Raw genomic sequence first — 144,179 nt, 5'->3', positions numbered from 1 at the left:
ACCACAATGTTTTTACTGCTCAAGCTACAACCTCTGTACGTATTTTTTTTACAATGTATTTTTTAGAAGCTTCAGCAGCTTACTGGGACCACTCAGAAACATTGAGTTTCTGGAAGCACCAGAAGCTTTCACGCTGCCACATTGCTTATGACTCACAGACATTTTGTGCAAAGGATATGCTGGCTGGGAAATTCTGGCTTTAAAATCTGGACGACACCCAGAGAGAAGGCTGAAACTCTGCATATTGCATTTCTATATTCTATAATGCTCAATTTGCAAATTGCACTATTTCTGCTAAGGTAAATATACATTGACTCCTGCTGATGGCCAGATATGTAGTTTGCCTTTGTTGAATTAACATTTTGATTTTTTGTCTCTCATCCTTGATGTCTCATGATGAGACATTTAACTAACAAAAATCAGGCCACAGAGTAAGTAATCAGTTTTTCATCTGGACTTCCAATGGGACACCACAAATGAATTTCAAACTTCTCTAAACTTACAACCTCCTGAATAATGTGAATTTCCTTGTGCACAATAAGGAATTTTTTGTGATGCACCATCCACAATCAAGGCATTTGAATGGTTTCTCCCCAGTATGTATACTCTATGTACATGATTTATAAAACTAGACCTAGTGCTAAAATCTTTCCAACAGTCTGCACACTCTTACAGTTTCTGACCTGTGTGACTTCTCTAGTGTATCATAAGGTCTGAATTCTGAAAGAATTTTTTCCCACAATCTAGACACTCATATGCTTTCTCTCCTGTGTGAATCTTCTGGTGTATCACCAGGTGGGAATTCTGATGAAACTTTTTTCCACAAACTGGACATTCATATGGTTTCTCTCCTGTGTGAGTCCTCTGGTATATCACCAGATTGGAATTCTGACTGAAACTTTTCCCACAAACTGAAGATTTGTACGGTTTCTCTTCTGTGTGACTCCTCTATTGTATCACCAGTTCAAAATTCCAATCAAACTTTTTTATCACCAGGTGGGAATTCTGATGAAATTTTTTCCACAATCTGGACAATTATAAGGTTTCTCTCCTGTGTGAATCTGAATCTGAAACGGAAATTCTAAATTTATAATGAGGAGGGAAGGGAAGCTGACACAGAGATGCAAAATGCAGAAGAGACAGATTACAAGTTAAAAATTGTAATGCCTTAGAAACGTACTGTATGTGTGGAGTCCTCATCACTGAGCAAGAGTTGGGAAATGAGCTTTATATTACCTTTTTCTTATTAAATTCATTTATTATTTAACTTAATCGCTTCCCATCTCACAGTTTGAGGCAAATATGAGCATCTTGCCTTGCCCTAATATTCATAGCAACACTGACAAGACTCATTTTTTACATGTCAAATGCTTCTGATCATTCTAACATAATGCATTATTAAAAATGAGACATTTTCTATTGTACATTTTTTCCCCTCATGTTAAGGTAGCAAAACAGAGAGGTTTTTCCCTCTTCTATGTAACAGAGTGGCAAAATGGCTACATCCTAAAGTCTACAGCATGGCCCAGGGACAAATCCAGGGATCACTGAAAATGGTGCTGCTTCCAGGATACAGTCATGCATGTCCTTCCCTCCCTTCCCAAAATGAGGATCAGAGATCTTCAAAAGGTAAGGAGGAGGATGTAAGGTCTGGGGATATGGGAGTCAGGCCATTTTCCACTTTTCTTTTTTCTCCACCTACAAGTTTAATTCTGAGAAAAGTTTGAGTAAAAAGAATCAGACCAGAATTCAAACAGTCAATTTCTCACCTACACTTTGAACAGGTGATCACAAATGAAATTCAAGCCTCCTCTAAACTCTTCAACTTTTGCCTCATGTGGATTTCCTTGTGTGCAATAAGAGATGGTTTATGTTTGAAGTAAAGTCCACAGACTGGACATTTGAAAGGTTTCTCTATGGTGTGAGTCCTCTGGTGTCTCATGAGTTGGAAATTCTGACTAAAATGTTTTCCACAGTCAGGACATTCAGAGTTTTTCTCCGATGTGAGTACATTGGTAAGTCATGAAGTTGGAATTTTGACTGAAACCTTTCTCACAATCTGGACATTCAAAACATTTGTCTCCTGTGTGAATCCTCTGGTGTCTCATGAGGTAGTAATTCTGACTAAAATGTTTTCCACACTCTGTCTGCTTTGGAAGACATATTAGCACCAGAAGGTTCCATGCTGCCAACTCCTTGCGCTTGGTAAAGTAGGAGGGGGGATTTAGGAGAGTGATTGTAGTTAGACATAATAGCATTCTTCCCTTTGGTCAAGGTCATGGTGTTTATATATCTAAAGGAGTGGTTGCAGCAATGGCTCAAGTTGAGACATCCATGTGACAGACTGATGGGTGCAGGGGCTGGATTTGGGGTTTTGATTGAGGGGAAAACCTGAAACTCTCAGATTCGGGTTTTCCCAGATGTACCAGTATACCTACTCTAATAAATGAAACTTTGAGAAATATTTGCCTCGGAGTTTATAATTTATTAGAGTAGGTATACTGGCATGTTTTCTGGAACGCTGACACAGTCAGGACATTCAAAGGGTTTCTCTCCTGTGTGAGTACTCTGGTGTATTATGAGGTGGGAATTTCTAATGAAACGTTTCCCACAATCAGGACATTAAAAAGGTTTTTCTTCTGTGTGAGTCCTCTGGTGTCTCACCAGGGTGGAATTATCACTAAAACCTTTCCCACAATCTGGACATTCAAAGGGTTTCTCTCCTGTGTGAGTCCTCTGGTGTCTCATGAGGTGGGAATTTCTAATGAAACGTTTCCCACAATCAGGACATTAAAAAGGTTTTTCTTCTGTGTGAGTCCTCTGGTGTCTCACCAGGGTGGAATTATCACTAAAACTTTTCCCACAATCTGGACATTCAAAGGGTTTCTCTCCTGTGTGAGTCCTCTGGTGTCTCATGAGGTGGGAATTTCTAATGAAACATTTCCCACAATCAGGACATTGAAAGGGTTTCTCTCCTGTGTGAGTCCTCTGGTGTCTCACGAGGTGGTAATTCTGACTAAAACGTTTTCCACAGTCAGAACATTCAAAGGGTTTCTCTCCCGTGTGAGTCCTCTGATGTGTCACCAGGCTGGAATTATCACTAAAACTTTTCCCACAGATAGGACATTCAAAGGGTTTCTCTCCTGTGTGAGTCCTCTGGTGTATTATGAGGTGAGAATTTCTAATGAAACATTTCCCACAATCAGGACATTCAAAGGGTTTCTCTCCTGTGTGAGTCCTCTGGTGTCTTATGAGGTGGGAATTCTGACTAAAATGTTTCCCACAGTCAGGACATTCAAAAGGTTTTTCTCCTGTGTGAGTCCTCTGGTGATTCATGAGAAGGAAATTTCGACTGAAACTTTTCCCACAATCTGGACATTCAAAGGGTTTCTCTCCTGTGTGAGTCCTCTGGTGTCTCATGAGGTTGGAATTTCCAATGAAACATTTCCCACAATCAGGACATTCAAAGGGTTTCTCTCCTGTATGAGTCCTTTGGTGTATTACCAGGCTGGCATTCTCACTGAAACTTTTCCCACAGATAGGACATTCAAAGGGTTTCTCTCCTGTGTGAGTCCTCTGGTGTGTTACCAGGTAGGAATTCTCACCGAAACTTTTCCCACAGATAGGACATTCAAACGGTTTCTCTCCTGTGTGAGTCCTCTGGTGTCTCATCAGGTGGGAATTCTGACTAAAACTTTTTCCACAGATAGGACAATCAAAGGCTTTTTCTCCTGTGTGAGTCCTCTGGTGTCTCATCAGGTGGGAATTTCTAATGAAACCTTTCCCACAATCTCGACACTCATAGGGTTTCTCCATGGAGTGAATCTACCAGGCTGGAATTACGACTGAAACTTCTCCCATGGTCAAGACATTGAAAGGGTTTTTCTCCTTTGTAATTCCTCTGGTGTATCATCAAATTGGAATAACAACTGTAAGTTTTGCCACAATTGGGACATTCAAAGAATTTTTCTCCTATGTGAGTCTTCTGGTGTATCACAAGGCTAGAATTTTGACTGAAACTTTTCCCACAGAAAGGACATTTGAATAGTTTTGTATGTGTGTGAATTCTCTGGTGTCTGAGATGGAAATTTCTAATGAAGCTTTTCCCATAATCTAGACACAACCACAAGGGAGCTGTTCTGACCAGTTTTTGCTACATTGAGATCACGTGTATGGCTTTTCTCCTGTCTCGCTCCTCATTGCATAATCAGCTGTGATTTGGAATCTGTGCTTTTCGCACAATAGGCAAATATATGGAGCTTTTCCATGGCTGATATTCTTGAGGAAGTCAAAAATATGGACAATGCTTTGCTTAGTGGTGCTTCCATTTAAGTCGTTTTAAGTCTTGACAGGGTGTGGCCTGCATTCCTGTCTGCTCTATGTGGCTTTACTATTGACAGTTTCCCCACTATGTTCCAAATATTTCCCTCTTTTGCTGAATGATAAAATAAACTCCCTTGACTTTTCATGTAATGCATCCTTCAGGTCTACATAATCTGCTTATTCCTGGTTGAAATCTTTCTTGATTTTCTCTGTTTTGTCTAGCAGCTGCTGGAGGAGGAGGAGAATTGTGTGGTTTTCTGAAGGAAATGGAAAATATTTTGATTTCTGGCTCAATTTCCTTCCCTTTTCAATGTTACTTGTTATTTACAGTTGTCCCGAGTGCTCTTATTGACATTTTCTTTGTCTGTAAGATTCAAAGAAAAGTAGAACTTTGTTTATAAAGTGGCCAGAGATGATGTGAAAAAAGAAAAAAGTATATATTACAATGAAAAAGCAAATATGCCCCAATACTACCTTGTTTTTCTGAAAATAAGACCCACGCTGAAAATAAGCCCAGCCTGATTTTTTGGAATGGGCCTAATATAAGCCCTACCCCAAAAATAAGGCCGGGAGTATGGGCATGGCCAGCATGAGAGGCGGCGAGCACAAGGGGAGTGGGTGACGGTGTCCGGGTGCAGCTGAAGCCTGCCAGCCCCTTAGGGCAGCACAACAACTACTAATTCTGAGTGTGGAGGCATGTGTTTTGCCTCCTTTATAGAAGGGGGGAAGGCCTATTCCGATCACCACATTGCACCATAGCGCGGGCTGGTGGGAGAGAAAGTTTCTTAATTCTGGTGCATGTCTTTTCACTTTTCACTAAGGGTATAAGTGTATATGTGTGTGTGTGTGTGTAGTGGAGGATCAGGTGGTGGTGGTGGTGAGGGCTCTGAAAGCGGGGGAGGGGCAGCTAGAGCGAAGGTGAGCAGCTATGCGTTAACCTGATGGGAAGTGGGAAACGTTTTGTGGGCGCTACGCACAGCTCTGTCCCACCACCTTACTCACTGGGTTCCAAAGCTGAGGGGTGATAGAGCAAACCACACACAGCTGGCAGCATAACTTTCGCCCATCTCTTTCTGGGTGCGGCACTTCTGTTTGGTGGGCTGCTTCCCAAAGCTGGCAGCTCCATGGCCAGCCACTTTGCTTTTTCCCTCTTTTTCCTCATGGGAGGCACACAGGAGGCTTGCATAGTGGCTGTGCTGAACAAGCACCAGCACAGGTTGTCTGAATTGCCTGCCTACCCCATACCACTGCCTGCTGCCAGTGCTCCGTGCAAGCCTCCTGTGAGCCAGGCAGCCAGGCAGCATGTCCAGATCGCCTGTCTTCTCCCCACCGCCTATCACTCTACACTCGGAATTAATGATATTTGCACTGTGCCAAGAAGGCCGAGGCATGCTGAGAGCTTGGCCCGTTGTAGCCGCAGGCAAGCAGACAGTGCAACGGAGAGGGCGGGGCCAGCAGTAGCGCTTAAAAAAAGTAACACCTTCCCCAAAATAAGCCTGAGTGCTTATTTTCAGGTGGTATAATACTCTCTTACCTTACTTTTTTTTTTTTTTTTAATTTGATTTATATGCCGCCCTTCTCCGAAGACTCAGGGCGGCTTACAATGTGCTCAGCAATAGCCTTCATCCTTTTGTATATTTATACAAAGTCAGCTTATTGCCCCCACAAACTGGGTCCTCATTTCACCTACCTTAGAAAGGATGGAAGGCTGAGTCAACCTTGAGCCTTGGCGAGATTCGAACCCTGCAGTAATTGCAGGCAGCTGGTCTTAATAACCAGCTTAATAACATGGTGCCTTAAACCCCTGTACTACCAAGGCTCTTATGATTCATTTGATACATGGAAGACTACTGAGATCCATCATCAACATTTAATCAAATTCAGTTGTTTACATCAGAGTTTCTTGCATAAATCAAATCCAGAACTACACTGAATCAGCTGGATAACTGAATCAGCTGGATTCATTAAATTCTTTATATTCATAAAACACAGAAAGTATATTTACAATACCAACAGTTGATTCTTTAGCTCAGATCAGCAGACATGTTCACATAGAATATAACAAAGTACAGCAGAGAGACTAGTTTCATTTTCAATTTTCTGCACAGACTCATAAACTGCAAAGACACGCCCTGGCTTCAGTCTGTCTCCCAACATGGCTCCTAACAAAGTCCCATGGCTGACTTTGTTACCATGTCCTATTCCAGTTGATGAATATACTCTGACAGTTTAGTTGGGTCAATTACAAATTCTTTGCAATGCAAAGGACTATCATGAAATATATCTTGAAATACTGGGTATAGATTGTATAATTGCAGTCATATCCCTACAGAGAGAAGTACAGATGCAGCCACCTACACATGTATACATGAAGAAAATCTATGTCTTTCAAGCCTGACAAAATGTCCCAAAATGGTTACAGTCAAACCTTCTGAGCTAAATTTAGAGATGTGGAGGTTTTAACTGATGAAATGATGCCAAAAGCCTCTGCAAGATTTGAAGCACCACTTTTGTTCATGGAAATCCTCAACTGCAAATAAGAGCAGAAAACACTGTCCACAAGTACTCTGGTGACATCCCCACTCAAATAGTCCTCACTTAACCTACCGCAATTGGAACTGATATTTGCATCACAAAGCAACTCCATCATTACGCATGATTTCACATGACAGTGCCAACTTACATCTGTTCCTCTGTAGTTAAGCAAATTACTGTGGGTTGTTAAAGGCAATTTCATATGACTGTGCCTCGCAATGTCTTGCCAGTATACCAGGGGTGAAATGCTTCCGGTTCAGAACGGATCACCCGATCCAGTAGCGATGGAGGCGGGTGGTTCGGGGAACTGGTAGCAAAAATCCCTGCCCCTCCCCCCATGCCCAGCCGAGCTACACAATCATCAGAGGCTTTTTTTTAACTTTTAAAAGCATTTTTTCTACAACCTCTTCCGCCGAAACAATGCTGTTAAAAGTAAAAAACAAAGCCTCTGATGATCGTGTGGCTCAACTGGGATCGGCAGAGACATTTAAAAGAAAAAAACCTTTTTTTTCTTTTAAATGTCTCTGCCGATCCCAGCTGAGTTGCTTGATCGGCAGAGGCATTTAAAAGAAAAAAAAAACTTTTCCTTTTTTGCTGAAGAGGTGTAGAAAAAATGGTTTTAAAAGTTAAAAAAAAATGGCCACGCCCACCGTTACAGTACCCCCCCACCAAGCCACACCCACAGAACCGGTAGTAACAAATTTTAGATTTCATCACTACAGTATACCCACTGATCTTGCTTATCAGAAGCTAGCTGGGAAGGTCACAAATTGGGATCATGAGTATGGGATGCCGTGGCCATCATAAATGTGCAACTATTGGATGGAACTAATCAGGAGAGAAGCAACCTAGATTCTAGAACTTCGTTAGGAAAAACTTCCTAACAGTGGGAACAATTAACCAGTGGAACAGCTTACCTTCAGGAGTTGTAGGTGTTCCGGACTTCCGGTGGCACCATAGGCGCCGAAGACGCTCCTTTTGCGAGCGCCAGCCCCACGATCGCGTAAAGCTGCTAGAACAGCGCAAATCAGCTGTCTAGCGGCTTGGAAACTTTCTCCACGGGAAAAGAGGAGGAAGAGAGCAGACGGGTGTAGGTAGAGCTCCCCAAGAAGCCCCAGGAACAATTCTGGGGCTCGAAGGGTGAGAGCTCCCTGGAAGCCCGACAGAGCTCCGGATCCGGGACATTTCTGCTTTAAGCAGAACAAGACGCCACGACCACCCCGGCAAACAACGCTTTGAATTAAACATTGGACTTGGAAGCAGGCTGAGCAAAGCCAGGAGAAATCAGATTTGCAAGTACTAAACTTTAACTCCAAATGTGTATTATTTCCTTCTGAGCTATTAAGGGAAGAAAGTGAAACCAAGATGGCGATTGAGCTCTAATGGGGCGTGAAAGTGAAAGTTAAAAGGAAAGTTCCATTTAGCGCTGGCAGCCCCTGTTTAAAACTAGAGATCCTTGCTTTGAAAGAAAGAATAAAGGTTAAAAAGACTATAGTAGTGTTTTTAAGAAATGATTGACATTATTTAAAGATTGGAAACTTTTGGATTTGATGGATTTGTTGTGATGGTTGCTGAATAAATTCAAATTGGAAATTAAAAATGGCTTCAAAACAAATAAAGACTGTTGTTAAAAGCGCTGGGAGCTCGCCAGCTCAAACGTCCAAATTGCAATCCCTCATAGCTCCAACGGAACCACCAATATTAACACTTGAAATGTTGCAGGAAGCCCTTAAAACACAAGCCTCTGTTACAGAAAAAAAAATGACTTTGGTGTTTGAGGATAAAATGCGAGATGTTGCTGATGAGATGGCTGAAATTAAACAGTTTATTCAAAATCGAAATCAGGAAATTAGAGAAGATATTGTCATGGCAGTCCAAGGTCTGGCAAGCCATATTGAAACACTAGATGAAAGAGTGGAAGAAATTAAGCAGTTTAATGTGAATTTGGAAAATAAAATGGGAGAGGTTCAGAATAAGATGGAAAGAGCAGAGGCCGATGTAATAATGATACAATATAGAGACATGGAATTTGCTTTGAGAGTAAGAGGCCTGAAGGAAAATAAGCAAGAGAATCTGAGAGAGATTTTTTCAGAAGCATTCGCAGATAATGGGAGAACAAAAAGCAAATCTTGAGTGGCAAACTGACAAAATTTACCATGTCCATTCATGGGTCGCCAGACAGAAACATTTACCAAGAGACATTGTAGTTTACTTTACTACAAGGAGAATACGCAATGAAATTTTACAAGCCACTTTTAAAAATAAACCTCAAGTGCAGGGGCAGGAGGTTTTAATACTGAAAGAAATCCCCCCCAAAATGTTGAGAGCCAGAAGGGATTATATACCTTCCTGGTGGAAGAACTGAGAAACCGTCAGATACAGTACAGATGGGAGGTTCCAGATGGACTAGTGGTGAATTATTCAGGATAAAGATATCATCTTAATTCAGTGTGGAAGGCAAGAGATTTTCACACCAATGTACTAAAGGCTGGATGCCCACAGTCCCCAGAAGCCAGAAGGAAGACGGAAGCAGAGGGGGCAAAAAAGGGAGAGAAGGAAGAATGGTTGGTACAGGCCCAAAGAGGAGCTTTGATTATTCAAGAAGATTTAATACAACTTTCGACTACTGCTCAAGCTTTGAAGGTATTTGAAAAAATAGAAGAACAAGGATTAAAGACAGACCCGAGCAGCAGCCAAGCGTCAAGAAGGATTAAGAGTGCAGCAACTTCAGATGACAACTCAAGAAACTACAAAAACAGAAGCAGTGGGAGGAGCAAGGCCAAAAAGCAAAATGCATGGAGATTTCCAGCAAATGCTCCGCAAGCTTCAGGGGGCCAAGAATGGCAACTAGATTTCTGAGTTGGAATGTTAATGGCTTCAATTCATCACAGAAGAGGAGAAAAATATTTCATTATCTGAAACAGTTTAAAAATGAAGTAATCTGTCTACAAGAGACTCATATTAGAAGGAAAGATCAAAAATTTTGATTTTGTTGCATCTGCTCCTGAGAAGAAGAATGGTATAGTTATATACTTAAAAAAAGACTTAATTGCTAAACTAATTGAAGCAGATCAAGGAAGATTTATAGCAATTGAACTTTTAATAAAAGGGGGGGAAATACTTTTAATTGGAGTATATGCACTGAACCAACAACAGGAAAAATTTTATAAGCTTTTACATTCCAAGTTACTACAATGGGATTATAAATCATGCATTTTATTGGGTGATTGGAATGGAGTTTTGGACATTAAAAAAGATAAGAAGGGGCTTTTGCAAAATATCTCAACGCGTGCCAGATTGCCAAAATCATTTTTTGAGATGATGGATGATATGGAGTTGAGAGATATTTGGCGAGAGAGGAATTCTGAAGAAAAAGATTTTACTTTCTTTTCTGATAGACATCAATCTTTCTCTAGGATTGATTTCATATTAATTACTAATGATCTCTTTTCTAGGGTGAAGAAGACAAAGATTTGTCCAAGAGTTTTAATGGATCATAGTCCAGTTTGGATGGAATTAGAGTATAGAAAGGGATTTAAGAGGTCTTGGAGGTTAAATGAAAATCTGTTTAGATATGAGGAAAATGTAAAAGAATGTAAAAAATTTATGAAAGAATTTTTCATTATGAATATGCATAAGGGTACATCTATGGAAATGGTTTGGGATGCAAGTAAAGCATATATGAGAGGTATTTTGATATATTTGAATAATAAACATAGACATAAACAGGGGGAAAAAAGGAAGGACTTAGAAGAGGAAATAAAAAAAAAAAGAACAAGCTTTGATATTGAACCCAGCAGATAAGAAAATAAAAGAGGCAATTGATTTACTGGGAGGGCAATTTAATATGTTAATGGCAGATCAGGTTGCAACTAACTTGCAATATGCTAAACACAATATTTTTTGCAATGCTAACAAACCAGGGAGATGGTTAGCATATCTCTTAAGGAAAAAACAAAAGTCACAGACTATAGAGAAAATAGAATATAAAAGTAAAGATCAGCAAAATATGATTAAGAAAGCATTTTTAGAATTTTATACGAGGTTGTATGCTAGTGATAAAATTCAAAGTATAGATATAGATAGATATTTACAGAAAGAGAATATTCCTATAATTACAAAAGAGCAAAGGGAGGGTTTAAATCAACCGATAACCTCTGAGGAAATTATGTTTGCAATTAAGCAGTTGAAAGTCATTAAAATTTTTAATTGGTGAATTTTATGGGTAACGGGGTTTTAAATTGGAGAAGCCTAAGATAATTTAATTCTGTTTTAATGCATTTTAATATTTGTATTGTGTGTTTTTAATTTTGGCTGTTCACCGCCCCGAGTCCTTCGGGAGAGGGGGCGGTATAAAAATTTAATAAATAAATAAATAAATAAATAAATAAATAAATAAAACAATGTCGACTGGTGGTTCCCAGAGAAAGAGCCTTTTCTGTGGGGGCACCTACCCTTTGGAACAGGTTACCCCCAGGGATACGAATGATCCCAGATCTTCGTACTTTCTGTCATGCACTTAAGACCTTTCTCTTTCACCAAGCTGGGCTGGCATAAATCTCTTCATTGTTCTAAATCTTTATGCTGAAAATTCTTAACTGATGAGCCAAATTAATCATCTTATATTCACATTTCATATGTATGTTATGTTAACTGTTCACCGCCCTGAATTCCTCAGGAGAAGGGTGGTATAAAAAATAAATAAATAAATAAATAAATAAATAAATAAATAAATAAATAAATAAATAAATAAATAAATAAAGTGGGTAAAGCCCCTGGGACGGATGGTTTGACAGCCGCTTATTATAAAGACTTGCAGTTAGAAATGGTGGGACCGCTTAAAGAATTATTTACTAATATACAATCTGGAGAAGATGCACTCCCATCCTGGAGGACAGCTTTTATTTCTCTGATTCCAAAGGAGGATCAAGACCACACCCAGCCAAAAAATTATAGGCCTATATAACTTTTAAATACAGATTATAAAATTTTTGCTAAAATACTAGCAAAAAGGTTAATGACAGTCATGCAACAAATGATTCATAATAATCAAACTGGTTTTATAAATGGTAGACAAATGAAGAGCAACGTAAGGCAAGTTGTTAACCTATTAAGAGTATTTGGGGAAGAACAACCAAATCCCTGCGGTGCTAATATTTCTTGATGCGGAGAAAGCATTTGATCGATTGAATTGGCATTTCTTATTGAAAATAATAGAAAAGATGCAGTTTGGAGAATATTCTACACAATCTATTAAGGCAATATATCAGAAACAAACAGCGCAAATAATAATTAATGGTAGTTTAACAGATACTTTTAATATAGAAAAAGGAACAAGACAAGGATGTCCCTTGTCTCCATTATTGTTTATTTTGACTTTGGAATTTTTGTTGAGTAAAATATGTGGCTTGGATAAAATAAATGGAATTAAAATTAGGCAGTGTGACTACAGATTACAAGCATTTGCAGACGACTTGGTTGTTACTTTAACCCAACCATTACAGTCGGTTGTAGGTTTAATGGATATAATTAATCAATATGGACAAGTATCTGAATTTAAAATAAATGCAGGGAAAACAAAGATAATAACTAAAAACATGACTACAAATCAAAAAGATGAATTCGAAAGACTAACAGGATTTGAAATAGTAAAAAAAGTTAAGTATTTAGGGGTTTATATCACGACATCAAATGCGAAATTATTTAAGCATAATTATGATCCGTTGTGGCAAAAAATACAGAGAGAGTTGGAAAATTGGAAAAAAATTTGTTTCCCATCTTTGTTGGGAAGAATAGCAACAGTAAAAATGAATGTTTTGCCTAAGTTTTTATTTCTTTTTCAAATGATACCAATACTTAAAAAAGATGAGAATTTGAAGATATGGCAGAAGGGTATTAATAATTTTGTTTGGGCAGGAAAGAGACCGAGAATAAAGCAAAACATAATGCAGGATATACATGAAAGAGGAGGTCTCAAAACGCCCAATTTAAGATTATATTATGAGGCAGCTGCTCTATCAGCAATGAGTGACTGGATGAATTCAACAGAAGAAAGAATATTGAATATTGACGGATATGATTTTGTTTACGGTTGGCATGCTTATTTATTATATGATAAGAAAGTGGATAAGACTTTTAAAAGTCACATATTAGTTTAGTTTAGTTTATTTGATTTGTATACCGCCCTACTCCCGAAGGACTCAGGGTGGTGAACAGCCAAACAATAAAATACATAGATACAAAAAATTTAAAAACCAGATAAAATCAAATTAAATCATTTTGGCCCAGACAGATTAAAACACCCCAATAATTTAAAAACAGATTAAAATTTACATATTTAAAAAAGGGAAGAGATTAGGCCAAGCCCGCCTGATGGAATAAAAAGGTCTTCACAGTGCGGCGGAAGGTGCGCAGATCCGGGATCCTCCGTATCTCCGGGGGGAGCTCATTCCAGATGGTAGGTGCCCCCACAGAGAAGGCTCTCCCCCTAGGGGCCGCAATAAAGCATATTAAGGAATGCTTTATTGCGTGTCTGGAAAAAGTATCAGTATAAATTAAATGATAAGTTACCAATGTGGGCAATACCCAGACACGCGATAGAGAATATAAGTGTAGAGCAAAAACAAGATGTGACTACTTATAAAGAGCTTCTTAATAAGGAAAGAGGTATACTACAACTAAAATCTTTGAATCAATTAAGAGAAGAAAGGATAATTCAAACATGGTTTCAGTATGGACAGCTGCAAGCTAGATGGAGAGAAGATCAGAAAACTGGTATCTTGCAAAATGAGGACATTAGAGAACAAAGTCAAATGCATATAAAAAGGTTGTATAATGCATTAGTAGAAATAGATTCAGAAACAGAGCTAGTTAAGGACTGTATGATAAAATGGGCACAAAATATTGAAGAACCAATAATGATGGAAACATGGGAAAAAATATGGGTTAGAAATGTAAAGTTTACGCAAGCCCAAAACTTAAGAGAGAATTTTTATAAAATGTTTTATAGATGGCATCTAGATCCTAAAAAGCTAGCCTGTATGTATCCAAGTTTGCAACCTAAGTGTTGGAGATGCGAATGTGATGATGCCACGTATTATCATATATGGTGGACATGTAAAAAAATTAAAGCATTTGGGATAAAAATATGGTGGATTATCCAAAACATTCTCAAGAAGAAGATAAAATTTACTCCACAGTTCTTTCTGTTGGGTATAATTACAGAATGTACGGTCATAGAGACTAAATTGATTTTAAATTTAATAACAGCAGCCAGACTTCTGGTGGTGCAGTATTGGAAGAAGGAAGACTTACCTACTATTGAAGAATGGACGTTAAAAGTAGTGAATTTAGCAGAGATGGCAAAAATTTCGGCATACTTGAAGGACCATTCAAATGAAAGATATATATCGGAATGGAGAAAATGGATTGACTATATTCAAAACAAATATTGGACTAAAAAGTTTCAAATAGCCTATGAATGAAACCAAAATTTTCTTTTTGAATTATGTTTTGTTAGTAGAAAGGGGAGTTAAAGAGCAAGAGGGAGTTTGGAGATTACAGAAAGTTAGCATATTTTAGTTTATGTTTGTTAAATATTATACCCTGTATTTGCTTTGGGAAGTCCGGGGTGGGGGATGAGGGGATAGGGGGAGGAGGGATGGGAAAAATTGTTATAATACTTGATAAAACTTTTTAATAATAAAAAAAAGGAGTTATAGGTGTTCCATCACTGGTAGCTTTTGGAAGAGATTGTACAGCCATTTGTGTGAAATGAGCAGGGGATTGGCACAGAAGTTTCAGCTCATTCCAGTGATGGGAGCACCCACAACATCTGGAGGGAAGCCGTTCCCAAAGAATTAACCTTAATTAGAAAGAGACTTTTTAAAGCTTCCCACCAGCAGAAAATTGCAGCCATCTGTTGGGGAGGGAAGGAACTGCAGCAGCAGCAGCTGACATGCTTCAGCCCAGTTGCTTCTCTGCTTCCAAATCATGGAGGAAACCAAACAGCCCGACTTGCTCCCGGATTCTCCTCCCACTTGCTCTAAATTCACCTTCCAGCTTCTGCTTCCAGATATGGAAGAGGACAAAAGCCTCCTTGCACACCCACCTTCCTCCCATGAGTGATCCAAGAGAGGAAGTTCCTCTGTGCTTCTCCCATCCTCTCTAGCAATTAAGTACTTGATGGTTTTAACTCTTTAAACTCAGAGCGTATTTGCTTCCGGTCTTTCCTCCACCTGTGCTTAGCTTTCAGCTGCTGCTTCCACCCTGGGAAGACCAGGAAAGCCACCCTTCCTCCCCCACCCTTCCAACCTCTCAGCGGAGAGTCGGAAGAGGAAGCTCTCCTCCTGTTCTCCTCTTTTCCAAATCCTCTCTAGGAATCTAGAGCACGATACCATAGTCTTTTGAGACTGAAGGATGCCAATGATGTCTAGGAATCTACTGTTCAAATGTTTAAACTCCTTATGCCTCAGTTACCAACGCTCTACAGTTGTTTAGCGTGGGGCGTCGCTCATCTACAGTGCGCCATTTAGTGACATAAAGCTGAAAACCATGTTGTTTCATCTCTGCTTAAGGCACTGCAAGATTTTTAAAATTGATTCTATGCGTTCAAGTGGTTTTTTACTTCAGTGACCACATCAATAGACTTTCTCCATGATGATTATCCCTAACTTGTTTGTTCAGGTCTCCCAAGTATTCACTCATCGCCACAGAAACAGAGCAAGAAGTTCCCCATGCAAAAAGCGAGAACTATGTATTTATATTTACTTATTTATTTATTTCGTCAAGCATGTATTAGATAACAGATATAAGTATAAACATGATTATGAATACTTGAAATATATTCATATAATATATATATATTATAAATATATGTACATGTATATACATTATATATACATATATGTATATATAAAGTGTTTTTCTATCGAGACACCTGGTCTACCCCAACATGGGAGGGAGCATAGTGCTTCCCTTTCACCTTTCAGCTCCAATCCAGAAATATAAATTTGAGGTGTGTGTGTGTGTCTGTATACATATACATATACATATACATATACATATACATATACATATACATATACATATACATATACATATACCAAATATATTTTACTGATAAAAGAAATAAAGGGAGAGCAGAATGCTCTCTCCCACATGTTGGAGTAGACCAGGTGTCTCGGTAAAACACTTTATATATATATATATATATGTCTTCTTAAGTTTTCGCGGGTGTGTATATGCAAAAAATTAAAATCTCGGGTGTTTTCTCGCATCATGTTAAATAAGTTAGTTAAAATGTTTAAAATTCTGGTTAAAATCCTAGCTTAAAATCTGTAAGGATTTTTGGAAGATTTTAAGCTAGGATTTTAACCAGAATTTTAAACATTTTAACTAACTTATTTAACATGATGCGGGAAAACACCCGAGATTTTAATTTTTTGCATATATATATATATGGATGTGTGTGTGTATTTATATGTAAATATATATATAGTATAATGAGATGAAAAATACTACACCAAGGGGAGGGACCTTTAATGGTTTAGGAGGGACTGGAACTTGGGTGTCCCCACTCCTAGTCCAGCAACAACACCTCCCCTCTGGCAGCACCCCAGCTCTAACAGGAAAGCCATCCAGAGAGACTCCCTACTGCACATTGGTCTCCTCCCTATCAACTGCAGGAAGAATAAGCCAACGTTGATAGTCCTCATGTAGTGACCACAATTGTGATGGGCAATTCTGGCAAATCGCTTTATTGCAAGAGGCTTTTGACCTCACTTCTTTTCTGGTCATTAAGTGAATCAATATGGATATTGAGATAGCACTGGATGTCATTTGCTGGAAGCATCGTGGGGAGGAAATAATTGTTCTCCTATCCAGCTGGTGGGTTACCCAGAAGGATATGAAGGATCATGGTGAGATATTTCTGCTGGGAGTTCCCCTTCCTCTGAGACTGATGAGTGGACTTTGGGATTATGAGCACACACAAATGGATGGCTCTGTCCCAAATGAAAGGGTTTGAGCCAGAGCTCTTCCCAAGAAGACGCCACGGGGACCACAGCCACTTCTTAAAAGCGCCCTTACCATGCTTCTTTCTAATCCTTCTCTTCAATAGCCTAGTTATCCTACCTCCCTCAACTGATAGTCATACGATTTAGCATCCAGACCCTTTATTATCTTTATTGATCTTCTCTGCACTTTCCATGGTCTTAATATCTTTTCTGTATTGTGGTGACCAGAACTGGATGCAGTATTCTAAGTGCGGTCTCATAGCATAGTGTGAAGCAGTACTATTACTTCTTGTTGTCTTGACACAATCCCTTTGTTGATGCACCCTAGGACTACACTGGCTTTTTTTAGCAGCTACAGCACACTACTGGCTCATACATATCCAGTAGGACACCTAGATTCCTCTGACCCTTAATACTGTTGAGCCAGGTACTACCTATTCTCTACCTGTGTGTTTGGTTTTTCCTACCTAAAGACAAGACCTTACTTTTCTCACCACTGAACTGCTTTTTCCTGGCCCAATGCTCATGTCTCTCAAATTCTGGATCTTGAGTCTACTAAAATATTGGCTCTTCCAGCCCACTTGGTGTCTTCAAATTTCATGAGTTCCCCTTCCATCCCCTCATCTAGATGATTTATGAAGATTTGAAGAGTACTGGGCCCAAGACTGAACCTTGAGGTACCCCACTGCATGCTTCTCTCCACGTAGATCTACTTCATTGAGGACTATTGAATGAGTGCAGTTTGTCAGTCAACTGAGAATCCACCTGGTGCTGGTTTTGTCTATCCCACGTTGTTCTATCTTACCTAGAAGTAAGTTGTGGTTCACCTTGTCAAATGTTTTGCTGAAGTCCAAGTATACTATCTCCACAACATCTCGCAGATCCACTAATTTAGTTACTTTATAAAAAATAGCAATAATGATTGTCTGGCATCATATGTTTCTGCTAAACCCATTCTGGCTTCAGTTACAGTTGCCCATCATTTCTATTTCTCCAGAAGAATTAGTGGAAACAGAAAGAGAAGATTGCTTTAATTAAATAAGTTGTGAAATCCCCAAACTTTTTTTAAAAAAAGAATAAAATCAGGGGGCACTGAGCCCAGAAGAACCAAGAGGGGGTCACAGGCATTTCCAAATACCCCAAGTGCCACACTCAGGACCAGCTTTCAGACTGATCAGCCAAGTTCTTCTTATGTTAAAGAAATTCATCCCCAGGGTTTTCAAAACATTTGTGTCTGCTCACTGTCTCCATCATGGCGACCTCAACTTTCACAATGTCTATCGAATCCAATTCAGAATTTGGAGAATCATCAGGGAAGTCAGACAGATCCTCTGTAATGGTGATTTTCTAAAGCTACAAACCCACTGGCATAACCAATTATAACCTTTAGAGGTTGTAAAGTTACAAGGAGAACTGTAGCTTACTTGTCCAGTTTCAAATTTCCATCTCTCAGACTGGCAGTGATAAGACCATCCCTGTATCCGAGAAGAAGGCCCATCAAAACAGATCCAGTTTAGCCATTCTAATTTTTTAGAAGGCACAATTTTTAACTGTGCCTAATGAAATGCCATTCTTTCATAGAATGGACTGGAGCAGATAGCAATACAACAAATAAATTAAGAGGCAGAAGCCTAACTGCAGCTCACATCATCAGAGTCACAGAGTGCATGGACCGATATATGACTAAAACTGAAATTATGAGGAGCAGGGAAAGGAAGCTGAGGAAGACAGATTGGTCATAGAGATGCAAAATGCAGAAGAGATTGATTACAAGTTAACAATCATAATGCCTTAGAAATCCACTGTATGTGTGTGGAGTCCTCATCACTGAGCAAGAGTTGGGAAATGAGCTTTACATTACCTTTTTATTATTAAACTAGCTGGATACCCGTGCTTCCCTAGGAAACTATGTGATGGGGCTTAATAAATTGACACTTACTGTAAAGCTTGAAAATTAATGAGTAGTTATGATCGGACTCTCCTCTCCCCTTCTCTTCCTCAGCCTTTCCCTACAGAAATGCCTCCTATCCTATCTCCTTCTCTCCCTCAGCCTTGCTCCACAGAAGACTCCCATATCCTATCCCCTTCTCTCCCTCAAGCTTGCCAGAGGCCTCTCCTATCCTATCCCCTCCCTCAGCTTTGCCCCACAGAAGCCTCCCCTATCCCATCCCCTTCTCTCCCTCAGCCTTGTCCCACAGAAGCCTCCCTATCCTCTCCCTCAGCCTTGCCTGACAGAAACGTCCCCTATCCTATCCCCTGCTTGCTGGTGCGAAAGTAAAACTGAAAGTGAAACTCCTCTCCTCTGTTGTGTTTTGCATTTGGGACAGATTTCTTTTCAGGTGGGGAGGGGGAGTAGAACTCCATAGCATCAGAGTGTGTTAATTATAATACAGGAAATACTAATGCTCTGATGGTCATTTTGAAAAATCCTTTCTTAGTGAGCACCTAGAAGCAAAGAGGAAGATACGTGGCAAATTTCAAGTTTGTACACTTTATGGTTCTGGAGATTTTGTGATTACGATATGAGTGGTTTTCGCTTTTATATATATAGATTCAGTTATTATTAAACTTTATTGCTGCTCATGTCACAGTTTGAGGCAACTCTGAGCATCTTGTCTTCCCTAATGTTCATAGCAACACTGACAATACCCATTTTTTACATGTCAAACGCTTCTGATCATTCTAACAAAATGCATTTTTAAAAATGAGACATTTTCTATTGTACATTTTTTTTTCTCATGTTAAGGTAGCAAAACAAGATCGGTTTTTTCCCTCTTCTGCGTGACAGAGGACAATGTGGCAAAATGGCAACCACTTCCACAAGTCCACCGCATAGCATAGCTCAGGGACGAATTCAGGGCTCATTGAAAATGGTGGTGGTTTCCAGGACACAGTTATGAGGCCCAAGGATGTGTGTCCTTCCCTCCCTCCCCAACATGAGATCAGAGAGGAGGATGGGAGGTCTGGTGGGATTAGAGTCAGGTGTAAGGGGACCCTGGGGCGGAGTGAAGGGCTGAATGGAAACAAGGGTTAGGAAACAGAGCACAGGGTGTCTTGGAGGGTGGGGGAGGCCTAGGGATACCTACAGCAGACAAGCCTGGGCCTGCACTAGGCTTCCAAGAATTTTCCCCAGTGCTGAGGTAGCCAGTATTCTGCTCAGCAACTCGCACATTCAATTACTAGCTGACTCAGGGAGAGCAGGGGGATTCGGTTAAGGAAAGCAGTCTCACTTAACAGTCATTGCAACATGCAACCATAATTGCAAGTCCCATAATACTGTGTTTCCCCGAAAATAGGACATGTCCCGAAAATAAGGCCAAGCCTGATTTTTGGGGTGGGCGTAAACATACGCCCTCCCCCCAAAATGAGCCCTAGCGATAGGGTGGGTATGGCTAGCACAGGAGGCAGCCCTTTCCCAGTCATCTCAGGGCTTCTCGGCCCCTTAATTGGATCAGCTGAGCCGCTCAGGCCGCCATTCACAGCTGATTCGTGGGTGCTGCTCAGGCTGCCACCTCCAGCAAGCATGGCCAAGTGATGCACCCCACACGCCTCGAACCTGCCTTACCTACGGAACAGCTGCCTCATGGGTGCCACTCAGGCCGGTGCCTCCAGCAAGTGCGGCCATTTTTGCCATGAATTGTGGCCACTTCTGCAGCAGGAGGCCAAGCCTTGCGCCCCATGTGCCTCGCACCGACCTTCCAAAGGGTACTGTAGCAGCAGCTATCCACAATTTTTTTACTCTTATTTCATCCTGACAGTACTGGGCCATGTGGATCGGGATGAAATAAGGTTTAAAAAAATGTGCATAGCTGCTGCTACAGTATACTTCGGAAGGCCGGCGCGAGGCACAAGTCTGCTGTTCAAGTGGCTGCACCCAAGGAGCGCTTTTGGTAGAGAAGGCAAAGGGGAAGCGATCGCTTGCAAACTCCCGCCCTGCTCTCGCCTCTCCGCCGGGCGACTCCTGGCAGCCCCAGATGCCCAAAGCCCTCGCCCCCCAGCTCCCTTTTCCACAGTTCCTGGCTCTTTATAGAGGGCGGTGGCAGGTGGGGTGGGGGAGAAACGAGACACACTTTTGCCATCTCTTCTTTCCCCTCTCACCGGGCATAGCAGGGCTTCCTGCCCCTGCCCAAATTGGATGCAATTTGGGGGTAGCAGGTGGGGAGGAGTGGGACTGGGGAGACGTGAGATGAGTCTTACCAGCCTTGTAGCTCCGTTGCGTGTCTCGCCGTTGTCTGCAGGCAAACACGTTGTAGGGTAAAAAAACCATTGCGAGTTCAATCAAACTTCTTGAACTTGCGAGAAGTTTGGTTTTACCCTACAATGTGTTTGCCTGCAGACAACGGCGAGACATGCAACAAGGCAGACAAGAAGCACGTCTCCTGTCTCCCTGGCCCCACCCCTCCCCATCTGCAATCCCCAAATTGATTCCAATTTGGGCAGGGACAAGAAGCCCTGCCATGCCCGGCGAGAGGGGGAGAAGAGACAACATGAGGAGCCTTGTCATGATCCACGCATCTCACTTCTCCCCCACCGTTTCTGCACCCTACGCTCACCGCCTCCTGCATCCCCCAAAATAATAAGATCCCCCAATAATAAGGCCAAGCCATTTTGGGGTTCAAAAAATATAACTCAGGGTCTTATTTTCAGGGAAACATAGTAATTGTATTTTGAGGACTACTTTTATGCTGGGTGGGGACTTCTGGGGTTAAAATCTGGGTGAAACCAAGCTAGAACCAAACTCCACATGTGGGTCTATAATCAACATACATACAAAAGCACCATCCAAAATTTCTTTTTGAGGAATTCCACTACTTCTGCAAAAAGAAATATCCAGAAGATTCTGCCATTTTCCACTTTCCTTTTCTCTCCACCTACAAGTTTAATCCTGAGAAGTTTGAGTAAAAAGAATCAGACCAGAATTCAAACAGTCAATTTCTCACCTACACTTTGAATGGGAGAGCACAAATGAAACTCAAGCCTCCTCTAAACTCTTCAACTTTTGACTCATGTGGATTTCCTTGTGTGCAATAAGGGATGGTTTATGCTTGAAGTAAAGTCCACAGACTGGACAAGGTTTCTCCATGGTGTGAATCCTCTGGTGTCTCATGAGGTGGAAATTCTAAGTAAAATGTTTTCCACAGTCAGGACATTCAAAACATTTCTCTCCTATGAGTCCTCTGGTGTCTCATGAGGTGGGAATTCTAACTAAAACTTTTTCCACAGTCAGGACATTCAAATGATTTTTCTCCTGTGTGAGTACTCTGGTAAATCATGATGTTGAAATTTTGACTGAAACTTTTCCCACAATCTGGACATTCAAAGGGTTTCTCTCCTGTGTGAGTTCTCTGGTGTATTATGAGGTGGGAATTTCTAATGAAATGTTTCTCACAATGAGGACATTGAAAAGGTTTCCTTTCTGTGTGAGTCCTCTGGTGTCTCGCTAGCGTGGAATTATCGCTAAAACTTTTCCAACAGATAGGACATTGAAAGGGTTTCTCTCCTGTGTGAGTCCTGTGATGTGTCACCAGGCTGGAATGATCACTAAAGCATTTCTCACAAATAGGACATTCAAAAGGTTTCTCTCCTGTGTGAGTCCTCTGGTGTCTTATGAGGTGAGAATTCTGACTAAAACCTTTCCCACAGAAAACACATTGAAAGGGTTTCTCTCCTGTGTGAATCCTCAGGTGAGTTATGAGATAGTAATTCTGACTAAAACATTTCCCACAGATAGGACATTGAAAGGGTTTCTCTCCTGTGTGAATCCTCTGATGTGTCACCAGGCTGGAATTATCACTAAAACCTTTCCCACAGATAGGACATTCAAAGGGTTTTTCTCCTGTGTGAGTCCTCTGATGTATCACCAGGCTGGAATTATCACTAAAACCTTTCCCACAGATAGGACATTCAAAGGGTTTCTCTCCTGTGTGAGTTCTCTGGTGTCTTATGAGGTGGTAATTCTGACTAAAACATTTTCCACAGTCAGGACATTCAAAGGGTTTCTCTCCTGTGTGAGTCCTCTGATGTGTCACCAGGCTGGAATTATCACTAAAACTTTTTCCACAGATAGGACATTCAAAGGGTTTCTCTCCTGTGTGAGTCCTCTGGTGTATTATGAGGTGGGAATTTCTAATGAAACATTTCCCACAATAAGGACATTCAAAGGGTTTCTCTCCTGTGTGAGTCTTCTGGTGTCTCATGAGGTGAGAATTCTGACTAAAACCTTTTCCACAGATAGGACAATGAAAGGCTTTCTCTCCTGTGTGAGTCCTCTGGTGTCTCATGAGGTGGGAATTTCTAATGAAACCTTTCCCACAATCGCGGCACTCATAGGGTTTCTCCATGGTGTAAATCCTCTGATGTATTACCAGGCTGGAATTACAGCTGGAACCTCTCCCACGCTCAGGACATTGAAAGGGTTTCTCTCCTTTGAGATTCCTCTGGTGTATCATCAAATTGGAATTACAACTGAAAGTTTTATCACAATCAGGACATTCAAAGAATTTTTCTCCTATGTGAGTCTGTAAGATTCAAAGAAAAGTAGAACTTTAATTGTTTATAAAATGGTTAGATTTGATGTGAAAAAAGAAAAAAGTATATATTACAATGAAAAAGCAAACATGTCCCAATACTACCGTGTTTTGCTGAAAATAAGACCCACCCCGAAAATAAGCCCGAGTCTGATTTTTGGAGTGGACCTAATATAAACCGTACCCCAAAAATAAGCCCACGAGTATGGGCTTGGCCAGCATGAGAGGCGGCGAGCACACGGGAGGGGGGAGTGAGGGTGTCCAGCTGCAGCTGAATCCTGCTGGCCCCTTGGGGCAGCGCAGCAACTACTAATCCTGAGCGTGGAGGCATGTGTTTTGCATCCTTTATAGAAGGCCTGTTCTGATCACTGTGTTGCAGCATAGCACGGGGTGGTGGGAGAAGAGAGAAAGCCTTTTGATTCCTGTGCATGTCTTTTCACTTTTGATGAAGTGTAAACGTGTGTGTTTGTGTAGCGGAGGGACAGATGGTGGCGGTGGCAAGGGCTGGGGAGGAGCGAGAGGGAAGGCGAGGAGCTACTCATTAATCTGACGGGAGGAGGGAAAGGTTTCACGGGCGCTGGGCACAACTCTGCCCTCTGCCTTCCTCGCTGGGTTCCACATTTGAGGCATGATAGAGCAAACCGCAAGGCAGCTGGCAGCATGGCTTTCGCCCGTCTCTTGCTTGGTGCAGTGCTTCTGCTTGTTGGGCTGCTTCACGAAGCCGGCAGCTCCACAGCCAAGCCACTTTGCTTTTTCCCTCTTTTTCCTCATGAGAGGTTCACAGGAGGCTTACGCGGTGGCATCAGCAACAGGTGGAGGCAGAAGCATGGGGGAGGCAGAGGCGATCCCAACACACTGCCCACTCCATCCCACCATCTCTCAGCTTGACTGTGGCTTAGCCGAACAAGCACCAGCACAGGATGTCTGGATCACTTGTCTACCCCATAACTCTGCTGGCTGCCAGTGCTGCCACGCAAGTCTCCCATGAGACTCCCATGACCCAGGCAGCCATGCAGCATGTCCAGATCGCCTGTCTTCTCCCCCCCACCTGTCACTCCACGCTTCGATTTAATGATATTAGCACTGTGCCAAGAAGGCCAAGGCATGCTGAGAGCTTGGCCCGTTGCAGTCGTGGGCAAGCAGACAGTGTGATGGAGAGGGTGGGGACAGCAGTAGTGCTTAAAAAAAGTAAGACCTCTCCCAAAATAAGCCTGAGTGCTTATTTTCAGGCGGTATAATACTCTCTTACCTTATTTATGATTCATTTGACCCATGGAAGACTACTGAGATCCATGTTCAACATTCAAATTCAGTTGTTTAAGTTGGGTCAATCATTCTTAGCAATGCAAAAGACTATCATGAAATATATCTTGAAGTGCTGGGGATAGATTATATAATTGCAGACCTATCCTTACAGAGAGAAATACAGATGCAGCCACCTACACATGTATACATGGAGAAAATCTATGTCTTTCAAGCCTGACAAAATGTCCCAAAATGGTTACAGTCAAACCTCCTGAGCTAAATTTAGAGATGTGGGGGCTTTAACTGATGAAATGATGCCAAAAGCCTCTGCAAGATTTGAAGCACCACTTTTGTTCATGGAAATCCTCAACTGCAAATAAGAGCAGAAAACACTGTCCACAAGTACTCTGGTGACATCCCCACTCAAATAGTCCTCCCTTAACCTACCACAATTGGAACTGATATTTGCATCACGAAGCAACTCCATCATTACGCATGATGTCACATGACAGTGCCAACTTACATCTGTTCCTCTGTAGTTAAGCAAATTACTGTGGGTTGTTAAAGGCAATTTCATATGACTGTAACTTGCAATTTCTTGCCAGTATACCCACTGATTTTGCCTATCAGAAGCTAGCTGGGAAGATCACAAATTGGGATCATAAGTGTGGGATGCTGTGGCCATCATAAATGTGCAACTATTGGATGGAACTAATCAGGAGAGAAGCAACCTAGATTCTAGAACTTCGTTAGGAAAAACTTCCTAACAGTGGGAACAATTAACCAGTAGAACAGCTTACCTTCAGGAGTTGTAGGTTCTCCATCACTGGTGGCTTTTGGAAGAGATTGTACAGCCATTTGTGTGAAATGAGCAGGGGATTGGGACAGAAGTTTCAGCTCATTCCAGTGATGGGAGCACCCACAACATCTGGAGGGAAGCCGTTCCCAAAGAATCAACCTTGATTAGAAAGAGACTTTTTAAAGCTTCCCACCAGCAGAAAATTGCAGCCATCTGTTGGGGAGGGAAGGAACTGCAGCAGCAGCACCTGTCAGGCTTCAGCCTAGTTGCTTCTCCGCTTCCAAATCATGGAGGAAACCAAACAGCCCGACTTGCTCCCGGACTCTCCTCCCACCTGCCCTAAATTCACTTACCAGCTTCTGCTTCCAGATATGGAAGAGGACAAAAGCCTCCTTGCACACCACCTTCCTCCCATGAGCGATCCAAGAGAGGAAGTTCCTCTGTGCTTCTCCTTTTCTCCCATCCCCTCTAGGAAGTAAGTACTTGATGGTTTTAACTCTTTAAACCCAGACACAGAGCCTGCCTACTGTATTGTCAGCTTTCTAAGTACAGATGTTGTTCCCTTCACCTCCATCACCAGATAGGAAACGCTTGTTCTGTCTCTACATAAGGCGTGTGGAAGATGTTTTTACTGATTTAATTGTATCAAGTCGTTTTTTGACTTCTAGCAATTGATCTTTGCAACTTAGCCAAGTGAAATAGTGAAATGTGATGCTACTTAACCTTACCAAGATTAGCAATGTGATTTTTTTTACAGAATTACAGAATAAGCTTCATTGAGGGTGTCTGTCAGTGGAGATGAAAGCCTCTCTACATCCCAAAACTTCATGACTGATTTTCTGTGGCTCCCAAGGATTGATTATATGGGAGCACCATCGGGCCAGACACTCCAAGGGAGGCAACTTCACTCCTGTTGGCCAGGGCTGCATCCAAGAGCACCAGTGGTGGGTTGCTCCCAGTTCGCACCGGTTCAGTAGTGATAATTTGGCCTTGGTCGCCGAACCATTAGCGATGGCTGGCCGGCCATGCCCCTATACCAGTTGCCCGGTTGCCGCTTGCTTGCCCTACCCAATGTTCACACAGTGCACGCTCGATGCTCACTCGCCCACTCGAAGCTCGCCCCACCCATCTGAGCCCTATATATACACTTCTTCCCCACGTGGCCCACTACTTGCCTCGTGACTCAGTGGTGACCTCCCCGGCGGGATTCATGCCTGTGCATTCTGCCAACGGAACTGTCTCTTCACGCCTAAAGGTAAGCACTTACCGGCCTGATTCCCGGCTTCCTGTAGCCACCTGTAGCTCTGTTGGAGCCCCGCTGCCCAGCAGGCTGAATTCCCGGCCTCTATTAAACATTCAGAGTTCTCTTGGAACCCTGCTGGCTGCCTGGCCTGATCCCCGACTTCCTGTAGCCATCCGGAGCTTGTTTGGAGGCCTGCTGGCCTGCAGGCCAAATCCCCGGCCTCTATTAGCTAGCCGGAGAATCTAACGTGGCCTAACATTTCCACCATCCCTCCAGCCTCCAGCCTGCCTTGCCTGCCTGCATTGTACAGCCTCCAGCCTTCAGGAGCCGAATCCTGAGCGACTAGAAGGCAAACCTGCCTGGCTTGAAGTGGAAGTGATGATGACTTGGCCACACCCACCCAGTCACATGACTAGGAAGCCACACCCACTGAGTTGCATGACTAGGAAGCCACACCCACAAAATAAGCCACGCCCACAAAACCAGTAGTAACAAATTTTGGAACCCACTCCTGAAAAGCACCCACCATGTCTCTTCATTGCTGAAGGAGGACATTTTATATTTGCTAAATGCTAAATGCCATGTTCCTCTGTAAACTGGCCTGCATGGAAGTCTCCATTAGATCACAGAGAGAGGAAAAATATGCAGCAGGGTTTAGAAAATGGGTCTAAGAAAGAGGGAGTGATAGCCTATATTTGGTAGAAATGTTTCCAAAAAAGATTTTTAAAAAAACAAAAGGCAAAATAGAATGGCCAATCAAACCAAATAGCTAACTGATCACCAGGCAAACCTTTTTAGAAGGACACCCTACAATGCCATTTTTAATGCAGATTTAATAAGATATGGATGGTAATGATGATGATGGTAATCTTATGGGCTCAATAGCGACTTTTTAAAAAAAGTTGTGGGTTAAGCACAGTTATGCCATGTTAATCCATGGACAGCACACCACCAGGAAATCATGTGTTTGTTTGCTAGATATAGAAATAAAAATAAAATTCCTGAAGACACCACTGGCAGATCAGTTCCAAATTGTTGCCAAGAAAAGAACAAAGGAGAACAAAAATTACAAGGAGTCAACTCTAACATGGAGGAGACTAAAATGCAGGCACCAGTTTTAAAGTATGTGCCACCAGTGGAATACAATCTGGGGATGGAAGGAATATGTAGCAGCTGACTTGTTTCAGCCTCCTTGCTTCTCTGCCTCCCCCCCCCCTCCAGGGGAAACCCAAGCAGTCCTATTTGCTTCTGGTCTCTCCTCCACCTGTGCTCAGCTCACTTTTCAGATGCTGCTTCCATCCTGGGAAGACCAGGACGGCCACCCTCCACCCCACTGCCTCCATCCTCTCAGCGGAGAGCTGGAAGAGGAAGCTCTCCTGCTGTTCTCCTCTTCCAAATCCTGTCTAGGAATCTAAATGTTTAAACTCCTTATGCCTCAGTTATGGGTGTTGCTCATCTATAGTGTGCCATTTAGTGACATAAAGCTGAAACCATGTTTCATCTCTGCCTAAGGCAGCTGCAAGATTTTTTATTGATTCTATGCGTTCAAGTCATTTTTTACTTCAGTGATCACATCAATAGACTCTCTCCATGATGATTATCCCTAACTTGTTAGTGAATATTCACTCATCACCACAGAAACAGAGCAAGAAGCTCCCCATGCAAAAAGCAAGAAATACACCAAATCACTTTATTGCAACAGGCTTTTGACCTCACTTCCCTTCTGGTCATGATGACATTCGGGCAGGTGGGCGGAGGCTCCCATATCCGCTGCTACCAGTTAGTCCAAACCAGATTTTATTTATTTATTTATTATTTATTTTAATTAGATTTATATGCCGCCTTATCTCCATAGGACTCAGGGCGGCTCACAACAATTAATACCATGTTTCCCCGAAAATAAGACCCTGTCTTATATTTTTTTGAACCCTGAAATAAGCGCTTGGCCTTATTGCCATGCACTCAAAAGCCCAATTGGGCTTATTATCAGGGGATGTCTTATTTTTGGGGAAACAGGATATATCCGGCTGAATACCACCACTGATCAGGGGACAATGTGATGGTTGTCAATGCAAAGATTGTTTGCCAAACTGTTTTTTATATACCATCATAATCTTGAATAGTTCCTAAACCAGGCAAATGGTTAGTGAGGACTATCTGTATTACACCCAGAAAAAGGCATTTGCACTGGATGTCATTTGCTGGAAGCATTGTGGGGAAGAAATAATCATTCTCCTATCCAGCTGTGGGTTACCCAGAAGGATGTGAAGGATCATGGTGAGATATTTCTGCTCTGGGAGCTCCCATTCCTCTGGGACTGATGGGAGAATTTGGGATTATGAGCACACACAAATGGATGGCTCTCTCCCAAATGGAAGTTTCTGAGTCTAAGCTCTTTCCAAGAAGATGCCATGGGGAGCACAGTCACTTCTTAAAAGCCCCCTTACCATGCTTCTCTTCAATAGCCTAGTTATCCTACCTCCTTCAACTGATCGTCATACGATTTACCATCCAGACCCTTTATTATCTTTATTGATCTTCTTTGCACTTTCCATGGTCTTAATCTTTTCTATATTGTGGTGACCAGAACTGGATGCAGTATCCTAAGTGTGGTCTCATAGCATAGTGTGAAGCAGTACTATTACTCCTTGCTGTCTTGACACTAGTGGTGGGTTGCTCCCGGTTTGTACCGGTTCACAAGAACCAGTAGTAAAAAAATTTAGTAGTTCGGAGAACCGGTAATAAGATTGGGTGGCCATGCCCCCGAACTGGTTCCCGGCCCAGTCGCCACTTGCTTACCCCGCCCACCGTCATTGTAGCCCCGGGACTCCGCCCTTTGCCAGCCAGGAGCGCTGCCGCCAGTCGCTCCCGTGCACCCGGCTGCCTGCCTGCCTCGTCACCACCACCATGAGGAAAGGCCCCGAAGTTGCGCTGCCTGGGATCCATGTGGGCTGCTGCAGGGAGAAGCCAGGTATGTTTGGGGCAATGCTGTCTGGAGCTGAGCCTCTTAGCTGGCTCGAACTGTCTGCTGCCACAGCCTGCCACCATCCCCTCTCCCCTGCCAGCTGCTCCTGTGCAAGAACTGCTGCCGCCAAGGGCGAGGGGGCAGTTGTGGCAAGGATGGGCCATCCGGGGCTTTCTTGTCTCTCCACCCGAGCAGACTTCTGGCATAGCCCCAGGCCTCTTGAGGGGGGAGGGAGGGAAGCTCTGACCTGCTGCTTCTGCCACCGCCACCCCCTTGCCCCCAGTAAGAGCGGTTCTCGTGCTGCCGCTTCTCCGGCAGCACCAGGAGCAACTGCTGGGACAGAGAGGGCGGGGCAAGCTGTGGTGGCAGGCCATTGTTGCCAGGTAACAGGCTGCTCCTGGAGCAGGCAGGAGAAGGAGAAGCCACCAGCGGGGAGGCGAGCTGCCCCAGGAGGACTGGAGGAGAGCGCAGCTCCTCACTCATGGAGATCCACCAGCGTGGAAGTGGTCACGGAAAGCGCTAAGAAATGTGCGAGCCAAGAAGCGGTCATGCTCCCTGGCAGGAGAGGGTTGCATGTTCACTCCAGCAAAGGTTTGTGCAACCCTCTCCGGCTACAGAGCATTTATTTATTTATTTATTTATTTATTTGTTTGTTTGTTTGTTTGTTTGTTCGATTTATATGCCGCCCTTTTCCAGAGACTGAATGAGTCAAGCAATAGCCTTCATACTTTTGTATATACCTGCTTAGTAGGGCTTTCGCCACCCCAACCCAAGCGGTGTTCTTTTTTATACAAAGTCAGCTTATTGCCTCCACAAACCGGGTCTTCATTTTACCTACCTCGAAAGGATGGAAGGCTGAGTCAACCTTGAGCCTGGTGAGATTTGAACTTGCAGTAATTGCAGGCAGCTGGTGTTACTTAACAGTGCTTTAGTCTGCTACGCCACCAAGGCTCCTGGTGACCGCTTCCTGGCCAGCACACCTCTTAACCTGCCCACTTCTCCTCTGGTAGAGCTCCAGGAGTGATAAGCTGCACTCTCCTCCGGTCCTCCTGGGGCGGCTCGCCTCCCCGCTGGCAGCTTCTCCTTCTCCTGGCTGCTCCAGGAGCAGCCTGTCTGTTTATCCGGTGAGAATGACCTGCCACCACGCTCTGCCAACAGAAGTCGGAGAGGAAAAGACAGTTGCTTTGCTGAGCGTTTCTCCGCGTTTCCAGTGAGTGGGGTTGACTTGGGATGGAAATGCAGAGAAATGCTCAGCAAAGCAACTGCCTTTTCCTCTCCGACTTCTGTTGGCGAGAAGGAAGAGGCAGAGGTGGCGGCAGCAGCGGAAGGCAAGGGGCCGATCGCGTGGCTCACGTCAGCGCTGCCAAACACACACACACCTTCGAGAGGCTTCAGAGGCCAAGGCTTTTTTTTTTCTTTTCCCCCTCCTGCAGCCACCTCAAGGGCTTTGTGGCGCGGAGGACGCCGCCTCCCAAGGTTTGGGGAGGGAAGCGGGACACGTTAAAGAAAGATAAAAGGGAGACTTTTGTTGGTGCAATATTGGAAGAAGGAAGATTTGCCTACTATTGAAGAATGAACATTAAAAGTAGCAAATCTGGCAGAAATGGCGAAAATTTCAGCATATTTGAAAGATCATTCACAAGAAAGATATATATCGGAATGGAGAAGATGGATTGATTATATTCAAAACAAATATCGGACTAAAAAGTATCAAATAGCTTATGAATGAATAGAAAAATTAAGAGTATTTATATTTAGTTAAGTAAAAGGGGAGTTAAAGTGTGAAGTGGGGGATAGGAATCTTTAGTTGATTAGCTTAGTTTAGCATATGATTGTTAATTGTTATACCCTGTATTTTGTTCTGGGAAGTTCGGGGTGGGTGGGGGTCGGGTAAGGAAGAGGGGGGGGATGGGGAAATATCTGTATCTTCTTTTTATAAAACTCTTTAATAAATTTTAAAAAAAGGTAAAAGGGAAGCGGGGTGGGGTGGGATTTGGTCCCCCCCTCTTCTAAGCACAGATGGTTCCTTCCTTTAATACTTGGTCCTGCATTTGACCTGGCCGGACAGCGCCACCCCCCCCCCCCGCTGAGAGAGAGAGAGAGAGAGAGAGAGAGAGAGAGAGAGAGAGCGCTTTGCTGGCTGAGGAACTCTGGGAGTTGAAGTCCACAAGACTAAAAGTTGCCAAGGTTGGTGACCCCTGCCCTAGACCACTTTAGGAGCAAAGTGGTGGGTTTTGCTGGCATTTCAGGAGGAAGGGGAGGGAGGGAAGAAGAGAGAGAGAGAGAGAGAAATAGAAAAAGAAAGAAAGAAAGAAAGAAAAAAGAAGGAAAGAGGGAGAGAAAAAGAAAGAGACAAAGAGACAGAGAGAAAGAAAGAAAGAAAGAAAGAAAGAAAGAAAGAAAGAAAGAAAGAAAGAAAGAAAGAAAGAGAAAGGAAGGATGAAAGGAAGAGAGAGAGAGAGAAAAGAGAGAAAGAAAAAGAAAGACAAAGAAAGAGGAAGGGAGAGAGAGAAAAGAGAGAGAGAAAGAGAGAAGAAAGAGAAAGAAAGAAAGAAAGAAAGAAAGAAAGAAAGAAAGAAAGAAAGAAAGAAAGAAAGAAAGAAAGAGGAAGGAAGGGGGGGAGAGAGAGAGAGAGAAGAGGAAGGAAGGACCACAAACCCTGGCATTAGACGTGGTTTCAGAAGACAATTGAAACAGGACAGCAATCTAGCGCTGGAAGGGACCTTAGAGGCCATCTAGTCCAACCCCCTGCTCCAGCAGGAAACCTTACATCATCTGGATTACTTTGGTGCCTCTAACAGAGAGGAAAATTGCCAGAAAGAAGGAGTTTACTAGAACAAGGCTGCCATGCAGAGGAAGGCAGAAATAATCCTTGTTGTGTTGTTAAGTGAGTTTCACCACATTTTACTCAATCCATGACCTCTCCTGGCTCTAACAGTCATGTGCAGGCTAGGAAAGTAAATCTGAAGGCGTGTGTAATGTTCTAATGTACAGAAGTTATAGTTAAATATGTGACAGAAAGTGGACTCTGGGTGTGTTTTTCCAAATGTAGTAAGTGAGGTTGAATGTGTATAGTTTTAGAAGAGGTGTGTGTGTGTGTGTACATACACATACAGTATATAGTAGATAATGTATCTTTTTGTGTGCCTATACACACTATACTATGTAATATATATGTTCACATATTTTGGATGTTCAGTAGTAGTAAAAATTGTACAATTGGGAAATTGTATCTTGTTGAGACCTTTGAGGCGAGGAGAGGCGAGGCACCCTAACCCTAACCTTTGACGTGAATGACATCAAGTTGGCCACACCCACCCAGTCACATGACCACCAAGCCACGCCCACCCAGTCACATGACCACCAAGCCACACCCACCAAACAAGCCACGACCACAGAACCGGTAGTAAAAAAAATTAGAACCCACCCCTGTTTGACACAATCCCTTTGTTGATGCAGTTTAGGACTACACTGGCTTTTTTAGCAGCTACAGCATACTACTGGCTCATACCTATCCAGTAGGACACCTAGATTCCTCTGACCCTTAATACTGTTGAGCCCATGCCACCCCTCCCCTCCCAGGATTCTTCATGTGGCCCATTTTGGATGCCAAGTAAGTACAGGGCTCACGCGGAGGCTCTGGGAGGGCGTTTTCAGCCTCCAGAGGGCTTGCAGGGGGTGGTGGAGGCCGTTTTCACTCTTCTCAGGCTCCAAGAAAGTCTCTGGAGCCTGGGGAGGGCAAAAAAAGGCCAACCGCACCCACCGGTAACCTTTTTGCTGTCGCGCGCCAAAAGCTGGGGGGTCATGCGCGTATACGCGGGGTTGCGGGGTGCAGGGGGCATTGAATTATGGGTGTGGGCATGCACATGTGCGATCCCCCTGCACTTCCCCTGTTTTTGGCACGCGGTATAGAATTAAAACCAGAGATTTTTCTATTAGGTATTTTACCAGAGAGATATAGCAAAGAAGATATGTATTTAATTATACACATAAAAACAGCAGCAAGAATTGTATTTGCACAAAATTGGAAGATAGAAAAAATCCCGTCAGAAGGTGAAATAATAAAGAAAATTTTAGATTGCGCAGAACTGAACAGATTAACATTAGGAATAAAAGAGAAAGAGGAATCGGTGTATTTCAAGACATGGGGACAATTTTATGTATGGTTAGAAAAGAAATATGAATAAAAGATGACAGAGGAATAAATTAGACAATGTAAAGGTAAATGAGAGAGAAGAAAAAAAGAAATAGAAATTCAGATGACACTTGTGTAAATGGAAAAGGGAGATGGGAGGGGAAAAGAAAAAAAATGTTACTACATAAATGTAGTACCATGATGATATGTGTGTAATTCTCGCTCCACCTACATTTTTAATCCTGAGAAAAATTTGAGTAAAAAGAATCAGGCCAGAATGCAAACAGTCAATTTCTCACCTACACTTTGAATGGAAGATCACAAATGAAATTCAAGCCTCCTCTAAACTCTTTAACTTTTGCCTCATGTGGATTTCCTTGTGTGCAATAAGGGATGGTTTATGCTTGAAGTAAAGTCCACAGATGGACATTTGAAAGGTTTCTCCATGGTGTGAGTCTTCTGGTGTCTCAAGAGGTGGAAATTCCGACTGAGACGTTTCCCACAATCAGGACATTGAAAAGGTTTCTCTCCTGTGCGAGTCCTCTGGTGTTTCACTAGGCTGCAATTATCATAAAAACGTTTCCTACAATTAGGACTTTCATAGTGTTTCTCTCCTGTGCAAGTCCTCTGGTGTGTCACTAGGCTGTAATTATCATGCGGAGCTGGCAACGGAGTTGGACAGTGAAGAGGCTGGGGAGGACAATGGGCCACTCCTGGAGTCAGAGGAAGGCCCGGACGTGGGCTCTGCATCGGAGGCAGAGATGGGGCCAGGGCCATCTGGGAGTGATGCGCGGATTCCGGAGCCTCCAGAGCAGGATAGCAGAGAGGCAGAGGAACAGGAAGAGCCTATTCCTAGTGTACACATGCAAAAAGCTGCCAGAAGGCAAGTGCAGCTAAAGCAAAAAGGACAACTCGGGAGTAAGGCCAGGAGATGATTGGCCCCTCCCAGAAGGCTTAAAAGAGCAGCAATGGCTCTTGGGGTCTTTGTAGGAAAGCAACGTTGCTACATTTTTTCTTGTCAGCATCTCTTGTTTCTGAACTTTTGCCAAGAAAAGCCTTTGACAGGGTGCCAAAGTAGACAAAGGTTGGTGATAAGGCCAAAGGACTGTTTATGAAGAATTTGTTTTGGACTTAATTTGGACTAAGCTGAGAATTAAGTAATTCTCAGCTGTTCTAAAAAAATAAGTTTGTTTAGGACTGATTGTGTCTGGTAATAACAACTTGGGCGTAGGTCCCAACACCTGTACGAGTCTTCTGGTGTATCATGAGGCTAGAATTCTGACTGAAACATTTCCCGCAGAAAGGACATTTGATTTGTTTTTTTGTGTGAATTCTCTGGGGTCTGAGATGGAAATTTCTAATGAAACTTTTCCCACAATCTAGACACAACCACAAGGGAGCTGTTCTGACCAGTTTTTGTTACATTGACCTAATGTGTATGGCTTTTCTCCTGTCTAGCTCCTAGTTGCATAATCACTTGTGATTTGCAATCTGTGCTTTTCTTATAAGGAAATCTATGGAGCTTTCCCACAGCTGATATTCTTGAGGAGGTCAAAAATATGGACAATGCTTTGTTTATTGGTGCTTTCATTCAAGACGTTCTAAGCGAGGGAGAGGCCAGTGGTTATGCATGGGTAATACCACTGCGATCCAATCAGATCGAGTCTGTCAATTAAAAACTCCTCCTCCTTCTGCTGTCTCCCAGCTTTCAGACTCGATCTGAATCAGGTCTAACGCTCCACTGAGTCTCTCTCTCAAATCAATTCTCCAAATTCACCAACTGCCTCTTTCTGCTCGTTGAGATCGTGAGCAGATCATTCAGCGTAAAGGGCTGCGCTCCCTGCGCTTCAGGAGGCCGCCCAGGCCATCAGGGGATTGAGCCAATTCTCCAGGCTCTCCCCTGTGCAGCGCGAAAGGTTCACGCCTAGTAACGCTGCGAAGCCTCCCAGCTTTGCTGGTAGCAGGCTTCAGTAATCTGAGCTAGCCGCCCGTCTCTTCTCCTCGGCTGCCTCGTCCCTCGGCGCAATACACATCCCAGCGCCTCCCAGCTGACAGCTCCGGCGATCTCCTGAGGGTTGAGCTGCAGCCGCCCTCGCCTTCTCAGACGGAGCGGCAGCGTTTGCGCTCCCCCGCAACGCTCCTTCGGCGTCCCTGGGGCTTTCTTCCCCACACGCTCCTGCCTTCCTGCCTCCAGTTGCTGCACAGAGCGTCGAGGGACAGAGCTGCTAATTAATCAGGCAAGGCAGAGCAATGGTGATTCCCTGAGGGGGGGGGGGAGAAAGAAAGGAGAGAAATTTTTTTTTTTTTTTTTTGCCTGGTGCCTGGCTCTCCAAGCGGAGAGAGAAAAACTTCTTGCCCAGTGCCTGGCTCTCCACTCTAGGCCTTCTCCTTCGGAGCCTTCCCCATCTGCGGCCGCCATTTTAAAACAGTATAAGCCTCCACGAGGCAGGCGGCCGCCATTTTGTTCCACGATTGCTGGGGCCTTAATTAATATTTCACCATAAATTACGGCATTTTGCAGGTCCTGATGGCTTCTCGTTCCTCCAAGGCCACCAAGAGAGGGGCTGAGGAGGAGGTTTTACCAGGGCCCTCCTCTGCAGTGCCTCAAAAGAAGTCCAAAGGAACTCACACCTCTAGGGAGGCAAAACGCCAGGCAGCAAAGGCCAAAGAGGAGCTTCGGCTCCATGAAGCGATTGAACGCTCCATTCAAAAAGCCCTCAAAGAGGCATCTCTTAGGGAGGCCACATCACACCCTGAACAGTCCCCTGGGTCCCCTTCACCCCTCCCTCCCTCTTCTTCCACCCCCTCTAAGGATAGGGCCCTTCAGGGAACCCCCATTCCCCAACTGTCCCCTGATGACACTATGGCCAATCCTCCCATTCAGCCTGAGGTCCAGGAGGCCCTATTCGGGCCTTCTTCCGATCACCCCCCAAGGGGATCTCTTCAAAATCCTACCATGGTCCCACCCCAACCCCCAGAGGCATCTACTGAGGCTCAGCCTGCCTCTATCCTAACCCCGGATTTAGCATCCTTTCTCCATCAAGCCATCCAAAAAGGGATCCAACTAGAGTTTCAGAAGCACACCGCCTCGTGGGTGGATGCCTCAGCCTCTTCCCTGGTGGATATTGAGGGATCTCAATATGGGGAGCCAATTAATCCATCCGGGGCTGTTGCCCCTTCGGCTACCTCTGATCCACATTCGCTACTGGACCTGGAAACCAGGGAACAGGATCTATCGGAGGATGAAGATCTAGCCCCTGATCAGCCCTCATTTGTAGGCTTGTTCAAGCCACAACTGTTTAGATCTCTTCTCCACAAAGCGAAGATCACCACTGGATTGGGTATTGTAAAAACCCCTCCCCCAGCAGGGGACCCATCTGAGACAGCGGTCCCCCTTTTTGAGGTGCCTATTTCAGAAGTAGAAGAGATTCCAGGGTCCAAACTTTTCAAGGACGTTCTTCAACGTCAATGGGCCAACCCGGCCTCGGGGCCTAACCCCAATTCTCTGGACAGACGCTTGTACAACCTGGCGCCTGATATCGCCTCATTACTGCAGGTTCCAACGGTAGACCCTCCAGTGGTGGCTCTCTCGAGCCCTTCCAACGTGGCCGCCCCCCCTGAGGAGGCCCTTCGCCCCGAGGAGAAACGCCTTGACAATTCTCTGGTCAAAGCTCATATGGCCTCGGCCTGGGCTGCCAAGGCGGCTATGGCGTCTTCTTTCTTCAATAGAGCCTCCATTTTGTGGCTCCGCCAGTTGAAAGACCGCCTTCCCATCTCAGACTCCCGGTCCCTCCAGGACCTCAACAAGATTATAGCGGCCCTAGAATTCTCTGCGGACGCAACTTTGAATTCTTCGCGCTTCGCTGCTAAGTCAATGGGGGCCACGGTGACTTCCCGCCGCCTGCTTTGGCTTCGCCAATGGCAGGCCGACGCCAAGTCCAAATGGCGCCTCGCTTCATCCCCTTTCGCGGGCCCTTCCCTTTTTGGGGCTCCTCTTGAACCCCTGCTAATCGAAACAAGGGACAAGAGACGCATCTTGCCCAACATTTCCCGGCGGGCAGATTCCCGTCCGACGGCCCCTTTTCGTCCCTTTCGTAACGCAGAATCTGGTTTCTCGGGCCCGAGATACCAGAGATTCTTCCCAACACGTTCTCGCCCTCCAGACCGCCAAGGTCTCCCGTCCCAGAGGAGCCAATTTAGGCGCTCTTTCAGAGGGGGCCGAGGGGGCCCCTCCCGCAGGTCCCGCTGACTGCAGGTCTTCTTCTCCCATTGGAGGCCGCCTGGCTCTCTTTGCCAGCCAATGGGAGGCCACGACATCAGACCCTTGGGTCAGGGAGACGGTCAGGTGGGGCCTCTCCCTGGAATTCCTCTCCACCCCCCCAGACAGGTTCCTCCGATGCCCCCTCTCGAGGGATCGGTTGAAGCGGCTTCTGGTGGTATCGGCCATCCAACACTTATTAGAGATTCGGGCCATCGAGCCGGTACCCCAGGATCAGCTCGGACAAGGCTACTATTCACGCCTGTTCATCGTCCAGAAATCGTCGGGGGGCTGGAGGGCGATCCTGGACCTCAAGACTTTGAACCGCTGGATCCTCTACCGGCGGTTCAAAATGCAGTCCTTACTATCCATCCTGGATGGTATTCGGGTTGGGGACCTCCTCTCGTCTATAGATCTGACAGAGGCTTACTTACACGTCCCCATCCATCCGGCATATTCCAAGTTCCTCAGGTTTTGTTATGCGGGCCAACATTACCAGTATCGCGCACTCCCTTTCGGCCTGTCCTCGGCTCCCCGAGTGTTCACAAAACTGATGGCCGCCCTTGCGGCACACCTCCGGGCTCTTCCGGTCAGGATTCAATGTTACCTGGACGATCTCCTGATACAGTCGAGTTCGGAGGCCTCGGCGCAACGGGACCTGAACTCCACCCTTCAGGTCCTGACGGCTCACGGCTTCTCCATCAACTTAGCCAAGAGCCACCTGGTACCCTCGACCCGCATACAACATCTGGGAGCTGTCATCGATACGGTCGAGTGCAGGGTCTTCCTTTCCCAGGAGCGCCTGGCCAGTTTGCGGTCTCTGGCCAGGTCAGTCGTCCAGAGACACTCCGTCTCCCTGGCGACTCTATCCCAACTTCTGGGAAAGATGGTTTCCTGCATAGGAATCGTTCCTTGGACCCGTCTCCACTGCAGGGACCTGCAGTGGTTTCTCCTCCCGTATCAGAAATGCCGCTTATCGGCATCCTGCCGGATGGTCTCCCTCTCACCCAAGGTTCGGTTAGCCCTGGGGTGGTGGTTGTCTCCTGCTCTCCTCAAGGGGAGGGAGTTTCGGGAACCCAACCCCCTTGTAGTGACTACGGATGCCAGCCTCCGCGGCTGGGGAGCTCACTTCCACTCCACCATGGCCCAAGGTCTCTGGACCCAGGAGGACCTGGGCCACAACATCAATTGGCTAGAGCTTCGAGCCATCCACCTGGCTCTCCGCGTCTTTCAGAATCAAGTCTGGGATCGTCATGTCGTAATTCGGACGGACAACGTGGCCGCCAAGGCCCATGTGAACCGCCTAGGGGGGACCCGCTCCCGGGACCTCATGGAAGAAGCCGGGAGATTGGGAGCCTGGGCGGAGACTCACCTGAGGTCTCTTCGAGCCTCTCATATATCAGGACAATCCAACACTCAAGCCGACTGGCTCAGCAGGTCCATCGTCGATCAGGGCGAGTGGCAGCTCGACCCAGCCCTGTTCCTACGGATCGCAGATCATTTCGGCCATCCGACGGTGGATCTGTTTGCGACTCACTCAAATCGGCAGACCCTTCGATTTGTGTCCAGGTTCCACGATCCGAGAGCGGAGGCGACGGACGCCCTACACTGCAGGTGGCCCTCGGGCCTCCTCTACGCCTTTCCCCCCCTCCCTCTTCTTCCCAAGGTAATCCGGAAGCTCCTGGAGGAGGAAGCCGAACTGATCCTCATCGCGCCCCACTGGCCTCGCCGCCCGTGGTTCGCCGACCTCCAGATGCTGTCGACCCGTCCACCGTGGCGTCTACCTCCGGCGGAGGTCATCCTTCGTCAAGGTCCTCTCCTACACCCGGACGCTCACTGGCTTCACTTGACCGCCTGGAAGTTGAGCGGCGCCTCCTGAAGGCATCGCAATTTCCGGACCAACTCATCGATACTATTCTGGCCGCTCGCCGGCCGGCAACGAGGCGCATCTACGGAGCCACTTGGCGGGCCTTCGCGCTTTGGTGCTCGAGGAGGAACCAGGATCCAGGTTTGGCATCTACGAAACAGGTACTGCTTTTTCTTCAGGAGGGGTTGGATGCTGGGTTGGCCCCCAATACTCTGCGGAGGCAGGTGGCCGCCCTTTCTTCCATCTTATGCTTTGGCGCCCGGAGCTCATTAGCGGACCGGCCCCTGATCCGCCTATTCCTCCGGGGCGCAACCAACCGCCGGCCGCCTCCCATTCATCGATATCCGTCCTGGGATCTGCCCAAGGTCCTATCAGCTCTCACACAAGGCCCATTCGAGCCCCTTAGGACAGTGCCCTTACGCTTCCTCTCATACAAGGTTTCATTTTTAGTTGCCATCACCTCCGCCAGGCGGATTTCGGAGTTGGCTGCTCTCTCGGCACGAGCTGACTTATGTATATTCCACTCCGACCGGGTGGTACTCCGCCTAGATCCCACCTTTCTTCCTAAAGTTAATACACTTTACCATCGAACTCAGGAACTAGTCCTGCCCGATTTTTGCCCTAACCCCTCTCACCCTCGGGAACGTTCCTGGCATTCCCTGGATGTCCGTCGGGCTCTTCGTATTTACCTCCGACGGACCTCCTCTTTCCGTCGGTCGGAAGGCCTCTTTGTCTCCTTCCAACCGTCTACCCTGGGGCTCAAAGTTTCCTCGCAAACGGTGGGCCGCTGGATAAGGGCCACAATTACCACGGCTTATGGGGCTCAAGCCTTGCCAGTTCCTCGCCGCCTGACGGCCCACTCCACCAGGAGTGCGGCTACCTCGGCGGCCTGGGCCACCCAGGCCCCTCTTCTAGAGGTCTGTCGGGCCGCCACTTGGACGTCTCCGACCCCATTCATCCGCCACTATAAAATTGACAGCTTCGCTTCGGCGGAGGCGGCGTTCGGCCGCCGGGTGCTCCAACAAGTATGTGCGGGGGGTGTCTCCACGTCCCGGGCGGCTCCCTCCCTATAGTGGGGGACTTTGGTATGTCCCATGCATAACCACTGGCCTCTCCCTCGCTTAGAAGGGGCGTTGTCTTACCTGAACGCCCTTTCTGAGAGCGGAGAGGCCAGTGGTTATCCCCACCCTTTTCCGCCGGTCCGTTTCGCCGGTGTTATCCTTCTTTTTCTTTATTTCAGTTCAGTGGGAGCGTCATCAGTCTGTCCACATCTCGTCCGAAAGCTGGGAGACAGCAGAAGGAGGAGGAGTTTTTAATTGACAGACTCGATCTGATTGGATCGCAGTGGTATTACCCATGCATAACCACTGGCCTCTCCGCTCTCAGAAAGGGCGTTCAGGTAAGACAACGCCCCTTTTCTTCCTCACAGTGAGAGGCCTGTATTCTTGTCTGCTCTACGTGGCTTTACTATTGAGTTTCCTCCCAACCGAGTTCCAGTTATTTCCCTCTTTTGGTGAATGAAAAATAATATCCCTTGACTCCCTTGACCTGAGAGGCTCTGGAGTCTGGGGACAGCAAAAAACATCACTTCCTGTCCAACTGGAAATTGTGACATGGACCATTTCTGGCCTCTGGAGGGCCTCTAAGTGAGTGGGGAAGGCTGTTTTCGCCCTCCCTAGAGAGGATCTGGAGCCAGGTGAGAAAGAAAAAGGGCCCCCCAGCCCTCCAGAGGCAGGAAACAGCTTGTTTCCCTGCTTCTGGTAGGCCCAGAAGGCCCGAAAATCAGCTGAATAGCACGCGCATGCACACCAGAGCTGAGCTTGCATGTCCACTGATATGGCTACGTGTGCCACCTGTGGCACATATGCCATAGGTTCGCCATCACGGGACTAGACCTTGGGCTAAAATCTTTCCCACAGTCTGCACACTCTTATGGTTTCTCTCCTGTGTGCCTTCTCTAGTGTATCATCAGGTCTGAATTCTGAAAGAAAGTTTTCCCCCAATCTGTACACTCAAATAGTTTCTCCTCCTTTGTGAATCTTCTTGTATGTCATCAGATGAGAATCCACAATCTAGACACTCATATGCTTTCTCTCCTGTGTGAGTCCTCTGGTGTATCACCAGGTGGGAATTCTGACTGAAACTTTTTCCACAAACTGAAGATTCATATAGTTTCTCTTCTGTGTGAGTCCTCTGGTGTATCACTAGTTCAAAATTCCAATCAAACGTTTCCCACAATTTGGACAATTATAAGGTTGTCTCCTGTGTGAATCTGAATCTGAAATTCTAAATTTATAATGAGGAAGGAAGGGAAGCTGAGAAAGACAGATTGGTTATAGTGATGCAGAATGGACAGGAGAGAGATTACAAGTTAATAAGTATAGTGTGTTAAAAACTCACTGTATGTGTGGACTCATCGCTGAGCAAGAGTTGGGAAATGAGCTTTACATTACCTTTTTATTATTAAATTAATTTATTATTAAATTTTATTACTGCCCATCTCAGTTTGAGGTAAATCTGAGCATCTTGCCTTGCCCTAATGTTCATAGCAACACCGACAAGATCCATTTTTTACATGTCAAATGCTTCTGATCCTTCCAACATAATGCATTTTAAAAAATGAGACATTTTCTAATGTACATTTTTTTTCTCATTTTAAGGTAGCAAAACAAGATTGGTTATTTCCGTCTTCTACATGACAGAGGACAATGTGGCAAAATGGCAACCACTTCCACAAGTCCACCGCATAGCTCAGGGATGAATTCAGGGCTCACTGAAAATGGTGGTGGTTTCCAGGACACAGTCATGAAGCCCAAGGATGTGTGTCCTTCCCTCCCTCCCCAACATGAGATCAGAGAGGAGGATGGGAGATCTGGTGGGATGGTAGTCAGGTGTAAGGGGATCCTGAGGCAGAATGAAGGGCTGAGCGGAAACAAGGCTTACGAAACAGAGCACAGGATGTCTTAGAGGGTGGGGGAGGCCTAGGGATGCCTACAGCAGGCAAGCCTGGCCCTATACTAGGCTTCCAAGAGTTTTCCCCAGTGCTGAGGTAGCCAGTGTTCTGCTTAACAACTCAGTCCCATAATAGTTCTATCTAGAGGACTACGTTTATGCTGGCTGGGGTCTTCTGGGGTTTAAATCTGGGTGAAAACAAGGTACAAGCTGAAACTCCACGTGGGTCCATAATCAACATACAAAAGCACCAGCCAAAATTTCTTTTTGAGGAATTCCACTACTTCTGCAAAAATATTCAGAAGATTCTGCCAATGGTACTTAGCCATTTTCCACTTTCTCCACCTTTTCTCTCCACCTATAAGTTTAAGTAAAAGGAATCAGGCGAGAATTCAGTCAATTTTTCATTTACACTTTGTGAATGGGAGATCACAAATGAAATTCAAGACTTCTCTAAACCCTTCAACTGTTGCCTCATGTGGATTTCCTTCATAAATCATCCATAAGGGATGATTTATGCTTGAAGTAACGTCCAAAGACTGGGCATTAGAAAGATTTCTCCATAGTGTGAGTCCTCTGGTGTATTACCAGGTAGGAATTCCGACTGAAACATTTCCCACAGTCAGGACATTCAAAAGGTTTCTCTCCTGTGTGAGTCCTCTGGTGATTCATGAGGTGGGAATTTCGACTGAAACTTTTCCCACAGTCAGGACATTCAAATGGTTTCTCTCCTGTGTGAGTACTCTGGTGGTTGATAAGGTGGGAATTCTGACTGAAACTTTTTCCACAATCAGGACATTCAAAGGGTTTGTCTCCTGTGTGAGTCCTCTGGTGTCTCATGAGGTGGGAATTCTGACTGAAGTTTTTTCCGCAGTCAGGACATTTAAAGCGTTTCTCTCCTGTGTGAGTACTCTGGTGTCTCATGAGGTGGAAATTTCTAATGAAACTTTCCCCACAATCTGGACATTCAAAGAATTTCTCTCCTGTGTGAGTCCTCTGGTGGTTCATGAGGTAGGAATTTCGACTGAAACGTTTCCCACAATCTGAACATTCAAAGGGTTTTTCTCCTGTGTGAGTCCTCTGGTGTATTACGAGATAGGAATGCTCACTGAAATTTTTCCCACAATCGGAACATTCAAAGGGTTTTTCTCCTGGATGAGTTCTCTGGTGTCTCATGAGGTGGGAATTTTGACTAAAACCTTTTCCACAGTCAGGACATTCAAAAGGTTTCTCTCCTGTGTGAGTAGTCTGATGGTTCATCAGACTGGTATTGTGACTGAAACTTTTCCCACAAATAGGGCATTCAAAGGGTTTCTCTCCTGTGTGAATCCTCTGATGTACTACCAGGGAGGAATTCTGACTGAATCTTTTCCCACAGTCAGTACATTCAAAGGGTTTCTCCCCTGTGTGACTCCTCTGGTGAATTACCAGGTAGGAATTCTGACTGAATCTTTTCCCACAGTCAGGACATTCAAAAGGTTTTTCTCCTGTGTGGGTCTTCTGGTGTTTCACCAGGCTGGAATTATCACTATAACTTTTCCCACAGATAGGACATTCAAATGGTTTCTCTCCTGTGTGAATCCTCTGGTGTATCATGAAATGGGAATTTCTAATGAAACGTTTCCCACAGTCAGGACATTCAAAGGGTTTTTCTCCTGTGTGAGTCCTCTGGTGTTTCACCAGGCTGGAATTATCACTAAAACGTTTCCCACAGATACAACATTCAAAGGGTTTCTCTCCTGTGTGCGTTCTCTGGTGTTTCACCAAGCTGGAATTATCACTAAAACGTTTCCCACAGATAAGACATTCAAAGGGTTTCTCTCCTGTGTGAGTCCTCTGGTGTCGCATGAGGTGGGAATTTCTAATGAAACCTTTCCCACATTCTCGACACTCATAGGATTTCTCCATGGAGTGAATCCTCTTATTGATTATAATTCTTATAATTCCAGGATGGAATTATGACTGGAACTATTCCTACAGTCAGGACATTGAAATGGGTTTTCTCCTTTGTGGTTCCTGTAGTATGTCACCAAATTGGTATTATAACTGAAAGTTTTCCCACAATCAGAACCTTCAAAGCATTTTTTCTCCTCTGGAGTATCATCAGGCTGGAATTCTGACTAAAAGTTTTCCCATAATCAGACATTCAAAGGGTTTATCTTCTATGTGAGTTCTCTGGTGTCTCATGAGATGGATAATGAAGCTTTTCCCACAATCTAGACACTCATACAGTTTCTCCCTGGAGTCAATCTACTGATGTATCACCAGAATGGAATTGTGACAATGATTTCCTGATGACAGTCATGACATTCAAAGGGTTTCACTTCTGTGCGAGTCCTCGGGGGGTTAACCAGACTGGAATTCTCACTGAAACTTTTTCCACAGAAAGGATATTCAAATGTTTTTTTCCTATGTGTGAGGCCTTTAGCGTCTCATGACCTGGGAATTTCTAATGAAACTTTCACACAATCTACACAGTCATACGTTTTCTCCCTGCTGTGAGACCTCTGATGTATCACCACATGCCATGCTCACTAAAACGTTTACCGCATTGAGAGCATTTTTATGGCTTCTCTCTTGTGTGGTTGCTTCCATGAACCACAAAGGAGCTATTCTGACTGAAACTTTTGCCACAGTCAGGTAATTTCTATGGCTTTTCTCCTTTCTGGCTCCTCTTGTGCATAATCAGCTGTGATTTTCAACTTGTATTTTTCTCACAATAGGCAAATCTATGGAGCTTTTCCACAGTTGATATTCTTGAGGGAGTCAAAAATATAGACAATGCCTTGTTTAGTGGTGCTTTCATTCAAGCCTTTTTCTTCCTCACAGGGAGAAGCCTGCATTCCTGTCTACTCTATGTGACTTTCCTTATTGACCTTTTTCTCCCCACTGACTTCTAGATACTTCTCTTTTTTGCTGATTGAAAAATAATCTCACTTTTCATGTAATATATCATTGAGTTCTGCATAATCTGCTTATTCTTTCTTGATTTTCTCTCTTTTGTCTAACAAGAGGAGGAGGAGAATTGTGTGGTTTTCTGAAGGAAATGGAAAATATTTTGATTTCTGGCTTGATTTTCTTCCCTTTTTAACATTGCTTGTTATTCTCAGTTGTTCCAAGTGCTCTTATTGCCATCTTCTTTGCCTGTAAGATTCAAAGAAAAATGTAACTTTGTTTATAAAGTGCTTAGAGATGACGTGAAAAAATAAAAATTATATTACATAATATAAATATTACAATATGTAAATATCAGCCTCTGCCAGGCTGAGCACCCTGCTCTTCAGATCCCAACAGTGCCTGGCGGTGGTGCTCCTGGCAGGCAGGTGAATGTCCCAGGGCTGGACATGCATACCTCATCGCACTGCAGTGGACTCGGCCCCAGCGCAGCGCTCTCTCCACCTGCTTCCCTACCTGCTGGGTGGACTGGCCCGGAAGCAGTGCATCCCCATTGCAGGCTGGAGGTGAGACCCGAGGCAGAGGGGAGGGCGAGTGGGCGGCAGCCACCCGGGGGCCCCACGGAAGCCAAGAGCTGGGCTCAAAAGGTGGTCAAACCTCCCCCTCTCCCCCGACGCAGCCTGCACCCTTCAGCCGAGCACGGTGGGCCCAGGGTGGGTCTCCCTCCCCCTCCATCAGCCTTATCTTTGCAGGCAGTCACAGTAAACAGAATGACCATCGCCCATCCCTACCAGCCCTGGCTTCAGCAACTTCATGGTCTACCCATGGCGTTGGGGGGGAAACGCGCACAATGTCACCCTCAGCCCTCTGCCCACCGCATCTCAGCCTCTCTGCAAGGGAGGAGGCAATGGAGGCGGACTTCAGACCACCGTAGAGCATGCCACCAGAAACCAAGAAGCAGGAAGCTCCCACAGCAGTACTGGGAGCAATGGGCACTTGAATGTGAGTGAAACCGAGAGGCGGGCCAGGTTGTAGGAAGGACAAGCATGGGAAGCAATGTTTGAGGAAAAAGGGCTTCAGTTTAAAAGGAACCTTATTGGAAGGCCGGGAGGCCCTGCCCCTCGTGTCTCATGGGGCTGCAACTCCATGTGCCAAAAACATCATTTTCTTTAAATGTCAATTGCGAGCCAAGGACGTCCCCACCAGGTGTTTGGAAGGTGTGGACCAAAGACAACCGAAGGATTGTGACCTGATTGGACCATGTGATGGACGTGTGACCTAGGGGCAAGAACTTTGGGATTTGATTTGGGTGGGGAAAACCTCAGGTCCTTCAGAATTGGTTTTTCATAGCTGTGCCAATATGGCATTCCTAATAAATGTTTATTCTGAGGAAACTTCAGGCCTCCAGGTTTTGATTTCATTGGGTGTATTATTTGGAACCCTGACACTAACCCGACTCTCCGAATAAAAACAATAAAGAAGCTCTGCGCTTGCAGGGCAGCTGTCCAGGGTCCTAAACTCTGGATGCTTACCTGGGAAACTGGGCAGTGGGAAGACTTAGGGAAGATGGAGAAGTCCATCGGTACCAGCGGAGCTGTGGGCTCAGGGAGCAGCCTCAGAATCCCAGCGAACCCAGAGTCCTTGAAGTTGCCAGCAGCCAAAGAATTATACTGGGCTGGAGGGGACCTGAAGAGCCATCTGGTGTTCCAGGAACCGCAGATTTCCTCAGCTCGAGCAGAGTGCATCACTGTTTTTGAGTGGAGGGCTACAAGTCCGTTGAACATTAGCAAATCCAGGGAATGGGGAATCCAATCGCTATCAAGGAGTCAAACCTCTGGCTGACTTTGTGGCAAGATCAGACACGAGGAGTGGGTCTCCGCGCTCCCGTGCCGAGTTCTCCCCATTGGTGGGCTCCGAGAGGAGTCAAAGCCACCCTGTAAGGGAGGCGAAGCAAAGAGGGGTACCCTGCAAGGTCGCAGAGAGTCGCAACTCTCCTGCTTGACCTGGGTTTTTTTTCCCTCTCAGCCACAATGAGAAGAGGCAACCTAAAGATGGCTGCCGCAAAGCTGGGGCAGCCGAGAAACAACTAAGAAATGTGCAGGAGCGGTATAAATGAACAGGGATTGGAGCTGGGTGAGAAGATTCTTTTTTCTGCATTTAGTCCCTAAACTTAAAGGAAAAAAGAAGAAAAACCAGGAAGAGACTCTTAGAATTATCTTTTTTAAAGCAGTGAACAACCATAGAGAGAAAAATCCTAGACCTAAATGAAAGGAGCTAAGGGGAGAAAAGCTAAAGACCTTTTAACCATACAAAATTGGATTTTAAACTAAGTAGGTGTTGTTATGGAAAGGCATTATAAAATGCTGGAGCTATATACCTCAATTAAATCAAGAACTCAATTTTGTCTCTATAAATTGAATTAAATTTGGATTAATTAATCTATCACGCTTGAAACAGCTGAAACCTATTGGTGCTGCCATCTACTGGTGAATGAAATACACTACACCCCTACAAATCTAAGAAAATTCTGACAGAAGAAACAAGCAACATTTTTTTGAAGGATTGTGGCGATACTAACTGTTCTATAATTAATTACTATTGTGAGAATAAGGAAGACTCTTAAATAAAGTAAAGCGACTTTTGTTTTGCAGAAACTGCCTGGAATACTTAAATGGAATTGATTAATAACCTGAGATGTAAAAAGTTATGATTATTGAACTCTCTGATGAGCTGAATATATTGTTTTTGGCCTTGACTAAAAGCGGACTTATTAAACTAAGACAAGATGCTCTATCAGGGGGAAATGGGTGAGATTTCAAGAGAAATGGCATGGATGTTTCAAAGCATTAGGGACACCATGACAAAGAACCACAGAAAGATAAAAAATTTAATCCAAGGCATAAGTGGCAAAATAGAAAATATGATACAACTGACAATGAATGAAGATCAAAGAGTCCAGGAAACAGAGGAGGCGGCAGAAAGAATGGAGAAAAAGATAGAACAGACAAATCACGAAACAAAACAAGATGATGAGAAGAGAGATACAAAAATGGAATTGGATAGCCTGGAAGATGTCTTTGAAAGAGAGATAGGGGAATGGGTGGATACTCTGGAGATCTGGCAGTATAGAAGGATAGAGATGGGAGAAATGTTTAGATAGAATAATGAAGATACAAATGTTGACAGAGTCAAAGATCCAAGAGAGGAGTATGGAGGAAAGCCAAAAAAACGAATAAGAATTGAAGTATTAAAACGGGCAAGAGATGATGGATAGAAAATATTTTTTTCCTTTCTTCTTTTTTCTAATATAATGATGGCCTGATTAAAAACTAGAATAGAGGTAGAAATAAGAATATACACCTTTATATAAAGGACTATGTCTTAACATAAACATGTGTGTTAACATAAACATGTGTATTAACAGTAGCAATCTGCAACTCTTACACTGCAAAAATATATGGACTTCACAACTCGACTAGGATAAAGCAATAGACGCAATTTATATGGACTTCGGTAAAGCCTTTGATTCAGTGGTACATGACAAACTACTTCTAAAACTAAAATCTCACGGCATAGCCGGATCCCTGCATAAAGTGGTTAGCTGTGTTCCTATCAAACAGGCAACAAGTAGTCAAAATAGGGAATGCCCTATCAAACCCTGCACCTGTTAACAGCCCCCAAGGCAGCATTTTAGGATCCACACTCTTTATACTTTACATAAATGACCTTTGCAATCATATTATAAGCAGCTGCGTTCTCTTCACTGATGATGTAAAACTATTCAACACCACTGACAATGCTGCTACCTACACAGAGACTTTAATATGTGTCAGAATGGTCAAACAGTTGGCAACTCCAAATCTCAACCAACAAACGCTCTGTCTTACACATTGGCAAAACAAATCAGAACACAAAATTCAAGCTGAGCGGATACGACCTCGTATACGACCCTCACTCTGTCAAGGACCTTGGAGTATTCATCTCTAATGATCTAAGTGCCAGAGCTCAGTGTAACAGCATTGCCAAAAAGGCATTAAGAGTTAATAAATTGAGAGTTAATTAAGAGTTAAATAATTCTTAATAATTAATTAATTAAGACAAATAATTTATTAATAAATTAAGAGTTAATTAATTAAGAGTTAATTAAGAGTCACTGCAACAGCATTGCCAAAAAGGCATTAAGAGTTGTTAACCTAATCTTACGAAGCTTCTTCTCCGGTAATATTGTACTGCAAACTAAGGCATACAAAACCTTTGCTAGACCAATTCTTGAATACAGCTCATCTGTATGGAATCCACACTGCGTATCGGACATTAATACAATTGAGTGAGTCCTGAGATATTTCACGAGAAGAGTCCTCCACTCCTCTGCTCACAACAGAATACCTTATGCCACCAGGCTGGAAATTTTGGGCTTAGACAATTTAGAGCTATGCTGCGTTCTGTCTGACCTAAACGTAGTACACAAAATTATCTGCTACATCTTATCTGTCAATGAATACTTCAGCTTCAACCGCAACAATACACGAGCACACAATAGATACAAACTTAAGGTAAGCTGCTCCAAACTTGATTGCAGAAAATATGACTTCAGCAACAGTGGCCAATGCCTGGAATGCACTACCAGACTCTGTGGTTACTTTTCCAAACCCCCATAACTTTAACCTTAGACTGTCAACTATTGACCTCACCCCATTCCTAAGAGGTCTGTAAGGGGCGTGCATAAGCGCACCAACGTGCCTACCGTTCCTGTCCTACTGTACCCATGTATTCGTATCCTTACCCTGTATTCATAATCATGTTTATACTTATATCTGTTACCTTATGTTTTTGACAAACAAACAAACAAGGAATAGTAAGAGTGACCTGACTAGAAGAATAGAGGTAGAAATAATAAATAGGGGGAATATTAAGTAGATATAATTTTTATATAAATTGAATATAAGTAATAATTATATGGGAAGATGAGAGGTTGAAAGATGGTATTACTATGTATGTTTAAGTTTATTAGCATTAGAATGGAACATTGAAATATTGAATAATCATGGACATTAATATTAGGAGTATATAAGTTTGATTAATGTAACAAATTAACCTTCTGCAACCTATAACCTCCCACCAACCAGTACGCTCCCACAGAATGGGCTTCCTCAGGGTACCATCACTAAAGCAATGTCAACTGATGGTTCCCAGGGGGAGAGCCTTCTCTGTGGGGGCACCTACCCTTTGGAACAGGATACCCCCAGGGATAAGAATAATCCCAGATCTTTGTACTTTCCGTCGGGCACTTAAGACCTTCCTCTTTCACCAAGCCGGGCTGGCATAATTAATTTTTTCTTTCCTTTTCCTAATTGTGTAAATTTTATTCTGAAGATGTTAACTTAACTGATAAGCCAAATTGACTTAATTATTATTTATTGCTTCTATTCACATTTTTATATATATGTTTATTTTGACTGTTCACTGTCCTGAGTCCTTCGGGAGAAGGGCAGTATAAAAAATAAATAAATAAATAAACAAACAAACAAACAAACAAACAAACAAACAATTGACTGTTGCTATTTGTATTAACATGTTGATATATGTTTAAAAATAAAAATCCAATAAAACTTTTTAAATAAAGAGCCAAATCCTGGAGGGGCTGCCAGAGAGATTTGGCCAGCTGAGCATCAGCTGCTTGGGCCAGCAACCCCCAGCCAGCCAGCCTGTCATGGTCCTGGCCCAGCCGACCTTCACCTTTCCTGGCCAGGGGAGTGTGACCACTCAGAGTGGGATTTCCTTCTCCTTTCACTCAGTGCTGAGCAGATGGCTCCTAAGCCTCCCTTGTTGGGCCTGATCTACCGAAATGACAGCTCAACCAGTGACAGTTGTCAGCCAACAGCCAGGCCGGCAACAAGGGACCATGGTCTACCAAGGCCAGGTAGTCCACCTCGCCAGTCTCTCCTTAGTCTGCCACCGGTGGACCAGATCCCTCTGGGCTGGGCATACTACACTGGACAGGAGTGGATCCAGTGCCAATGGATGCCAGCCTGCCAGCCCCCGTTCTCCATCTGGTCTCAGGTCAGCCACTACCAACACTGCTGACAGTCCCACCCACTGCTTCAGAGCCACTTTTGATGGGAGTCCTGAAAAGCTAGCATACTTCGTGAACCGGATTTGGTCCCACCTCAATCACTATGGAGCCCAGTACCAATCTGATCAACAAATATGTCAAGGTTCCAAGGAATATCCCCCACCCAAGTAAGACTCCGAGGCCAGCAGTTCCTCAAAGTTTCATTTTATTAGAGATGTCATATTGGCACATCTGGGAAAACCCGAATCTGAAAGCCCCCACATTTTCCCCACCCAAGGAAAAGTCAAAATTCCTTCCCCTGCACCCACATGTCCATCACATGGCCCAATCAATCCACCATCCCGATGTTCCCCAGTTACACCGCTTCAAGTGCAGGCTGAATGTCCTTGACTCCCAGAGCAAAGAATGTTGTTATGACTATATATCTCCACCAACTCTATGCAACCCCCCCTCCTCAGCACTAAATGTGGCAGCCCTGAAGATCCAAAGAAAAAGATGGGCTCCAGGGCTGACAAAATGATCTCAGCCATTGCTGACAACATGAAGGGCAAAGTGGCCAAGTGGGTGGCCCAATTGCATGACGAGGAGACCCCTGAACTCGAGGATGCCGACAAATTCCTGCAACTACTAAGGCCCTGGTTCGAAGATACAATCCAGGGGCAAGAGGCAGAGGCTGAGATTAAAGACGTCAAGCAAAAGGGCCGCCCCGTGAAGGAGTTAGTATTGGAATTCCGAAGAGTGGCGGGAAAACGGAGAGACTAGCCAGAACACCTCCTGGTCCATCACTTCAAGGAGGCCCTGGACTAGGACCACCGCCAAGCCTGCACCTTCCGAGGGCTTTCTGAGTGCATACAAGAATGGTACTGAATGTCCACCGAAAGCAAAAAACTGCACCAGAGCAAAAAACTAAAAAACCAAAAAAGGGTTTTGGGCTGCCACACCACCATGAGGCAGCTGGAAGAGCCCAGGCAGACCTTGCCTGTGGCCATCAAGTGCTTCAAATGCAACCATCAAGGTCACTGAGCATCCAAGTGCCTAGCCCTGGCACCTGTCCCCCCAAGTCTGGACTCTGGCAGGACCTAAAGTGAAGAGAACCCCATGCAAGTCAGCGGACAAGGGGCAATTCGCCAGGAAGGCCATTGAGGTTCCCACCTCTCCTGAAAAGGGGGGGGAAGCAACAGCAATGAGAGCAGCGAAGATGACCTGATGGTGAGGCCATCTGCCCCTTCACCATAAGGTCGCAAATAATGGTGCCCAGGACAGGAGCCCAAGGGGAAATAGAGGCCATCTTAGACACTGGGTGCACCAGATGCTTGATCATCCTCCCCACGGTCCAGACTAGGAATGAGCACGATACCCCTGGCACGGCCCATGCACTTCGAGCAAGATGATGGGACACTAATAGGCAGTGTCCCAGCCACCCTGGTCACGGAACCAATGAGGCTTCAAATGGACCGTGATTGGGAGTTCATCTGCTTAATAGCGGTGCCATCATCCTGGGCCTAGCATGGCTGGACAAGTAGGGCCCTGCCATCACATGGGAAGATGGCTATAGGAAGCTGAAGATGGGATAGGACCGTTGCCACCCTGCCCTGATGACAAGGCTCACCCGGTGGCACCGCCACACATCCCCAGGCCCAGTGAAAAAGTGGCAGCCATCACTGACTCGCCACCGGACTGTCCCCAAATTCCCAGAGTACCGGGACTTGGCTGCCACCTTCAGTGAACAACAGTGCAACACCCTACCCCCCCAACCGACCCACCAACTGTGCTATAGAATTTGTACCAGGGGCTAAATTGCCCAAGCCAAAAATGTATTCCATGACTCCTAGGGAGATGGACGAGCTGAGAAAATACATCGACCCCAACCTGGTGAGGGGGTTCATCCAATGGGCCAAGTCTAGAGTGGCTACCCCGGTGCTTTTCAAACAAAAAAAATATGGGTTGATGAGGCTTTGAGTTGATTTTAGAGATCTAAATGCAGTGTCCGTAGAAAACACCTACCCCCTGTCCCTAATGAAGGACATGCTAAGCCACTTGGCGAAGGGGAAGGTGTTTACCAAGCTATACTTGAGAGAGGTTTACTACCGGGTGCAGATCAAGGAAGGAGATGAGTGGAAAACAGTCTTTAACTGCCCGCTGGACAGTTTCCAGTTCAAAGTAATGCCATTTGGCCTACAGGGAGCCCCCAGTCTTTATGCAGCTAATTAATGAGGTGTTACATGAGCATCTTTATCAGGGTGTCCTAGTCTATTTGGATGACATTCTCATATTCAGTGAAAACTATACGAGCACATTAAACTAGTGCGCCAAGTCCTAAAGAAACTCCTAGCAGCTAAACTATATGCTAAGCTGTCAAAATGTGAGTTCCACAAGATGTCCCTAGACTACCTGGATTACCGAGTGTCAAATGAAGAAATCAAAATGGACCCGGGAAAAGTGAAAATGGTGCTAGATTGGCAACACCCACACACCAGTAAACAGCTTCAGAGTTTCCTGGGATTTGCCAACTTCTACAGGCAGTTCATCCCAGCTTTTGCAAAAGTGGCACTGCCCCTGACAGAACTGTTGAAGACGGGGTGGGGTGGGGTGGTGGTGATGCCTCTAAACCGCGGCCCAGTCAGTCACTGGCATGGTCCCTGGATTGTCAGCAGGCATTCAAAATGCTGAAGAAACGGTTCACTGAGGAGCTGCAGATCAGAGCCAAAGTGTACTTGCCAACAAAGTATCTAAAACTCAAACTGCCCAGCAGAAAATTAGGTCCTAAGTTCAGAGGGCCTTTCCCGATAGTGAAAAATCCTGTTACTGTTCAGCTTAGACTCAAAATGCTTGTTAGGGAAAGTGCACTCAGTGTTCCATAGCAGCTTGCTAAAAACCGCAGCAAGCTCTCAGCTAACGCCAGTACACTGGGCCGCCCCAATGCCTATTTTAGTACAAGGGGAAACCCATTATGAGGTAAAAAGGATCTTAGACTCATTTACAGCAGGGTCACTTGCAATACCTAGTCCGCTGGAAGGGATACCCCTTATCTGAAGCTACCTGGGTTAAGACCTGGGATGTAAAGGCAGACAGATTGATTAAACAGTTTCATGACAAATATCCTAGTTAAGCCAAGGGGCCACCTGGGGGGGCGTGTGTTGAAGGTGAAAATGGTTAACCTCTGATTTTTCTCTTTTAGAAGTTCCTTCTCGGCTGAGTGGGGGCAGCCTGTCAGCCCTGAAACCATTTTGGAAATCGTCAGGGCTGCCATAGCAAGGCTGGTTGCTGCTGTGGGAATGTGAGGGGAGAGGTAGAGATAATGGGGAAATTGTAGTGTGCCAATATGACATTCCTAATAACAATTACTTTGAGGAGAGTTCAGGCCTCGGAATTTTGATTTCGTTGGGTCTGTTATTGAATCCCTGACATATAGACCATCCCCTCTGATTCTTAGGTTGGCTTTATTTAATTTTGCTTGATATTTTTATATAGCCCTGAGAGAGATTCAGAGGCTTTGGGATCATTGGAAGGGTTTCCAATGTCTAACCATAATAAAATGAGACATGATAAAGATGTGCACTAAAATATGACACCAAGGAAAGAGAAAAAGGAAAACAATCAGTTAATATTAAGCATATTAAACATTTTACTATTTTAAATTTCAGAAATTTTGCACATATTTAAATTTGATAGAGTGGATGACAGTGCTGGGCTAGGAGCAAGGAGATAGTTTGTGTTCTCCACTCATATAGATTGACAGATGATACTGTTAATATGGCCCTGCACTACATCCTACAACATCTTAAATCTCCAAAGACCTAGGCAAGGGTCCCCTTTATAGACTTTAGTTCAGCATTCAATACCATCATTCTGGACATACGTCTAACTAAACTAAACCAGCTAGCGGTACCTGAACACCCTTGTAAGTGGATCATAAGTTTCCTAACAGACCGGAAGCAGCAGGTGAAGCTAAGCAGAATCACATCAGATACCTGTATAATTTGCACGGGCCCCCCCCAAGGATTTGTGCTCTCCCCATTTCTCTTCTCTCTATATACTAATGACTGCATCTCTAATGATCCATCTGTTAAACTACTGAAGTTTGCAGATGATACAACAGTGACTGGTCTCATTCGAGACAATGATGAATCTGCACACAGACGGGAGGTTGAACAACTAGCCTTGTGGTGTGACCGGAACAATCTGGAACTGAACACATTCAAAACCGTAGAAATGGTGGTAGACTTTAGGAGAAATCCTCCCATACTTCCACCTCTTACAATACTAGACAACACAGTATCAACAGTAGAGACCTTCAAATTTCTAGATTCTATCATATCTCAAGACCTAAAATGGACACCTATCATCAAAAAAGCACAACAAAGAATGTTCTTTCTGCGCCAACCCAGGAAGCTCAAACAGCCCAAGGAACTGCTGATACAGTTCTAAAAAGGAATTATTGAGTCTGTCATCTGCACCTCTATAACTGTCTGGTTTGGCTTTGCAACCCAACAAGACAGACAGAGATTTCAGAGGATAATTAGAACTGCAGAAAAAACAATTACTACCAACCTCCCTTCCATTGAGGACCTGCATACTGCAGGAGTCAAAAAGAGGGCTGTGAAAATATTTACAGACCCCTCACATCCTGGACATAAACTGTTTCAACTCCTACCCCCAAAACAACACTATAGAGCACTGCACACCAGAACAACTAGACACAAGAAGTTTTTTCCTGAATGTCATCACTCTGCTAAACAAATAATTCCCTCAACACTGTCAAACTATTTACTAAGTCTGAATTACTATTACAATTAATCGTCCCATTGTTCCTATCACCCATCTCCTCCCACTTATGACTGTATGACTGTTACTTTGTTGCTTGTATCCTTATGATTTATATTGTTTCCTACTATGAATTGATTACTTATTTGTACCCTATGACTATGATGTATCTTGTCTTTTTATGTACAGTGAGAGCATATGCACCAAAGACAAATTCCTTGTGTCCAATCACACTTGGCCAATAAAGAATTCATTTCCGTTCAATCCTATCCTATTCTCAGTCATGGAAAGTCCCCAGTGATTATCCAGACAGACCATTGAGTTACATCTTGGTTTCTCCACATGCCAGTCCTGATCTGCTCCTGGTCACCGAGTATCCTTCAAAGGGATCAGATGCAATGTGACCTACTAAAAAACATTGTAACCTGTCTTTTTGAATCTTGTGGGTGAAATGAAAGATCTTGGAATTCTTTGGTGTCTTCCAATCCCAGCAAAATCAGGATAATCCATCTGTATAGCTAACATATCACTTTCACTGCTACAAATAATGTTCCCCTTTATTTTTTTTTTATTTTTTTTTTTTTTAATTAGATTTTATTATAACATATAGTAATACAATCGGTACATTTTCGGTTCATTGGTGCAGTTATATACATATATACATCTGCATACATTATTGCTTGTCTTTTGTTGATATTGTTTCTTGGAGCTAGATTTAATTTCAAACACTTAAAAATAATAGTGCTCAGCTCCCTCAGACTAAATCTAATACTATTCATATAGATTTTGTTAATTAGTTAAAATTTAATCTCTATTACCTTCTTTATTTCTTTCCCCCATCCATTCGTACCACATGTCCCACACGCTATAAAATTCTGAATCTTCTCTGTCATTAATTTCTGAAGTCAATTTGTTCATTTCGGCGCACTCCAATATTTTTCCAATAACATGTTCTTGAGGTGGTATTTGTTTTTCTTTCCAATACTGGGCAAGGGAAATTCTAGCGGCTGTCAGAATATGTATAATTAAATACTTTTTCTTTTTTGCATATTCAGTTTTCAAAATTCCCAGGAGAAAAGCTTTTGGGTCAAAATCAAAATTTTCTTTTATTATTTATTAACATAAATAATGTTCCCCTTTAATTGAAGGAATTTTTAAAACAAATTAAGGAGTCCTGGGAGAGAAGTGAAAGAACAGGAAAGATCTCCCAGGTGTTCGGAAGAGAGCTTTTTATTTATTTATTTTATTATTTAATTTTATTTACAATTTATATACTGCCCTTCTCCCTGAGGACTCAGGGCGGTGTACAGCCAGAATTAAGAACATGAAATACAAATATTAAAAAACAAAATATATATAAATTTGGCCCAAAAATTAAAAATCACAAACCAATTAAACATTTAAAAATTTCTTCTTAAGCCAGCCCGGCTTGCTGGAAAAAGTGGGTTTTTAGGGCATGGCGGAAGGCACTGAGGTCTTGGATTCTCCTTATCTCTGGGGGCAACTGATTCCAGAGGGTAGGTGCCCCCACAGAGAAGGCCCTCCCCCTGGGGGTCACCAGCCTACATTGTTTGGCTGATGGCACCCTGAGGAGGCCCTCTCTGTGGGAGCGCACGGGTTGATGGGAGGTCGTCGGTAGCAGCAGGCAGTCTCGAAGATAGCTAGGCCCTATGCCATGGAGCACTTTAAAGGTGATGACCAACACCTTGAAGCACACCCGGAAGACCACCGGGAACCAGCGCAGCTCGCGCAGGAGCAGTGTTACATGGGAGCGCCATGCTGCTCCCATCACTACCCGTGCTGCTGCGTTCTGGACCAGTTGGAGCCTCTGGGTGCTCTTCAAGCGGAGCGCCATGTAGAGAGCGTTGCAGTAGTCAAGGTGAGAGGTGACGAGAGCGTGAGTGACTGTGCACAGGGAATCCCGATCAAGAAAGGGCTGCAACTGGCGAATCAGGCGAACCTGACAAAAGGTCCCCCTGGTTACAGCTGTCAGGTGTTCCTCCAAGGACAGCTGCATATCCAGGAGGACTCCCAGATTGCGAGCCTTTTCAGTGGGGGCCAAAGACTCGCCCCCAATAGTCAGTGATGGAGTCAACTGACTATATCGGGATGCCGGGAGCCACAGCCACTCAGTCTTGGGTTGAGCTTGAGCCTGTTCCTCCCCATCCAGATCCGCACAGCCTCCAGGCACTGGGACATCACTTCAAGGGCATCATTGGGGTGGCCTATGGTGGAGATGTACAGCTGGGTGTCATCAGCGTACTGGTGGTATCTCACCCCAAAGCCACGGATGATCTCGCCCAGCGGCTTCACATAAATGTTGAACAGAAGGGGCGAGAGGACCAATCCCTGCGGCACTCCACAGATGAGAGGCCTCGAGGTCGACCTCTGCCCCCCTGCCAACACAAACTGCGACCGGTCTGAGAGAAAGGAGGAGAACCACTGCAACACGGTGCCTCCCACCCCCAACTCTTCCAGCCGGTGCAGCATGATACCATGGTCGATGGTATCAAAAGCCGCTGAGAGATCTAACAGGACCAGAACAGAGGAGCAACCCCTGTCCCGAGCCCTCCAGAGATCATCAACCAACGCGACCAATGCCGTTTCCGTGCTGTGCCCAGACCTGAAACCCGACTGGAACAGATCTAGATAAGATGTTTCTTCCAGGAATTGTGGAAACTGTCGCGTGACCACACTCTCAACAACCTTCGCCATGAAGTGAAGGTTGGAGACAGGACAGTAGTTGGCCAATATTGCCGGATCCAGGGACAGCTTCGAGGAAAGGCCTCACCACCGCCTCTTTCAAGGCAGCGGGGAAGTGACCCTTACTCAACGAAGTTGCATTACATTGTCCCAATGTTTACAGAAATGCTGACATTTTCCTTTTTCTCCCTCAAAATCTATTCATGAGTCTTATGCAATGCTGTTTTAGAAATGAAACATCTACTGTACAATTTTTTTCCTCACATTTCCCTACCAAGGGGGGAACCACAAAAGTATCAATCCCTTGGTTCTGCTCACACCTCCCAGCCATCAAAGACTAACAAGGAGGAACCTCCAAGCGAAGGAGATCACAACAGGAGTTGCGAATGAACCTGGAGATCCTGTACTCAAAAACACAATCCCTTTTCTCAACTCAATATTCCTACAGCTCTTCTCCATGAAGGTCACATACAAAGCAGAGTAGCCTTTGCGTCTGAAATTTTACACTGCTTTTGTCACTGCCCCAAACTCCCCCAATATATTTGCTATTCATATGGTTTCTTCCACTTACGTGCCTCATTCACAATCTGAGCAGACATTCTTGGTGCAATGAATTGTTAGGAAAAGATAAACTATTTCTCTTTCCTCTTGTTTTCTTCTTCCATGAGGACCCACAACCTCTAACTACAGCCTGAGCGCTCTTATCCCGAAGAGATGCTGCCTGGGAAATTCTGGGGTGAAAAATCTCAAGGATACCCAGGGAGAAAAAGGCTGGTACTCTACATGTGGCATTTCTATAATTTATTATGATAAAAATGCAGAGAACACTCCTAAAATGATTTTTGCAGAATTGCACAATTTCTGCAGAAATAAATACCCAGCAACTTCTGCTGCTGATGGCCAGCCAGACAGCCATTATCGAACTAACATGTTCCAATTTTTTCTTTCCTCCTTCCCATCTAATACTATGACATATTTGATGACAAAAACAATCAAGCAAATTCTTTCTGGTCAAATTGAAGAGTCAATTTCTCAGCTTAAAACTTAAAATTCAAGCCTTTACACTCATCACTTTAGGTCATCACTCATCACTTTGGAAAATCCATGTGCATTTTCTTGTGTTCAATAAGGGTGGAATGTTTCCTGAAGCACCGTCCACTCTTGGGGCACTTAAATGGTTTCTCCTGTGTGTATAAGCACATGATTTAAAAGGCTAGTCTTAGTACTGAAATCTTTCCCACAGTCTGGGCACTCATATGGTTTCTCTCCTGTGTGAGTCCTCTGGTGTCTCACCAGCGCAGAATTATCACTAAAACTTTTCCCACAGATACAACATTCAAAGGGTTTTTCTCCTGTATGAGTCCTCTGGTGTCTCACCAGTTTATAATTCTGACTGAAACTTTTCCCACAATCAGGACATTGAAAGGATTTCTCTCCTGTGTGAATCTTCTGGTGTGTCACCAGATTGGAATTGTTACTGAACCTTTTCCCACAATCAGCACATTCAAATGGTTTCTCTCCTGTGTGGGTCCTCTGGTGTGTCACCAGGCTGCAATTCTGACTGAAACTTTTCCCACAGTCAGGACATTGAAAGGATTTCTCCCCTGTGTGAGTCTTCTGGTGTGTCACCAGATGGGAATTGTTACTGAACCTTTTCCCACAATCAGGACATTCAAATGGTTTCTCTCCTGTGTGAGTCCTTTGGTGTGTCACCAGGCTGGAATTGTGACTGAAACTTTTCCCACAATTAGGACATTCAAATGGTTTCTCTCCTGTGTGAGTCCTTTGGTGTGTCACCAGGCTGAAATTGTTACGGAAACTTTTCCCACAATCAGGACATTCAAAGGGTTTCTCTCCTGTATGAGTCTTCTGGTGTGCCACCAGATTGGAATTGTTACTGAACCTTTTCTCACAATCAGGACATTCAAATGGTTTTTCTCCTGTATGAGTCCTCTGGTGTGTCACCAGGCTGGAATTCTGACTGAAACGTTTCCCACAATCAGGACATTGAAAGGATTTCTCTCCTGTGTGAGTCTTCTGGTGTGTCACCAGATTGGAATTTTTACTGAACCTTTTCCCACAATCAGGACATTCAAATGGTTTCTCTCCTGTGTGAGTCCTCTGGTGTGTCAACAGGCTGGAATTGTGACTGAAACATTTCCCACAATCAGGACATTCAAATGGTTTCTCTCCTGTGTGTGTCCTCTGGTGTGTCACCAGGCTGAAATTGTGACTGAAACTTTTCCCACAATCAGGACATTCAAATGGTTTCTCTCCTGTGTGAATCCTCTGGTGTGCCAGCAGGCTGGAATTGTGACTGAAACCTTTCCCACAGATAGGACATTCAAATGGTTTCTCACCTGTGTGAGTTCTCTGATGTGCCAGCAGGCTGGAATTGTGACTGAAACATTTCCCACAGATAGGACATTCAAATGGTTTCTCACCTGTGTGAGTTCTCTGATGTGCCAGCAGACTGGAATTGTGACTGAAACCTTTCCCACAGAAAGGACATTCAAATGTTTTTTCCCCAGTGTGAATCCTCTGGTGTCTCACGAGGTAGCAATTCAGACCAAAACCTTTCCCGCAGATAGGGCATTCAAAGGGTTTCTCTCCTGTATGAGTTCTTTGTTGTCTCATGAGGTGGTAATTTCTAATGTAACTTTCACACAATTTGGACACTCTTATGTGATGGGTGTCCTGTGATATATTACCATGTTGCCATGCTCACTAAAGTATTCACATCTGGAGCACTCGTATGGCTTCTCTCCTGTGTGGGTCATTCCATGAACCACAAGGAAGCTGTTCTGACCAATCTTTTGCCATATTCAGATAATTGTATGGCTTTTCTCCAGTTGGGATCTTCTTGTTTAATCAGCTATGATCTGCAATCTGTGCTTTTCCTACAATAGGCAGATCTATGGAGCTTTTTCACAACTGATATTCTTGAGGTCAAAAATATATGTGATCTATTTTTTAGTGGTGCTTTGATTAAAGCCGTTTGCTTCTTCCCAGAGCAATGCCTGTATGTGCCCTGCCCAATAAGACCTTTTCCTTCCCCCTAACTTCCAGCTATTTCCATCTTTTTCTGAGTGAAAAATAATCTTCCTTGATCTTTCATGAAATGTATCCTTGAGTTTCGTATCCTCTACTTTTTCCAGCTCAAAATCTCATGTTAATTTTCTCTCTTTTGTCTATTAGCTGCTGGAGAAGGAGAATTGTGTGCTTTTCTGAAGGAACTGGAGTATATTTTGATTTCTGGCTCAATTTTATTTCCTTTTCAACGTTGCTTGTTATTCTCAGTTGTCCAGAGTGCTCTTATTGCCATCCTCTTTGTCTATAAGTTTCAAAGAAAAGTGTAACTTTAGTTGTGTATAAAATGGTTGCAGAAGATGTGAAAAAAAGTATACATTACAACAAAAAAGCAAACATGCCACAATGCTAGAATAATCCCTTACATTAATTATGATTCATGTGACACATGGAAGAGTACCAAGATATCTATTCAACCATGAAATTATGTTGTTGACTTGGGTCAATCATAAAATCTTGGCACTGCAAAGGGTTATCCTCAAATATATCTGGATGTATTGAGTATAGATTATATAATTGCAGATATATGCATACAGAAAGAAATACAGATACAAACACCTACAAATGAATATATGTGGAAGCTCCATGAGTTTTCAGCCTGACAAAATGTCCCAAAATGGTTAATGTCAGACCTTCTGAGCTAAATTTAGAGATGTGGCATTTGAACTGAGGAAATGATGCCGAAAGCCTCTGCAAGATTTGAAGCACCAGTTTTGCTCAGGAAAGTCCTCAGCTGCAGATAAGAGAAGAAAATCCTGACTTACTGAGTGCAGTTGGGACTGGCTTCTGTGTCACTAAGCAGCCGGTCAGGAAGCATGATGTCACATGACAGTGCTAACTTGCATCTGTTCTACAAACTGCAACTTGCAATTTCCTGCTGGCATCCCTACTAATTTTACTTCAGAATCTAGCTGAGAAGGTCACAAATGGGGATCCTGAGTGTGGGATGCTGTAGCCATCATAAATGTGCAATGGTTGGCAGAACCCAAGGTGGTGTCTCTCCTTTTCCTGCACCTTCATAACCGCAGGAATGTTTTTTTGGAAAATGGGCCAAAAAAAGCCTCAAAAATTGACCAAAAAAGCCTCAAAAACAGCCCCCGAAAAGCGGGCAAAAAAGCCTCGACAATGGCCCCAAAAACCTCAAAAATGGGCCAAAAATCCTCAAAAAACAGCCCCCCAAAAGCCTCATAAACGGGGAAAAAGCCTTAAAAATGGATCAAAAAGCCCCAGAAACAGGCCGAAAAAAGCCTCAAAAACGAGTTGAAAAAAGCACCCAAAATGGGCCGAAAATAGCCCCAGAAACAGGCTGAAAAAAGACTGGAAAAGGTCCGAAAAAAGATAGGCCAAAAACTTTTTTTGGGGTTGTTTTCCTCTTCTAAATTTAGGTATGTCTTATAGTCCAAAAAATACGGTAAAACCAGTTGAACCTGATTAATACCTGGATGCGGCACCAATAGGAATTATCGTGCTTTTGGCAAGACCTGGAAGTTAAAAAACATAAACCCTAGAAAAAGACTAGTGGCAGAATCAGTGCAATTTGGTTGCCAAGAGAATAGCAAGCCCGTAACACAGCGGTTTTCAACCTGGGGGTCGCGACCCCTTTGGGGGTAGAACGGCCATTTCACAGGGGTCGCCAAAGCCCTCTCTCGCCCCCCCCCCCCACGCCTTCACTCACCCTCACCCTCTGCCTCTGTTGGATCGCCGGTCGCCGGTCGCTTACCCGCCCATTCCCAATCTATTACTGCCTCCTGAGTCCCAGCTCAGAGGGATGGCTAGAGGGAAAAAAAACTGTTTAAATTCTTGCCGCGGGGCTTCAAAGGGCCGCCCTACAGCTAATCAGTGTCAAAAGAAAACAGATTAGTAGACTGGTGCTTGCAAAAATAGAAAAAAACAGCCCCTTTCAGCTTACGCATAGGTTAATTACCATAAATTGATTTGATCAGCCTCCTGACTCTCAGCTGATTTGCTCTCAGCTGCTTTGCAGAGGGCTCTCTTGCTAGCTAGCTGCAAAGAGGTAAATTCCTGGAGCAGATTTCCCCCCCCCCCCAGCTATGCTGAAAAATCGAAACTGAAAGTAAAGCAGGGTCTTTGCTGCAACGTGACAAAATGAGGCAGAGAGAGATTTCTTTTTCCTCACCAAAAAAGGTAGGTGCAAAACTGCAAACAATGGGAAATTTAGGGCAAAAGAGGAGGTTCAAGATTTTAAAACACAAAAGAAAAAAAGCTCTATTTAACTAGGGAATTGTAATAATTGAGATACTATTAATTCTATATTGTATTGAAAGCAGAAATGGTTAAGTTGTGGTTTGGAGGAATATATGGGGGAAATTATTTGGTTTATTATTATTGGTAAATATAATTAATTGATTTGTAAGAAATTGGATTGCATGGAAATAATTGGAATATTCATGTTCATATTAATATACAAAAAGATAGTTATATAATTAATTGATTTATATTAAAATGCTGAATTTGTATTAAACAACTGTATTACATAATTACATAATTAACCAATGTGAGGACGGATATAAAAATAGATGACAATGCAAAGGGGTATAATATAGAATAGAAGGGAAAAATTGAATTTGATTAAGATTAGAGATGAGGATGAAGGGTAATATTGTTTTTTTAAAAAAATAGATGAGGAATAAATATGGCAAAAAGGAAAAATAGAAATTGTAAATTTAATTGAAATGATTAAACACTGTTTAAATTTGTGAACCAGCCAAATACTCTGTTCAAAGAAAATACATTGTATGTTTGTATGTGTGTTTCTAATTATTGCTATTTATTCATATTTGTTCTCTTTTATTCTTTAAAGTTTAACAATTCATTCTTAATCTTAATATCTTTATATTTGTTTGGAGTTCGTTTTCTTCCCTTTCATCTTTTTTATTGTACAGGAATCTTTCTCCTCAAACCTACCACCTCTCTCTTTTCTTTCCTTCTTACTTTCTCTTCCTCCCCCTCTTCTTCTCCTCCCTACTTCCTCTTCCTTTCTCCTTCTCCCCCTCTCTTCCTCCCTCTCTTACCCTCACTCCTACTCTAATTTCCCTTCCATTCCTTCATCCCTTTCTATTGCTGTATCCTTTTATCCTTATGGACTGTTCATAGGGCTGAAAAAGTTATTTTTGACTGGTCCTCGCACCAGTCCTCAAATTTACGACTATCCTCACATTTTACGTTTTTGCCCTATCTTGTCACCATAGTGAAGAGAAACAGTTGTGAAATGAGTGACACGGTTGTTAAGAATGCTACAATGGGCATAAATGATGACCAGTCATAAGTGCGAAGACAGGTCAAAAGTGCGAGGACCTGTTAGAAATCACTTTTTTCAGCCCTCTGGGTAGCCCTTTTGTGCACATGGACTACTCAGAGGGCTGAAAAAGTTATTTTTGACTGGTCCTCGCACTTTTGACTAGATCTCGAATTTACGACTATCCTCACATTTTACGTTTTTTGCCCTATCAGTTGTGAAATGAATGACATGTGTTGTGTTAAGAATGCTGCACGGGCATAAATGTGAGGATGGTCATAAGTGTGAGGACCAGTCAAAAGTGCGAGGACCTGTCAGAAATGACTTTTTTCAGCCCTCTGAGTAGTCCCTATACACATAGCCATGGCCACCCGGTCACATGACCAGCTAGCCACACCCACCCAGTCACATGACTTCCAAGCCATGTCCACAAAATAAGCCACACCCACAGAATTGGTCGTAAAAAATTTTAGAACCCACCCCTGGTTGGGGGTCACGACAACATGAGGAACTGTATTAAAGGGTTGCGGCATTAGGAAGGTTGAGAACCACTGCCGTTAACAGAATAGGTTATGAGTTGGAAGGGACCTTGGAGGTCTTCTAGTCCAATCACCTTCTCAGGCAGGATACCCTATAACATTCCAGACAAATGGCTGGCCAATCTTGTCTTAAAGCACGAGTGTCAAACTTGCCATGTCATGTTGCCGTCACATGACATTCTACCCATTGTGGAGCTGGGGTGGGTGTGGCCTGCATGTCACGCATCCAGCCCATGGGCCACCAGTTTCTCACCCCTGTCTTAAAAGGTTCCTCATGAATCTAAATGACAACTTGTCATCCAAAAGGTAGAAAAGGGAACTAAGGATCTCCTATAGTGATCTAAATTTTTACTAGCAGAGAGGAAATTATAAGGGGGGGGGGTGAAGTTGCAGATAAATAGGGGGAAGAGTGACCATGTCATACTGGAATCCAATATAATAGACACAAGCAATAGAGCAAAATCAAACTAATGTCTTAGACTTTAAAGCAGCTGATCTTAACAAACCAAGAGACAGCTTGGGAAGGATTCCATGGATGAAAATCTTAAAACGGGAAAACAACTCAAGAAGCCTGAGAAACTCTGGCTGCCTAAACAGAGGGCTAGAATCGAGATCACATGAAGTTTTAGTACCAATTTATAATGCTTTAAATTAAGATCACGCTTGGATTACTGCAACCACTTTTCATCACCACAATATAAAAAAGGCGTCCAGACTCTATAAAGAGCGCAGAGAAGAGCAGTAGGGATAATTAGTGGGTTGCAGTAATTGGGAATGAATCGTCTAGTGAAAGGAAGGACTAGGGGTGACATGATAGCAGTGTTCCAATACTTGAAGGGTCAACTTCTTTTCCAAAGCACCAGAAGGACAAGACAAGAAGCAATGCATGGAAACTAATCAAGGAGAGAAAAACACCTGGAATTAAGGAAAAATCCCATCAGTGAGAACAATTAGCCAGTGGAACGGAATGGCTGCAATTTTCTGCTGCCTGGAAGACTGAAAAAGTCTCTTTTGAGTGAAGGTTGATTCTTCAGGAATGGCTTCCCTCCAGAGGTTGTGGGGGCTCCATTGCTGGTGGCTTTTAAACTGACGGGACAGCCATTTGTCTGAAACATCATTAAGACCTCCAAGGTTTCTTCCAGCTCTCTTCCAAACCTCCAGTGACGGAGCTCCCTCTGGAGGGAAACCAGCCCCAAAGACTCAACCTGCATTCGAAGGAGGCTTTTTCAAGCTTCCCACCAGCAGAAATTGCAGCCCCCAGTTTCCCAGCCTGCACCACCAGTGGGCTTCCATTTGGGGAGGGAAGGAACCTGCAGCAGCCGCAGCTGAGAGGCTCCAGCCCAGTTGCTTCTCCGCTTCCAGGCCGTGGAGGGAACCAAACAGCCCGACTTGCTCCAGGACTCTCCTCCCACCTGCTGCCCTCAACTCACCTGCCAGCTGCTGCTTCGACCCTGGGAAGAGCAGAAAAGCCGCTCTGCACACCAACTTCCTCCCATCAGCCATCCGGAAGAGGAAGTTCCTCTGCGCGTCTCCTCTCCTCCCAGCCTTTCTAGCAATGCAGTACTTGATGATTTTAACTCCTTAAACACAACCACAGACGCTGCCTGCTGTACTGTCCGCTTTCTAGCCACAGGTGCTAGCCACAGCAACAAATGCTCTGTCTTACACATTGGCAGAACAAATCAGAACACAAAATGAAAGCTGGGAGGATATGCCCTCGTATACGACCTTCACTCTGTCAAGGACCTTGGAGTATTTATCCCTAATAATCTAAGTGCCAGAGCTCAATGTAACAGAATTGCCAAAAAGGCATTTAGAGTTAATAAATTAAGAGTTAATTAAGAGTTAATTAACTCTTAATAATTAAGACAAATTATGTATAATTAATTAATTAATTAATTAATTAAGAGGTAATTAAGAATCACTGCAACAGCATTGCCAAAAAGGCATTAAGAGTTGTTAACCTAATCTTACGAAGCTTCTTCTCCAGTAATATTGTACTGCAAACTAGGGCATACAAAACCTTTGCTAGACCAATTCTTGAATACAGCTCATCTGTCTGGAATCCACACTGCATATTGGACATTAATACAATTGAGTGAGTCCTGAGATATTTCACGAGAAGAGTCCTCACAACAGAATACCTTATGCTATCAGGCTGGAAATTTTGGGCTTAGACAATTTAGAGCTATGCTGCATTCTGTCTGACCTAAACGTAGTACACAAAATTATCTGCTACAACATCCTACCTGTCAATGACTACTTCAGGTTCAACCGCAACAATACACTAGCAGACAATAGATACAAACTTAAGGTAAGCTGCTCCAAACTTGATTGCAGAAAATATGACTTCAGCAACAGTGGCCAATGCCTGGAATGCACTACCAGACTCTGTGGTTACTTTTCCAAACCCCCATAACTTTAACCTTAGACTGTCAACTATTGACCTCACCCCATTCCTAAGAGGTCTGTAAGGGGCGTGCATAAGCGCACCAACGTGCCTACCGTTCCTGTCCTACTGTACCCATGTATTCGTATCCTTACCCTGTATTCATAATCATGTTTATACTTATATCTGTTACCTTATGTGTTTGACAAACAAACAAACAAACAAACAAACAAACAAACAAACAAACAAACAAACAAGGATTAGTAAGAGTGACCTGACTAGAAGAATAGAGGTAGAAATAATAAATAGGGGGAATATTAGGTAGATATAATTTCTATATAAATTGAATATAAGTAATAATATGGGAAGATGAGAGGTTGAAAGATGGTATTACTATGTATCTTTAAGATTATTATCATTAGAATGGAACATTGAAATACTGAATAACTACTTTAAAATAATCATGTACATTAATATTAGGAGTATATAAGTTTGATTAATGTAACAATTGACTGTTGCTATTTGTATTAACATGTTGATATATGTTTAAAAATTAAAATCCAATAAAACTTTTTAAATAAAGAGCCAAATCCTGGAGGGGCTGCCAGAGAGATTTGGCCAGCTGAGCATCAGCTGCTTGGGCCAGCAACCCCCAGCCAGCCAGCCTGTCATGGTCCTGGCCCAGCCGACCTTCACCTTTCCTGGCCAGGGGAGTGTGACCACTCAGAGTGGGATTTCCTTCTCCTTTCACTCAGTGCTGAGCAGATGGCTCCTAAGCCTCCCTTGTTGGGCCTGATCTACCGAAATGACAGCTCAACCAGTGACAGTTGTCAGCCAACAGCCAGGCCCGCAACAAGGGACCATGGTCTACCAAGGCCAGGTAGTCCACCTCGCCAGCCTCTCCTTAGGCTGCCACCGGTGGACCAGATCCCTCTGGGCTGGGCATACTACACTGGACAGGAGTGGATCCAGTGCCAATGAATGCCAGCCTGCCAGCCCCCGTTCTCCATCTGGTCTCAGGTCAGCCACTGCCAGCACCGCTGACAGTCCCACCCCCTGCTTCAGAGCCACTTTTGATGGGAATCCCGAAAAGCTAGCGTACTTCGTGAACCGGATTTGGTCCCACCTCAATCACTAGGAGCCTTGATAGTACAGTGGTATAAGCACCCTGTTATTAACACAGCTGCCTGCAATTACTGCTGGTTGATTCTCTCCAAGGCTCAAGGTTGATTCAGCCTTCCATCCTTTCTAAGGTAGGTGAAATGAGGACCCAGTTTGTGGGGGCAATAAGCTGACTTTGTATAAAATATAAAAAGTATGAAGGCTATTGCTTAACGCATTGTAAGCCACCCTGAGTCTCCGGAGAAGGGCAGCATATAAATCAAATTAAAACAAACAAACAAACAAAAAAAACTATGGAGCCCAGTACCAATCCGATCAACAAATATGTCAAGGTTCCAAGGAACATCCCCCACCTAAGTAAGACTCCGAGGCCAGCATTTCCTCAAAGTTTCATTTTATTAGAGATGTCATATTGGCACATCTGGGAAAACCCGAATCTGAAAGCCCCCACATTTTCCCCACCCAAGGAAAAGTCAGTCCCTTTCCCTACACCCACATGTCCATCACATGGCCCAATCAATCCACCGTCCTGATTTTCCCCCGTTACACCGCTTCAAGTGCAGGCTGAATGTCCTTGACTCCCAGAGCAAAGAATATTGTTATGACTATATATCTCTACCAACTCCATGCAACCCCCCCTCCTCAGCACTAAATGTGGCAGCCCTGAAGATCCAAAGAAAAAGATGGGCTCCAGAGCTGACAAAATGATCTCGGCCATTGCTGACAACATGGAGGGCAAAGCGGCCAAGTGGGTGGCCCAATTGTGGCCCAGCATTCGAAATTCTGAAGAAACGGTTCACTGAGGAGCTGCAGGTCAGAGCCAAAGTGTACTTGCCAACAAAGTATCTAAAACTCAAACTGCCCAGGAGAAAATTAGGTCCTAAGTTCAGAGGGCCTTTCCCGATACTGATAAATCCTGTTACTGTTCAGCTTAGACTCAAAACGCTTGTTAGGGAAAGTGCACCCGGTGTTCCATAGCAGCTTGCTAAAAACAGCAGCAGGCTCTCAGCTAGGGCCAGTACACTGGGCCGCCCCAAGGCCTATTTTAGTACAAGGGGAAACCCATTATATGAGGTAAAAAAAGATCTTAGACTCTCATTTGCAGCAGGGTCACTTGCAATACCTAGTCCACTGGAAGGGATACTCCTTATCTGAAGCTACATGGGTTAAGACCTGGGATGTAAAAGCAGACAGGTTGATTTTTTTTTTTAATTTGATTTATATGCCGCCCTTCTCCGAAGACTCAGGGCGGCTTACAATGCGTTAAGCAATAGCCTTCATATTTTTGTATATTTTATACATAGTCAGCTTATTGCCCTCACAATCTGGGTCCTCATTTTACCTACCTTAGAAAGGATGGAAGGCTGAGTCAACCTTGAGCCTGGTGAGATTTGAACTTGCAGTAATTGCAGGCAGCTGATTTTAACAGTGATTAAACAGTTTCATGACAAGTATCCTAGTTAAGCCCAAGGGGCCACCTGGGGGGAGGGGTGAGACTAAGAAGGTGAGGTTAACCTCTGATTTTTCTCTTTCAAGAGTTCCTTCTCAGCTGAGTGGGGGCAGCCTGTCAGCCCTGAAACCATTTTGGAAATCTTCAGGACTGCCACAGCAAGGCTGGTTGCTGCTGTGGGAATGTGAGCGGGGAGGTAGAGATAATTGGGGGAAACTGTAGCCATAACAACATTCTTTCCCATGGGAACCAAGGACGTCCACACCAGGTGTTGTGAAGGCGTGGACCAAAGACAGCCAAAGGAGGACTGTGACCTGATTGGACCATATGATGGATGTGTGACCTGAGAGCAAGAACTTTGGGTTTTGATTTTGGTGGGAAAACCTCGGGTCTTCAGAATCTGGTTTTCACCAACTGTGCCAATATGACATTCCTAATAAACAATTACTTTGAGGAGAGTTCAGGCCTCAGAGTTTTGATTTTATTGGGTCTGTTCCTTGGAACCCTGACATGCAGACCATCCCCTCTGATTCTTAAGTTGGCTTTACTTAATTTTGCTTGACATTTTTATATAGCCCTGAAAGAGATTCAGAGGCTTTGGGATCATTGGAAGGGTTTCCAATGTCTAAACATAATAAAATGAGACATGATAAAGATGTGCACTAAAATATGACAGCAGGGAAAGAGAAAAAAGGAAAACAAACAGTTAATATTAAGCATATTGAGCATTTTACTATTTTAAATTTTAGAAATTTTGCACATTTAAATTTGATAGGGTGGGTGACAGTGCTGGGCTAGGAGCAAGGAGATAGTTTGTGTTCTCCACTCATATAGATTGACAGATGATGCTGTTAATAGGGCTCTGCACTACATCCTACAACATCTTAAATCTCCAAAGACCTACGCAAGGGTCCCCTTTATAGACTTTAGTTCAGCATTCAATACCATCATTCCGGACATAATCAGTGGTGGGATTCAATTTTTTTAACAACCGGTTCTGTGGGCGTTGCTTAGTTGGCGGAATGGCTAGCTGGTTATGTGACCGGGTGGGCGTGGCTAGCTGGTCATGTGACCGGGTGGGCGTGGCTATGTGCATAGGGACTACTCAGAGGGCTGAAAAAAGTCATTTCTGACTGGTCCTCGCACTTTTGACTGGTCCTCACACTTTTGACTGGTCCTCACACTTATGACCATCCTCACATTTCTGCCCATTGCAGCATTCTTAACAACTGTTGTCATTCATTTCACAACTACTTCTCTTTACCACGGTGAGAAGATAGGGCGCAAAACGTAAAATGTGAGGACAGTCGTAAGTGCAAGGACCGGTCAAAAGTGCGAGGACCGGTCAAAAATAACTTTTTCAGCCCTCTGAGTAGTCCATATGCACATAGGGACTACCCAGAGGGCTGAAAAAAGTGATTTCTGACAGGTCCTCGCACTTTTGACCTGTCATCATTTATGCCCATTGTAGCATTCTTAATTAAATTAATTAAATAAAAATGACCTGCTGGAGCAGTCAGAGGCAGTCCGAGGCGGGTGTTCGGGCCGACTGCAGGGCAAGGTGATACAACTGGGGTAGGTAGGCCGCTGCTGCCCAGGTGGGAGGCGGGCGCAGGCCTACAGGGCTGGCTCCAAGGTGAAGCAATGGGATGGGGTAGGTCAGGGGTCTGCAACCTTAAACACTCAACCTAAGCACCCAGTCATCTCTTAATTACCTGGGAATATGCACCTTCCCATATAGTCAATGGGACTTGCTTCGAATAAATATCTGTTGTGAATAGTTCTGTTGTTGTAGAACTGACACATGTGAGATTGCAATATCACACTGGACTGATAGTGGAATTTTTCTTTAGACTAGTGCCTATATAACATTTTAAATTCAGGAGACTGATTTTAAAGCTACAGAGTCAGCTGTGCATTGTAGCCTGTTGGGTACTTCCCTAATACCCAACATAAATAATCTAAAATGGCTACTCCACCTAATGATTGTTAGTACTGTTACTATATACGTTTACTTGGTTGTGGTCCTGTGCTCATTTTAAGCCCACATTTGAGCCCAGAAGGGGGAAAAAAATGGAATGTACATGATTTCAGAAAATAAGCATTCCTTGTTTGTTGTATAATTAGTGTAAAGAAACTAATAGTGTGAACCAATAGAGGTGCAGAAATATTTCAGTCATAATTTTATATATAAAATAGCCATTTGTGTAATACAACCTGCATATTGTTCAAAATAGTCATTAGTATTATGGCTGATGTTTGACAGCAAGCCTAAAAGGCAAAGATCATAAAAGTGCTTCTTTCTCTGTATGTATACAAAACATGATGTACAAATAAGCACACACATATTTATGTTCTGGACTATAGTCATTGAATGCATGTAAATCCCTGAAAAATATGTGGTTGCCCTGGGCAAAAGAAAGGCAGTAAAATCACTCTAGGTGTAGGGACAATGTAAAATATTAATACATGATAAATAATGGAACAATTAAAAATAATAGCACAGGGTTTTTTTTCTCTCTCTCCCTTCCTTCCTCTTTCTTTCTCTTCTATCTCTCTCTCCTTCCCTCTTTCTTTCTGTCTGTCTCTTTCTGTCTCTCTCTCTCTCACTCACTCACACACACACACCCCTGGTCTTGGCACAAAGTATCTGCTGTTACAGAAGTTCTCATTTCTCTCTCTAATACACCTCATACTAATCGATACCCTATCTCTCAATGTAAAGCTTATGTATGTTTACTTGGCAGTAAGGCTACTTTCTTTCAGTGGGAATTACTCCTAATAGATGCACATGATTGCAGGCAGACAGCTAGCTCCGTTGTTTAATAGGCTGTAAGTAAAATTTCTACATTAACAAAATTTATACCTAAACAACAGAATATAGGAGCAAAAAATCATAGCAATAATCTGAGCTGTGCTTTTCTTCTTTAAATGGAAGTACTACCCATTTTAACCAGACATTAAGACCCCCCCCCTTTCTTTTGCTTGAAACTCCTTTCAGGGTGGGAGGGAAAACCAAATAAAACAGGAAGGAGGCAAGGACAGAAAATGGAAACAGGAGGCATTTTTCAGCCGCTTTCTGGGACTGGAAAGTTGAGGGGACCCAAGGAAGCAGCATCCAGCCGTGATTAAGAAGACCCCCGCTCCCGCCCCCCACCATCCCACCCTGCCTTCTTTTTCTCTCCCTGCCCCCGCTCTTCTCTCTCCCGGGCAGAAGGGGACTAACCTTAAAAAAAAAGAAAAAGAAAGCTCTGCTGCTGAGCAGAGAAAGCAGTAGCTGGGAAGGATGTTGCTACGGAGTTAAAACAATGAAAAAAATGCCCTTCCCTTGTTCCTACCCTCCCTCTTTTTCTCCCCACCAATTTCTTTTGGCACCGGAGCCAAAGCGGTTTTTTCTTTCTCTGCCTGCGAGCTGCTGGCTGCCTCTAATCTACAGTTTACTCGTGAGCACCATGCTTTTTTTTGTAATTTATTGGCTTTGCAGCATACCGAACCGTTTTTTAAATTAATGGCTCGCCCTCACATGCTCCTTACATGCTCACGAGTAAACTTGCTCACAAGTAAACTGCAGATTAGAGGCAGCCAGAAGCTCGCAGGCAGAGAAAGAAACCGCTGCCTCCTGCCTCCGTGCATCGAGGAGGCTGAGCAGCAGCGGGAAGAGCACGGGACGGGAGGCGCAGGAAGTGGCTGCCAGTGATGCCCTCAGGTGAAGATGTTGTGGGCGGGGAGGCTCGACCCCCTCTTAGGAGCCTCAGTTTACTCCTGAGCACCATTGGCCTTTCTTCTTGTCTCTCCCAGTCAATGTTGCTCGCGAGTAAACTGCAGCTAGGATCTCCCGCGTGCTTCCCTGGCAGGCCGGGCCACCTGGGGGAAATGCAGGGGAAGAGCTCCGGTGCCGCAATCTCCCACGCGCTCCCCTCCCTCCCTGCACGCATCGGTCCACTACCTGCTGCTGGTATGACGCCTCCACCAGCTCGCCCTTTCCCGGCCACCCGTGCCCTTTGGCCTTACCTTTGCCAGCAGCGGTGAGCAGAAGTATGGGGGTAGATTCTGCAAGTAGGGGCTGGGCGGGGCGGGCGAGCATCAGGCGAGCGGGGTGAGCGAGCGGGAACCGGTTCGGGGGCATGGCCAGCCAAAGGTCACTAATGGTTCGGAAAAATGTGCCAAGTTTCCACTGACGTTTCTCCCGAACTCGGTGTGTCACTAAGGCAAGCTTTGCAACACAGCAAGCGAGGCCAATAAATAGTGGTGGGGCAGGGCGAGGTGAGGGGAGGGCGAGCCATTAATTTAAAAAACGGTTCGGTATGCTGCAAAGCCAATAAATTACAAAAAAAAACACTGAACCGTTTGCTAAATAGCTGGCTCACTCGCCCCGCCCCATCACTATTTATTGGCAATAAATAGTGGTGTGGAGGGGCGGGGAGAACCAGCAATTACGGTTTGGCCGTACCGCCTAGAACCGGCAGAATCCCACCACTACAGCTAGCGATACCTGAACACCCTTGTAACGTGGATCAAAAGCTTCCTAACAGACAGGAAGCAGCAGGTGAAGCTAAGCAGAATCACATACCTGTACAATTAGCACAGCCCCCCCCAAGGATTTGTGCTCTCCCCATTTCTCTTCTCTCTATATCCCAATGACTGCATCTCAAATGATCCATCTCTTAAACTACTGAAGTTTGCAGATGATACAACAGTGATTGGTCTCATTCGAGACAATGATGAATCTGCATAAAGACGTGAGGTTGAACAACAAGCCTCGTGATGTGACTGGAACAACTTGGAACTGAACACACTCAAAACCGTAGAAAAGGTGGTAGACTTTAGGAGAAACCCTTCCATATTTCCACCTCTCACAATACTAGACAACACAGTATCAACAGTAGAGACCTTCAAATTTCTAGGTTCTATCATATCTCAAGACCTAAAATGGACACCTAACATCAAAAACATCATCAAAAAAGCACAACACAGAATGTTCTTTCTGTGCCAACTCAGGGAGCTCAAACAGCCCAAGGAACTGCTGATACAGTTCTAAAAAGGAATTATTGAGTGTGTCATCTTCACCTCTATAACTGTCTGGTTTGGTTCTGCAACCCAACAAGACAGACACAGACTTCAGAGGATAATTAGAACTGCAGAAAAAACAATTGCTACCAACCTGCCTTCCATTGAGGACCTGCATACTGCATGAGTCAAAAAGAGGGCTGTGAAAATATTTACAGACCCCTAAACTGTTTCAACTCCTACCCTCAAAATGACGCTATAGAGCACTGCACACCAGAACAACTAGACACAAGAACACTTTTTTACTGAATGCCATCACTCTGCTAAACAAATAATTCCCTCAACACTGTCAAACTATTTACTAAGTAAATAATTACTATTACTGAATTACTATTACTATTAATCTTCCCATTGTTCCTATCACCCATCTCCTCCCACTTATGACTGTATGACTATTACTTTGTTGCTTGTATCCTTACGATTTATAGTTTCCTACTATGATTTGATTACTTATTTGTACCCTATGACTATCATTAAGTGTTGTACCTTATGATTCTTGACAAACGTATCTTGTCTTTTTATGTACAGAGAGCATATGCACCAAATTCCTTATGTCCAATCACACTTGGCCAATAAAGAATTCATTTCCATTCAATCCTATCCTATCGTATCCTATTCTCAGTCATGGAAAGTCCCCAGTGATTATCCAGACCGACCATTGAGTTACATCTTGGTTTCTCCACATGCCAGTCCTGATCTGCTCCTGGTCACCGAGTATCCTTCAAAGGGATCAGATGCAATGTGACCTACTAAAAAACATTGTAACCTGTCTTTTTGAATCTTGTGGGTGAAATGAATGATCTTGGAATTCTTTGGCGTCTTCCAATCCCAGCAAAATCAGGATAATCCATCTGCATAGCTAAAATATCACTTTCACTGATACAAATAATGTTCCCCTTTGATTGAAGGAATTTTTTAAACAAATTAAGGAGTCCTGGGAGAGAAATGAAAGAACAGGAAAGATCTCCCATGTGTTGGGAAGAGAGCGTTGCATTACATTGTCCCAGTGTTTACAGAAATGCTGACACTTTCCTTTCCCCCCCCCCTCAAAATCTATTCATGAGTCTTATGCAATGCTGTTTTAGAAATGAAACATCTACTGTACAATTTTTCCCTTCACATTTCCCTACCAAGGGGGGAACCACAAAAGTATCAATCTCTTGGTTCTGCTCACACCTCCCAGCCATCAAAGACTAACAAGGAGGAACCTCCAAGCGAAGGAGATCACAACAGGAGTTGCGAATGAACCTGGAGATCCTGTAGTCAAAAACACAATCCCTTTTCTCAACTCAATATTCCTACAGCTCTTCTCCATGAAGGTCACATGCAAGGCAGAGTAGCCTTTGCATCTGAAATTTTACACTGCTTTTCTCACTGCCCCAAACTCCCCCAATATATTTGATATTCATATGGTTTCTTCCACTTGCGTGCCTCATTCACAACCTGAGCAGACATGCTTGGTGCAATGAATTGTTAGGAAAAGATAAACTATTTCTCTTTCCTCTTGTTTTCTCCTTCCATGAGGACCCACAATCTCTTAACTATAGCCTGAGTGCTCTTATCCCAAAGAGATGCTGCCTGGGAAATTCTGGGGTGGAAAATCTCGAGGATACCCAGGGAGAGAAAGGCTGGTTCTCTGCATGTGGCATTTCTCTCATTGATTATGATAAAAATGCAGAGAACACTCCTAAAATGATTTTTGCAGAATTGCACAATTTCTGCAGAAATAAATACCCAGCAACTTCTGCTGCTGATGGGCAGCCAGACAGCCATTATCGAACTAACATGTTCCGATTTTTTCTTTCCTCCTTCCCATCTAATACTATGACATATTTGATGACAAAAACAATCAAGCGAATTCTTTCTGGTCAAATTGAAGAGTCAATTTCTCAGCTAGACTTAAAATTCAAGCCTTTACACTCATCACTTTAGGTCAGAGGTTCCCAAACTTTTTCAGTCCACCGCCCCCTTGGTACTACAAACTCACCCTCAGTGCCCCCCACCCAGGGGTGGGTTCTACTTACCTTTACTACCGGTTTGCAGTGGGGCCTCGAACGCTCACTTCGGTCACGCATGCACGCACTCTTCTGCACATGCACAGAAGCATTTTGGTGATGTCGGGGTCGGTGGGCGGGGCCTCCTGCCAGCTTTACTACCGGTTCTATAGAACTGGGGCAACCCACCACTGCCCCCACCCCCAACCCCTATAAATAGCATTGTTTGGAATAGCAGTTTGCATGACCCACTAAGGAAGATAGTAACAATAAAATACACGGAATACAGACATTTTTGGCCTCCTGAAGCCTTGCCCCGCACGTCCTGTTTTTGTGAAAAACGGGCCCTTTTTTGCAAAAACAGTATGGGCAGAGCCTTTGGGAGGTCTGCAGGTTGTTCCAATACAAATTTATCCCTGTAACAAAGATAGCTAACACTATTAGTTAACGCTAGAGAAATCCCCTGAATCAACCAATCTAGAGCAGTGATTCTCAGCTGGGGGTTCCTTTTGAATTTGCTGACCACCAGCGAGTGGGAGAAAGCAATTTCACAGAGGAGGGGATGGAGAGGGCTGTGGGATGAATTCACACCCATTCCCAGACCCCCTTGGGATCAACCTGCAGACCTCCCCTGCCTCCTCAGGCGGTGGAGCGTGTGTGGAGGGGGGATTCTTTTCAAGAAGTCACAAGGAGGGCTGAGAGCTGGTTTCTGCCCCACAAGTAAGATTTGGTCCAGAACCAACCCCAACATGAAGGTCTTTTACTTGCTCCCTGTACTCCTTCTCTTTGCATTTTTAACAGGTAATAAATTAAATTTCTGGTGATGTCAAAATAGCTCATAACTCACCTTTCTAGACAGCTATTATCATGTCTAAAACCAAGATACTCTTCTCCATCTTTTGTCTCGAGTACCATTTAATCCAGAGCCTTTGAATTCCACAAGTCCAAGTTTAAAGAATGGACTTCTGGAATTAAAGCTCCATTTTTTAGCTAAAATTTAATTCACGCCCATTAGTTTTGCTTGAGAAGTGTGAACAATTGACAGTGTGATCCTCCAAAGGTCTGAAAAATATATCATTGATTTTCCTTTGACATTTAAACTAGATAACCAATGTGAAAAAGTGCATCAAGGAAGGACTGGAAAGCCAATTCATACTGAACTGTATTGGGTTTTCTGTTGTTATTTGAATAAAAGGAAAATAAATCAAATAGTGGTACCTAGTGCGGAAAAAGAGATGAAATAATGGGTCATTCTCAACACTTGAATTCTCTACACTTAAAATATCTAGAAATTATTATGGTTAAGTGAGTTTTGCCCCATTTTACGATTTTTCTTGCCATAGTTCAAATCAAAGTTCAAATCAATGATTTGAACAACAGAAATAGCTAGGAAAATCAAAATGGCAAAACAAAACCAATTTGAATTCGCAAATAAAACAGGACGTTGGTTGGCTTATAAACTAAAGAAAGAAAAGGAAAAAAAAATAATACACCAACTACAAGACGAACAAGGGCAATTACAGCACACGGACGAAGAAAAAAAGCGAATCGTAAGAAATTTTTATCAGGAACTATATGCACAGGAAGAAATTCAATTGGAAAAAGTGAAAGAATATATAAATAAATCCAACATTCAAGAAATAAAGGAAACTCAAAGAGAACTCTTGAACAAACCAATATCGATGTCAGAATTAATGGAAGCAAAGAAGAAGCTGAACAACAATAAAACACCAGGTCCAGACGGCATCCCAACGGAATTTTACAAAATTGAATACCAGCCAATAGATGATATTTTATTACAAGTCCTAAATGAAGCAATCTTAGAAGCCAAAATTCCCAAATCATGGATTGAAACAATCATCACTCTGATACCCAAAGAAGACTCAGATCTCACCCAAACCAAAAACTACAGACCTATATCACTTCTAAACGTAGACTATAAACTATTTACATCAATCATGGCCCAGAGAATGAAGAAAATTATCGTGAATTACATCCATCCTGATCAAAATGGATTCATTCCAAACAGGCAAATTAACAAGAACACAAGAACAATAATAAATATACTGGAATATTATGAGCAAAAATCGAATGAAAAGATGGCTCTACTCTTCCTTGACGCACAAAAGGCGTTCGACAATCTTAACTGGGGATTCTTAATACTACAATTAGAAAAAATGGGAACCGGCGACAAATTTTTAAATATGATTAAAACAATATACTCAGACCAAATTGCAAAAATATGGATAAACGGAGAGACAACAGACCAATTTAAAATATCTAAGGGAGTGAGACAAGGATGTCCCCTCTCTCCTATATTATATATATTAGCATTGGAACCACTGTTGAATGAAATCAGGAACGACAATGAAATAAAAGGATTAAGAACAAAAAACCAGGAGTATAAATTACAAGCATTCGCAGACGATGTAGTATTCATTTTAGAACGACCAAAACAATCAGGACTGAATTTACTAAGGAAGATAGATCAATATGGCGAAGTGGCAGGATTGAGAATTAATAGGCAAAAAACAAAACTACTAACCAAAAATTTGACAAAAACCCAGGAGAAAGAATTGGAAGAGACATTAGGAATACAAACAACAACCAAAATAAAATATCTAGGAATTTGGCTCACCAATAAGATATCATCCCTCAAAGAAGACAATTACATCAAATTGGCCAAACAAATCCAGAAGGACTTAGAGGTATGGAGTAAGTTGAAATTATCACTACTAGGCAAAATTGCTTCAATTAAAATGACAATTCTACCAAAAATACTATATCTATTTAGAACAATACCGATAAACCCAGGAAAATCATACTTCAAAGACCTTGACAAAATGATATTAAAGTATTTATGGCATGGAAAAAGAGCCAGGATTAAACTGAAACACTTGCAGGACACTAAAGAAAGGGGTGGTCTGGGACTACCAGATTGGCAAACCTATTACACTGCAACAGCTTTAACTTGGATTAAGGATTGGATGACACTTAAAGATAAAAGAACACTAGCACTAGAAGGATTTGACCTGTCAAAAGGTTGGCACGCATTTCTATGGGAAGAAAAGCCCAGACAACATGAACACTTCAGGAGACATTATATCAGAGGAGCACTGGCAAAAATTTGGACTGAAATAAGGAGAAAACACTACGACAAAATCCCAAGATGGCTATCAACCATGGAGGCCCAAATCTACCCGAACACAATGGACACAGACAGGATGAAAACCTATGACGAATTGTTGAACACAGAGGGAGATATGAAAACAAGAGAGGAACTGAGACAACAAGGCACGGATATTGATTGGTGGCCGTATTTACAGATAAAATTAAGATATAAAAGTGATATGGAAAAATTTGGAATCCAAAAAGAAAGAAATGAATTAGATAAAATTATAATGCAATCAGATGACAAATTAATAACTAAAATATATAACTATCTATTAAAATACAAATTGGAAGAAGAAGTGGTGAAGGAAAATATGATTATTTGGGCCAAAAATTTTGGATATAATATTAACCTAGAGAATTGGGAAAAAATATGGAAAGTAAATACTAAGCTGACAATGTCCGTGCCCTACAAAGAAAATACGTACAAGATGTTTTATAGGTGGCATCTCCCCCCTGCACGGTTGGCAAGGATGTTTCCCAATACTAATCAGAACTGTTGGAAGTGTAAAATACAGAAGGGGACCTACTACCACATGTGGTGGTCATGCCCCAAAGTCAAAAAATTTTGGAAAACAATTCAAAGTCAGCTGGAAGAAATTACCGCCCAAAAAGTACCCCTCAGACCAGAAACTTATCTATTAGGTATACTGACAAAGGACTATAAAAAAGAGACACAATATTTGATAATATATATCCTAACTGCAGCTAGAATTGTCTTCGCACAAATGTGGAAATTGGAAAACACGCCACCAGAAGAAAAAATAATACAAAAAATTATGGAATGTGCAGAAATGGACAAATTGACCAAAGAAATACAAGGAAAAGAAGATACAGACTTTTACTTAATTTGGCAAGAATGGTACAAATGGTTAGATAAAAAAGACACGAAATAAGAGATTACCACCCAATACTACAAAAATAAGTAAATAACAGGAAATATCGTTATATAAACATTGATACAAGATGAAAGATAATATATATAGATATATTGATATATAATTACCGAAGTAGCTCTACTTTCAAAGTTCAAGTCATGTGACTTGATTTCATTGTATAGTTAATGTCTAGTTTGTTTTAATGTTTATGTCTATATGTGTATGTTTGTTTACAATAAAAAAAAAAATAAAAAAAAATAAAAAGATAGTTCAAATCAAAGATTTCTGAGACCAATGTTGAATATTTCAGTAGTCATCAATGCCAGTCTTAAAATGAGTTTAAAATCAGCGGAAGCCACTGATAACAATGAACTACTAGCTACTGATTATGAGTCCAGTCCTGCCTTCCTTTTCCTTCTGTCCAAGTTTTGCAAATACTTTTTCCAGGTATACTTTTATTACAAAGTATACATTATTGTTAGGGAAAAAATGGGTCTTCCAAGCAATTTTAAAAGACTGTCAGAATGACTCTGCTCTCAGCCCCCCTTGTGGCTCCTTGAAAAGCATCCCACCCCCACATATGGAAATGAAAAGAATAAGCTTAAAAATCCTAGCCTTTTAAAATTGAAAATATGGAGAATTGGGAGGATGAATATGAGAGACTAAGGGAGATGTTTCAAAAAGTAAGGGAGGCATTTAAGGGAAATAAAGAAGCAGAGAATTGGTTAGCTTGCAAAAAAAAAGATGAATGAGAAGCAAGAGAAACAAGGAGATAATATTGAAAAGGAAATAATTGGGGAAAAAAGATAAAGATTTTATTTTATTTTTATTTTATTTTATTTTGAATTTGTATACCGCCCTTCTCCCTGAGGACTCAGGGCGGTGAACAGCCAAATAAAAACATCAAATACAAATATTAAAATACAGTTAAAAAATATATATATAAATTTGGCCCCATTAATTAAAACGATAAACAAAACAATTAAAAACACTTAAAAAGAATTAGGCCAGCCCGGCTTGTTGGAAAAAGAAGGTTTTAAGGGCACGGCGGAAGGCACTGAGGTCATGGATTCTCCTTATCTCTGGGGGCAACTGATTCCAGAGGGTAGGTGCCCCCACAGAGAAGGCCCTCCCCCTGGGGGTCACCAGCCTGCATTGATTGGCTGATGGCACCCCGAGGGGGCCCTCTCTGTGGGAGCGCACGGGTCGATGGGAGGTCGTCGGTGGCAGTAGGCGGTCTCGAAGATAGCTAGGCCCTATGCCATGGAGCGCTTTAAAGGTGATAACCAACACCTTGAAGCGCACCCAGAAGACCACCGGAAGCCAGTGCAGTTCACGCAGGAGCGGTGTTACATGGGAGCACCATGCTGCTCCCGTCACTACCCGCGCTGCTGCGTTCTGGACCAGTTGGAGCCTCCGGGTGCTCTTCAAGGGGAGCTCCATGTAGAGAGCGTTACAGTAATCAAGGCGAGAGGTCACGAGGGCATGAGTGACTGTGCACAGGGAATCCCGATCAAGAAAGGGCCGCAACTGGCGGATCAGGCGAACCTGATAAAAGGTCCCCCTGGTTACAGCCGTCAGATGTTCCTCCAAGGACAGCTGCGTATCCAGGAGGACTCCCAGATTGCGAGCCCTCTCTGTGGGGGCCAAAGTCTCGCCCCCAATAGTCAGTGATGGAGTCAACTGACTATATCGGGATGCCGGGAACCACAGCCACTCAGTCTTGGAAGGGTTGAGCTTGAGACTGTTCCTCCCCATCCAGATCCGTACAGCCTCCAGGCACTGGGACATCACTTCAAGGGCATCGTTGGGGTGGCCTGGGATGGAGATGTACAGCTGAGTGTCATCAGCGTACTGATGGTATCTCACCCCAAAGCCACGGATGATCTCGCCCAGCGGCTTCACATAAATGTTGAACAGGAGGGGCGAGAGGACCGACCCCTGAGGCACTCCACATATAAGAGGCCTCGAGGTCGACCTCTGCCCCCCTGCCAACACGAACTGTGACCGGTCGGAGAGAAAGGAGGAGAACCACGGTAACACGGTTCCCCCCATCCCCAACTCTTCCAACCGGTGCAGCATGATACCATGGTCGATGGTATCAAAAGCCGCTGAGAGGTCTAACAGGACCAGAACAGAGGAGCAACCCCTGTCCCGAGCCCTCCAGAGATCATCAACCAACGCGACGAATGCCGTTTCCGTGCTGTGCCCAGGCCTGAAACAAGACTGGAACGGATCCAGATAGGATGTTTCCTCCAGGAATTGTGGAAACTGTCGCGCGACCACACTCTCAACAACCTTCACCAGAAAGCGAAGGTTGGAGACAGGACGGTAGTTGGCCAATATTGCCGGATCCAGGGATGGCTTCTTGAGGAGAGGCCTCACCACCGCCTCTTTCAAGGCCGCGGGGAAGTGACCCTCACTCAACGAAGCGTTGATAACACCCTGGAGCCAGCCTCGTGTAACCTCCCGGGAGGCCAGTACAAACCAGGAGGGACACGGGTCCAGTAAACATGTGGCCGCACTAAGTCTCCCCAAAATCCTGTCCACATCATCGGGAGTCACAGCATCAAACTCCTCCCAGATAACATTCTCAAGACTATTCCTCGTCACCCTGCCCTGATCTACCCAGTCAGAGTCCAAGTCCCCCCGGATCTGAGCAATTTTGTCATGTAGGTATTATCCGAAATCCTCCGCCCTGCCTTCCAAGGGATCCTCCCGCGCTCCCAGATGGAGCAGGGAGCTGGTTACCCTGAACAGGGTAGCCGGACGATTCCCTGATGATGCAATAGAGGCGGAAAAGTAATTAAACTTTGCCGTCTTTATCGCCTCTAGGTAGGTCTTAATATGCGACCTTACCAGTGTTCGGTCAGATTCAGCGCGACTGGCCCTCCAACTGCTCTCTAGGCGTCTTTTCCGGCGTTTCATCGCCCTCAGCTCCTCGGTGAACCAAGGAGCCGTGAGGGATCGACACCGGGTCAGAGGCCGCAAAGGCACGACTTGATCCAAGGCCCCACCAGCCGCCTGATCCCAGGCAGCTACCAGGTCCTCGGCCGAGTTGTGTGCCAGATCATCAGGAATTGGCCCAAGCTCCGTCTGGAACCTATCAGGATCCATCAGGTGCCTGGGGCGGACCCATCTAATTGGGTCCGCCTCCCTGCAGCGGGGTGTAGCGGTACGAAGGTCCAGACGAAGGAGTGAGTGATCTGACCATGACAAGGGTTCCATGTCTATATCCCCTATAACAAGATCACTCAACCACTGGCCAGAGACAAAAATCAAGTCTAGAGTGTGTCCCCCCCCCCGTGAGTGGGGCCATGAACTAACTGGGTCAAGTCCATGGCCGTCATGGAAGCCATGAACTCCTGAGCCATCCCAAACATTTCACCAACGGATGATTACACTGGGTTCAATAGTGATAGAATAAAAATGGATATGGGGAAATATTTATTTATTTATTTAATTTGGCTTATATGCCGCCCTATCTCCCAATGGACTCAGGGCGGCTCACAATAATAAAATTCACAAAGCCATAATACAAAGTTAAAATCTGATTAGACCCACTAAAATTTAAAACCCTTAAAACCCCATCAGTCCAGGTCGTGGAACTTGAACCAAATTTTTAATTCGCGGCGGAAGGTGCGAGGTCAGGAGCCAACCGGAGCTCCAAGGGTAGTTGATTCCAGAGGGTGGGCGCACCCACAGAGAAGGCTCTACCCCTGGGGGCCGCCGGCCGACACTGCCTAGTCAACGGCACACTGACCAGGCCCTCTCTATGGCATGGACCAGGCGATGGGATGTCATTGCTGGATGCAGGTGGTCTGCCAAATATCCTGGGCCTAAGCCATGTAGGGATTTATAGGTCATCACCAGCACCTTGAATCTCACCCAGAGGGCAACCGGTAACCAATGCAAGTCGCGCAGGAGGGGTGTAACATGGGAGTATCGGGATTCTCCCATCACAACCCGCCCGGCTGCATTTTGCACCAGCTGAAGCCTCCGAGTGGCCCTCAAGGGCAGCCCCATGTAGAGAGTGTTACAGTAGTCAATACATGAGGTGACTAGTGCATGAGTAACTGTGCGTAGGGCATCTTGGTCCAAGTAGGGACGCAACTGGCGCACCAGACGAATCTGGGCATATGGCCCCCTGGTCATGGTCATTATATGATCTTCTAGACTCAACCGTGAGTCCAGGAGGACACCCAAAATACATCTCAAATATGAAGAGAAATAAATGGGGTAAGATTGAGAATGAAAATAATAGAGTTAAAATTAAAGGAAAAAAGCTGAAGGGGAGATATAAGAAGAGGAAAAAGAAGAAGCTAAAGAAAGGGAAGAAAGGGAGGAAAACATCAAGAAAGAGAACTGTGGAGAGACTAAGAAAATGGTTAAGAGTCAGTCAAAAAGTTAATTTGTTATTAAAGAGAAGGATGCTAGTTGTAGAAATTATGTGTGAAAATGCTGTTAATGAAAAATAGAACAATGTTATCCAACCTACAACTTAATCCTTTTTACTTTCACCACCATACACCATTCAAGGTATTTCAATTGTTACAGTTTATACTTATTTATATTTCTAAAAAAAAGAAAAAAGAAAACTTATCATCGTCTAGATTTCAAAAATACAAAGACAAATATTCCAATTATTATTCATTTCATTTTTACAATCATGATTTCCCATTTATTTCTTACTATTATTCATATTTCAATTCTAAATATGTATAACATCTTTCTCTTTCATTTCTTTTTCTCCCTTCCCATTTTTATTTTTGCTTTTTTCTTTCCTCTTTTTTTCTTTTGTGTTTTAAAATTTTGAACTCTCCTCTCTTGCCCTAAATTTCCCATTGTTTGCACCTGCCTTTTTTAGTGAGGAAAAAGAAGAAAAAGAATTCTCCCTCTGCCTCTGCCTAATTTTTCCTTGCAGCAAACAGCAAACAGCCTGCTTTACTTTCAGTTTCGTTTTCAGCATAGCTTGATTAGCACAAGGGGAAAAAAAATCTGCTTCAACACTCTTTGCAGCAAGCAGCAGAGCCCTGCACAAGACAGCTGAGAGAGTCTGGACGCCAATCTAATCAACCTGTGCTAATTAGCCTGTGCTGAAGCTGAAAGGAGCTGTTTTTTCTTGCTGTTTGCTTGCAAGGAGGTAACTGCTGCGAGGCACAGGCCAAAGGGTGGGGGCCACCCTCCTTGCCACTTAGCGCCCCCCTGCCGCCCCCTTTTGCCTCTAGCGCCCCCCTGCCGACCCCCTTGCGTCTTACTGCCCCCCTAAGTCATCCCACCGCCCCCCACTTTGGTATGGCCCCTTTGGGAACCACTGCTTTAAGTCATCTTTCATCACTTTGGAAAATCCATGCGCATTTTCTTGTGTGCAATAAGAGTGGAATGATTCCTGAAGCACCGTCCACTCTTGGGGCACTTAAATGGTTTCTCCCGTGTGATTTAACATGATTTAAAAGGCTAGTCTTAGTAGTGAAATCTTTCCCACAATCTGGGCACTCGTATATTTTCTCTCCTGTGTGAGTCCTCAGGTGTCTCACCAGGCTGGAATTGCGACTGAAACTTTTCCCACAATCAGGACATTCAAATGGTTTCTCTCCTGTGTGAGTCCTCTGGTGTCTCACCAGCTCAGAATTCCAAAGGAAGCTTTTCCCACAATCAGGACATTCAAATGGTTTCTCTCCTGTGTGAGTCCTCTGGTGTGTCACCAGGTTGAAATTGTGACTGAAACTTTTCCCACAATCAGGACATTCAAATGGTTTCTCTCCTGTGTGAGTCTTCTGGTGTTTCACCAGGGTGGAATTTTTACTGAACCTTTTCCCACAATCAGGACATTCAAATGGTTTCTCTCCTGTGTGAGTCCTCTGGTGACTCACCAGCTCAGAATTCCAAAGGAAGCTTTTCCCACAATCAGGACATTCAAATGGTTTCTCTCCTGTGTGAGTCTTCTGGTGTGCCACCAGATTGGAATTCTGACTGAAACTTTTCCCACAATCAGGACATTCAAATGGTTTCTCTCCTGTGTGAGTCCTCTGGTGTATCACCAGCTCAGAATTGCGACTGAAACTTTTCCCACAATCAGGACATTCAAATGGTTTCTCTCCTGTGTGATTCCTCTGGTGTCTTACCAGCTCAGAATTCCAAAGGAAGCTTTTCCCACAATCAGGACATTCAAATGGTTTCTCTCCTGTGTGAGTCCTCTGATGTGCCACCAGATTGGAATTCTGACTGAAACTTTTCCCACAATCAGGACATTCAAATGGTTTCTCTCCTGTGTGAGTCCTCTGGTGTGACACCAGATTGGAATTTTTACTGAACCTTTTCCCACAATCTGGACATTCAAATGGTTTCTCTCCTGTGTGAGTCTTCTGGTGTGCCACCAGATTGAAATTCTGACTGAAACTTTTCCCACAATCAGGACATTCAAATGGTTTCTCTCCTGTGTGAGTCCTCTGATGTGCCACCAGATTGGAATTCTGACTGAAACTTTTCCCACAATCAGGACATTCAAATGGTTTCTCTCCTGTGTGAGTCCTCTGGTGTTTCACCAGGGTGGAATTGTTACTGAACCTTTTCCCACAATCAGGACATTCAAATGGTTTCTCTCCTGTGTGAGTCCTCTGGTGTCTCACCAGCTCAGAATTCCAAAGGAAGCTTTTCCCACAATCAGGACATTCAAATGGTTTCTCTCCTGTGTGACTCCTCTGGTGTGTTACCAGGCTGGAATTGTGACTGAAACTTTTCCCACAATCAGGACATTCAAATGGTTTCTCTCCTGTGTGTGTCCTCTGGTGTGTCACCAGGCTGGAATTTTGACTGAAACTTTTCCTACAATCAGGACATTCAAATGGTTTCTCACCTGTGTGAGTTCTCTGGTGTGCCAGCAGGCTGGAATTGTGACTGAAACATTTCCCACAGATAGGACATTCAAATGGTTTCTCACCTGTGTGAGTTCTCTGGTGTGCCAGCAGGCTGCAATTCTGACTGAACCTTTTCCCACAATCAGGACATTGAAAGGGTTTCTCTCCTGTGTGAGTCCTTTGCTGTCTCATGAGGTGGTAATTTCCAATGAAACTTTCACACAATTTGGACACTCTTTATGTGATGGGCATCCTGTGATGTATCACCATGTTGCCATGCTCTCTAAAGTATTCACATTGGGAGCACTCGTATGGCTTCTCTCCTGTGTGGGTCGTTACATGTACCACAAGGAAGCTGCTCTGACCAAACCTTTTGCCATATTCAGATAATTTGTATGGCTTTTCTACAGTTGGGATCTTCTTGTTTAATCAGCTATGATTTGCAATCTGTGTTTTTTCTTCAATAGGCAGATCTATGGAGCTTTTCCACAACTGATATTCTTGAGGTCAAAAATATGTGTGATCTATTGTTTAGATCTACTATTGTTTAGTAGTGTTTTGATTACAGCTGCTTGCTTCTTCCCAGAGCAAGGCCTGTATCATTGTCTGTCCTATGTGCCCTGCCCAATAAGACCTTTTCCTTCCCCCTAACTTCCAGATATTTCCATCTTTTTCTGAGTGAAAAATAACCTTCCTTGATCTTTCATGCAATGTGTCCTTGAGTTTCGTATCCTCTACTTTTTCCAGCTCAAAATCTTATGTTAACTTTCTCTCTGTTCTCTGTTAGCTGCTGGAGAAGGAGAATTGTGTGGTTTTCTGAAGGAACTGGAATATATTTTGATTTCTGGCTCAATTTTATTTCCTTTTCAACGTTGCTTGTTATTCTCAGTTGTCCAGAGTGCTCTTTTTGCCATCCTCTTTGTCTATAAGTTTCAAAGAAAAGTGTAAATTTAATTGTGTATAAAATGGTTACATAAGATGTGAAAAAAATATACAACAAATAAGCAAACATGCCACAATGCCAGAATAATCTCTTACATTAATTATGATTCATTTGACACATGGAAGAGTACCAAGATATCTATTCAACCATGAAATTATGTTGTTGACTTGGGTCAATCATAAATTCTTGGCACTGCAAAGGGTTATCCTCAAATATATCTGGATGTACTGAGGATAGATTGTATAATTGCAGATATATGCATACAGAAAGAAATACAGATAGAAACACCTAGAAATGATATATGTGGAAGCTCCATGAGTTTTCAGCCTGACAGAATGTCCCAAAATGGTTAATGTCAAACCTTCTGAGTTGAATTTAGAGATGTGGGGCTTTAACTGAGGAAATGATGTCGAAAGCCTCTGCAAGATTTGAAGCACCAGTTTTGCTCATCAAAGTCCTCAGCTGCAGATAAGAGAAGAAAATACTGTCTACAACCCTTTCTGGTGACATCCCAATTCAAGCAATCCTGACTTAATGAGTGCAGTTGGGACTGGCTTCTGTGTCACTAAGCAGCCGGTCATGAAGCATGATGTCACATGACAGTGCCAACTTGCAAATTTTTACTAGCAGAGAGAAAATAATAAGGGGGGGGGGTTGAAGCTGCAGATAAATAGGGGGAAGAGTGACCATGTGCATACTGGAATTCATTATAATGCAGACACAAGCAATAGAGTAAAATCTTAGACTTTAAAGCAGCTGATTTTAACAAACCAAGAGACAGCTTGGGAAGGATTCCATGGATGAAAATCTTATACAAGAGCCTTGCTGGCGCAGCAGACTAAAGTGTTGTTAACTAGCACCAGCTGCCTGCAATTACTGCAAGTTCAAATCTCACCAGGCTCAAGGTTGACTCAGCCTTCCATCCTTTTGAGGTAGGTAAAATAAGGACCTGGATTGTGGAGGCAATAAGATGACTTTGTATAAAAAAGAACACCGCTTGGGGGGTGGGTGAGAAAGCCCTACTAAGCAGGTATATACAAAAGTATGAAGGCTATTGCTTAACGCATTGTAAGCCGCCCTGAGTCTCCGGAGAAGGGCGGCATATAAATTGAACCAATCAATCAATCAATCAATCAATCAATCAATCAATGGGAAAACAACTCAAGAAGCCTGAGAAACTCTGGCTGCCTAAACAGAGGGATAGAATTGAGATCACATGAAGTATTAGTACCAATTTATACTGCTTTGATTAAGATCACACTTGGATTACTGCAACCACTTTTCATCACCACAATATAAAAAAGGCGTCCAGACTCTATAAAGAGCGCAGAGAAGAGCAGAAGGGATAATTAGTGGGTTGCAGTAATTGGGAATGAATCGTCTAGTGAAAGGAAGGACTAGGGCTGACATGATAGCAGTGTTCCAATACTTGAAGGGTCAACTTCTTTTCCAAAGCACCAGAAGGACAAGACAAGAAGCAATGCATGGAAACTAATCAAGGAGAGAAAAAAACCTGGAATTAAGGAAAAATCCCATCAGTGAGAACAATTAGCCAGTGGAACGGAATGGCTGCAATTTTCTGCTGCCTGGAAGACTGAAAAAGTCTCTTTTGAGTGAAGGTTGATTCTTCGGGAATGGCTTCCCTCCAGAGGTTGTGGGGGCTCCATTGCTGGTGGCTTTTAAACCGACGGGACAGCCATTTGTCTGAGATGTCATTAAGACCTCCAAGGTTTCTTCCAGCTCTCTTCCAAACCTCCAGTGACGGAGCTCCCTCTGGAGGGAAACCAGCCCCAAAGACTCAACCTGCATTTGAAGGAGGCTTTTTCAAGCTTCCCACCAGCAGAAATTGCAGCCCCCAGTTTCCCAGCCTGCAGCACCAGTGGGCTTCCATTTGGGGAGGGAAGGAACCTGCAGCAGCAGCAGCTGAGAGGCTTCAGCCCAGTTGCTTCTCCGCTTCCAGCCCAAGTTGCTCCCGGACTCTCCTCCCACCTGCAGCCCTCCACTCACCTGCCAGCTGCTGCTTCGACCATGGAAACAGCACAAAAGCCGCTCTGCACACCAACTTCCTCCCATCAGCCATCCGGAAGAGGATGTTCCTCTGCGCGTCTCCTCTCCTCCCAGCCTTTCTAGCAATGCAGTACTTGATGATTTTAACTCCTTAAACACAACCACAAGCGCCGCCTGCTGTACTGTCCGCTTTCTAGCCACTGGTGTTGCCTGTTTGAGCACCATCTCCAGACAGGCAGAAAAACACGCTTGTCCCCTCTCTTATCTAAGGCGGTTGCAAGATGTTTTCACTGATTAAATGCTACCGTCATTTTTGACTTCTGGCAACTGACCCAAACAAAAGAGTGAAATGTGATACCTCTAAGCTTACGAAGATTAGCTACGTGCTGAGCCCTGAAAGTTCATGACGTTTTTATTTTATTTTATTTTATTTGTAAAGCATATATAAGAAAACATATAAAAGCATAAACGTAATTGGAATACATGAAAAGAATGAGTAAAAAGGGACATTAGGACAGGGAAGATGGTGCGCTTATGCCTTACAGACCTCTTAGGAATGGGGTGAGGTCAACAGTAGACAGTCTAAGGTTAAAGTTTTGGGGGTTTGGGGAAGAAACCAGAGAGTCTGCTAGTGCATTCCACACATTGACCAGTCTGTTGCTGAAGTCGTATTTTCTGCAATTGAATTTGGAGCGGTTTACCTTGAGTTTGTATCTCTTATTTGCTCAGGTATTGTTGTGGTTGAAGCTGAAGTAATCATTGACAGAATCTTTTTTTTTTTTTTTTGGACAGAATTTGCTATTTTAGGGGGTGACTCTCAATAGAGATCAACGCCTCTCTATATCCCAAAAGTTTAAAACTGATTTTCTGTGGCTCCCAAGATTTTAGGACCTGGCAGCCCCATCAAGTCAAGATACTCCAAGGGAGTGCTATTTTTAAGGTTTATAAACTGTAGTGGAACATGAAGGATGACTATGTACAGCATTTTATGATTCAGTGGCAAAGAACTTTGGATGTAAATAATGTTTGAACATTATTCACCTAACATCAAAAACATCAAAAAAGCACAAGAAAGAATGTTCTTTCGGCGCCAACTCAGGAAGCTCAAACAGCCCAAGGAACTGCAGATACAGTTCTAAAAAGGAATTATTGAGTGTGTCATCTGCACTGATCCAGACTTCAGAGGATAATTAGAACTGCAGAATATGCAGTTACTACCAACCTGCCTTCCATTGAGGACCTGTATACTGCATGAGTCAAAAAGAGGGCTGTGAAAATATTTAGACCCCTAAACTGTTTCAACTCCTACCCTCAAAATGACGTTATAGAGCACTGCACACCAGAACAACTAGACACAAGAACACTTTTTTACTGAATGCCATCACTCTGCGAAACAAATAATTCCCTCAACACTGTCAAACTATTTACTAAGTCTGAATTACTATTAATCTTCCCATTGTTCCTATCACCCATCTCCTCCCACTTATGACTGTATGACTGTTACTTTGTGGCTTGTATCCTTACGATTTATATTGTTTCCTACTATGATTTGATTACTTATTTGTACCCTATGACTATCATTAAGTGTTGTACCCAATGATTCTTGACAAATGTATCTTGTCTTTTTATGTACACCGAGAGCATATGCACCAAAGACAAATTCCTTGTGTCCAATCACACTTGGCCAATAAAGAATTCATTTCCATTCAATCCTATCCCATCTTATCCTATTCTCAGTCATGGAAAGTCCCCAGTGATTATCCAGACTGTCCATTGAGTTGCATCTTGGTTTCTCCACATGCCAGTCCTGATCTGCTCCTGGTCACCGAGTATCCTTCAAAGGGATCAGATGCAATGTGACCTACTAAAAAACATTGTAACCTGTCTTTTTGAATCTTGTGGGTGAAATGAATGATCTTGGAATTCTTTGGTGTCTTCCAATCCCAGCAAAATCAGGATAATCCATCTGCATAGCTAAAACACCACTTTCGCTGCTACAAATAATGTTCCCCTTTAATTGAAGGAATTTTTAAAACAAATTAAGGAGTCCTGTGAGAGAAATGAAAGAACAGGAAAGGTCTCCCATGTGTTGGGAAGAGAGCTTTGCATTACTGTTGAGTAATTTTGAGGATCAGACTCAATAAATGATTCAGGAACGATGTATTCAAACAAAGCACTATTTATTTACAGTAGGCATTCTATATTCTCTGAATGATCGTAGATAGAAGCAAGTGGGAGGTCCAAACGTCCTCTTTTATACCAGTGAGGCGGAGTAAAAGATGGGAGTGGTTACATATGAATACATTAAGAAGGAGATATAAATTAACCCCTGACATTCAGTGTATATACATTTTCTCCATTTGAGAATAAGGCATTTACTTGTGACAAATCCCCCTCTAAATGCCGATTCGATATACAACAATAATTGCATTCAGATTCAGAACAATATAAAACATGTAGTTTAGAAGTTAAATATTTATGTTGTTTAGATGGTAAAGGCTTAGTTAATATATCAGCTATTTGTTCTGAGGTTTCGCAGTGAATGGCTTTAATAAATCCATCTTGAGATAATTGCCTTACGTGTTTGAATTTGATATCTATATGTCTGGATCTTTGACCAATAGCATCAGATCTAGATATCTCAATAGCAGCTTTATTGTCTTCATGTATGATAAATGGTAATGAAGGATTTTTCCAAACATCTGATAATAAATCATTAAACCATATAAGATTATTGGAAGCTTTAGACAAACAAACATATTCTGCCTCGGTTGTTGATGTGGCCACTAAATCTTGTTTTCCAGTATACCAGTAAACTGGACAATTGTTAAGAAAAAATATATAACCTGATGTGCTTTTTCTGCATTTAGTATCACCTGCCCAATCCGCATCAGCGTAACAAGTGATAATGGGCTCTTTGGTATTATTGGGTTCCAGTAGTAGGCAGAAGTCTAAGCTGTGCTTTAAATACCTTAATATTCGTTTGACAGCTTCCCAATGATACATCAATGGTTTACTTACATATCTGGATAACGGATAGAGGGGTAAAGCAATATCAGGTCTAGTCCAATTGGATATATACAAAAGGGAACCAATAACTGATCTATAAAGTGTATTATCTTTAAATTCAGGGGATGATTCATCCATATTTCTTAAGAAATCAGTCTGCATTGGAGTATCACAAGTCTTGGCATCATTCAAATTACATTTGTCTAGGAGTTCTATAATTTTATCTTTCTGAGAAAGTTTAAATCCTTTTTTGGTTTTACTGATTTGAACTCCAAGATATTTGTTTACCCTTCCCAATGATTTTAAAGAAAAATGTTCATTTAGTTTTGTTACAAATGTATCTCTTTTCTCTTTATGTTTACCAATATATAAAATATCATCCACATAAATTAACACAAATTCTAATGAGTCACCTTCCTTTTTAACAAAGAAACAATTATCTGCAGTTGTGGCATTAAAATTCATAGTTTTGAGTACGTTGACTAAACATTCATACCAACGTTTGCCAGATTGCTTTAATCCGTACAAACTTTTATTCAGTAACCAAGTTTCATTTTTGTTTGTATATTGGCTATGAGGTGCTCTTACATATATCTCTTTGTCAAGCTTTGCGTGTAAATACGCGGTCTGTATGTCATATTGAAAGACATCAAGGTTAAGTGCAGATGCAATAACTAAAGCTGTCTTAACACTCTCAGTCCTTACTGTGGGAGAGTATGTGTCTGTGTAATCCTCAGGATACTTTTGAGCATAACCTTGCGCAACTAATCTAGCTTTATATAATGTGTTGCCTTCTTCCAGGTTTTTAATTTTGAATATCCACCTGGTGCCTATAATAGTCTTGTCCTTAGGTGCAGGAGTAGGTGTAAATACATTTAATTCTCGCAAACTGTCCATCTCTTTGGCCATGGCTAATTCCCATTTTTTTCTTTCTTCAATGGGGAGCTTTAATACTTCCTCGTATGTGTTAGGTGTTGATATTTCGTTATTCATGTACATTATGTAATCCTTGTATTTACTTGGCACCTGATTTCTGTTACATCTGATTGTTTTTTCTGGTTTGCTATCGTTATCGTGTAGATATCTTGCCTCTTTTTGTTAATGAATCTGTTTTTATCCTGAGGTGACTATTTGTCCATGTTTTACTTTTGTTTTTATGTGCATTGTGATTGAGTTCTTCTCTATCTATTTTGTTTTGATGTTCAGTGTCTGTTTTTGTGGTTGGGAATATCTCATTAAGATGTATTTTAGACCAATTGGCCTGTTCATGAAATACAGCTGTTCTAGAAATTATGAATTTGTTGTTATTATCAATAAATCTGTATCCTTTTGTGCCTGTTTCATATCCCATGAATCTAAGTCTTCTGGATATGTTTTCTCCTTTACGCCTCAACTGTTTTGGTATGTGTACATCCGCTGTGACTCCAAATATGTGCATGTGTGTTATTTTGGGTTTTCTATTATACATTAATTCATATGGTGTTTTGTTTACTATGCTGGACCAAGTTCTGTTTTGAGTATAATTGGAATATAGTAATGCTTCTGACCAGAATTGTTTTCCTAAGCCAGCATCTTCTAATGTACATCTAATCATGGTTTGTAGTGTCGAGTTCTTTCTTTCTACCACTCCATTTTGAAATGCAGAGAAAGGGCTAGATGTGAAGTGTAGCATTCCTTTGTTTTTTAGCCATTGGGAGAATTCTTTTGACATGAATTCAGATCCCCTGTCTGTCATGATTTGTTTTATTTTAATATTATGCTGTGTTTCTACACGTTTGTAAAACTCTTTAAATTTTTGAAATGTTTCATCTTTGTGTTTTAAAGTATAGACAAATCCATAACGACTATAGTCATCTACAATAGTTAAAAAATATCATTTTCTATATGTGATTGATGGGGTTAATGGACCAACTAGATCCATATGTACCAGATCAAAAATGTGATTGGTTGATCTTGTTGCCTTTTTTGGCTTGGGATTAGTTCTGAGTTTTGAGGACTTACACACTGAGCATTCTAAATAATTTTTACAATTTTTTATTTTAACACCTTCAGCATGTTCAATCATTTTTTGTACTACAGGAAAACTAGCATGTCCCAATTTCCTATGTAATATATGTGCACATTCATTGTGGATTGGTTTTCCAATCGTAGGTTTTTTGTTATTGAGTGTATCATTAACAGATGTATTTTTGTGATTGTGATTTGTTTCATGTTCCTCATTGTCACTATTGCTATTGTCTTCATTCTCTATGTTGGTGTCATCTTCCATGTTTGAATCAATATTGTGTAGCCATTTTTCTTCTATGACTAAATATGGTAGACCCCCTTTGATAATCACATTCCCCAAATTTGTTTTATTTTTCTCTAGTGTTGCTTTTCCTTTTGAGAATACTATATTTATGTCAGAGTCTTTACTTAGTTTTATTGCACTAAGTATGTTATGAGGTATTTCTGGTATTAATAATACCCCCTCTATTTTCCCTAGACCGGGTAAATTTACATTTCCTCTACCAATAACTTGGACCTTTTCTTGATTGGCTACCTTAATTACAAATTTATCTTCTATAAAGGAAGACAATATTTTTTTGTCATGTGTTGTGTGGTTAGTTGCCCCAGAATCAATGAGTCAAGCATTATCCTTTGAATCCTGTATGTTAGTTATATTATGTTTATCTAAACCATTTAATGACCCAGACTTTCTATCTCTTGAATTATCTCTGCCCCCTCTACGCTCTCTAAAATTAGGTGAGTTTCTATATCTATGCCTATCAATAGACGATTGTCTGTTATGATATCTGCTTCTATAGTCATGTTTTTGTCTTTCTCTAAGAAATTTAGGACACTCTCTTCTACAGTGTTCTTTGGATCCACAATTATAACATTCAATAGGTTCTCGATATCTTTCTTGAAATACTACTCTCTTACTTTGTCTATGTTCTATGTATGTATTACAGCGGCTTCTTCTTAAATTATCTTCAGCTATCAGCTTATTTGATAATTTTTCTATGGATAAGTATCCCAAATTAATTGTGTCTAAATGTGATATGAAGTTATCCCATGATGGGTCTAATGAATTAATGATAACACTTTTCATTGTCTGATCTGAAATTATTTCTCCCCTTAAATGTAATTCTGCTCTGATTTTGTTTAGAGATATCAAATGTTCACTTATAGTAACCCCAGGTTTTATCCTAGCTGAGAAGAAATCTTTAGACATTCTTGTAGTGGTTGCTACACTTTCACTATGAAACAATTTAAACATGCAGTGAATAATCTCTGAGACAGTCAAGTTATGCTTAATACTATGATACATAGCAGGAGATATACTAGATATCAATAAGTAGAATGCTCTGTGGTGCAGGCAGTCCAATTTTAGAGTCCAAGGCCTTTTGGGGGGGTTAGTTATAAAAAATAATAAGTTCTCTTTTAGAAAAACAACCTGAAGTTGTTGACACCATTCCTGTAAATTAATACCATCTATTCTCAGTTTTGGGAAATCATTGGGCAAGTTCCCAATATTATTTGTTCCATTACTTACAACTAGAGGTTGTCCACGGTCTTGTAAGTGATGAAAGTTGCAGAATGGTGTGGGTATGCTCGCAACGAGCCTGAACGTTTCTCTCTGTTCTTCATGTCCTCCGTAGATGTCTGCTTGTGTTTGCGCATGCGCGTTGCTCATATACAAATTAAATAAATAAATAAATAAATAAAATTTCGCTTCTGAAGCTGTCGGGAGAGGTTCTCGCTGCTGTAGCTCCCTCGCAGTATTCTTCCTCCGATGACTCGGTCTCTGGTTCGATCTTAGGTGTCCAGGTGACGACTGGCGCTTGCTTCTTTTTGCTGAAGTTGTTCCTGTTGAGGTCTCTGGTCTCTGGAATCGTCTGCGGCGTGGGGGAGTATTTACAGGGTTCTCTGGGCTCAGGCATTGGTGTTCTCGCCGTTTGGATAGAAGCGGGTAGACTCAGAGACGTTTGCTTGCTTGCTCGTCTTTTCTTTATTCTTTGATCGCCAGCTTTCATTGATTCTTTTGTAATTTTTAAATTCGGGCCGAAAGTTGCAAAGAGAGTTTTCATTGCTGATTCTATTTGTAGTTCTATTGAAGTTTCTTCGATGTCTGTATCAGATTCTTCTGAAGAGTAGATTTTTTCTTCTTTACTTTTTACACTATGTAGGGCTTTTCGCGCTAGACATTTTGAATTCTGTTTTCTGATTGGCTCTGCTTTGCTCATCTTAGTGGTCTGTTGAAATCAAGATGGCTGCCATTCGAAATTTTGTGCGGGACCGTTAGTCTTTTCTTTCGTTATATTCTTATCTACAGGCAATTCGCTCACCATTTTTAGTTCTTTAGATTCATCTGTTGCGATGTGTTTTTCTCTCGCTGCTCCGCTGTTTTTTATGATGTCTTGGAGGTTCACGATGAGATTTTCGTCATCTTTTTGGCTTTTCAATATTCTCAGTATCTCTGATCTGAGTTCGTTGTTTTCTATCTCGTTCTCTTCTTGGTCATCAGTTTCATCGATTATCTCTTCGTTGTCTGTAGTGTAGTCTTCAGATTCTTTTGTTCTTATAGTTTTGGACTCATCGATCATTTCTTGATCCGTTTCCATCTCTTTATTATGTGCCCTGGTGTTGGGTCTTTCTCTTTTGTTTCTGGAGTTTTCTCTCTTAGGCATATCTAATTTTTATTGAGTCAGTCCAACCATCCTCTGCTACCAGATTGTTGTGTAATTTTGAGGATCAGACTCAATAAATGATTCAGGAACGATGTATTCAAACAAAGCACTATTTATTTACAGTAGGCATTCTATATTCTCTGAATGATCGTAGATAGAAGCAAGTGGGAGGTCCAAACGTCCTCTTTTATACCAGTGAGGCGGAGTAAAAGATGGGAGTGGTTACATATGAATACATTAAGAAGGAGATATAAATTAACCCCTGACATTCAGTGTATATACATTTTCTCCATTTGAGAATAAGGCATTTACTTGTGACAATTACATTGTCCCAATGTTTGCAGAAATGCTGACACTTTCCTTCCCCCCCCTCAAAATCTATTCACGAGTCTTATGCAATGCGGTTTTGAAATGAAACATCTACTGTACAATTGTGTTTGTCACATTTCCCTACCAAGGGGGGAAACACAAAAGTATCAATCCCTTGGTTCTGCTCACACCTCCCAGCCATCAAAGACTAACAAGGAGGAACCTCCAAGCGAAGGAGATCACAACAGGAATTGCGAATGAACCTGGAGATCCTGTACTCAAAAACACAATCCCTTTTCTCAACTCAGTATTCCTACAGCTCTTCTCCATGAAGGTCACATGCAAGGCAGAGTAGCCTTTGCTTCTGAAATTTTACACTGCTTTTGTCACTGCCGCAAACTCCCCCAATATATTTGCTATTCATGTGGTTTCTTCCACTTGCGTGCCTCATTCACCACCTGAGCAGACATGCTTGGTGCAATGAATTGTTAGGAAAAGATAAACTATTTCTCTTTCCTCTTGTTTTCTCCTTCCATGAGGACCCACAATCTCTAACTACAGCCTGAGCTCTCTTATCCCGAAGAGATGCTGCCTGGGAAATTCTGGGGTGGAAAATCTCGAGGATACCCAGGGAGAGAAAGGCTGGTACTCTGCATGTGGCATTTCTAGCATTTATTATGATAAAAATGCAGAGAACACTCCTCAAATGATTTTTGCAGAATTGCACAATTTCTGCAGAAATAAATACCCAGCAACTTCTGCTGCTGATGGCCAGCCAGACAGCCATTATCAAACTAACATGTTCCAATTTTTTCTTTCCTCCTTCCCATCTAATACTATGACATATTTGATGACAAAAACAATCAAGCAAATTCTTTGTAGTCAAATTGAAGAGTCAATTTCTCAGTTTAAAACTTAAAATTCAAGCCTTTACACTCATCACTTTAGATCAGAGGTTCCCAAACTTTTTCAGTCCACCGCCCCCTTGGTACTACAAACTCATCCTCAGTGCCCCCCACCGAGGGGTGGGTTCTACTTACCTTTACTACCAGTTTGCAGTGGGGCCGCGAACCTCACTTCGCTTCGTTCTATAGAACCGCTGATAACCGGGGCAACCCACCACTCCCCCTACCCACACCCCCTATAAATAGCATTGTTCAGAATAGCGGTTTGCACAACCCACTAAGGAAGATAGTAACAGTAAATACACAGAATACAGCCATTTTTGGCCTCCTGAAGCCTTGCCCCGCATGTCCCGTTTTTTGAATAACCGGCCCGTTTTTTGCAAAAACAGGGTGGGCAGAGCCTTTGGGAGGTCTGCAGGCTGTTCCAATACAAATTTATCCCTGTAACAAAAATAGTTAACACTATTAGTTAACGCTAGAGAAATCCCCTGAATCAACCAATCTGGAGCAGTGATTCTCAGCTGGGGGTTCCTTTTGAATTTGCTGACCACCAGCGAGTGGGAGAAAGCAATTTCACAGAGGAGGGGATGGAGAGGGCTGTGGGATGAATTCACACCCATTCCCAGACCCCCTTGGGATCAACCTGCAGCCCCCCCGCCTCCTCAGGCGGTGGAGCGTGTGTGTGGGGGGATGCTTTTCAAGAAGTCACAAGGAGGGCTGAGAGCTGGTTTCTGTCCCACAAGTAAGATTTGGTCCAGAACCAACCCCAACATGAAGGTCTTTTATTTGCTCCTTGTACTCCTTGTCTTTGCATTTTTAACAGGTAATAAATTAAATTTCTGATGCTGTAAAAATAACTCATAACTCACCTTTCTAGACAGCTATTATCAAGTCTAAAAGGACTGTTGCCCAGCTGATCAACTGCTGGGTTTTTACAGCCCCCTCAATGGGGAGAGACCTTGGAAGATCAAGGCAAAATTTGGCCTATGAGATCGAGCTTGATTGAGGGGTGAGTGAATTTTGGAGAAGACCTGGGGGGTGGAATTGGCCGGAGGGGAAGGAGGAATTTTCCATCTTGCTCTCTTCCCTGGGGCCTTTCTCCTCCCCTTCCCACCCTCATTTGTGAGGGCTTTACTCCCCTGACTGTAGCCCGACTCTATTTTACTCTAACCCATTCAATCCATCTTAGTCGTCTACAGTTGTTTTTGGGTTTTTTGACATCTTCCTCCTTATTATTTTGCCATTTGATCCCTGACTTTTCCTAATTACGATCTTGTCTTATCACATCCTCCTGTTATAGCTCCATCGGACTCGATGTTTCTGGAGAGATGTCGGACTTTAGACTGGTAGGATGAGAGTCCTGGAAGATTACTGCTGCCTCACTACCGCAGGAACTGATCCATGGCTCCGCTGGCGGTCTTTTCCCATCTAGCCATCGTGAGAGGGTGGTTGCGGCTGATTCCTGTGGATACATTCGTTCCAGCTTTCTCTTTAACTCTCTCATCGTTGTGAGAGGGCGATGGACTTGCCCGGTTCTGGTTCCACCTCCAGTCTGTATTGTATGTGCCCCTCCCTCCTGTTTTCCACCATCTAGGGTGCTTAATGTCGTCTTTCATCTACCTCATGTTTTAATTCTGGCCTACACTTCAGCAGATCTCCTTGCTCTGCAAGATGCCCCCCTCTCGTGGATGTGGCCTTCTGTTTTACCGAAGGCCTACCTCAAGGACGGGTTTTGGAACCCCGAGTGGTGGCATGCCTCAAAGCGTGGTCTGAGGGGGTTTTTAATTAGGGTTTTTAATCAAATTTTAAGGGGACCCGGGAGGAGGGTGGCGAGAGATGAGCAGGGGGCGGCTCCTGCAGCTCAGCAACCTGGCCTGTCGGACGGCTGTGGGGGGGAGGGGGGGAACGAAGAAGTTCGGTGGAGAGAGGGTTTTTCAATCCCGGTGATGGTGGGGAAGGGCAGGGCTGGTGGGAGGAGGGGGTTTGGAGAGCCCTGCCACTGTGTTCGAGCGGTGGGGCTCTCCTGTCCCCTTGGCCCATCCTGCCCCCCCAGCGGTGATGGAGTGCGGACCCCTGGTCTCCGGCTGGTATATCTGAATGCCAGGTCCATGGTGAATAAGGCCCTCCTCGTTCGAGATCTTATTGACGAGGAGGAAGCAGACCTGGCTTGTATCACTGAGACCTGGTTAGAGACGGAGGGAGGCATCCCTCTCTCTGATTTGTGTCCCCCAAGCTTCCAGGTATTACATCATCCGTGACTCCAGGGGAGGGGAGGGGGAGGGGCAGTCATTATTAGGGAAGGTCTTAGTCCTAGGGAGGTCACTGTCCCTCAGATTGGCAGGTGTGAATCGCTCCTTTTGAAGTGGGATCCTGTTCAGTCAAGTTTGTTGGTTACGTACCTATCACCCAGCTGCATAGCCTCAGCCCTGCCTGCACTACTAGATGTCTTGGCCGAGTTGGCAGTTGAACTCCCCAACCTTTTGGTTGTCGGAGACTTCAACCTGCCTTCAGTTGGGAAGACATCTGAGTTAGTGTGGGAGTTCATGACCTCCATGACGGCCATGGATCTGACTCAGATTGTACAGGCCCCAACTCATACAGGAGGACACACACTCAACCTGATTTTTCTCTCTGGATAAATGATCGGGGGGAGGGGACCTTATCCATCGACCCCGTCATGGACTGATCATTCCCTCCTTAGGCTGGACTTTCCTACCGCTAGACCCCGCCGCTGGGTTGCGGAGCCTATGAGATGGTTCCGCCCCAGGTGCCTGATGGATCCCGAAAGGTTCCTGATGGAGCTTGGGCCATTTCCCGCCTCCTTAACCCACGATTCCTCTGAGGCCCTAGTTGCAGCCTGGGAACAGGCTGCGGTAGGGGCCCTGGATCAAATCGCGCCTATGCAGCCTCTGATCCGACGCAGATCCCGGGCGGCTCCATGGTTTACTGCGGAGCTCAAGGAAATGAAGCATCGGAAAAGACGCCTGGAGGGTGGTTGGAGGTCCTCCCAATCCAAATCTTACTGGACATAGCTAAGAACCCATATTAGGTCTTATCTTATGGCAATGGAAGCAGCGAGACAGCAGTTCTTTGCCGCTCTCATTGCATCTGCAGAAAACCGCCCAGCCGCCCTGTTTAGGGTGACCCGCTCCCTCCTTAATCTTGGAGTGAGGGAGGACCCCTTGCAGGGCCGAGCTGAGGATTTTGCACAGTTTCTGCAAGATAAAATCGCTCAGATCCGAACCGGGCTGGACTCTGACTGGGCAGAATCCATTGAGGAAACTGGGGCTTGTCTTGGAGGGGGTTGAGTTTGAGCCTGTTTCGTTGGATGAAGTGGACAGGATTATGGGTCGGCTGGGGACCTCCACGTGTTTATTGGACCCGTGTCCCTCCTGGCTTGTTTCGGCAGCCAGGGAGGTGACCGGAGACTGGATCCAGGCTGTTGTCAACGCTTCGCTGAGGGAGGGGGTCTTCCCGCTGCACTCAAAGAGGTGGTTTGCCCTCTCCTCAAGAAGCCTAACCTGGACCCTGACTCCCTTAATAACTACCGTCCAGTCTCCAACCTCCGCTTTTTAGCGAAGGTTGTCGAGTCCGTGGTGGCACAGCAATTCCCTCAATTCCTGGAGGAAACTGACTACCTGGATCCTTACCAATCTGGTTTCAGGCGCGGTCACAGCACGGAAACGGCATTGGTCACCCTAGTGAATGATCTCTGGCGGGCCTGTGATGGGGGTTGTTCCACCATCCTGGTCCTTCTTGATGTCTCAGTGGCTTTCGATACCATCGACCATGGTATCTTACTACAGCGACTTGGGAGGTTGGGGATAGAAATAAAATAATAATAATAATAAGCTGACCAGAAACTAACTTGGAACTGGTTAAGATCAGGAGTACTGAAAAAAGAAACTGAAAGCTTTATTTTGGCAGCTCAAGAACAAGCCCTAGCCACAAACTGTATGAAGGCAAAAATTCAACATGTTACCACCAATAGCAAATGCCGCCTCTGCAATGAGAAAGATGAGACAGTCGACCACCTGATCAGTGGATGCAGCAAAATTTCACAAACTGACTACCTACAACGCCATGACCGTGTTGCTAAAATCATTCACTGGAAATTGTGCCAGAAGTTTGGATTTGAGTACAGCAAAAACCACTGGGAACATCAGGTTGAGAAAGTTTTAGAGAATGAGAAACTCAAGATCTTGTGGGACTTTAGGATTCAGACTGACAGGCACTTGGTCCACAACACACCTGACATAACAATAGTTGAAAAGAAAAAAGTATGGTTCATTGACATTGCAATACCTGGTGATGCACGAATTGAAGATAAGCAGCAAGAAAAAATCACAAAGTACCGGGACTTACAAATTGAAGTTGAGCGACTGTGGAAAAAGAAATCGTGTGTTGTCCCGATTGTAATTGGAGCCTTCGGAGCAATACCCAAAGGGCTACCCCGCTATTTAGAAATTCTAAATTTGCCGGACTTGAACATTTTGACTCTACAAAAAACCACCTTACTCGGAACAGCTTACATCCTCCGACGATACCTTAACAGTTCCTAGGTCCTTGGTTAGGACTCGAGCTGCTGAGCTATTAACCAGCCTCAAAGGTTGTGAATCTCACTAAAGATTAACCAATAAATAATAATAATAGGAGGCACTGTTCTGCAGTGGTTCTCCTATCTCTCGGGTTGCTTGCAGTTTGTATCAGCGGGGGGATCAGAAATCCTTCCAGAGGCCCCTCACTTGTGGGGTGCCTCAGGGATTGGTTCTCTCCCCCCTGCTCTTTAATATCTATATGAAGCCGTTGGGTGAGATCATTCGTGGTTTTGGGGTGAGGTATCACCAATATGTGGATGATACCCAGCTTTATATCTCTACCCCGGATCACCCTAGGGATGCCCTTTCCGTGATGTCCCGTTGTCTGGAGGCGATGCGGGCTTGGATGGGTAGGAACAGACTCAGAATCAACCCATCCAAGACTGAGTGGCTGTGGATGCCGGCATCTCGGGATCTAGAGGTACCATCTTTAGTGATAGGAGGGGAGACTCTTACCCCCTCCACTAGGGTTCACAATCTGGGCGTCCTCCTGGATTCTCGGCTGTCCATGGATGACCATCTGACAGCCGTAACCAGGGGGGCCTTCGCACAAGTACGTCTTGTGCCCCAGTTGCGCCCTTTCCTAGACCGAGATGCCCTTGCCACCGTCACCCACGCCCTTGTTGCTTCTCGGTTGGATTACTGCAACGCCCTCTACATGGGCTGCCCTTGGGATGCATCTGGAGGCTCCAGCTGGTCCAGAATGTGGCTGCGCGGGTAGTTACCGGAGTTCCTCGTTACTCCCGTGCAACACCTCTCCTGCGCGAGCTGCACTGGCTGCCGGTTGCTCTCCAGGTCCGTTTCAAGGTGTTGGTGCTTACTTATAAAGCCCTACATGGCTTAGGCCCGGAGTACTTGCAGGACCATCTTCTGCCTTCCTCCCACCGTTCCGTGCGCTCCCACAGAGCAAGCCTCCTCAGGGTGCCGTCGCCCAAACAGTTTCGACTGGAGGCCCCCAGGGGGAGAGCATTCTCTGTCGGAGCGCCGACCCTCTGGAATGATTTGCCCACCGAGCTCAGGATAGCCCCGGGCCTCCTCTCCTTTCGCCACGAACTGAAGACGTGGCTCTTCCGTCAAATAACTTGATCTGCTAGGGGTTGCACAAACTGTAATAATTTTAAATATGGTTTTTAAGGGTTTTTTAACTTATTTTGTTATTTTGTGATTTGTATTATTGATTGTTGTTGTAAGCCGCCTTGAGTCCTTCGGGAGAATGGCGACATATAAATTGCAAAAATAAATAATACATAAATATTTCAATAGTCACCAATTCCAGTCTTAAAATGAGTTTAGAATCAGTGGAAGTCACTAATAACAATGAACTACTAGCTACTGATAATGAGTCCAGTCCTGCCTTTCTTTTCCTTCTGTCCAAGTTTTGCAAGTACTTTTTCCATGTATACATTTTATTCCAAAAGACACTGTCAGAATGACTCTACTCTCAGTCCCCCTTGTGGCTCCTTGAAAAGCATCCCCCCCCCACATATGTAAATGAAAAGAATAAGCTTAAAAGTCCTAGCCTTTTAACACTGGAAATATGGAGAATTGGGAGGATGAATATGAGACACTAAGGGAGATGTTTCAAAAGGTAAGGGAGGCATTTAAGGGAAATAAAGAAGCAGAGAATTGGTTAGCTTGCAAAAAAAAAAGAAAGAGAAAAGATGAATGAGAAGCAAGAGAAACAAGGAGATAATATTGAAAAGGAAATAATTGGGAAAAAAGATAAAGATGATTACACTGGGTTCAATAGTGATAGATTAAAAATGGATATGGGAAAATACATCTCAAATATGAAGAAAAGAGAAATAAATGGGGTAAGATTGAGAATGAAAAGTAATAGAGTTAAAATTAAAGGAAAAAGGCTGAAGGGGAGATATAAGAACAGGAAAAAAAAGAAGGTAAAGAAATGGGAGAAAAACATCAAGAAAGAGAACTGTGGAGACACTAAGAGAAAATGGTTAAGAGTCAGTGAAAACGTTAATTTGTTAATAAAGAGAAGGATGCTAGTTCTAGAAATTTTATGTGAAAATGCTGTTAAATGAAAAATAGGACAATGTTATCCAAGCTACAACTTAATCCTTTTTACTTTCAGCACCATATACCATTAAAGGTATTTCAATTGTTACAGTTTATACTTATTCATATTTCTAAAAAATAAAATAAAAATAAAAATAAAAACTTATCGTTGTCTAGATTTCAAAAATACAAAGACAAATATTCCAATTATCATTCATTTCATTTTTACAATCATGATTTCCCATTTATTTCTTACTACTATTCATATTTCAATTATAAATATGTATAACATCTTTCTCTTTCATTTCTTTTTCTCTCTTCCCATTTTTATTTTTGCCTTTTTCTTTCCCCTTTTCTTTTGTGTTTTAAAATTTTGAACTCTCCTCTCCTGCCCTAAATTTCCCATTGTTTGCACCTACCTTTTTTAGTGAGGAAAAAGAAGAAAAAGAAATCTCCCTCTGCCTCTGCCTAATTTTTCCTTCAAGCAAACAGCAAACAGCCTGCTTTACTTTCAGTTTTGTTTTTAGCATAGCTTGATTAGCACAAGGGGAAAAAAATATGCTCCAACACTCTTTGCAGCAAGCAGCAGAGCCCTGCGCAAAACAGCTGACAGAGTTGGGAGGCCAATCTAATCAACTTGTGCTAATTAGCCTATACTGAAGCTGAAAGGAGCTGTTTTTTCTTGCTGTTTGCTTACAAGGAGGTAACTGCTGCGAGGCACAGGCCAAAGGGGGGGCACCCTCTGCCACCCTCCTTGCCACTTAGTGCCCCCCTGCCGTCCCCTTTTGCCTCTAGCACCCCCCTGCCCCCCCTCTTGCCTTTAACTGCCCCCCTAAGTCATCTTACTGCCCCCCACTTTGGTACCGGCCACTTTGGGAACCACTGCTTTAGGGCATCACTCATCACTTTGGAAAATCCATCTGCATTTTCTTGTGTGCAATAAGGGTGGAATGTTTCCTGAAGCACCGCCCACTCTTGGGGAACTTAAATGGTTTCTCCCGTGTGTATAAGCACATGATTCAAAAGGCTAGTCTTAGTACTGAAATCTTTCCCACAGTCTGGGCACTCATATGGTTTCTCTCCTGTGTGAGTGTTCCAGTGTTTCACCAGGCTGGAATTATCACTAAAACTTTTCCCACAATCAGGACATTCAAATGGTTTCTCTCCTGTGTGAGTCCTCTGGTGTATCACCAGGCTGGAACTGTGACTGAAACTTTTCCCACAATCAGGACATTCAAATGGTTTCTCTCCTGTGTGAGTCCTCTGGTGTATCACCAGCTCAGAATTGCGACTGAAACTTTTCCCACAATCAGGACATTCAAATGGTTTCTCTCCTGTGTGAGTCCTCTGGTGTGTCACCAGGTTGAAATTGTAACTGAAACTTTTCCCACAATCAGGACATTCAAATGGTTTCTCTCCTGTGTGAGTCCTCTGGTGTGACACCAGATTGGAATTTTTACTGAACCTTTTACCACAATCAGAACATTCAAATGGTTTCTCTCCTGTGTCAGTCTTCTGGTGTGTCACCAGTCTGGAATTGTTACTGAACCTTCTCTCACAATCAGGACATTCAAATGGTTTCTCTCCTGTGTGAGTCCTCTGGTGTGTCAGCAGGTGGGAATTGCGACTGAAACTTTTCCCACAATCAGGACATTCAAACGGTTTCTCTCCTGTGTGAGTCCTTTGGTGTATCACCAGGCTGGAATTGTTACGGAAACTGTTCCCACAATCAGCACATTCAAATGGTTGCTCTCCTGTGTGAGTCCACTAGTGTATCACCAGGCTGGAATTGCAACTGAAACCTTTCCCACAATCAGGACATTCAAATGGTTTCTCTCCTGTGTGAGTCCTCTGGTGTGTCACCAGGCTGGAATTGCGACTGAAACTTTTCCCACAATCAGGACATTCAAATGGTTTTTCTCCTGTATGAGTCCTCTGGTGTGTCACCAAGTGGGAATTTTGACTGAAAATTTTCCCACAATCAGGACATTCAAACGGTTTATCTCCTGTGTGAGTACTTTGGTGTATCACCAGGCTGGAATTGTTACGGAAACTGTTCCCACAATCTGGACATTCAAATGGTTGCTCTCCTATGTGAGTTTTCTGGTGTGCCAATAAGCTGGAAATGTGACTGAAACTTTTCCCACAATCAGGACATTCAAATGATTTCTCTCCTGTCTGAGTCCTTTGTGGTCTCATGAGATGGTAATTTCTAATGATACTTTCACACAATTTGGACACTCTTACGTGATGGGTGTCCTGTGATGTATTACCATGTTGCCTTGCTCACTAAAGTATTCACATCGGGAGCACTCGTATGGCTTCTCTCCTGTGTGAGTCGTTCCATGAACCACAAGGAAGCTGTTCTGACCAAACTTTTTGCCATATTCAGATAATTTGTATGGCTTTTGTACAGTTGGGATCTTCTTGTTTAATCAGCTATGATTTGCAATCTATGCTTTTTCTACAATAGGCAGATCTATGGAGCTTTTCCACAACTGATATTCTTGAGGTCAAAAATATGTGTGATCTATTGTTTAGTGGTGCTTTGATTAAAGCCGTTTGCTTCTTCCCAAAGCAAGGCCTGTATCATTGTCTGTCCTATGTGCCCTGCCCAATAAGACCTTTTCCTTCCCCCTAACTTCCAAATATTTCCATCTTTTTCTGAGTGAAATAATAATTTCATGCAATGTATTCTTGAGTTTCGTATCCTCTACTTTTTCCAGCTCAAAATCTCATGTTAATTTTCTCTCTTTTGTCTATTAGCTGCTGGAGAAGGAGAATTATGTGGTTTTCTGAAGGAAATTGAATATATTTTGATTTCTGGCTCAAAATATATGGCTTTTATTTCCTTTTCAATGTTGCTTGTTATTCTCAGTTGTCCAAAGTTCTCTTATTGTCATCCTCTTTATCTATAAGTTTCAAACAAAAGTGTAACTTTAATTATGTATAAAATGGTTGCAAAAGATGTGAAAAAAAGTATACATTACAACGAAAAAGCAAACATGCCACAATGCTAGAATAATCTCTTATATTAATAATGATTCATTTGACACATGGAAGAGTACCAAGATATCTATCCAACCATGAAATTATGTTGTTGACTTGGGTCAATCATAAATTCTTGGCACTGCAAAGGGTTATCCTCAAATATATCTGGATGTACTGAGGATAGATTATATAATTGCAGATATATGCATACAGAAAGAAATACAGATACAAACACCTACAAATGAATATATGTGGAAGCTCCATGAGTTTTCAGCCTGACAAAATGTCCCAAAATGGTTAATGTCAAACCTTCTGAGCTAAATTTAGAGATGTGGGGCTTGCACTGAGGAAATGATGCGAAAGCCTCTGCAAGATTTGAAGCACCAGTTTTGCTCATGAAAGTCCTCAGTTGCAAATAAGAGAAGAAAATGCTGTCTACAACCCCTTCTGGTGACATCCCAATTCACGCAATCCTGACTTACTGAGTGCAATTGGGACTGGCTTCTGTGTCACTAAGCAGCCGGTCATGAAGCATGATGTCACATGACAGTGCCAACTTGCATCTGTTCCACAAACTGCGACTTGCAATTTCCTGCTGGTATCCCTACTAATTTTGCTTCAGAATCTAGCTGAGAAGGTCACAAATGGGGATCCTGAGTGTGGGATGCTGCAGCCATCATAAATGTGCAACGGTTGCCAGAACCCAAGTTGGTTTCTCTCCTTTTCCTGCACCTTCATAACCACATAACCATAACCACGAAAACGTTTTTCTGTTTTTGGAAAAACGGGCCAAAAAAAGTCTCAAGAATGGGCCAAAAAAAGTCTCAAAATGGGCCAAAAGAGCCTCAAAAATTGACAAAAAAGCCTCAAAAACAGCCCCCCCAAAGCCTCAAAAGCGGGCAAAAAAGCTTCGACAATGGCCCCCAAAAGCCTCAAAAACAGCCCCAAAGAAGCCTCATAAACTTTGGCAAAAATCCTCAAAAATGGACCAAAAAAAGCCTCAAAAACGAGCTGAAAAATCACCCAAAATAGCTGAAAATAGCCCCAGAAACAGGCCGAAAAAAGATTGGAAAAGGCCCGAAAAAAGGTAGGCCAAAAACTTTTTTTGGTTGTTTTCCTCTTCTAATTTCAGTTGTGTCTTTTAGTCAGGTGCGTCTTGTAGTCCAAAAAATACGGTAAAGCCAGTTGAACCTGGTTAATACCCGGATGCGGCACCAATAGGAAATATCGTGCTTTTGGCAAGACCTGGAAGTTAAAAAACATAAACCCTAGAAAAAAACTAGTGGCATAATCACTGCAATTTGGTTGCCAAGAGAATAGCAAGCCCGTAACAGAATAGGTTATGAGTCGGAAGAGACCTTGGAGGTCTTCTAGTCCAATCTCCTTCTCAGGCAGGATACCCTATAACATTCCAGACAAATGGCTGGCCAATCTTGTCTTAAAGCACGGGTGTCAAACTTGCCATGTCATGTTGCCATCACGTGACATTTTGTGACATTCTACCCATTTGTGGAGCTGGGGTGGGTGTGGCCTGCATGTGACGCATCCAGCCCATGGGCCGCCAGTTTCTCACCCCTGTCTTAAAAGGTTCCTAATGAATCTAAATGACAACTTGTCATCCAAAAGGTAGAAAAGGGAACTAAGGATCTCCTATAGTGATCTAAATGTTTTTTTACCAGAGAGGAAATTATAAGGGGGGAGGTTTGAAGTTGCAGGTAAATAGGGGGAAGACTGACCATGGCATACTGGAATTCAATATAATGCAGAGACAAACAAATAGAGCAAAATCAAACTAATGTCTTAGACTTTAAAGCAGCTGATTTTAACAAACCAAGAGACAGCTTGGGAAGGAGTCCATGGATGAAAATCTTAAACGGGAAAACGACTCAAGAAACCTGAGAAACTCTGGCTGCCTAAACAGGGGGATAGAATCGAGATCACATGAAGTATTAGTACCAATTTATAATGCTCTGATTAAGATCACACTTGGATTACTGCAACCACTTTTCATCACCACAATATAAAACAGGCGTCCAGACTCTATAAAGAGTGCAGAGAAGAGCAGTAGGGATAATTAGTGGGTTGCAGTAATTGGGAATGAATCGTCTAGTGAAAGGAAGGACTAGGGGTGACATGATAGCAGTGTTCCAATACCTGAAGGGTCAACTTCTTTTCCAAAGCACCAGAAGGACAAGACAAGAAGCAATGCATGGAAACTAATCAAGGAGAGAAAAAAACCTGGAATTAAGGAAAAAATCCCATCAGTGAGAACAATTAGCCAGTGGAACGGAATGGCTGCAATTTTCTGCTGCCTGGAAGATTGAAAAAGCCTCTTTTGAGTGAAGGTTGATTCTTCGGGAATGGCTTCCCTCCAGAGGTTGTGGGGGCTCCATTGCTGGTGGCTTTTAAACCGACGGGACAGCCATTTGTCTGAAACGTCATTAAGACCTCCAAGGTTTCTTCCAGCTCTCTTCCAAACCTCCAGTGACGGAGCTCCCTCTGGAGGGAAACCAGCCCCAAAGACTCAACCTGCATTTGAAGGAGACTTTTTCAAGCTTCCCACCAGCAGAAATTGCAGCCCCCAGTTTCCCAGCCTGCAGCACCAGTGGGCTTCCATTTGGGGAGGGAAGGAACTTGCAGCAGCCGCAGCTGAGAGGCTTCAGCCCAGTTGCTTCTCCGCTTCCAGCCCAAGTTGCTCCCGGACTCTCCTCCCACCTGCTGCCCTCCACTCACCTGCCAGCTGCTGCTTCCACCATGGAAACAGCAGAAAAGCCGCTCTGCACACCAACTTCCTCCCATCAGCCATCCGGAAGAGGAAGTTCCTCTGCGCGTCTCCTCTCCTCCCAGCCTTTCTAGCAATGCGGTACTTGATGATTTTAACTCCTTAAACACAACCACAGGCGCCGCCTGCTGTACTGTCCGCTTTCTAGCCACCGGTGTTGCCTGTTTGAGCGCCATCTCCAGACAGGCAGAAAAACAAGCTTGTCCCCTCTCTTATCTAAGGCGGTTGCAAGATGTTTTCACTGATTAAATGCTACCGTCATTTATGCTGAGCCCTGAAAGTTCATGACATTTTATTTATTTATTTATTTATTTTATTTGTCAATCATATATAAGAAAACATATAAAAGCATAAACGTAATTGGAATACATGAAAAGAATAAGAGTAAAAAGGGACATGAGGACAGGGACAGTAGGCAGGATGATGCGCTTATGCCTTACAGACCTCTTAGGAATGGGGTGAGGTCAACAGTAAACAGTCTAAGGTTAAAGTTTTGGGGGTTTGGGGAGGAAACCACAGAGTCTGCTAGTGCACTCCAGGCATTGACCACTCTGTTGCTGAAGTCGTATTTTCTGCAATTGAGTTTGGAGTGGTTTACCTTGAGTTTGTATCTCTTATTGGCTCAGGTATTGTTGTGGTTGAAGCAGAAATAATCATTGACAGAATCTTTTTTTTTTTTTTTGGACAGAATTTGCTATCTTAGGGGGTGACTCTCAATAGAGATCAACGCCTCTCTACATCCCAAAAGTTTAAAACTGATTTTCTGTGGCTCGCAAGATTTTAGGACCTGGCAGCCCCATTATGTCAAGATACTCCAAGGGAGTGCTATTTTTAAGGTTTATAAACTGTAGTGGAACATGGAGGATGACTATGTACAGCATTTATGATTCAGTGGGCAAAGAACTTTGGATGTAAATAATGCTTGAACATTATTCACCTAACATCAAAAATATCATCAAAAAAGCACAAGAAAGAATGTTCTTTTGGCGCCAACTCAGGAAACTCAAACAGCCCAAGGAACTGCTGATACAGTTCTAAAAAGGAATTATTGAGTGTGTCATCTGCACCTCTATAACTGTCTGATTTGGTTCTGCAACCCAACAAGACAGACACAGACTTCACAGGATAATTAGAACTGCAGAATATACAGTTACTACCAACCTGCCTTCCATTGAGGACCTGCATACTGCATGAGTCAAAAAGAGGGCTGTGAAAATATTTACAGACCCCTAAACTGTTTCAACTCCTACCCTCAAAATGAGGCTATAGAGCACTGCACACCAGAACAACTAGAAAACAAGAACAGTTTTTTACTGAATGCCATCACTCTGCCATGTATTTAATTCCCTCAACACTGTCAAACTATTTCCTAAGTCTGAATTACTATTACTATTAATCTTCCCATTGTTCCTATCACCCGTCTCCTCCCACTTATGACTTTATGAACAGGGTGGATAAAAATCAATGATTTTTTTTAAAAAAATCAAAACAATCGGATTTTTTTTATTTAAATTGGATTTTTTTATTTAAATCAGATTTTTTTATTTTTATTGAATTTATTTTAATAAAAAACTTTTGGGGTAAAAATCTATCATAAGATAGTTTTCTATTTAAGATACATAAATATTTTTTTTTATTCAGCATGAAATGTAGCTTAGTTATGTAGCACAAGGCTGTATATTCTGCAACACTGGGACTATCAGTGAGTCAACAGCAGGTCAAACGAGTAGCAGAGATGATAGTTGCTCTTTAAAAATTATGATTTAAATCGAGTTTAATTAAATCAAATCCGTGTGACTGTTACTTTGTTGCTTGCATCCCTATGATTTATATTGTTTCCTACTATGATTTGATTACTTATTTGTACTCTATGACTATCATGAAGTGTTGTACCTTATGATTCTTGACAAATGTATCTTGTCTTTTATGTACAGTGAGAGCATATGCACCAAAGACAAATTCCTTGTGTCCAATCACACTTGGCCAATACAGAATTCATTTCCATTCAATCCTATCGTATCCTATTCTCAGTCATGGAAAGTCCCCAGTGATTATCCAGACCGACCATTGAGTTACATCTTGGTTTCTCCACATGCCAGTCCTGATCTGCTCCTGGTCACCGAGTATCCTTCAAAGGGATCAGATGCAATGTGACCTACTAAAAAACATTGTAACCTGTCTTTTTGAATCTTGTGGGTGAAATGAATGATCTTGGAATTCTTTGGCGTCTTCCAATCCCAGCAAAATCAGGATAATCCATTTGCATAGCTAAAATATCACTTTCGCTGCTACAAATAACGTTCCTCTTTAATTGAAGGAATTTTTAAAACAAATTAAGGAGTCCTGGGAGAGAAATGAAAATACAGGAAAGGTCTCCCATGTGTTGGGAAGAGAGCGTTGCATTACATTGTCCCAATGTTTACAGAAATGCTGACACTTTCCTTTCCCCCCCTCAAAATCTATTCATGAGTCTTATGCAATGCTGTTTTAGAAATGAAACAACTACTGTACAATTGTGTTTGTCACATTTCCCTACCAAGGGGGGGAACCACAAAAGTATCAATCCCTTGGTTCTGCTCACACCTCCCAGCCATCAAAGACTAACAAGGAGGAACCTCCAAGCGAAGGAGATCACAACAGGAGTTGCGAATGAACCTGGAGATCCTGTACTCAAAAACACAATCCCTTTTCTCAACTCAATATTCCTACAGCTCTTCTCCATGAAGGTCACATGCAAGGCAGAGTAGCCTTTGCATCTGAAATATTACACTGCTTTTGTCACTGCCCCAAACTCCCCCAATATATTTGATATTCATCTGGTTTCTACCACTTGCGTGCCTCATTCACAATCTGAGCAGACATGCTTGGTGCAATGAATTGTTAGGAAAAGATAAACTATTTCTCTTTCCTCTTGTTTTTTCATTGTATGAGGACCCACAATCTCTAACTACAGCCTGAGCGCTCTTATCCCGAAGAGATGCTGCCTGGGAAATTCTGGGACGGAAAATCTCGAGGATACCCAGGGAGAAGAAGGCTGGTATTCTGCATGTGGCATTTCTATCATTTATTATGATAAAAATGCAGAGAACACTCCTAAAATGATTTTTGCAGAATTGCACAATTTCTGCAGAAATAAATACCCAGCAACTTCTGCTGCTGATGGCTAGCCAGTTAGCCATTGTCAAACTAACATGTTCCAATTTTTTCTTTCCTCCTTCGTAATTCTATGATATATTTGATGACAAAAACAATCCAGCAAATTCTTTGTAGTCAAATTGAAGTGTCAATTTCTCATCTTAAAACTTAAAATTCAAGCCTTTACACTCCTTACTTTAGGTCATCAGTCATCACTTTGGAAAATCCGTGTGCATTTTCTTGTGTGCAATGAGGATGGAATGTTTCCTGAAGCACCGTCCACTCTTGGGGCACTTAAATTATTTCTCCCGTGTGTATAAGCACATGATTCAAAAGGCTAGTCTTAGTACTGAAATCTTTCCCACAGTCTGGGCACTCGTATGGTTTCTCTCCTGTGTGAGTCCTCTGGTGTCTCACCAGCTTATAATTCTGACTGAAACTTTTCCCACAATCAGGACATTGAAAGGATTTCTCTCCTGTGTGAGTCTTCTGGTGTGTCACCAGATTGGAATTGTTACTGAACCTTTTCCCACAATCAGGACATTCAAATGGTTTCTCTCCTGTGTGAGTCCTCTGGTGTGTCACCAGGCTGCAATTCTGACTGAAACTTTTCCCACAATCAGGACATTCAAATGGTTTCTCTCCTGTGTGTGTCTTCCGGTGTGTCACCAGATGGGAATTGTTACTGAATCTTTTCCCACAATCAGGACATTCATATGGTTTCTCTCCTGTGTGAGTCCTCTGGTGTGTCACCAGGCTGGAATTGTGACTGAAACTTTTCCCACAATCAGGACATTCAAATGGTTTCTCTCCTGTGTGAGTCCTCTGGTGTGTCACCAGGCTGAAATTGTTACGGAAACTTTTCCCACAATCAGGACATTCAAAGGGTTTCTCTCCCGTATGAGTCCTCTGGTGTGTCACCAGCTTATAATTCTGACTGAAACTTTTCCCACAATCAGGACATTGAAAGGATTTCTCTTCTGTATGAGTCCTCTGGTGTGTCACCAGGCTCGAATTCTGACTGAAACGTTTCCCACAATCAGGACATTGAAAGGATTTCTCTCCTGTGTGAGTCTTCTGGTGTGTCACCAGATTGGAATTTGTACTGAACCTTTTCCCACAATCAGGACATTCAAATGGTTTCTCTCCTGTGTGACTCCTCTGGTGTGTTACCAGGCTGGAATTGTGAATGAAACTTTTCCCACAATCAGAACATTCAAATGGTTTCTCTCCTGTGTGTGTCCTCTGGTGTGTCACCAGGCTGGAATTTTGACTGAAACTTTTCCTACAATCAGGACATTCAAATGGTTTCTCACCTGTGTGAGTTCTCTGGTGTGCCAGCAGGCTGGAATTGTGACTGAAACATTTCCCACAGATAGGACATTCAAATGGTTTCTCACCTGTGTGAGTTCTCTGATGTGACAGCAGGCTGGAATTGTGACTGAAACATTTCCCACAGATAGGACATTCAAATGGTTTCTCACCTGTGTGAGTTCTCTGGTGTGCCAGCAGGCTGGAATTGCGACTGAAACCTTTCCCACAGATAGGGCATTGAAAGGGTTTCTCTCCTGTGTGAGTCCTTTGTTGTCTCATGAGGTGGTAATTTCCAATGAAACTTTCACACAATTTGGACACTCTTATGTGATGGGCGTCCTGTGATGTATTACCATGTTGCCATGCTCACTAAAGTATTCACATTGGGAGCACTCGTATGGCTTCTCTCCTGTGTGGGTCGTTACATGTACCACAAGGAAGCTGCTCTGACCAAACCTTTTACCATATTCAGATAATTTGTATGGCTTTTCTACAGTTGGGATCTTCTTGTTTAATCAGCTATGATTTGCAATCTGTGTTTTTTCTTCAATAGGCAGATCTATGGAGCTTTTCCACAACTGATATTCTTGAGGTCAAAAATATGTGTGATCTATTGTTTAGATCTACTATTGTTTAGTAGTGTTTTGATTACAGCTGCTTGCTTCTTCCCAGAGCAAGGCCTGTATCATTGTCTGTCCTATGTGCCCTGCCCAATAAGACCTTTTCCTTCCCCCTAAGTTCCAGATATTTCCATCTTTTTGTGAGTGAAAAATAACCTTCCTTGATCTTTCATGCAATGTGTCCTTGAGTTTCATATCCTCTACTTTTTCCAGCTCAAAATCTCATGTTAATTTTCTCTCTGTTCTCTATTAGCTGCTGGGGAAGGAGAATTCTGTGGTTTTCTGAAGGAACTGGAATATATTTTGATTTCTGGCTCAATTTTATTTCCTTTTCAACGTTGCTTGTTATTCTCAGTTGTCCAGAGTGCTCTTTTTGCCATCCTCTTTGTCTATAAGTTTCAAAGAAAAGTGTAACTTTAGTTGTGTATAAAATGGTTACATAAGATGTGAAAAAAAATATACATTACAACAAAAAAGCAAACATGCCACAATGCCAGAATAATCTCTTACATTAATTATGATACATTTGACACATGGAAGAGTTCCAAGATATCTATTCAACCATGAAATTATGTTGTTGACTTGGGTCAATCATAAATTCTTGGCACTGCAAAGGGTTATCCTCAAATATATCTGGCTGTACTGAGGATAGATTGTATAATTGCAGATATATGCATACAGAAAGAAATACAGATACAAACACCTACAAATGATATATGTGGAAGCTCCATGAGTTTTCAGCCTGACAGAATGTCCCAAAATGGTTAATGTCAAACCTTCTGAGCTAAATTTAGAGATGTGGGGCTTTAACTGAGGAAATGATGTCGAAAGCCTCTGCAAGATTTGAAGCACCAGTTTTGCTCATGAAAGTCCTCAGCTGCAGATAAGAGAAGAAAATACTGTCTACAACCCTTTCTGGTGACCTCCCAATTCAAGCAATCCTGACTTACTGAGTGCAGTTGGGACTGGCTTCTGTGTCACTAAGCAGCCGGTCATGAAGCATGATGTCACATGACAGTGCCAACTTGCAAATTTTTACTAACAGAGAGAAAATAATAAGGGAGGGGGGGGTTGAAGTTGCAGATAAATAGGGGGAAGAGTGACAATGGCATACTGGAATTCAATATAATGCAGACACAAGCAATAGAGTAAAATCTTAGACTTTAAAGCAGCTGATTTTAACAAACCAAGAGACAGCTTGGGAAGGATTCCATGGATGAAAATCTTATACAAGAGCCTTGGTGGCGCAGCAGACTAAAGTGTTGTTAACTAGCATCAGCTGCCTGCAATTACTGCAAGTTCAAATCTCACCAGGCTCAAGGTTGACTCAGCCTTCCATCCTTTCGAGGTAGGTAAAATAAGGACCTGGATTGTGGGGGCAATATGCTAACTTTGTATAAAAAAGAACACCGCTTGGGGGGGTGGGTGTGAAAGCCCTACTAAGCAGGTATATACAAAAGTATGAAGGCTATTGCTTAACGCATTGTAAGCCACCCTGAGTCTCCGGAGAAGGGCGGCATATAAATTGAACCAATCAATCAATCAATCAATCAATCAATCATTCAATGGGAAAACAACTCAAGAAGCCTGAGAAACTCTGCCTGCCTGAACAGAGGGATAGAATCGAGATCACATGAAGTATTAGTACCAATTTATAATGCTCTGATTAAGATCACACTTGGATTACTGCAACCACTTTTCATCACCACAATATAAAACAGGCGTGGAGACTCTATAAAGAGCACAGAGAAGAGCAGTAGGGATAATTAGTGGGTTGCAGTAATTGGGAATGAATCGTCTAGTGAAAGGAAGGACTAGGGGTGACATGATAGCAGTGTTCCAATACTTGAAGGGTCAACTTCTTTTCCACCAGAAGGACAAGACAAGAAGCAATGCATGGAAACTAATCAAGGAGAGAAAAACACCTGGAATTAAGGAAAAATCCCATCAGTGAGAACAATTAGCCAGTGGAACGGAATGGCTGCAATTTTCTGCTGCCTGGAAGACTGAAAAAGTCTCTTTTGAGTGAAGGTTGATTCTTCGGGAATGGCTTCCCTCCAGAGGTTGTGGGGGCTCCATTGCTGGTGGCTTTTAAACCGACGGGACAGCCATTTGTCTGAAACATCATTAAGACCTCCAAGGTTTCTTCCAGCTCTCTTCCAAACCTCCAGTGACGGAGCTCCCTCTGGAGGGAAACCAGCCCCAAAGACTCAACCTGCATTCGAAGGAGACTTTTTCAAGCTTCCCAGCAGCAGAAATTGCAGCCCCCAGTTTCCCAGCCTGCAGCACCAGTGGGCTTCCATTTGGGGAGGGAAGGAACCTGCAGCAGCAGCAGCTGAGAGGCTTCAGCCCAGTTGCTTCTCCGCTTCCAGCCCAAGTTGCTCCCGGACTCTCCTCCCACCTGCTGCCCTCCACTCACCTGCCAGCTGCTGCTTCCACCATGGAAACAGCACAAAAGCCGCTCTGCACACCAACTTCCTCCCATCAGCCATCCGGAAGAGGAAGTTCCTCTGCGCGTCTCCTCTCCTCCCAGCCTTTCTAGCAATGCAGTACTTGATGATTTTAACTCCTTAAACACAACCACAGGCTTGTACCGTCCGCTTTCTAGCCACTGGTGTTGCCTGTTTGAGCGCCATCTCCAGGCAGGCAGGAAAACACGCTTGTCCCCTCTCTTATCTAAGGCGGTTGCAGGAGGTTTTCACTGATTAAATGCTACCGTCATTTTTGACTTCTGGCAACTGACCCAAACAAGAGTGAAATGTGATACCACTAAGATTATGAAATTAGCTACGTGCTGAGCCCTGAAAGTTTTTTTATTTATTTTATTTGTCAAGCATATATAACAAAACATATAAAAGCTTAAAAATAATTGGAATGCATGAAAAGAATAAGAGTAAAAAGGGACATGAGGACAGGGACGATGGTGCGCTTATGCCTTACAGACCCCTTAGGAATGGGGTGAGGTCAACAGTAGATAGTCTAAGGTTAAAGTTTTGGGGGTTGGGGAGGAAACCACAGAGTCAGGTAGTGCATTCCAGGCATTGACCACTCTGTTGCTGGAGTCGTATTTTCTGCAATTGAGTTTGGAGCGGTTTACCTTAAGTTTGTATCTCTTATTGGCTCAGGTATTGTTGTGGTTGAAGCTGAAGTAGTCATTGACAGAATCGTATTCTTTTTTTGGCAGAATTTGCTATCTTAGGGGGTGGCTCTCGATAGAGATCAACACCTCTCTACATCCCAAAAGTTTAAAACTGATTTTCTGTGGCTCCCAAGATTTTGGGACCTGCCAGTCCCATCAAGTCAAGATACTCCAAGGGAGTGCTATTTTTAAGGTTTATAAACTGTAGTGGAACATGGAGGATGACTATGTACAGCATTTTATGATTCAGTGGCAAAGAACTTTGGATGTAAATCATGCTTGAACAATGGGAGAATATGTGGATGAAAGATCTAAAATTCACATTAAACTATAAAAGAAAAGTTTTATAAGATGATGTACTGTGTGTATCTATCACTGTACAAATTGTCCAGAATGTATAAAGGCACCTCAAATGAATGTTGGCAATGTAAAGAGCTTTTTATGATTTGTAGAAAGTCAGCACCACTCCCCAGAAGAATGAAATATTTTGGGAAATATTAAAAAGGCAGAATATTATATTTCCCTAAATGAGAAATGGAGAAACATGGGGTTTTTTAGAGGTAGGAAGGCAGACTCAGTCTTTCTTAATAGCCCCCAGCAAGCATTTTGTGCCCATTAAGAAAGATTGGGCCAGCCTATCTATAAGAGCAGTGGTGGCGCAGTGGTTAGAGTGCAGTACTGCAGGCTTCTTCTGCTGACTGCCAGCTGCCTGCAATTTGGCAGATCGAATCTCACCAGACTCATCCTTCTGAGGTGGGTAAAATGAGCCAGATTGGTGAGGACAATATGCTGACTCTGTAAAACCACTTAGAGAGGGCTGTTAAAAGCACGGTGAAGCGGTATATAAGTCTAACTACTATTGCTATTGCTAAAACAAAAGACTTTCAGCTCCAGGATGATGGGATTAAGACCCTTTAGGACATAATAAAGCAATTAGGAGAAGACACAGGGCTCACTACATTGCACAATCTCCTAAAGCCATTTCAGACATTGCACAACCCCCTAGCTAGCAGCATCTTTGAAACTTATAAAAATCCATGTATTCATCAAACCAGTGGGTCAGCTGACCCAGAATTGCATGCTGTCTTTGTGTGTGGTTTGGCTTCATCAATAAACCATGTTTCCAATCAGCTTCCATGTTTTTCTCCCAGCTTGGAACTGAACCAGATGGATATTTCTTCCAACACATTTATGGTGGGCATGTGACAACATAAATATTGGAGTATTGTTCCTCTGCCATTGTTAAGCAAATCACGGTGGGTTGTGAAAGGCAATCTCACACGGCCTTGGCTTGCAACTTCCTGCTGGCATCCCCACTGGTTTTGCTTCTCAGAAGATAGCTGGGAAGGTCACAAATGGGGATCAGCAATGTGGGATGCTGCAACCATCATAAATGTGCACTGCTTGGTGGAACCTTAACTGGTGCAACTCCTTTTCCTGCACCTTCATAACCACAGGAACTGCAGACGTGTGGTCACTGAGCAAGTGCTAAATTTGGGGACCAGCTGTATGTCTGCTTTCACAGTGCCATTGTAACTTTGAAGGCTCAGGAGACAAGATAAGCAAGGACTACATACACAAACTAAACATCACAAAAGGTCCCCAATAGCTTTTTTTAGTTGAAACTGGTTAATACATGGATGGGTACCAATAGGAAAGACTGTGCTTTTTGGCTAGACATGAAAGTAAGAAAAACAATCATCTCAGAAAAGACAGTGTCAGATCAGTCAGAGACTGTTGCCAAGAAAACAGCAAGTACATAACAGAACCACAGAGCTGGAAGGAACCTTTGAGATCTTCTAGTCCAATCCCTTACTTGAGCAGGAGGCCCTGAAGAACCTGACACCCAAAAGAAAGAAATTGTACAATTTTTACAAAAATAAACATCCAGCAACTTTTGCTGCTGATGGCCAAACAGTCCCTATCAAATTAACATGTTCCACTTTTTTTCTTTGATCCTTCCCATCTAAGACCATGACCTATTTGATGACAAAAAATTAGGCAAATTCTTTGTAGTCAAATTAAAGAGTCAATTTCTCAGCTGAAAATACAATGGGACATTTGAAATGAAATTCAAGCCTTCTTTACATTCATCACTTTGGGCCTCAGGTGGATTTTCTTGTGTGCGATAAGGTTGGAAGGTTTTCTGAAGCGCCGTTCATACTCAGGACACTTCCATGGTTTCTCCCCTGTGTGTATAAGCATATGATTTAGAAGGCTATCCTTAGTACTGAAATCTTTCCCACAGTCTGGGAACTCGTATGGTTTCTCCCCTGTGTGAGTCCTCTGGTGACTCAACAGCCGGGAATTCCAAAGAAAACTTTTCCCACAATCTGGACACATATATGGTTTTTCCCTGGAGTGAGTCCTCTGGTGTGTCACCAGGTGGGAATTGTTACTGAAACTTTTCCCACAATCAGGACATTCAAAGGGTTTCTCTCCTGTGTGAGACCTCGTGTTTCACTAGCTGGGAAATATGATTGAAACTTTTTCTACAATCCAAACATTCAAATGGCTTTTTAACCATGTGGGTGCTCTGGTGTTTCACCAGGCTGAAATTCTCACTGAAACATTTTCCACAATCAGGACATTCAAATGGTTTCTCTCCTTTGTGGGTCCTCTGGTGTGTCACCAGGCTGGAATTGTGATTGAAACTTTTCCCAAAATTAGGACATTGATAGGGCTTCTCTCCTATGTGAGTCGTCTGGTGAATCACCAGGTTGGAATTTTGATTGAGACCCTTTTCAGAATCGGAGCATTCAAAAGGTTTCTCTCCTGTGTGAGTCCTCTGGTGGTTCATCAGGCTGTAATTGTGACTGAAACCTTTCCCACAGATAGGGCATTCAAAGGGTTTCTCTCCTTCAAATGTTTTTTTTTTCACTGTGTGTGAGTTTTGTCTCATGAGGTGGGAATTTCCAATGAAATTTTCACCCAATCTGGACACTCCTACATGATGTGAGTCCTCTGATGTATCACCATGTTCCCATGCTCACTAAAGTATTTAGCACATTAAGAGCACTTTTAAGACTTTTCTCCTGTGTGGATCTTCTTGTGCATAATCAGTTGTGATTTGCAATCTGTGCTTTTCCCACAACAGGGGTCTCTCTAGAGCTTTCCCAACACTTTCCCAACAATTCTCTTGTTGATTTGGGTCAAACACAAATTCTTACAGTGCAAAGGCTTATCACCAAATACATAGCTCGTTTTGCTCATGGAAATCCTCAGCTCCAAATCTGGCAGAAAATACTGTCCACAACTACTCTGGTGATATTTCAATTCAAGCAGACCTCATTTACTGACGGCAATTTGGACTGGCATCTGCATGACTAAGCAGCCTGATCATGAGCATGATGTCACATGAGAGTGCCAACTTACATGTGATCCTCTGCAGTTGTTAAGCAAATCACTGTGGATTGTTAAAGGGAATTTCAGATTCAAATTCCTGCTGGTATCTCCACTGACTTACTTGTCAGAATCTAGCTGGGGAGATCATAAATGGGGATCATGCATATGGGATACAGCAGCAATTGTATATGTGCACCAGTTGGCAGAACCCAAATTGGTCCATCTGTTTTTCCTGCACCTTCATAACCACAGCAACCACTGCTGACGTGTGGTCACTGAACATGTGCTACGATGACCACAAATTTGTGGACCAGGTGTGCATCAGCCTTTACAGTGTTATAGTAACTTTGAAGGCTCAGGGAACAAATAGGCAAGTACTACCTATACAACTGAACATCCCAAAAGGTGCTCAATACCTCAATTGAACCTGGTTAATACATGGATGCAGCACCAATAGGAAACACCATGCTTATTGGCAAGACATGGAAGTAAAAAAAACCAAGCAGAGCAACTACAGAGGGCCAGCAGAGGTGACAGTCTCCAGACCACCTCTGATTAAGAAGAGCCGCTCGTCCACTCGATCCACAGGGAGGGAGAGCAGACCGGAATAAACAGATGCTACTTAAACCCTGCCTTGCTAGCGTGACTTGGTTCAGAACACTAATATAGCTCCCATCTTAAAAAAAGGGGAAACTTTTCACAAATCTACAAACCAATCAACCTGACATCAATGCCTGTGAAGATCCTGAAAAAGATAACCAAGCAACAGATCTACAAACACCTAGAAGCAAGCAAACTTATAACCAGAAGCCAACATGGGTTTGTCAAAAAAAGATCATGCCAAAGAAATCTTATTTCCTTCTTTGAGAAAATGTCTAAATAAACAGACCAGCAAAATGCTGTGGACATAGTATAATGGAATTTCAGTAAGGCATTTGATAAAGTAGAACACAATCAATGTCTTGGTAAAAAAGAAAATATGGGTTGGATAGCATCACCATTGTCTGACAAACCGCACTGAACAATCAATGGAATTACATCTACATGGAGGAAAGTAAACAGTGGGGTAGAACCCCAAGGTTCTATCTTAGGCCCAGTATCCTTCAGTATCTTCATAAACAATTTTGATAAGTGAATAGAAGGGGAAATCATCAGATCTGGAGATGACACTAAACTGGCAGGAATAGCCAACACCCCAAAAGACAAACTCAAGATACAGAAGATTCTTGATAGATTTGAACACTGGGCCCTATGCAACAAAATGAAATTCAATGGAGAGGAAAAAAAATAGGTTTTACATTTAACCAAGAAAAACCAAATGGCAATGTAGGAACAACCTGGCTCAATAGCAGCAATTGTAAAATGGATTTTGGATGTCCTAGTGGACAATCACCTAAATATGAGCCAACACTGTATTGCAGTGGCCAAAAAAGCCAAAACAATCCTAGGCTGCTTAAACAGAGGGCTAGAATCCAGATCATGTGACGTGTTAGTACCAATTTATAATCCTTTGGTAAGATCACACTTGGATTATTGCAACCAGTTTTGATCGCTACATTACAAAAAAAGGTGTTGAGACTCTATAAAGAGCATAGAGAAGAGCAGTAGGGATGATTAGAGGGCTGGAGGCTAAAACATACGAAGAAAGGTTGCAGGAATTGGAAAGGAATTGTCTATTGAAAGGAAGGACTAGAGGGTCACATGATGGCTGTCTTCCAATACTTGAGGAGTTGCTACAAAGAAAAGGGGGTCAACCTATTCTTCCAAAGCACCTGAAGGCAGGACAAGAAACTGAATGGAAACTAATCAAGGAGAGAAGCAGCCTAGAACTAAGGAGAAATTTCCTGACACTGAAAACAGTTAACCAATTGAACGGTTTTCCTTCAAAAGTTGTGGGAGATCCATCAGTGCAGGCTTTTAAACAGATTGGCCAGCCATTTGTCTGCAATGGAGTTGGGTCTGCTGCTTGAGCAGGGCGTAAGAATAGAAGACCTGCAAGGTCCCTTCCAGCTCTGTTACAAACCTCCAGTGAGGGAGCAGCCACAACCTCTGGAGGGAAGCCATTCCCAAAGAATCAACCTTCCCTTGAAGGAGACTTTTTCAATCTTCCCACAGCAAAAAATTGCAGCCACCAGTTTCACAGCCTGCAGCACCAGTGGGCTTCCATTTGGGGAGGGAAGGAACCTGCAGCAGCAGCAGCTGAGAGGCTTCAGCCCAGTTGCTTCTCCGCTTCCAGGCCGTGGAGGAAACTGAACAGCCCGACTTGCTCCAGGACTCTCCTCCCACCTGCAGCCCTCAACTCACCTGCCAGCTGCTGCTTCGTCCCTGGGAAGAGCAGAAAAACCACTCTGCACACCACCTTCCTCTGATGAGTCATCTGGAAGTTCCTCTACGCCGAGCAACATAATGGGACACTAATAGGCAGTGTCCCAGCCACCCTGGTCACTGAACCAGTGAGGCTTCAAATGCACCGTCACTGGGAGTTCATCCGATTAATAGCGGTGCCAAAAATGACAGAGTCCGTCATCCTGGGCCTAGCATGGCTGGACAAGTGGGGCCCTGCCATCACGTGGGAAGATGGCTATAGGAAGCTGAAGAACCGCAGCCCAGTCAGTCACTGGCATGGTCCCTGGATTGCCAGCAGGCATTCGAAATGCTGAAGAAACAGTTCACTGAGGAGCTGCAAGTCAGAGCCAATGTATAATTGCCAACAAAGTATCTAAAACTCAAACTGCCCAGCAGAAAATTAGGTCCTAAGTTCAGAGGGCCTTTCCCGATAGAGATAAATCCTGTTACTGTTCAGCTTAGACTCAAAACGCTTGTTAGGGAAAGTGCACTCGGTGTTCATAGCAGCTTGCTAAAAACCGCAGCAGGCTCTCAGCTAAGGCCAATACACTGGGCCGTCCCAAGGCCTATTTTAGTACAAGGGGAAACTCATTATATGAGGTAAAAAAGATCTTAGACTCTCATTTGCAGCAGGCTCACTTGCAATACCTAGTCCGCTGGAAGGGATACCCCTTATCTGAAGCTACCTGGGTTAAGACCTGGGATGTAAAAGCAGACAGATTGCTTAAACAGTTTCATGACAAATATCCTAGTTAAGCCCAAGGGGCCAACTGTGGGGGGTGTTGAAAGTGAGCCTGGTAAACCTCTGATTTCTCTCTTTCAAGAGTTCCTTCTCAGCTGAGTGGGGGCAGCCTGTCAGCCCTGAAACCATTTTGGAAATCTTCAGGACTGACACAGCAAGGCTGGTTGCTGCTGTGGGAATGTGAGGGGAGAGGTAGAGATAACTGGGCAAAATTGTAGCCATAACAACATTCTTTCCCATGGGAACCAAGGACGTCCACACCAGGTGATGTGAAGGCGTGGACCAAAGACAGCCAAAGGAGGACTGTGACGTGATTGGACCATATGATGGATGTGTGACCTGAGAGCAAGAACTTTGGGTTTTGATTTGGGTGGGAAAACCTCGGGTCCTTCAGAATCTGGTTTTCACCAGCTGTGCGAATATGACATTCCTAATAAACAATTACTTTGAGGAGAGTTCAGGCCTCAGAGTTTTGATTTCGTTGGGTCTGTTACTTGGAACCCTGACATGTAGACCATCCCCTCTGATTCTTAAGTTGGCTTTACTTAATTTTGCTTGATATTTTTATATAGCCCTGAGAGAGATTCAGAGGCTTTGGGATCATTGGAAGGGTTTCCAATGTCTAACCATAATAAAATGAGACATGATAAAGATGTGCACTAAAATATGACACCAAGGAAAGAGAAAAAGGAAAATAATCAGTTAATATTAAGTGATTTTAAGTAATATTAAGTGAGCATTTTACTATTTTAAATTTTAGAAATTTGGCACCTATTTGAATTTGATAGGGTGGGTGACAGTGCTGGGCTAGGAGCAGGGAGATAGTTTGTGTTCTCTACTCATATAGACTGACAGATGATGCTGTTAATATGGCTCTGCACTACATCCTACAACGTCTTAAATCTCCAAAGGCCTATGCAAGAGTCCCCTTTATAGACTTTATTTCAGCATTCAATACCATCATTCCGGACATACTTCTAACTAAATTAAACCAGCTAGCGGTACCTGAACACTCTTGTAAGTGGATCATAAGCTTCCTAACAGACAGGAAGCAGCAGGTGAAGCTAAGCAGAATCACATCAGATACCTGTACAATTAGCACAGGGGCCCCCCAAGGATTTGTGCTCTCCCCATTTCTCTTCTCTCTATATACCAATGACTGCATCTCAAATGATCCATCTCTTAAACTACTGAAGTTTGCAGATGATACAACAGGGATTGGTCTCATTCGAGACAATGATGAATCTGCATAAAGACGTGAGGTTGAACAACTAGCCTCGTGGTGTGACTGGAACAACCTACAACTGAACACACTCAAAACCGTAGAAATGGTGGTAGACTTTAGTAGAAACCCTACCATACTTCCACCTCTCACAATACTAGACAACACAGTATCAACAGTAGAGACCTTCAAATTTCTAGGTTCTATCATATCTCAAGACCTAAAATGGACACCTATCATCAAAAAAGCACAACAAAGAATGTTCTAACTCAGGAAGCTCAAACAGCCCAAGGAACTGCTGATACAGTTCTAAAAAGGAATTATTGAGTGTGTCTTCTGCACCTCTATAACTGTCTGGTTTGAATCTGCAACCCAACAAGACAGACACAGACTTCAGAGGATAATTAGAACTGCAGAAAAAACAATTACTACCAACCTGCCTTCCATTGAGGACCTGCATACTGCATGAGTCAAAAAGAGGCTGTCAAAATATTTACAGACCCCTAAACTTTTTCATCTCCTACCCTGAAAATGACGCTATAGAGCACTGCACACCAGAACAACTAGAAAACAAGAAGTTTTTTACTGAATGCCATCACTCTGCTAAACAAATAATTCCCTTAACACTGTCAAACTATTTACTAAGTCTGAATTACTATTAATCTTCCCATTGTTCCTATCACCCATCTCCTCCCACTGCAATGTGACCTACTAAAAAACATTGTAACCTGTCTTTTTGAATCTTGTGGGTGAAATGAATGATCTTGGAATTCTTTGGTGTCTTCCAATCCCAGCAAAATCAAGATAATCCATCTGCATAGCTAAAATATCACTTTCACTGCTACAAATAATGTTCCCCTTTAATTGAAGAAATTTTTTAAACAAATTAAGGAGTCCTGGGAGAGAAATGAAAGAACAGGAAAGGTGTCCCATGTGTTGGCAAGAGAGCTTTGCATTACATTGTCCCAATGTTTACAGAAATGCTGACACTTTCCTTTCCCCACCTCAAAATCTTTGGGAGGTCTGCGGGCTGCTCCAATACAAATTTATCCCTGTAACAAAGATAGCTAACACTATTAGTTAACGCTAGAGAAATCCCCTGAATCAACCAATCTAGAGCAGTGATTCTCAGCTGGGGGTTCCTTTTGAATTTGCTGACCACCAGCGAGTGGGAGAAAGCAATTTCACAGAGGAGGGGATGGAGAGGGCTGTGGGATGAATTCACACCCATTCCCAGACCCCCTTGGGATCAACCTGCAGCCCTCCCCTGCCTCCTCAGGCGGTGGAGCGTGTGGGGGGGGATTCTTTTCAAGAAGTCACAAGGAGGGCTGAGAGCTGGTTTCTGTCCCACAAGTAACATTTGGTCCAGAACCAACCCCAACATGAAGGTCTTTTATTTGCTCCTTGTACTCCTTGTCTTTGCATTTTTAACAGGTAATAAATTAAATTTCTGATGATGTAAAAATAGCTACCAACTCACCTTTCTAGACAGCTATTATCATGTCTAAAAGCAAGATACTCTTCTCCATCTTTTGTCTGGAGTACCATTTAATCCAGAGCCTTTGAATTCCAGAAGTCCAAGTTTAAAGAATGGACTTCTGGAATTAAAGCTCTATTTTTTAGCTAAAACTTAATTCACGCCCGTTAGTTTTGCTTGAGCAGTGTGAACAATTGACAGTGTGATCCTCCAAAGGTCTGAAAAATATATCATTGATTTTCCTTTGACATTTAAACTAGATAACCAATGTGAAAAAGTGCATCAAGGAAGGACTGGAAAGCCAATTCATACTGAACTGTATTGGGTTTTCTATTGTTATTTGAAAAGGAAAAGAAATCAAATAGTGGTACCTAGTGCAGAAAAAGAGATGAAATAATGGGTCATTCTCAATACTTGAATTCTCTACACTTAAAATATCTAGAAATTATTATGGTTAAGTGAGTTTTGCCCCATTTTACAATTTTTCTTGCCATAGTTCAAATCAAAGTTCAAATCAAAGATTTGATAGTTCAAATCAAAGTTCAAATCAAAGATTTGATAATTCAAATCAGAGGTTTGATAGTTCAAATCAAAGATTTCTGAGACCAATGTTGAATATTTCAGTAGTCACCAATCCCAGTCTTAAAATGAGTTTAAAATCAGCGGAAGTCACTGATAACAATGAACTACTAGCTACTGATTATGAGTCCAGTCCTGCCTTCCTTTTCCTTCTGTCCAAGTTTTGCAAGTACTTTTTCCAGGTATATGTTTTATTCCAAAGTATACAAACCATTATTGTTAGGGAAAAAATGGGTCTTCCAAGCAATTTTAAAAGACACTGTCAGAATGACTCTGCTCTCAGCCCCCCTTGTGGCTCCTTGAAAAGCATCCCTCCCCCACATATGTAAATGAAAAGAATAAGCTTAAAAATCCTAGCCTTTTAACATTGAAAATATGGAGAATTGGGAGGATAAATATGAGACACTAAGGGAGATGTTTCAAAAAGTAAGGGAGGCATTTAAGGGAAATAAAGAAGCAGAGAATTGGTTAGCTTGCAAAAAAAAGAGAAAAGATGAATGAGAAGAAAGAGAAACAAGGAGATAATATTGAAAAGGAAATAATTGGGAAAAAAAGATAAAGATGATCACACTGGGTTTAATAGTGATAGAATAAAAATGGATATGGGAAAATACATCTCAAATATGAAGAAAAGAGAAATAAATGGGGTAAGATTGAGAATGAAAATAATAGAGTTAAAATTAAAGGAAAAAGGCTGAAGGGGAGATATAAGAACAGGAAAAAGAAGAAGCTAAAGAAATGGAAGAAAGGGAGGAAAACATCAAGAAAGAGAACTGTGGAGAGACTAACAAAATGGTTAAGAGTCAGTCAAAAAGTTAATTTGTTAATAAAGAGAAGGATGCTAGTTGTAGAAATTATGTGTGAAAATGCTGTTAATGAAAAATAGAACAATGTTATCCAAGCTACATCTACAACACTCCTAAAATGATTTTTGCAGAATTGCACAATTTCTGCAGAAATAAATACCCAGCAACTTCTGCTGCTGATGGCTAGCCAGTTAGCCATTGTCAAACTAACATGTTCCAATTTTTTCTTTCCTCCTTCCTAATTCTATGATATATTTGATGACAAAAACAATCCAGCAAATTCTTTGTAGTCAAATTGAAGTGTCAATTTCTCATCTTAAAACTTAAAATTCAAGCCTTTACACTCCTTACTTTAGGTCATCAGTCATCACTTTGGAAAATCCGTGTGCATTTTCTTGTGTGCAATGAGGATGGAATGTTTCCTGAAGCACCGTCCACTCTTGGGGCACTTAAATGGTTTCTCCCGTGTGTATAAGCACATGATTTAAAAGGCTAGTCTTAGTAGTGAAATCTTTCCCACAATCTGGGCACTCATATATTTTCTCTCCTGTGTGAATCCTCTGGTGTCTCACCAGGCTGGAATTGTGACTGAAACTTTTCCCACATTCTGGGCATTCAAATGGTTTCTCTCCTGTATGAGTCCTCTGGTGTGTCACCAGGTGGGAATTGTGACTGAAACTTTTCCCACAACCAGGACATTCAAATGGTTTCTCTCCTGTGTGAGTCTCCTGGTGTGTCACCAGGCTGGAATTGCGACTGAAACTTTTCCCACAATCCGGACATTCAAATGGTTTCTCTCCTGTGTGAGTCCTCTGGTGTCTCACCAGCTCAGAATTCCAAAGGAAGCTTTTCCCACAATCAGGACATTCAAATGGTTTCTCTCCTGTGTGAGTCTTCTGGTGTGCCACCAGATTGGAATTCTGACTGAAATTTTTACCACAATCAGGACATTCAAATGGTTTCTCTCCTGTGTGAGTCAACTGGTGTGTCACCAGGCTGGAATTGTTTCTGAATCTTTTCCCACAATCAGGACATTGAAATGTTTTCTCTCCTGTGTGAGTCTTCTGGTGTTTCACCAGGGTGGAATTGTTACTGAACCTTTTCCCACAATCAGGACATTCAAATGGTTTCTCTCCTGTGTGAGTCCTCTGGTGTATCACCAGCTCAGAATTGCGACTGAAGCTTTTCCCACAATCAGGACATTCAAATGGTTTCTCTCCTGTGTGAATCCTCTGGTGTCTCACCAGGCTGGAATTGTGACTGAAACTTTTCCCACAATCTGGACATTCAAATGGTTTCTCTCCTGTGTGAGTCCTCTGGTGTGTCACCAGGTGGGAATTCTGACTGAAACTTTTCCCACAATCAGGACATTCAAATGGTTTCTCTCCTGTGTGAGTCCTCTGGTGTATCACCAGCTCAGAATTCCAAAGGAAACTTTTCCCACAATCGGGACATTCAAATGGTTTCTCTCCTGTGTGAGTCTTCTGGTGTGCCACCAAATTGAAATTCTGACTGAAACTTTTCCCACAATCAGGACATTCAAATGGTTTCTCTCCTGTATGAGTCCTTTGGTGTGTCACCAGGCTGCAATTGTGACTGAAACTTTTCCCACAATCAGGACATTCAAATGGTTTCTCTCCTGTGTGAGTCCTCTGGTGTGTCACCAGGTTGAAATTGTGACTGAAACTTTTCCCACAATCTGGACATTCAAATGGTTTCTCTCCTGTGTGAGTCCTCTGGTGTGTCACCAGGCTGCAATTCTGACTGAACCTTTTCCCACAATCAGGACATTGAAAGGGTTTCTCTCCTGTGTGAGTCCTTTGTTGTCTCATGAGATGGTAATTTCCAATGATACTTTCACACAATTTTGACACTCTTACGTGATGGGTGTCCTGTGATGTATTACCATGTTGCCATACTCACTAAAGTATTCACATCGGGAGTACTTGTATGGCTTCTCTCCTGTGTGAGTCGTTCCATGAACCACAAGGAAGCTGTTCTGACCCAACTTTTTGGCATATTCAGATAATTTGTATGGCTTTTCTCCAGTTGGGATCTTCTTGTTTAATCAGCTATGATTTGCAATCTGTGCTTTTTCTACAATAGGCAGATCTATGGAGCTTTTCCACAACTGATATTCTTGAGGTCAAAAATATGTGTGATCTATTGTTTAGTGGTGTTTATCATTGTCTGTCCTATGTGCCCTGCCCAATAAGACCTTTTCCTTCCCCCTAACTTCCAAATATTTCCATCTTTTTCTGAATGAAAAATAATCTTCCTTGATCTTTCATGCAATGTATCCTTGAGTTTCGTATCCTCTACTTTTTCCAGCTCAAAATCTCATGTTAATTTTCTCTCTTTTGTCTATTAGCTGCTGGAGAAGGAGAATTGTGTGGTTTTCTGAAGGAACTGGAGTATATTTTGATTTCTGGCTCAATTTTATTTCCTTTTCAACGTTGCTTGTTATTCTCAGTTGTCCAGAGTGCTCTTATTGCCATCCTCTTTGTCTGTAAGTTTTAAAGAAAAGTGTAACTTTAATTGTGTATAAAATGGTTGCAGAAGATGTGAAAAAAAGTATACATTACAACAAAAAAGCAAACATTCCACAATGCTAAAATAATCTCTTACATTAATTATGATTCATTTGACACATGGAAGAGTACCAAGATATCTATTCAACCATGAAATTATGTTGTTTACTTGGGTAAAACCGCTTAGAGAGGGCTATTAAAGCACGGTGAAGCGGTATATAAGTCTAAGTACTATTGCTATTGCTAAAACAAAAGACCTTCAGCTCCAGGGTGATGGGATTAAGACCCTTTAGGACAATGATGGCTAACCTTTTTACCGTTGCGTGCCAAAAGTGGGGGGAGCACAGGGAGGTCGCGTTCACGTGCACCCACACCCATAATTCAATGTCAGGTTCGCCTGATTCGCCAGTTGCGGCCCTTTCTCGATCGGGATTCCTTGTGCACAGTCACTCACGCCCTCGTCACCTCTCGCCTTGACTACTGCAATGCTCTCTACATGGGGCTCCCCTTGAAGAGCACCCGGAGGCTCCAACTGGTCCAGAATGCAGCAGCGCGGGTAGTGATGGGAGCAACATGGCGCTCCCATGTAACACCGCTCCTGCGCGAGCTGCACTGGCTCCCGGTGGTCTTCCGGGTGCGCTTCAAGGTGTTGGTTGTCACCTTTAAAGCGCTCCATGGCATAGGGCCTAGCTATCTGCGAGACCACCTGCTGCTACCGACGACCTCCCATCGACCCGTGCGCTCCCACAGAGAGGGCCACCTCAGGGTGCCATCAGCCAAATAATGTAGGCTGGTGACCCCCAGGGGGAGGGCCTTCTCTGTGGGGCTCCTACCCTCTGGAATCAGTTGCCCCCTGAGAAAGGAGAATCCATGACCTCAATGCCTTCTGTCGTTCCCTTAAAACCCATCGGGGTACACTGCTTGGGTACACTTGGGAAAAGGTTAGAAGAAGAGTATATACAAAAGTTCCATGTTGGATTTCGGCGCAGGAAGCTCAGGTTTACCCGACATTGTATAAAGGGGAGAAAACCTTGACGTATGAAGGTTTCTTGGATGTTCAGGGTAATCCGAAGTCACGAGAATTATTAACTCTTCAAGGATATAAGATAGACTGGTGGTCTTATTCGCAAGTGCACTCCAGGTATAAAAAAGATTTACATAGTGAAGGAATCTACCGTAAAAGACAAGAATTGGATAAGATCTTATTAGAAGGAGGGAAAGGGATATTATCTAAATGTTATGCATATTTATTGTCTCTGCAGATAGGACAGGATGTAGTGAAGGATTGTATGATAGCATGGGGGCGAAATTTTGGATATCCCCTTGACTTCCAGCAATGGGAACAGATTTGGTTGAAAAATATGAAATTAACCATGGCCTCCTCATATAAAGAAAACATATATAAAATGATCTACCGGTGGCATCTACCCCCGGCGAGATTAGCTAAAATGTTTCCCGGGACATCTGCCTGCTGTTGGAAGTGTGGTTACAGCAATGGAACCTATTTTCACCAATGGTGGACGTGCCCGCAGGCAGTTAAATATTGGAAAAAAATATGGCAATGGATTTTGGAAATTTTGGAAAGTGTTTCCTGGGAGACGAGGATGGGGGCTACATTCCTGTGAAAAGAACGTGCCGGGAGGTAGAGATGGATCTGCATGATGGCCAATGGGACATTGGGGTTGGAGAGTGGAAGAGGAGGGGGTTGGAAGGAGGGGCCAGTTTGGCTGTCTGTCAGGTTTCGGTGCTATCTTGAATAAACTTCATTCTCAAACGCAAACTCTAATGAATCACTTTTATTTTAAGAATAGCCGAGTCCGACATTCCTGATTTCATTTTGCAGCCAAACTGGCCCCTCCTTCCAACCCCCTCCTCTTCCGCTCTCCAACCCCAATGTCCCATTGGCCATCATGCAGATCCATCTCTACCTCCCGGCACGTTCTTTTCACAGGAATGTAGCCCCCATCCTCGTCTCCCAGGAAATACTATCTGTACATACAAAACTAGGTAAAAGTTCATCTTGTTATGTCAGCGCTGGAAGAGAGCCTAATTTGGAACGCTGACATCAGATTAATTTGGAATTAAGACCTGAGATTTTCCTATTGGGGGCAAAACCTTTGAATGTTAAATCAGATATATGGTTCTTGTTGATTCACATTATCACTGCAGCAAGATTAGCGTATGCGCAGGAGTGGAAAAATCAATACTTACCGATAGATTTGAAAATAATATATAAAATTAATGAGTGTGCGGAATCAGATGGACTAACTAGATTGATCAATGGTAAAAAAGATTCAGAATTTTATAACAGTTGGAAAGTATGGTACGATTGGGTCCAGAAAAGGTGGGATAGAATAGATATATGATGATGTATATATATATGGTGGCAAATATGTATGTATAAAGGAATGATTTTATACTTATGGACAATGTAATCATATTATACCATGGTGGCAGGATTGTATATTTTATTTGTGTATTAGTGTATAGAATATATTAATAAAAATTATATATATATATATATATATATATAAAAACCCCATCTTTTCCAGCAAGCCGGGCTGGCTTAAGAAGAAATTTTTATATTCTTTTAATCAGTTTGTGATTTCTTAACTTTCGGCCAAATTTATATATATTTTTAACAGTTTTTAATATTTGTATTCTATGTTCTTATCTTGGCTGTACACTGCCCTGAGTCCTCAGGGAGAAGGGCAGTATATAAATTGGAAATTAAATTATATTAAATTAAAATTAAAATGTCCCCCCGGGCCCCGCGCATGCATGCACAATCCCCCTGCGCTCCCCCCCGCTTATGGCATGTGATGCAAAAAGGTTACTGGTGGGTCCAGGAGGCCTGTTTTTCTCCCTCCCCGGGCTTCAGAGGCTTTCTTGGACTCTGGACAGGGCGAAAATGTCTTTCCCCATCCCTCCGGAGGCTCTCTGGAGGCTGGAAATGGCCTATTTCCCGACTTCCAGTGGGCCCAGAAGCACTGAAAATCAGTTGGCGCTGAGCTAGGGCAACTCTCGCGTGCCCACAGATATGGCTCCGTGTGCCACCTGTCAGCATTCTGATGCTGCCATAAAAAGACGAGGCTTGACTTTTCACCTACTTATTTCTTTGTAGATAATATCCCCTAGGAGATGGGATGGTGGGAGGGAACATTACTATGGGGTCAGAAGCTGAGGAGACTGACTTGGAAGATGGCCAATGAGAAGATGAGAATTGGGGAACGGAAAGGGAAGGGTTTGGGGGGTCAGAGGGTTAGTATCGGCTAGGACTAAGTCGGGGCCAGATCTGTCGTACTCAATAAATGGAATACTTCAGCAAAGATTGTTTGGGAGTGCAATTTATTTGAGATGACATCGAAACCTGACACCACCTGTGGCACGCGTGCCATAGGTTCACCATCACGGCTTTAGGACATAATAAAGCATTTAGCAGAAGACACATATTTTTATATAGCCCTGAGAGAGATTCAGAGGCTTTGGGATCATTGGAAGGGTTTCCAATGTCTAACCATAATAAAACGAGACATGATAAAGATGTGCACCAACATGTGACACCAGGGAAAAAGGAAAACAATCAGTTAATATTAAGTATATTGAGCATTTTACTATTTTAAATTTTAGAAATTTGGCACCTATTTGAATTTGATAGGGTGGGTGACAGTGCTGGGCTAGGAGCAGGGAGTTAGTTTGTGTTCTCTACTCATATAGATTGACAGATGATGCTGTTAATATGGCTCTGCACTACATCCTACGACGTCTTAAATCTCCAAAGACCTACGCAAGGGTCCCCTTTATAGACTTTAGTTCAGCATTCAACACTATCATTCCGGACATACTTCTAACTAAACTAAACCAGCTAGCGGCACCTGAACACCCTTGTAAGTGGATCATAAGCTTCCTAACAGACAGGAAGCAGCAGGTGAAGCTAAGCAGAATCACATCAGATACCTGTACAATTAGCACAGCCCTCCCCCCCCCAAGGATTTGTGATCTCTCCATTTTTCTTCTCTCTATATACCAATGACTGAATATCAAATGATCCATCTCTTAAACAACTGAAGTTTGCAGATGATACAACAGTGATTGGTCTCATTCGAGACAATGATGAATCTGCATAAAGACGTGAGGTTGAACAACTAGCCTCGTGATGTGACCGGAACAAACTGGATCTGAACACACTCAAAACTGTAGAAATGGTGGTAGACTTTAGGAGAAACCCTCCCATACTTCCACCCCTCACAATACTAGACAACACAGTATCAACAATAGAGACCTTCAAATTTCTAGGTTCTATCATATCTCAAGACCTAAAATGGACACCTAACATCAAAAACATCATCAAAAAAGCACAACAAAGAATCTTCTTTCTGCGCCAACTCAGGAAGCTCAAACAGCCCAAGGAACTGCTGATACAGTTCTAAAAAGGAATTATTGAGTCTGTCATCTGCACCTCTATAACTGTCTGGTTTGGTTCTGCAACACAAGAACACAGACACAGACTTCAGAGGATAATTAGAACTGCAGAAAAAACAATTACTACCAACCTGCCTTCCATTAAGGACCTGCATACTGAATGAGTCAAAAAGAGGGCTGTGAAAATATTTACAGACCCCTAAACTGTTTCAACTCCTACCCTCAAAATGAGGCTATCGAGCACTGCACACCAGAACAACTAGACACAAGAACACTTTTTTACTGAATGCCATCACTCTGCTAAACAAATAATTCCCTCAACACTGTCAAGCTATTTACTAACTCTAAATTACTATTACTATTAATCTTCCCATTTTTCCTATTACCATCTCCTCCCACTTATGACTGTATGACTGTTACTTTGTTGCTTGTATCCTTACGATTTATAGTTTCCTATTATGATTTGATTACTTATTTGTACCCTATGACTATAATGAAGTGTTGTACCTTATGATTCTTGACAAATGTATCTTGTCTTTTTCTGTACACTGAGAGCATATGCACCAAATTCCTTGTGTCCAATCACACTTGGCCAATAAAGAATTCATTTCCATTCAATCCTATCCTATCCTATCGTATCCTATTCTCAGTCATGGAAAGTCCCCAGTGATTATCCGGACAGACCATTGAGTTACATCTTGGTTTCTCCACATGCCAATCCTGATCTGCTCCTGGTCACCGAGTATCCTTCAAAGGGATCAGATGCAATGTGACCTACTAAAAAACATTGTAACCTGTCTTTTTGAATCTTGTGGGTGAAATGAATGATCTTGGAATTCTTTGGTGTCTTCCAATCCCAGCAAAATCAGGATAATCCATCTGCATAGCTAAAATATCACTTTCACTGCTACAAATAATGTTCCCCTTTGATTGAAGGAATTTTTTAAACAAATTAAGGAGTCCTGGGAGAGAAGTGAAAGAACAGGAAAGATCTCCCAGGTGTTGGGAAGAGAGCGTTGCATTACATTGTCCCAATGTTTACAGAAATGCTGACACTTTCCTTTTTCCCCCTCAAAATCTATTCAGGAGTCTTATGCAATGCGGTTTTAGAAATGAAACATCTACTGTACGTCTCTTTTCCTCACATTTCCCTACCAAGGGGGGAACCACAAAAGTATCAATCCCTTGGTTCTGCTCACACCTCCCAGCCATCAAAGACTAACAAGGAGGAACCTCCAAGCGAAGGAGATCACAACAGGAGTTGCGAATGAACCTGGAGATCCTGTACTCAAAAACACAATCACTTTCCTCAACTCATTATTCGTACAACTCTTCTCCATGAAGGTCACATGCAAGGCAGAGTAGCCTTTGCATCTGAAATTTTACACTGCTTTTGTCACTGCCCCAAACTCCCCCAATACATTTGCTATTCATCTGGTTTCTTCCACTTGCGTGCCTCATTCACAACCTGAGCAGACATGCTTGATGCAATGAATTGTTAGGAAAAGATAAACTATTTCTCTTTCCTCTTGTTTTCTTCTTCCATGAGGACCCACAATCTCTTAACTATAGCCTGAGCTCTCTTATCCCGAAGAGATGCTGCCTGGGAAATTCTGGGGTGGAAAATCTCGAGGATACCCAGGGAGAGAAAGGCTGGTACTCTGCATGTGGCATTTCTATCATTTATTATGATAAAAATGCAGAGAACACTCCTAAAATTATTTTTGCAGAATTGCACAATTTCTGCAGAAATAAATACCCAGCAACTTCTGCTGCTGATGGCCAGCCAGACAGCCATTATCAAACTAACATGTTCCAATTTTTTCTTTCCTCCTTCCCATCTAATACTATGACATATTTGATGACAAAAACAATCAAGCAAATTCTTTCTGGTCAAATTAAAGAGTCAAATTCTCAGCTGGACTTAAAATTCAAGCCTTTACACTCATCACTTTAGGTCAGAGGTTTCCAAACTTTTTCAGTCCACCGCCCCCTTGGTACTACAAACTCATCCTCAGTGCCCCCCACCCAGGGGTGGGTTCTACTTACCTTTACTACCGGTTTGCAGTGGGGCCGCGAACGCTCACTTCGCTCACGCATACACGCACTCTTCTGCACATGCACAGAAGCGTTGTCGGGGAAGGTGGGTGGGCCTCCTGCCAGCTTTACTACCGGTTCTATAGAACCGGGGCAACCCACCATTTCCCCCACCCCCACCCCCTATAAATAGCATTGTTCGGAATAGCAGTTTGCATGACCCACTAAGGAAGATAGTAACAGTAAAATACACGGAATACAGACATTTTTGGCCTCCTGAAGCCTTGCCCCGCATGTCCCGTTTTTGTAAAAAACTGGCCCGTTTTTTTTTTTGCAAAAACAGGGTGGGCAGAGACTTTGGGAGGTCTGCAGGCTGCTCCAATACAAATTTATCCCTGTAACAAAGATAGCTAACACTATTAGTTAACTCTAGAGAAATCCCCTGAATCAACCAATCTAGAGCAGTGATTCTCAGCTGGGGGTTCCATTTGAATTTGCTGACCACCAGCGAGTGGGAGAAAGCAATTTCACAGAGGAGGGGATGGAGAGGGCTGTGGGATGAATTCACACCCATTCCCAGACCCCCTTGGGATCAACCTGCAGCCCTCCCCTGCCTCCTCAGGCGGTGGAGCGTGTGGGTGGGGGGTTCTTTTCAAGAAGTCACAAGGAGGGCTGAGAGCTGGTTTCTGCCCCACAAGTAAGATTTGGTCCAGAACCAACCCCAACATGAAGGTCTTTTACTTGCTCCCTGTACTCCTTCTCTTTGCATTTTTAACAGGTAATAAATTAAATTTCTGGTGATGTAAAAATAGCTCATAACTCACCTTTCTAGACAGCTATTATCATGTCTAAAAGCAAGATACTCTTCTCCATCTTTTGTCTCGAGTACCATTTAATCCAGAGCCTTTGAATTCCAGAAGTCCAAGTTTAAAGAATGGACTTCTGGAATTAAAGCTCCATTTTTTAGCTAAAACTTAATTCACACCTGTTAGTTTTGCTTGAGCAGTGTGAACAATTGACAGTGTGATCCTCCAAAGGTCTGAAAAATATATCATTGATTTTCCTTTGGCATTTAAACTAGATAACCAATGTGAAAAAGTGCATCAAGGAAGGACTGGAAAGCCAATTCATACTGAACTGTATTGGGTTTTCTGTTGTTATTTGAATAAAAGGAAAAGAAATCAAATAGTGGTACCTAGTGCGGAAAAAGAGATGAAATAATGGGTCATTCTCAACACTTGAATTCTCTACACTTAAAATATCTAGAAATTATTATGGTTAAGTGAGTTTTGCCCCATTTTACGATTTTTCTTGGCATAGATCAAATCAGAGTTCAAATGAAAGATTTGATAGTTCAAATCAAAGATTTCTGAGACCAATGTTGAATATTTCAGTAGCCACCAATCCCAGTCTTAAAATGAGTTTAAAATCAGCGGAAGTCACTGATAACAATGAACTACTAGCTACTGATTATGAGTCCAGTCCTGCCTTCCTTTTCCTTCTGTCCAAGTTTTGCAAGTACTTTTTCCAGTTATATGTTTTATTCCAAAGTATACAAATCATTATTGTTAGGGAAAAAATGGGTCTTCCAAGCAATTTTAAAAGACACTGTCAGAATGACTCTGTTCTCAGCCCCCCTTGTGGCTCCTTGGAAAGCATCCCACCCCCACATATGGAAATGAAAAGAATAAGCTTAAAAATCCTAGCCTTTCAAAATTGAAAATAAGGAGAATTGGGAGGATGAATATGAGACACTAAGGGAGATATTTCAAAAAGTAAGGGAGGCATTTAAGGGAAATAAAGAAGCAGAGAATTGGTTAGCTTGCAAAAAAAAAAGATGAATGAGAAGCAAGAGAAACAAGGAGATAATATTGAAAAGGAAATAATTGGGGAAAAAAGATAAAGATGATTACACTGGGTTCAATAGTGATAGAATAAAAATGGATATGGGAAAATATTTATTTATTTATTTAATTTGGCTTATATGCCGCCCTATCTCCCAATGGACTCAGGGCGGCTCACAATAATAAAATTCACAAAGCCATAATACAAAGTTAATGTCAGATGTAAATGCCTTATTCTCTAATGTGTAAATAGTATATGAACGGGGTATCAGGGGTTAATTTATTCTTCACTTCTTAATGTATTCATAATTCACCACTCCCATATCTAGCTCCACCCATTGTATATATAAGGAGCTGTATGCACCCATTTTCCTTGCTTCTATCTGTGAATATTCAGTGAATATAGAATGCCTAATGTAAATAAAAGGAGAAATATTTAAACCTTTAACTCTTACTAAATTTATTGAGTCTGATCCTGAAAATATTGCAACAATCTGGTAGCAGAGGATGGTTAATTGACTCAATAAAAAATTTAAAAATGTCTAAGAGAGATAGGCCCAACAGCAGGGCATACAGCAAAGAAATGGAAACGGACCAAGAAATAATCGACGAATCCACAAACGCGATTTCGAGAGAATCCGAAGAATATACCACTGAAGACGAAGAAATAATAGATGAAAATGATGATCGGGAGGAAATCGAAATAGAAAACAACGAACTCAGGTCAGAGATATTAAAACTATTAAAGAGTCAAAAGAATGATGAAAGCCTCATCGCGAACCTCCAAGACATGCTGAAGAACAGCGGAGCAGCGAGAGAGAAGCACATCACTAATGAAAAACCAAAAGACCCAAAAATAGTGAGTGATATGACTGCAGAAAAAAATACTGTGAAGAAGAAAAACGGTGATCCCGCGCGAAATTTTGAATGGCAGCCATCTTGGTTTCAACAGACCTCCAGGGTGAGCGAAGCAGAGCCAATCAGAAAACTCAATTCAAAATTTCTGGCGCGAAAAACATTACTAGACAACGAAAACGAAAAAGAAGATTCAAACACCTCAGAAGAATCAGAATCGGAAAGTGAAGGTGATTCAACAAATAATCAGATAAAATCAGCAATGAAAACGCTTTTTGCTGCATTTGGGCCAAAACTAAAAATTACCAAAAAGTTAACTAAGAAGCGAGCGAGCAAGCCAGTGCCTCAAGGCCTAACCGCCCCCATCCTGACTACAAGAGCGCCGACGCCCAAACCCAGAGAGCCCTGCCGATACCGCC

General features: G+C 43.1%; 3 protein-coding genes and 4 pseudogenes across 3 annotated transcripts; all 7 read right to left on the bottom strand.

Moving 5' to 3' along the window:
- Nucleotides 1–1,985: 1,985 nt before the first annotated feature.
- On the bottom strand, nucleotides 1,986–21,141 carry LOC139310047 (zinc finger protein 84-like; annotated as a pseudogene).
- A 679-nt stretch (nucleotides 21,142–21,820) lies between these two features.
- Nucleotides 21,821–23,323, bottom strand: LOC139309307 (zinc finger protein 23-like). Its single transcript, XM_070933357.1, has one exon. The coding sequence runs from the start codon at nucleotides 23,321–23,323 to the stop codon at nucleotides 22,076–22,078; it is 1,248 nt and encodes a 415-aa protein (XP_070789458.1). The 3' UTR covers nucleotides 21,821–22,075.
- Nucleotides 23,324–42,418: 19,095 nt separating this feature from the next.
- LOC139311951 (zinc finger protein 84-like) lies at nucleotides 42,419–44,782 on the bottom strand. The gene has a single exon (XM_070936475.1). It carries the CDS (start codon nucleotides 44,771–44,773, stop codon nucleotides 43,412–43,414), a length of 1,362 nt encoding a protein of 453 aa, XP_070792576.1. The 5' UTR covers nucleotides 44,774–44,782; the 3' UTR covers nucleotides 42,419–43,411.
- A 14,395-nt stretch (nucleotides 44,783–59,177) lies between these two features.
- Nucleotides 59,178–103,513, bottom strand: LOC139310045 (zinc finger protein 850-like; annotated as a pseudogene).
- Nucleotides 103,514–108,429: 4,916 nt separating this feature from the next.
- Nucleotides 108,430–118,793, bottom strand: LOC139311952 (zinc finger protein 850-like; annotated as a pseudogene).
- A 4,754-nt stretch (nucleotides 118,794–123,547) lies between these two features.
- LOC139310044 (zinc finger protein 436-like) lies at nucleotides 123,548–124,456 on the bottom strand. Its single transcript, XM_070934210.1, has 2 exons — nucleotides 124,082–124,456; nucleotides 123,548–123,999 (listed from the first exon to the last, which is right to left on the bottom strand). Exons 1-2 carry the CDS (start codon nucleotides 124,454–124,456, stop codon nucleotides 123,628–123,630), a joined length of 747 nt encoding a protein of 248 aa, XP_070790311.1. The 3' UTR covers nucleotides 123,548–123,627.
- Nucleotides 124,457–132,303: 7,847 nt separating this feature from the next.
- On the bottom strand, nucleotides 132,304–133,989 carry LOC139311950 (zinc finger protein 84-like; annotated as a pseudogene).
- Between the last annotated feature and the right edge of the window lie 10,190 nt (nucleotides 133,990–144,179).

This window comes from Pituophis catenifer, unplaced genomic scaffold, assembly GCF_029215685.1.
Source record: "Pituophis catenifer annectens isolate HBS135680 unplaced genomic scaffold, rPitCat1.0.hap2 SCAF_2, whole genome shotgun sequence".
Lineage (NCBI taxonomy): Eukaryota > Metazoa > Chordata > Lepidosauria > Squamata > Colubridae > Pituophis > Pituophis catenifer.
This window is presented reverse-complemented; position numbering and strand designations above follow the sequence as displayed.

Bases quoted from the DNA above. Each gene is read 5' to 3' on its own strand.
- LOC139309307 (XM_070933357.1), bottom strand. From the start codon at position 23,323: ATGATACACCAGAGGAATCTCAAAGGAGAGAAACCCTTTCAATGTCCT.
- LOC139311951 (XM_070936475.1), bottom strand. From the start codon at position 44,773: ATGGAGAAATCCTATGAGTGTCGAGAATGTGGGAAAGGTTTCATTAGA.
- LOC139310044 (XM_070934210.1), bottom strand. From the start codon at position 124,456: ATGAGACAAAACTCACACACAGTGAAAAAAAAAACATTTGAAGGAGAG. The intron at 124,000-124,081 runs ATGGTTAAAAAG...ACGAGGTCTCAC, and splicing joins TGAAACACCAGAGCACCCAC to ACAGGAGAGAAACCCTTTGA.